General features: G+C 32.9%; 10 protein-coding genes, 2 long non-coding RNA genes and 1 pseudogene across 14 annotated transcripts; 6 read left to right on the top strand and 7 right to left on the bottom strand.

Annotated features, from left to right (window-relative positions):
* Positions 1-34,087: 34,087 nt before the first annotated feature.
* Positions 34,088-35,542, top strand: LOC129903754 (CENP-B homolog protein 2-like; annotated as a pseudogene).
* Positions 35,543-47,814: 12,272 nt separating this feature from the next.
* Positions 47,815-49,436, bottom strand: LOC129903753 (uncharacterized). The gene is made up of 2 exons (XM_055979292.1): positions 49,407-49,436; positions 47,815-48,585 (listed from the first exon to the last, which is right to left on the bottom strand). The coding sequence occupies exons 1-2, from the start codon at positions 49,434-49,436 to the stop codon at positions 47,860-47,862; spliced, it is 756 nt and encodes a 251-aa protein (XP_055835267.1). The 3' UTR covers positions 47,815-47,859.
* An 11,018-nt stretch (positions 49,437-60,454) lies between these two features.
* LOC129903930 (UDP-galactose/UDP-glucose transporter 5B) lies at positions 60,455-70,417 on the top strand. The gene is made up of 12 exons (XM_055979450.1): positions 60,455-60,626; positions 60,743-60,885; positions 63,876-63,989; positions 64,172-64,264; positions 64,377-64,442; positions 64,968-65,066; positions 67,228-67,307; positions 68,402-68,514; positions 69,253-69,341; positions 69,512-69,598; positions 69,684-69,752; positions 69,847-70,417. Exons 2-12 carry the CDS (start codon positions 60,781-60,783, stop codon positions 69,949-69,951), a joined length of 1,020 nt encoding a protein of 339 aa, XP_055835425.1. The 5' UTR covers positions 60,455-60,626; positions 60,743-60,780; the 3' UTR covers positions 69,952-70,417.
* Positions 70,418-74,791: 4,374 nt separating this feature from the next.
* Positions 74,792-77,118, bottom strand: LOC129904589 (12S seed storage globulin 1-like). Its single transcript, XM_055980149.1, has 3 exons — positions 76,758-77,118; positions 75,477-76,197; positions 74,792-75,394 (listed from the first exon to the last, which is right to left on the bottom strand). Exons 1-3 carry the CDS (start codon positions 76,951-76,953, stop codon positions 75,241-75,243), a joined length of 1,071 nt encoding a protein of 356 aa, XP_055836124.1. The 5' UTR covers positions 76,954-77,118; the 3' UTR covers positions 74,792-75,240.
* A 7,876-nt stretch (positions 77,119-84,994) lies between these two features.
* Positions 84,995-86,991, bottom strand: LOC129904583 (uncharacterized). Its single transcript, XR_008770455.1, has 3 exons — positions 86,817-86,991; positions 85,879-85,920; positions 84,995-85,041 (listed from the first exon to the last, which is right to left on the bottom strand). It is a non-coding gene; the product is annotated as an uncharacterized LOC129904583 (long non-coding RNA).
* A 6,120-nt stretch (positions 86,992-93,111) lies between these two features.
* Positions 93,112-95,091, bottom strand: LOC129904682 (uncharacterized). Its single transcript, XR_008770470.1, has 3 exons — positions 94,917-95,091; positions 93,979-94,020; positions 93,112-93,142 (listed from the first exon to the last, which is right to left on the bottom strand). It is a non-coding gene; the product is annotated as an uncharacterized LOC129904682 (long non-coding RNA).
* A 9,773-nt stretch (positions 95,092-104,864) lies between these two features.
* LOC129903117 (glutelin type-D 1) lies at positions 104,865-107,033 on the top strand. The gene is made up of 4 exons (XM_055978612.1): positions 104,865-104,926; positions 105,092-105,309; positions 105,855-106,575; positions 106,666-107,033. Exons 2-4 carry the CDS (start codon positions 105,114-105,116, stop codon positions 106,817-106,819), a joined length of 1,071 nt encoding a protein of 356 aa, XP_055834587.1. The 5' UTR covers positions 104,865-104,926; positions 105,092-105,113; the 3' UTR covers positions 106,820-107,033.
* A 754-nt stretch (positions 107,034-107,787) lies between these two features.
* Positions 107,788-113,716, top strand: LOC129904705 (DNA repair protein RAD51 homolog 4). Its single transcript, XM_055980282.1, has 10 exons — positions 107,788-107,922; positions 109,626-109,705; positions 109,793-109,908; positions 109,988-110,069; positions 110,249-110,380; positions 111,553-111,663; positions 111,764-111,842; positions 112,223-112,293; positions 113,061-113,210; positions 113,419-113,716. The coding sequence occupies exons 1-10, from the start codon at positions 107,835-107,837 to the stop codon at positions 113,452-113,454; spliced, it is 945 nt and encodes a 314-aa protein (XP_055836257.1). The 5' UTR covers positions 107,788-107,834; the 3' UTR covers positions 113,455-113,716.
* Positions 113,717-116,378: 2,662 nt separating this feature from the next.
* Positions 116,379-120,561, top strand: LOC129904442 (pentatricopeptide repeat-containing protein At1g07740, mitochondrial). Of its 3 annotated transcripts, XR_008770427.1 has the most exons (3): positions 116,379-117,806; positions 118,168-118,234; positions 120,133-120,561. XR_008770427.1 is itself a non-coding variant. In XM_055980013.1 (2 exons), exons 1-2 carry the CDS (start codon positions 116,418-116,420, stop codon positions 120,148-120,150), a joined length of 1,407 nt encoding a protein of 468 aa, XP_055835988.1. In that variant the 5' UTR covers positions 116,379-116,417; the 3' UTR covers positions 120,151-120,561. The 3 variants fall into 3 exon arrangements, 2 of the variants coding, with proteins under 2 accessions (XP_055835988.1, XP_055835987.1); XM_055980013.1 differs by lacking the exon at positions 118,168-118,234; XM_055980012.1 differs by lacking the exons at positions 118,168-118,234; positions 120,133-120,561 and having other exon boundaries at positions 116,379-118,110.
* A 2,150-nt stretch (positions 120,562-122,711) lies between these two features.
* On the top strand, positions 122,712-126,100 carry LOC129902734 (protein FATTY ACID EXPORT 2, chloroplastic-like). Its single transcript, XM_055978110.1, has 3 exons — positions 122,712-122,818; positions 123,011-123,060; positions 125,022-126,100. The coding sequence occupies exon 3, from the start codon at positions 125,141-125,143 to the stop codon at positions 125,888-125,890; it is 750 nt and encodes a 249-aa protein (XP_055834085.1). The 5' UTR covers positions 122,712-122,818; positions 123,011-123,060; positions 125,022-125,140; the 3' UTR covers positions 125,891-126,100.
* Positions 126,101-128,666: 2,566 nt separating this feature from the next.
* LOC129904145 (histone H2A) lies at positions 128,667-129,513 on the bottom strand. Its single transcript, XM_055979686.1, has 2 exons — positions 129,243-129,513; positions 128,667-129,074 (listed from the first exon to the last, which is right to left on the bottom strand). Exons 1-2 carry the CDS (start codon positions 129,450-129,452, stop codon positions 128,838-128,840), a joined length of 447 nt encoding a protein of 148 aa, XP_055835661.1. The 5' UTR covers positions 129,453-129,513; the 3' UTR covers positions 128,667-128,837.
* A 4,951-nt stretch (positions 129,514-134,464) lies between these two features.
* Positions 134,465-135,231, bottom strand: LOC129902632 (histone H2A-like). Its single transcript, XM_055977968.1, has 2 exons — positions 134,984-135,231; positions 134,465-134,815 (listed from the first exon to the last, which is right to left on the bottom strand). The coding sequence occupies exons 1-2, from the start codon at positions 135,191-135,193 to the stop codon at positions 134,579-134,581; spliced, it is 447 nt and encodes a 148-aa protein (XP_055833943.1). The 5' UTR covers positions 135,194-135,231; the 3' UTR covers positions 134,465-134,578.
* A 3,747-nt stretch (positions 135,232-138,978) lies between these two features.
* On the bottom strand, positions 138,979-142,452 carry LOC129904002 (putative pentatricopeptide repeat-containing protein At5g59900). The gene has a single exon (XM_055979532.1). The coding sequence runs from the start codon at positions 142,361-142,363 to the stop codon at positions 139,679-139,681; it is 2,685 nt and encodes an 894-aa protein (XP_055835507.1). The 5' UTR covers positions 142,364-142,452; the 3' UTR covers positions 138,979-139,678.
* Between the last annotated feature and the right edge of the window lie 1,727 nt (positions 142,453-144,179).

Genomic DNA, 144,179 nt, shown 5'->3' with positions numbered 1-144,179 from the left:
TTGGTAGAGACCTGTGTTATACTGGATGCAATGCTGAATCTATTTCATCAACTTTAACCTTGAATTTTTAAAGTGAATTATTTGAAAGTAATTTATATCATTAAAGTGACAGTTAAAATGAAATGGGGAATTTTGTTATTTTTAAAAAATAAATCTTAATTGCTCCTAAATTAATTAAGGATCATTTAGCATATAGAATGAGATAAGTAGAGATATTCATGAAATTTCTTCATTTTTCATATGAGTTAATATTTTTATCATTTCTGTATAAATATTAAAATAAAATAATCTAAAATTAATTAATGTCTTAAATTAAATATAACATAAAATTAATTTTAAATTTTATTTTGATATTATTATTCTCATTCAACGTATCAAATGATGATATTTAACAAAGAGATAAAGAAACTTAAAATCAAAATATTCTTAAGAGTTAAAAGCTATATTAATATATTTTTTCCTTTTATAGAGAAACCGGATTATTTGTGGTTCTATATTAAAAAGGGAAAATGGGTGAACTGCCCAAGAAACTGAAATTAACCGAAATGTTGTTGACTTTTATACTAATTATTATGTGTGTATTTTCTAATTATATATTTTATTTCTGTATTTTATTTTGACAAAGTTTTCTCATATCCCCATACAACTGGCACAGGGTTTTAAGTTGTGAGCACTACAGTTAAATTACACAATTAAAAATATCGTTCTATATTAGTTGTTCTTTTTTTCTTTTTACATATTTTTTAAAAAATTATAAAATAAAAAGATAATTTTACGGATTTACATTTTATAACTTTTTTTAAAACTTTACAAGCTTATTTACTTTTTTATAAAAATTAATTATAAAAATAAAATATAAAATTATAATTAATTTTATAAATTTACAGATAATTTAGAATAATTATTTTTAATAATATAAATAACTAATATGACATGGAGAGAATACTAATTTGGTACGTGAGAATTCTCCCAGTCTTTTTCGTGTTTGATATATAATTAGAAAATATTATCATATATATATATATATATATATAATGTGACATGCAGAGGGTGGAAATTGGAGCTACGCAATGGCGGAGTCAGAAATTTGATGATAAATGTGTAATTTATTTTTTTGATTACGTTAAGGGTGTGCAAAATTAAATATACACTCATACTTTCTTTGTCCTATATTAAATAGACACTTTCTATTTTATACAGTGATTAAAAAATTATTAATAGATTGATCAACTTTACTATATTGCTCTTTATTTATATCAGTGCACATAAAAAAATATACATAGAGTATATAGGGATAACTAGTATTGAGAATTGTACAAACTTCCAAAGATTGTATTGTTTGTAGGGGTAAAATGAAAAAATTAATTAATTTTATCCAGATTTAGTAAATGATTAATTAATATGGGATAACTATTTTTTAGTAAGATCCTCATTTAATATAAGACGGAGGGAGTAATCCCTAATATGTTGAAGAATGAAAAAATTTCACGTCGGTGGTTAATGAGATGAATGAAATCCTTATAAGAATTGGACAATCCTTTTTTCCTTGAGCTAGCTTTTGGAATGCGAGTTAGACTCAAGACCTGATTTTATATGATATCAAAGCAGAACTAATCTCATCCAGTGTTGGGCCCCTCGAATTAAATTTGTCAACGCACCAGATGCCAACCCTAGGCATGAGATGAAGTGTTGAAGAATGAAAAAACCTCACATCCTCCTTATGCTTGATAATCCTTCTGCCTGTTGAGCTAGCTTTTAGGACGTGAGTCCCAAAAACTAATTTTAAATAATACTTCCTCCATTTCATATTAAGTGAATTTTTGAGAGATTTTTCATTGTTCAAAATAATTGAATTGTTCAAAGTTCAAGATAGATGTTTGAAACTTTTTTCATATTTACTCTTTCATTTATTGAAGTTTTATATTTTCTAGGAGATAAATCACACTACTTACAAAGTTATATTTATGATTTTACAAAGGACAATAGTGGAAAGTATGGTTCAAATTATGTTCTTAAATATTTTTCTTAATATGTGTGTATTGCCTCACAAATTCACTTAATAAAAAATAAAAAAAGTATTTAACTTTTGTACCTAACATAATATTTTTAAAAAAGGTATACGCCTGACCACTCTTCACCTAAGATAGCTCTCGTTACAGGCCACCAATAGAACCTTATGAACATTACAATTTATTTTTTTAATTAAAAGAAACAAGAATAAGTAATTAAGGATAAAACCTAGATGTGGCAAAGACAATGAACATGAAAGCAGGAAAATTTATTTGTTTATTCCCGACAAGCAGTTTCCCTACTCAGTATATTTTCCATATCATCACGTTACACTTATAGTCTAAATTGGAATAATCTAATTAATTAACACCGCCATCATTAACTAATCATAATTCTACTGCCGTTAGATATCTTTAATCTTGTCTTATTATCCTCCTAATCAATCTATAATACTGTAGGGGCATTGGTTGTGTATGAGGCGTGGCACTATGATCAGCCGCTGGAGCTATAACATTTTGGGTAGTTTGGTAGCTGGTTAGAATAATACAGATATTAATTATATGGGTATTAGTTATTCTATTTTTTATCTCGCATAAGATAACATATAACTCTTTCATAACTTACACACACACACACACACACATATATATATATATATATATATATATATATATATATATATATATATATATATATATATATATATATATTAGTTATGCAGATTTCTAAAATTGCAAATCAAACATCGTATTAATTAAATAATGAATAACTAATTTTCTAACTAGCTAGCGAGCGTTGTACCACTTATATAGAAAATATATAAATACTTGTTTCTTTACTAGCTATCAAACACTATTTTCGTAATTGTTTGATATGTTGGACAAGCATAAATAATTTTTCAGTAAAATTTTAGTATTGTATTACTAATCTTAGAATAAGTTATATAGTAATTGGTAATTAGTTGTACTCCCCGGTAATTGTTAATATCGGGACTAGTTATCCTTTATGTTAGAGGAAGATGAATTAATATTATTAGAATTAGTCATTCTGGAATAAAACAAAAAAAATTCAAAAATAGCATTGAGATCCTTCAAACTCCTTTTTAATTTCTTCTAAAGAATGTGGATAATATTTTCATAAATAATTTTTTTTTAAAAAAAATTATATAATACATATTATTTTTAATATAATAAATCAAATAATTAATATCAAAATAATTAATCTCGACTTAACTAATTATTCACAATCTAATTATCTTCAAACCAAACAATCCTCAGAAATTTTTTATGTTGTTTGCTTGTGATTTCACATTGTTTAATTTGGCTAAGAAGAAGACAAATTAAAGGTGCTTTTATATTATTTTTAATAAAAAGTATTTTTTTTAATTAATAAAATGTTTCATTAAAGGACAAAGCTGTTTTTATTAATTTTATCTCCGTGCAATGTATCTAGCAGCACTATACCTGGATTAAAAAATCACACACACGCGTCATAAACTTATTTATTTATTCTTATTATAACTACTACTATTTTAGTATTATTTTTTTTCTTCATCATATTTTAATAGCTCACTTGCCTAGGTTTTCTGAAAAAGTCCGACTCTTTAATATATATTTAGACAGTTTGAAATCATTTTATAATACTATAGTTAAGATTTTTTAATCGTGGTAATCTATTATTTAAATTAATTTATTAGAATAATATATTTTATTAAAAAATTAAAAATTAGAATAATTATATTTCACAATTATGTATTACATATTATTTTATTTTAAAAACAACGAACAAATAGAGAATACATAGTGTTAAAGAAAAACTTGTTACTGTTGGTAATATTTTACTCTTAAAACGTAACTCTCGATAGTGATTTTTTGCTAAACTCTGCTTATATACGAAATTTAATTAACTGTGTGTTATAAAATTTTGAATCATAATTACAACTTAAGGTTAAAACATTACAGATAATAATGACTATAAAGAATTCGTCCACGATGTTAAGACATCTTTGTGTGTGTAGGAATAAAGAAGGTCATTTCTCTCCCCAAAATAAGATATTTATAATAATTAAAATTAATACAAAAAAAAAACTTAATTTTAAAATTATAACTTTATGTTAACATATCACGATATATTGATTTTTGTGAATGTTCAAACAATGGCCACACAGGAGAAGCTTTCCTGAAAATTATCGGAATATAAATTCATATGAAACATTATTTTTTATGTCATTCGTGGTCAGTTCGAAAAAGTATGAGGAAGAGATTCTTTAAAGTCGTTACTATCAATAATATATTAATCGTTAGTCGTAATTTAGCAGGAATCGTCGAGTTATGTATTAAGGGTAAAACATTTACAAATAATAACAAAATTTTCTTTAGCATAGTCAATCATCAACTATTTTTCACTGTTGACTTATTTTAAATAAAATAATATATAATATGTTAATGTGAAATATATTTATTTTAGTTTTTAAAATTTTCGAAAAAATATATTATTTTGTAAACTGATTTAAATAATAGCTTATTTCGATGCTTAGTGTACTTTAATATGTTGTAATTGAAACCTATATTATTTTTACGTTACTGCTTTCTCTTTTTTATGGGCGGTCATCTTTAATTATTTTTAAGTGAATCGATAATGTAAAACATTATTCTTTTATTGTGTGTGATTAAAAGTTAAATTTTAAATAAGTATTTCTACGATTTATATTATTTGTTCATATTATTAAAATTATTTATTCCAAATAACTTATCAATTTATAAAATTAAGATAAAATTACTAATTATTTTTTTACTTTGCCCTTAAATTAATATTCTTTGAAAATATAAATATCGTAAGATTCCAAAAAAAATCCTCCATTGTTAATCTTGGGTTTGATTTATAAAACACATAACTAGAGTGTATTAAAATAAGTTAAAAGATATATTAGTAAAAATACCCCTCATATTTATGATTTCTCAAAAACATGTAAAGAAAAAAATAAACAAATAATATAGGACAAGAGAGCAAAAGTAAAGTGTTTTTGATATAGTATACTCCCTCCATTCACTTTTATTAGTTCATTATTTTAAAAATAAATTTTAATTTTTACATGTCACTTTTAAAATATAAAAAAGGACCAAAAAATAGATATTTTACCATTATTTACTTATTTCCTAAAGCATTTTTCAAGATCTTATATTATATACATCAACAAATATGGATATTGTGATTAAAAAAACTTATATTAATCGTTATTTCTTAATGGACATATAAAATCTAATATACACAAGTAAAAGTGAACGGAGAGGATATAACTTACCCTCAATAATTGAGTTAGTTTTGACGACATTTGAGGTAGTACGCATCCTAAATTAAAGGGCGTGACATTTGAATTAGTTGGCTCTATGTCTCATGTGCTACATTTTAATAGCCAAAGTTAGCATTATTTATCAAACGTATTTTTGTAATAATTTAACTTGTTAAAAGGGAGGAAAACGTACAGAAGTTTCATAAAAAAAAAATTAAAGTGTAGCCATTTTAAAATTAATTTCAACAAGCTTTAGAGATACACCCAAGAAGATTAACATTGCAAAATGAAAACCAACCTCAAATATGTATGTTTAAGGTTGACATACATGATTAAACTTTAGGCCTATTTGAACTTTGTGATATATATGACTAAATTTCGAACATATATTTATTTTTGCTTTAAATTTTTGCTAGTTTAATTGCACTAAAAGCTTAAAATGATTTTTCAATCTTAATTTTTTCAAGATAAATTCTTGATAAAGTAGTACAGAAAAAGATAATTGACATGCAATTAAGTACAATACTTTTAGCCAACATCAATACTTGTGTTGATAATAGATAGCGAATACTTGATGAATCAATTTTGAGCTCGCAAATTAACCTGAACTATTATCTTTACGAAAAAGAAGAGAGAGATTAGAATGGTTTAAGACAAATACATGAGCCTTGTGCATGAAGACATTTCTTATAAAAAGAAATTGATAATGCTGAGTGTTAGTTGATTTTGATGATTTAACAAATTCAGAAAACTGATAAAGGACCTGGTTCCTTTGAGGACAACTTGCTGATAACGACGGTAGACAAATAGTACAAAACAGATCCTGCTAAGTCTGCAGGTCTGTATATAGGCGTCCGAGTCTCTGTGCAGAGGGTCAGTTGTCTAACCAATACAAATTGTCCAACACAATATATATCATCCATATATATACATTGTTTACAACATTTCTCACTTGGCCTTTCGGAATCACCGAAAAAGGAAAATCTCTGAAATTTTCTGTTGAAGAAGACCAAGGACCTAATGGAGTTATCAGTCGTATTATTCTTGTTTTAGAGTTGTAATTTCTTTTCTTTAGTCTTGTAAGGTCTATTCCTAATTTATAAAGGAAATTAGATATGTTCATTGGTGTTGTTGTTCATCTTGTCAAAATAACTAGAGTTAGTTATGGAGACTATCTAAAATCTATGTCAGTTAGGAGTCTAGTGATTTAGAAAGCAGTAGAGTTATTGCTTCAGATCTGTAACAGAGTTGTTACAAGGAGAGAAGATGGATTGTGAATGCAATTCCTAGATTGCAAGAGCTTGTAATCTGAATCTTTGGCTCCGTTGTTTTACTGAAGTTTTGAGCTGAAATCCTATGAGACAGGTCATGATTTTTCTCCCTTGAGTAAGGAGTTTCCACGTAAAATCTTGAGTCTGATTTTACCTTTCTGTTCTTTAAGTTTCTGTACTGATTTCTAATAGAGGACCTGGTCTTAGCTGTTCTGGTGGAAGCATAAATTCTAACATAAATGTTTTACCTTTTAAAAGTGAAATATTCCTACGCAAATTTAATTTAGATTAATTGAACCCCAAAATAGATATCGTATGATAAAAACAAAGAAGACACATGAATAAACTTTTATAAAGTACTTCTTTCGTTTGAAAAAGAATGGTCTACTTACATTTTTAGAGCCCATTTGGATTGGGTTATAAAATTGATGAAAACAACTTATACGATTTTTTGAGTGTTTGACCGGTCAACTTAAGGCCATTTTATACTTAAAATAAACCCAAAAAAATAATTGAGTCTGTTTGACTTATCTTATCTAAAGCAGTTTATAAGCCAAAAAAAAAGTTGAGCTACCACAATTTATTTTTTTGTCTTATAATCTGTTTTAAATAAGTTAAGCCAAACAAGTTATTAGTCTGTTTAAAAAAGAACGACCCCTTTCATCTTTTGGCAAGATTTTAATTTTAATTTTTCACATGACATGTTTAATGCCACAAGATCAAAAAATATTTTATTACATTTGATATAATTTTAATTAAGGACCAAAATTAAAAAAGTTATTTTTATTTTCTGAAATTTTCTATCAAATCAAACTAGATCATTCTTTTTGAAATGAAAGTCTATCGGAAGAAAGGATGAGTATAGCTAGTAAATTAAGTAGGCATGGAGTCACACATGGCTAAGTGCCTAACCTACATCATTTGAAAAAAAGTAAGAGTAGTTTCTTTGAGCCAACCGAAGCAATGGTCCAGAAAAGCAGAAACACTTTTTACTTTAGGCTTAAGCGTATCCTAACGAGTAACGACTTTACCTGTCCACTGGGTTTCACGCATAAATTTTTTTTATATTTTTTATCATTTTAATTTATGTGATGTAGTTTAATAGTGTACTAAATTTAAGAGAAATGAAACAAAAAATTGTATTAAAAATTACCTTTAAAATAGTATAACTTTGTAGTTTTTTTGTCAATTAAATAGAACCCATCGTTGATAGTATCGTATAAACATTAATGAATCTAAATAAATACATTATGCTAATAACATAGGATGCTGCGCACTAACTTAACTTGTCACAATTTATGTAAAAAAGAATTCAAATGTGTCTTCACTGTAAATTGACTATAGGCCCCCCAAATTTGTAAGGTTCTATTTTTTAAAATTAATAGAGTAATAGGTTAATTCTATGCTAGTTAATGTTCCTTAAAATACTGACGGCGATCATTAGAAATTCACAAAGTAGAAATGTCGATCTAAGTATTAAATAATCTTAAAATAAAAATGTTCCCCACAAGATCGGTTAGCTAGTGAGCGATTCTTTCGGGTGGAAAGCAGGAAAGATAGTGATATTAGGATTTTGAGATCGATTCTGACGTCGAACAGGTTTTCTATCCGAAAAGCTCCACGGAGCTGGCAAAAGACTATAAGAGATCTTTATAATTAAAGAAAAAGAGAATTATTTAACTAATGTGATTGATGATTACTGATGGTTGTATTTTCCATTCTAATATTAATATCAATATTCTTCTTTTCTCTTTCTCATAATAAACCCCTGTATTTTATAGTCTATTTAAATTTATTTTCATTCTAATATTAATGTTCTTCTTTTTTCTTTCACATAATAAAACCCTGTATTTTATATTCTCTTTAATTTGTTTCTCTTACTAATCGGACTATTCTCTAAAAATAATGGATGAAATGCATTGAATAAATTAAACTTCCATTTTTTTCATTTTCTCAAGTTCTCGAGCATCATAAGAAACAAATTGAAACTATGATTTTTTTAAAAAAATTAAGTTATCGATTTCTAGAATCAAATTCTATTGTACGTCTAATTTTCTATTATCTTTTCTTTAGCAAAAGTTTTTAAAAATGATGTTACTTAATAGTAATGTATTACTTTAATTTTTTATTATTTATCAAAAGTATATCAACTATAAATCATGAATCAGGTTACTCAATATGGTCTTTTTTTTAAAAAGTTTTAGGCCCCTTAAATAAAGTTTAGCTATAGCTCTTCAATGTTTTTGAACCGCTCCGGATAATATATGGATCGTATAAAAACGTCAAGTTCAACTGAACGTCATCTGCTACTATTTTTATGCCGTGTTACATGGCACATGTACTTTTTACTCATTTATATATAGTTGGAAACGTGTATGTAACTATGAGTGTAGAAGTCTACATGCAGTGGATCGATGTTGGGTCAGATGAGCTTCCATTTTCCTTTTTTATTTGTTAGTCGATCAACAATAGGTTCTTTTAAGCATAGTGTAAATTGTGGATTATTTAAGTACATGTATGTGTAGCCTTTAGGTATAGGGATTTGAATTTGGTAAAAACGCATGTTTTCAATTTAAATTTTGTTAGAAGTTTTTCTTAAGTGTATGTGATAGTGTTGCTTAGTTAAGCTTTCCTATATGACAAGGAAATATATTCAAAAAGAAGGATACAAATATCTTAATTAGAAGCATATTGAAAATTCTGTGAGAGCTTTAGGGCTGTGATCCTTGGATGTTGAAGGCGTTTTTGGGTGATCTCGTAGTTTTACGGGATGGAGATGGATTTGTCCATGGACTTTCCTTGTTTTTTTTTTCGCTTCGCTGCATTTCGCTCAAAGGATTGAAAGGAGATAGTGAGTCAAGTTGTTCGCAAGGACCAACTTAATCCTCTTTTCTAGAAATATCTAGGAGAGTCATTGACTCCTACTATCATCCATGTGTGATCCATATATACTAAATTTGGCCAACTGCCCATTGTACCTCTTCTACATTCTTGACAATCTATTTTTATTTCAATAGAGTTTTTCAGTGCACGTTTAGATCCTCTTCTCTATTACTTAGAAAAAGTAATTCATCGACTCAAATACAAGATACTATTATTATCGCCTAGACAATTGGACACAATTAATTTTAGGTTAAGGAATGTGCACCAAAGACTCAGCTCTTAATTTGAGGCCCACCCTTTAGCTTATTCCGTTGTTAGTACCAAATTAAACTTCTCATTTTAACATAAATGAATATTTTTCTTTTTGTAGATAAACTTTGCTCTTATGTACACAAATTAGATGTTAATATCAAGTCAATATATGTATATCATGTGTTTAAGTATAAAATTCTCTTATTTAATTATATATATTTTTACTTCATTTCATTATTTAGTCATAATAAACTATATTAATTTGATATAAATGTTCGATACCAATAGTTTTTTTACCATATAAATAGTGCCCTACAAAAAACTACTTGTGCAAATGTGCCTTTTAGGTTTGCCTATGATTGGTTATCAAGATGATTTCAAAGTGACCCATTTTTCTAATGGAAAGACGCTGAATTTTCTTTTGAGTTGTCTAGTCGAAAATTGATGGTATAGACAGTAGAGAGAGTTTGGTGCATAAGTAGGTCAAAGATGGACATTTGTATGACTATATACCTTGTGCTTGGGGGGATATTATTAGCTCAAAGTGAGAGACAACTCCTTCCATTCTAATTTTTTGTGCACTTATTAATCAAACTCAAAATTTAAGCAAGATTTTTCAAAAAAAAGAAAAAGAAATTATATGATTCAAATAAAATTTATACATTTCTATAATTCTAAACCATCTTATTAAGAAGAAAATAGAAATTTAGTTCAAATTATTTTTATATAGAAAGATAATATACTTCTTAAACAAATTAAAGAAGAAGTTTCTTTGTGAAATAAACTAAAATGAAAAGTGTCACATACACTTGTATACAAGGATTATGCATTACAATAGAACTACTTTTAAGAATTATTACTAGTGTCTAGTTGTGTGAGGATTCTTTTTGTCTCACAAGGTGGTGGACACAAATTTATATTGTTTGAGTTCACTAAACTTGTGAAACAAAAATAAATATTGTATAATTAATGTCAATTATGTAAGAAAAAAAATCAATTTTGAGTTAGATGACAATATAATAAATATATCTTAGTGAAAAACATTTTGATAAAGACACATGACAAGTGCAAAAAAAAACTTATAATCAACTCTGAGTCAACTAGTGCCAACTTGGACAAAGATTGACGAATTTTTAAATGTTTGAGAATTTGGTCTCAGGTCGGTTCTCCCATATCGGATAGTAGTGTTCCAGAATTATATGCCATGAAGGTCCGTAGTATACTCGAAAATTTTCTCAAAAACTCACGAAAAGGCACAATAGGTGATAACTTTTAAAAGTCATAATAGGAGCTCAAATATGAAATATTATATTTAAACATTGAAAGTTATGTTGGTTTCATTTAGATTTGATTTGACTTTCTTTTTTTTTGTTAATACCAAGTCAAATTACGAATGATCGGAAAACAAATTCAATGCCAAACCAACTAAACTAAACCACAAACTATTTTTTTTGATTGTTTTGACTTGTTCGTCGCTTCAATTTGCCTTGACGATTTGGCCTCTCTAGCTAGATTTGTTATATAAATCCCTAGCCATGCCTAAGCCACCCGAACCATCGAGCTGAGAGGGTTTAACAAAATGTATGATAAAAACTTATTCGATATGGATGTTTCGTCTATTTCATATAAATTATTATGATTATTGATCATGTAATTTAATGAAGTAAAAATTAATCATTATTACAATCAGTATTTTAAAAGCCAGTTTGGCCGTTGGGTTTCGCCTCGGGGCTCTGGTAAAATGCTCTGAGATTCATGTGTGGAGCTTAATTCTATAAGATTTACGTCCGATTGTACGCTCTAAACACGCTCAACGCCCGATGCTCGAGGCTCGCATAACAGATTTTACACAAATTATGTATTAAATTCTTTAGTTAGCATTTTTGACCCTCATAATTCTTTAATAAATGAATGATACTTAATATTTTTTTCATCTATAGAAATAAGAAGATTGAGATTAATTCAAATAACAAGTCGTAGTATCGCATATTTACTATTTGGTAACAACTGAGGGTGATTATTACTTAATATTTCTTTTAAATATACATAACCAAATTTTTCATCTTTGCTTATCATTGGTCTTCATACATTTTTTGTCTCAAAATTATCATATTTTATTATTTATCAATTTGGAAGAAATTTTATTTTTGTTCATGATAGAGTGATATTTTTATAATATACTAATAAGTTTTATTGATGATTATTTTTTAGGGAGGAAAATTGCATAGTATGATAGTAATATATTTTTTGAAAAAAAGATTCTTTTATTATTTGAAAGTTAAGATATTAGAGTAGATTTGCATCTCATAATAATTTTTATATCAGTACATTATTTACACTCGTAGAATCATGTTAGAAGTTTTATTTTCTATGAGTTTCCTCAATCATATTTTTAATTATTTTAAATTATTGATATAATTTTATAATTTTGTGTAATTATATTATTTTATTATATCATAAGTTAAAAATTTAAAGATCTATGGGGCTTACGCCTCATGCCTCGGGGCTTACATCTGGCCCCATGCTAAGCAAAACGTCTGTCTCACGCCCCACCTTTTAAAACATTGATCACAACAACAGAATAATAATATTCAGTATTTGAACTTTATGGGTTTTCAACCTTGCCTTAGTAATGTGCAATCAACTACTTGGCACCTTCCCTTATTCTCCGAGGACAATAGAACTAAACAAGTTCCTTTTCTACCACACTAGATCAAGAACATACTTTATTTATGGGTTCCCAACTTGAAAATCTTATATATTTACTAGATTTTTCAATACAAACACAGGATTTACTCAAAATAATTGAAGTTTCGAAAACTCCACCTAACTATCACGCCTGTGAGGGTGTCCTAGGAGTGGCCAGCATTCAGAGACTATTGCTAGTCCCCAAGAGAACCACTTGTCTTGTTCACACATTCATTTAATCAACATTCTATCAGCGGAAGACTTCACTCGTCGAGATAATCAAACATATAAATTTTAGAATGAGCCCAAAGGCCAACAACCTATCTAAGTCAATCAACAAGACTAGTATGAATGAAATTAGCCAAAAGACAATATCCAAATAATACATTAATAATCTAGTCTATGAAACCTCTATCGACTGTCTAAATGGTGCCAATGAAAGGTTCATGGCTATCTCAAATTAGAACAAAAAGATTAAACTCAAAGCAGGAATTACATAAGTGGTATCCTCTGAATATGAGGGAGGACTCACCAATCAGCTGAATGTGAACAGATCCTCAATGATGCGCCTGTTGCTGATCTCTAGAACCTGTCTCTGCATCATGAAATGATGCATGTCCAAATAGATGTCAGTACATGGAATGTATGAGTATGCAATATGGTCGAATAAAACATGCATCAAGGTAGAATAACATCAACTCAAGTAACTCAATCATGATTCCATAAGTCTAAAGCAAGAGTAGGGTTTATACAGAGACCAATCATATACAATCCAATCAAATCAAATCAAATCAGAGTACTATCAAATTCGATATATGGTAGTTTCTCTTATTCGACAACAATCATTTATTAGTCAGTGATCGTATAATAAGCTTGTTACTGTTGCTAAAACCGTCCAATACCTTGTCAGGTTAAAGGACAAATCAACCAATCTAGATCCAACAATCAATCAAATCCTATCTTTTCAAGATAATAAAAATAGGGAAACATCTAACTTTAACGGTTCAATCCTCTCTTACATTTGGAGACGTAGTTATTGAGTTTCAATTATTACTTACTCTTACCTAATTCGGTACCCGATACTCCTCCCAAGACTCAATGCTCATAGGACAATCAATCCCAACAACCAATCAATAAGTCTTATATGTACTCTCGTCAGTTCTATCCAATCAATCCTTTCAACCAATCAATCTTCCAGTCATTCCCAATCATTCATTTAAGAGTAATTGGGACAATCATTTATGGAAACATTCAGTTGAGACCATTCAATTGGGTTCAATTATGAGAATGGAAAGGACTATCAAGTTTCATCAAGACTATCATCATGCTCACATCTCAATCATAATCATACATTCACAAGTTCAAGGCTCTAAACTCAATCATTAGGAATATACATCCAATATTAGTGAAAATACTATTAGGATTTATGAAATAAGTAGTTTAGATTATTTGTTCAAGAAACAAGTTCGTAGAAAAATATTTATTATTCAATATTATGTAAAATGTGTTAAATTTAAGGAAAATTCTCAAGAAACACAATCATGAGGACTCAAATCATTTACAAATCAACCTATCACAATCATGGACATATGGAAGAACAAGGTTCATATTTTAGTTTAGCCTTACATGTCTGGGATGAAGACAAACAATCAAACTGGTAAGATTCTGGATTGAAATCCTTGAACCCTAGCCCTTTCTGTTCTCCTTAGCCCTTATTTTTTTTTGTTTGAATGCGTTAAAAGTCTAAGGAATGGGTTTAGAAATCCTTATAAGTCTCAAAACGACCTATATCAGTCATGTGTTAAGTATAAGAGGGGTGGAGGAAAGATCGAAATGCCCCTTAATGAAACTGAAAAACGTACGAAAAAATATACACATAAATCGCATTCGTCAAATGCAATTTATGTACAAAATTTGTGAACACATAAAATGCACTTCTCAAAAGCATTTTATGAACAAAGTCAGAAAATGAACTAGGTGGGGGCAGGTCCACGACGCAGACCTGTCGTGCTCTCTTCTAGTTAGGCTGGTTTTGCTTCGAAAAATTATTTTTTGATCCGATTGGCCTAAAATTCAATTGAGACCACTTTTCCAAATGATTTTTCCTTTTGATTGATGTTCAGGCTTCAGATTGACCGAAAAAATTAAGTATGGTGCGTTGTGCGAGCGTTCTTTTGTCTAAGGATATTTTAGTAATTTTATCTAGTTTACCTTTATCTCCCCCTTGTAATTATGCTTCCTTGAATGAAGAGCAACCAGATATGGAAATTTCACAGGACACGAGGGCAAATAAAAAACACAAATACTCAAACAATTAACCTATCTTTATTCAGACTCAAGAATACTCATCATATACTTAAACTCGAAATGAACATCAACTCTAAAATAGGAAAAAGGAATATTATCATCAATATCATCATTGGAAGGCATGAATGCAATACAAGAACTTAAAGACTCAAGCTCATGAATAACTCACTCAATTACTCAAACTCAAGAAGGTACTATCTCTGTGATAGGAATAGGAACATGACCTTCAACATCGACACTGAAGCAAAAATAAGAGGAGGGATATAATCTCCAATATTTTCATTAAAATTTCTCATAACTTCAGGAAAGAGGCTTATGATCTTGATATAAGAATATGGCCATCATGAATTAAGCGACATGACCGATAGCTTTCGAGATTAAATACTCTTCTTTCTACATACAACTCTTTCTCGGCTGCAACTCATAACTCCCACGAGGATACATATGACTACCTTCACCAAGGCCTAGGACTTTAAGACTAACTGCATGCTCTTATTATGTTCAAGCCTAATGCTAAGTCATAGGGTACTACACATAATATAATTATGCTAATCTAGACCATAAGATCCATGTTCTATACCTCTATAAAGAACCTCATCTCAAGAGTACTACTCCTTTCTATTGCATTCAACCAACCTCCAGTCCAAACCAAGAATCACCTAATACATCGTACATTCATCCACATGCCGTCAATACCACATTCAAGCCTAGTTCTATAACCATCCCAATACACTTACTAGAAACCTTCAATAGCCTATTGCAATTGATCACATAATGACAACCACACATGCAAGCCTATCATTCTAACCACTTTATGAATTCTCAGGCTAATCTTAGCATCTCTACACTGGAAATTGCATTAACTTCTATCAAGAGGTACATAAAAATACTCTTACCTATCTATTTCCCACAACAAGATCCCATCTCGCTCTTCTTCTATATTATAGCATTAAATGGAATAAGCACACCACAACTATCACAACAAGAAATACCCACTCTCTCCCATCTACCACCACTCATCTACTATCATCAATATCGCTATCAAGATTTAAAAGAAAGGATAACTGAAGGGCTTAAAGCGATAAATTATAAGCACAATTCATTCAAAAAATCTGATCTAAGAATATTCATAATGTGACATAATCTCACTAGCCTTTTAAGTCCTATCATGGGTTAATGAAACTGAGCATACTCCAAAACATGAAAAATATATATCATTTTCCATCTAACATATGGCTAGAAATTCATAAATTTAAGGAATAAGATCGAGATCGCTGAAGGAAGTTACCACTTCTCACTTTAGGAACTCAACATGAATACAAATCAACATGAAGTACATGGGTATAGGCCACAGGTATAGCTCTTATACACAAGACAAGTGTAGGGTATCACCTTGACTGCAGTATAAGGAACGTAAGAGATGGAAAAACTTTAATATCTCATCCTAGTCAACTCATCACTTCTTAAAACTCCAGTTCTACTTTGTTCATTACCTCATCATCTCCCCCTTAGCTCGAAGGTCACTACTCTGAGCTTGCATACTGATTCTCTACACTTAGCTATAAATACACTGCTCCACGCGATAGAGTATCACTATTCACAAGAACACTAACTCTGGTTATACTTTATCCGAAGACACCAAACTACTATTGGGGCCTCATTCTAAGATACTTTCCTTAACTTCCTTCTATCTTTTAGGCATCCTTCTATACTTGTTGCTCTTATTGGCATATATATCCATTTTCTCTAACTCTTATGATCTAACCTCTTCTCTTTAGCCTTCTAACCTTATCTTCTAGGTTCACATATTCCTAACTTAGTTGAAGGAAACTTGAACTATAACAAGAGACTCAACATTATCTATATACAACTCCCTTCGACCCAATTCTTATGGATACTAAATAGAAAGAAAAACTCATATCTAGCCTTCTCCACATTAGCATCTAAGGGATACAAACTAGTCACCCAAGACAACTCATAAAATTAGAGCCTCATACAATTTTATACTACCTCGGATATACATTTTAGGCCTCTTCTTACCAAATGACTTCACCTCAATTCACTATTTACATCTAAGGGTCACATACCCCTCATTCGAAACACACACTTCTTGTAAGTTAATATCTTAATCTCTCTCATACGCCATGTCAAGCCTGCTAAATCAAATCTTAAAAATAGCAATATCACACCCATAATGCTATCCCCTCTTTCTTCACATCACTCGTCTCAAATTCAAGCTTAGGGTCTAGTACTAACACGCACAACATATATTGTTCGCATACTATACCAACTTACAACTACTAGGTGAAATTAAGAAATACTCTCCTACTAAAATATCATGACAAATAATCGATCCTCATTTCACTGTCTATCTAATTACAATTTATCACCTCATCTTTTTTCATAACATAAGTACTATTTACCCATTCATTACACCTCATTGCCTAGTTATATTCATATCCCTCTAAATAACATAGGATCATAAATGTCACGACCCAAGCCTAGGGCCTAGACGTGACACGGCGAATGAGATACCCGAAGGTACCTCACCCAAGCCTCTTAGCATTTATTAAGCATTTCATTGGTAATGATAAATAATAATAAGCGGAAATAAAAATATTTATCCATTTATGTCCAAACATACCTCTACTAATAGACTTGGCGGGAGCTAAGACATGTCCCTAGCTCACCCTCAATATAAGTGTCACGAAATGCTTTAAATAAAGTCTTACTATTCCACATAACTAAAGCTTAGAATAAAAAGGATGTTGTTCGCGAAACATGAGAACTCACCACTAGCAAATCTTCAACTAATACGAGTTAGCCACGTGGAGGAGATCGAGGGGCGGCGTCGGTTCCTACATGGTGACATCATGTAGGCAAAAGTATGCGTTAGTACTTTGAATGTACTAAGTATGTGAGTATGCTATGAAATGAAGAACATAAGAGGGACATGAGAAAATCAATATGCATGAGTGAATGCATGCATTAAACATCATTATAGGAAACCTTAAAATATTCATTTTTGTGGGGAAGTGACCATAACCGATATTTAAGACCATGCGAGCTATTACATGGAATCCAACATAACTCCCTACGTTGGCACGGGGAGTCTACTTGCCGGGTAGAACTCCATTCAATTTACATTCATTTATTTAACTTTCAAATACATTTAAAGAATACTTGTATGCATGAGAGTGATATGAATGCATCTAATCAAACATCTTAAAATAACCCACCATATGCACTTTAAAACTACTTTCAAACCTTCATATAAGTACCTTGATAAACTATCCATTTCATGTAAATATGAATCAACATAAGTCAATATAGGTAATAAATTTCAAATATTCAAGAATTTATACATTTGAAATCGTAGTATGAAAATCCCTAAAAACTCATCACTTGAAATTAAGAGTCAACATATCCATTTAAACATAATAAGCTTCAAGTATACCATAATATATGCATTTTGAATCATTATATAAAATACCATAAGATTTCATCATTTAGAATTTATATACAAAGTTGAGAAAAACATTTGGGCTCCATGGGTGGAAGAACCCATGGATGAAAACCCACATACCTTGGGGACATAAAATCTCTATGAGAACTTGAGGAAGAATTGAGACTTGAATGTCTTGAATTGGAAACCCTAACCTTGCCTTGAAGCTCTTGGGAGAGTTTGAGAGGAGAGGAGTTTAGTATATTGAGTCTAATTGTGAGAAAAATGAGAGAGTTAGAAGGTTTAGGATCTTTAGATAGGGTCAATTTAGTCCCCAAAACGACCTCACTTTGGTTTGAAACAAAAAGAGACTAAAATGACCTTAAAATCTGGAAAACGAGCCAAAAACCCTGCTGGCGCGATAGCTGGCGCGCCGCGCCAGCACCCAAACTACTGAGGTTAGTTTCGGGCGCTATAGTGGCGCGGGGCGCCACTGCAGCGCCAGGCCAAAAATTTCTGCAGTGATAGTTTGTCGTAAAATGGTCATAACGTTTGACTCCAAACTCCAAAAATTGCAATCTTGGTGGCGTTGGAAAAAAGACTCAAAGACCTTTAATTTGATAGGTCATTATCCACCCAATTCGCTATATTCCAGTAGATATGGTCGTTTGAAGTTGACTCTTATACAAACTCATTCGGAAAATTAGCCAAGACGAATTCTTTGGACTTGGCTTGGTTTTAGGGATCCCTTATGACCCTAAATCACATCTAATACCCTTCAATTACTTAGTAATTGATGTTAACTTATATATACAACTAGAATTCATCGAGTTCGATCCTATATGCCTATGAGAAATGGTTCGGGTCTTGGCGTAGAAATTTTTGGGGTGTTACAATATCTCCCCCTTGGGAACATTCGTCCTCGAATGAGAACATTAGCATAGAGGGGGACTTGGCACGAGGACTAGCAGCCCAACATATATCCAATGACACTTGAAATGCATCAACCATGAAATCATTAAATTTAAGCATAAAACATAACTTTAAAATTCAACTTCATGAACATGCAATATGAGGACTCAAAAGAACCGTATTATAGAAGTCTTAAACATTGAGTGTGAGTAACTTAGTACCTTAGACTTGAGTAGAATGGAAAAGGTGAGGATAACGTTTCATCATATCCGTTTCTGCTTCCCATGTAGCGCTTTCAACTTGTTGATTCCTCCAAAGGACTTTAACAGATGCAACCTCTTTGTTCCTCAACCTCTTAATTTGCCGGTCCAAAATTTCAACCGGGACCTCTTCATAGGTCAAGTTTTCTTCAACATTCACTACTTCCAAAGGAACAATAGAATTAGGATCACCCACACATTTTCTCAACATGGACACATGGAACACTGGGTGAACCATGGCCATTTCCAATGGTAACTCCAACTCATAAGCAACTTTGCCAACGCGTCGTAAGATTTTATACGGCCCTACATACCTAGGGCTCAATTTTCCTTTCTTACTAAATCGAACCACACCCTTCATGGGTGAAACCTTCAAATACACCCAGTCATCCACATTAAACTCAAGATCCCTTCTTCTAGTGTCGGAATATGATTTTTGACGACTTTGCGCCGTTTTCAACCTTTCTCTAATGAGCTTCACCTTTTTTAAAGCATCAAGTACCAAATCGGGGCCCAACAAGGTCATCTCACCTACTTCGAACCAACCAACCGGAGATCTACACCGTCTCCCATACAAAGCCTCAAATGGCGCCATTTCAATACTTGAGTGGTAACTATTATTATAGGAAAACTCGATGAGCGGTAGATGATCATCCCAATTCCCTTTGAACTCCAACACACAAGCCCTTAACATATCCTCTAGTATTTGAATTGTCCTTTCGGCTTGTCCATCTATTTGAGGATGGAATGCGGTGCTCAACTTTACCTTAGTACCGAGGCCCTTTTGAAATGATCTCCAAAAGTGAGAAGTAAATTGGGTACCACGATCCGAAATAATGGACAACGGCACACCATGCAACATTACCAACTCCCGAATATACAACTTGGCATAGTCTTCGGCACTATAGGAAGTTTTAACCTGTAGAAAGTGAGCCGACTTAGTCATCCTATCAACAATTACCCAAATCGAATCATGACGCTTCCGGGTATAAGGCAAACCCACTACAAAATCCATATTCACATCTTCCCACTTCCAAGTAGGAATTTCAATGTCTTGGGCTAGGCCACCCGGCCTTTGATGTTCGGCCTTCACTTGTTTGCAATTCGGACATTCAGACACGAACCTCGCTATGTCTTTCTTCATCCCACCCCACCAATAAAATTCTTTTAAGTCTTGGTACATTTTCGTCGAACCGGGATGAATTGAGTATGAAGAATTGTGGGCCTCCTTCAAAATCAAGCTCCTTATGCCATCTACATCTGGAACACATAATCGACCTTGGTAGTATAGCACCCCATCCCCCTCTTGGGAAAAGACCCCTACCTTCTTTTCCTTTACCAACTTCTTTAATTCAACAAACGTCGGGTCAAGATCTTGAGTTGACTTAACGTCCACCACCAAAGAGGATTCAGACCCATTTTGAACAACCATGCCACCATTATTGGTACCCCACAACTTCACTCCTAATCTAGCCAACCGGTGAACATCTTTCACCAACTCCCTCTTCCCTTCATCAACATGGGCCACACTCCCCATAGAGACTCTACTAAGTGCATCGGCAACCACATTAGCTTTACCCGGATGGTAATGCACACTCATATCATAGTTCTTGAGGAGTTCTAGCCACCTTCTTTGTCTTAGATTAAGGTCATTTTGGGTGAACACGTATTGAAGACTTTTGTGATCGGTATACACATCCACATGCACTCCATAAAGGTAATTCCGCCAAATCTTCAAAGCAAAAACAACGGCCGCCAATTCAAGGTCATGGGTAGGGTAGTTACGCTCATGCACCTTCAATTGCCTAGAATCATAGGCTACGACCTTGCCATTTTGCATTAAGACACAACCCAAACCAATTTTCGAAGCATCATAATAAACCACAAACCCTTCTAATCCTTTCGGTAGAGTCAAAATAGGAGCGGAGGTAAGTCGATCTTTTAAGGTTTGGAAACTCTTTTCACACTCATTCGTTCATATGAATTTCGCTTTCTTTTGGGTCAGTTTCGTCATAGGAGATGAGATAGAAGAAAACCCTTCGACGAACCTTCTATAGTATCCGGCTAGACCTAAGAAGCTCCTAATGTCCGAAGGAGACAATGGTCTAGGCCAATTCTTCACAACCTCCGTTTTCTTAGGATCAACCTGGATTCCGTCACCGGACACTATGTGACCAAGAAATGCCACCTCCTTCAACCAAAATTCACACTTACTAAATTTTGCTAACAATTGTCTATCCCTCAACGTTTGAAGTACAACCCTCAAGTGATTTTTATGTTCTTCCTCGCCCCGAGAGTAAATCAAAATATCATCGATGAAGACTACAACAAAAGTATCAAGGTAGGGCTTGAACACTCTATTCATTAGGTCCATAAAAACCGCCGGCGCATTCATCAACCCAAAACTCATCACCACAAACTCAAAGTGACCATACCTTGTTCGAAAGGCCGTTTTGGGAATATCACACTCTCTCACCTTTAGTTGGTGATAGCCGGACCGAAGGTCAATCTTGGAGAAGTGACTTGCCCCTTGCAATTGATCGAACAAGTCATCTATTCTAGGAATTGGGTACTTGTTCTTAATAGTTACCTTGTTCAATTGCCGGTAGTCTATGCACATGCGAAGCGTCCCATCCTTCTTCCTTACAAATAGCACAGGAGCACCCCACGGTGAAATACTAGGCCTTATGAACCCCTTTTCTAATAAGTCCTTTAATTGTTCCTTCAACTCTTTCAGTTCTACTGGGGCCATCCGATAAGGAGGAATAGAGATAGGTTGGGTGTCGGGGAGGAGATCGATACCAAAATCAACTTCCCTTTCGGAAGGGACACCGGGAAGGTCATCAGGAAAGACATCGGGGAACTCATTGACTATGAGAACCAACTCAAGAGGAGGACTTTCAGAGTCGACATCCCTCACCCTCACAATGTGGTAAATACAACCCTTAGAAATCATCTTTCGAGCCTTAAGATAAGAAATGAACCTACCCTTCACCACCGAATCATGACCCTCCCATTCAATAACGGACTCCTTAGGAAATTGGAACTTGACTCGACGAGTCCTACAATCTATGGAAGCATAAGATGCATGTAACCAATCCATCCCAAGGATGACATCGAAATCTATCATATCAAGCTCAATGAGATCACAAGGAATAACTTTATGAAAAACAGACACGGGACAACCCCTATAGACCTTCCTAGCAATAACCGATTCACCCACGGGGGTAGACACCAAATAAGGCTCTAATAACATTTTGAGTGACACATCAAACCTATTTGCTAAGAATGGGGTAACAAATGACAAGTTTGCACCGGGATGCAACAATGCATATACATCAAAAATAAAGACCTTTAACATACCAGTAACAATATTTGGGGCCACCTCAACTCCTTGCCTCCCTTGCAATGCATAGAAACGATTGGTGCGTTGGCCACTTTCTTGAGCTTGTTGGTCATGAGTAACTTGGCCTTGAGGCCTACCACCACCACCACTTCTATAATCCCAAGCATGATGACCCGGCTTGCCGCATTTAAAGCACGCATTTGAGCCCGCCAAGCACTCCCCTTTGTGGGCCTTCCCACACTTCCCACATGAGGGAAAAGCTTGGGTACCAATATTGTCTCTTGGGGTCATTAAGTTAGGACCCTTGTCTTTGTTGAATTTGGGAGTGGGGGCATTTGTAGAACCTTGCCCCAAGAATCGTTGACTGCCTTGGTCCTTGCTAATGCCACCATGACCAGACCTTTGAGGGTTGAACCCTCCACTATCCACTCTAACCCTTTTGAACCCTCTAGACCTTTCCCTCAACTTTTCTTCTTTGATTTGTTCGGCATAAGTCATTAACCGGGAGATGTCCATCTCCTTGACCAACATGGCCGTTTTGCACTCTTTGGACACCAAGCTTGAAACACCGGAAACAAACTTACTCATCCTTGCGCGGGAGTCGGAGACCATGAAGGGAGCATATTTGGACAACCTTGTAAATTTGAGGGCATATTCCCTCACACTCATGCTTCCTTGTCGGAGGTTGATGAACTCTTGGACCTTGGCCTCCCTCAACTCCAATGGAAAGAAACGGTCTAAGAAAGCACCTTTGAACTCTTCCCATTCAATCGGCCCAACTTCCTCACCCCTCTCAACAACCCATTGCTCGTACCACACTCGAGCCACACCCTTGAGTTGATAGGCCACTAGCTTGGCCTTTTCATTTGATGGCACATCCAAGATTGCCACAATCCGATATACCTTCTCAATGAACTCCATAGGGTCCTCATTTATTTTAGAACCATCAAAATCCGGTGGATTCATCCTTTGAAACTCCCGAATCCTAGTGGACGTATTTTGTACTTGGGGAGGGGGAACACGTTGACGCCCTTGGTTGGCCACAGCTTGAGCCAATAATGTGATGACATTTCGGAACTCGACATGGGACACCCCTTCCTTGTAATGTGGGATATCCGGAACCGGAGGAGGTTGGTTCTCATCGTCAACCCTTGCCCTTCGGGGTGGTACCCTTGCCCTTCGAGGTGGTCTTCCACGAGGCATCATCTAAAGAAACACGAAACAGGTTGTTAGTTATAGGAAAGCTTAGGGCACTCTAAGGCACGACATGAATTTGAAAGAAGTGAAAAACTTTCCTAAACATCTCATAGCCTCCTATTCATAATTGTGGCGCGCTTCACAACCATGAACAAGACCCTATTTAACGCGGTATGTTGGACTCCGAGGACCATTTCAAAACCTCGTGCTCTGATACCAAGTTTGTCACGACCCAAGTCTAGGGCCTAAATGTGACACGGCAAATGAGATACCCGAAGGTACCTCACCCAAGCCTCTTAGCATTTATTAAGCATTTCATTGGTAATGGTAAATAATAATAAGCGAAAATAAAAACATTTATCCATTTATGTCCAAACATACCTCTACTAATAAACTTGGCGGGGGCTAAGACATGTCCCTAGCTCACCCTCAATATAAGTTTCACGAAATGCTTTAAATAAAGTCTTACTATTCCACATAACTAAAGCTTAGAATAAAAGGGATGTTGTTCCCGAAACATGGGAACTCACCACTAGCAAATCTTCAACTAATATGAGTTAGCCACGTGGAGGAGATCGAGGGGCGGCGTCGGTTCCTACATAGTGACATCATGTAGGCAAAAGTATGTGTTAGTACTTTGAATGTACTAAGTATGTGAGTATGCTATGAAATGAAGAACATAAGAGGGACATGAGAAAATCAATATGCATGAGTGAATGCATGCATTGAACATCATTATAGGAAACCTTAAAATATTCATTTTTGTGGGGAAGTGACCATAACCGACATTTAAGACCATGCGAGCTATTACATGGAATCCAACATAACCCCTTACGTTGGCACGGGGAGTCTACTTGTCGGGTAGAACTCCATTCAATTTATATTCATTTATTTAACATTTGGTGGCTACAAGGGCCTAGCCGACAAGGGCTCCTATGGTGGCACATAGTTAATGCAACATGAGACTTTACTTAAGGACCCCTTAGGTCGAGTCCCCATCTACATGCTACATTCGGTGCTAGGTCAAATCCCACGGAATAGCATTTATATATCATAATAACATAAGCATTGTATAATTTAGACATCAAATCATTTTCGGTGGAATAGCTCATTAAACATTTCATTTGATTCAACTATATGAGAATTATCCCTTCACGTTGAATACCTTCATGGGCTAAAAGCCCTTTCATCATCATTCAATCATTTCTCAAGATTCCCTTAATCATGGGCATTTGCTTCATAACTTTCATTTCAACATAAGAAAACTAGGTGGATTCATTTCATATAACTTTCAAATACATTTAACGAATACTTGTATGCATGAGAGTGATATGAATGCATCTAATCAAACATCTTAAAATAACCCACTATATGCACTTTAAAACTACTTTCAAACCTTCATATAAGTACCTTGATAAACTATCCATTTCATGTAAATATGAATCAACATAAGTCAATATAGGTAATAAATTTCAAATATTCAAGAATTTATACATTTGAAATCGTAGTATGAAAATCCCTAAAAACTCATCACTTGAAATTAAGAGTCAACATATCCATTTAAACATAATAAGCTTCAAGTATACCATAATATATGCATTTTGAATCATTATATAAAATACCATAAGATTTCATCATTTAGAATTTATATACAAAGTTGAGAAAAACATTTGGGCTCCATGGGTGGAAGAACCCATGGATGAAAACCCACATACCTTGGGGACATAAAATCTCTATGAGAACTTGAGGAAGAATTGAGACTTGAATGTCTTGAATTGGAAACCCTAACCTTGCCTTGAAGCTCTTGGGAGAGTTTGAGAGGAGAGGAGTTTAGTATATTGAGTCTAATTGTGAGAAAAATGAGAGAGTTAGAAGGTTTAGGATCTTTAGATAGGGTCAATTTAGTCCCCAAAACGACCTCACTTTGGTTTGAAACAAAAAGAGACTAAAATGACCTTAAAATCTGGAAAACGAGCCAAAAACCCTGCTGGCGCGATAGCTGGCGCGCCGCGCCAGCACCCAAACTACTGAGGTTAGTTTCGGGCGCTATAGTGGCGCGGGGCGCCACTGCAGCGCCAGGCCAAAAATTTCTGCAGTGATAGTTTGTCGTAAAATGGTCATAACGTTTGACTCCAAACTCCAAAAATTGCAATCTTGGTGGCGTTGGAAAAAAGACTCAAAGACCTTTAATTTGATAGGTCATTATCCACCCAATTCGCTATATTCCAGTAGATATGGTCGTTTGAAGTTGACTCTTATACAAACTCATTCGGAAAATTAGCCAAGACGAATTCTTTGGACTTGGCTTGGTTTTAGGGATCCCTTATGACCCTAAATCACATCTAATACCCTTCAATTACTTAGTAATTGATGTTAACTTATATATACAACTAGAATTCATCGAGTTCGATCCTATATGCCTATGAGAAATGGTTCGGGTCTTGGCGTAGAAATTTTTTGGGGTGTTATAATAAACCTAGATTAGATCTATCATCTCATGACTACTACTCACTTCTATTCAACACCTATATTAGTTCTTTGCTAACACAAAGACACCTCAATATAAAACTCCTCATGGCTCAAGTGTATTCTAACTCATCCTAATTAACAACTCTTCCTCTACCTCCTATCATGAAAGTTAGACGATACTTACTAATCTTTAGTTAAAACCAAAAGGGACTTTACTTCTAACTCCATCACCTACCTTATAGTTACATGTCTCAACCAACCACCATTCTCACTATTTGGTTCCTACTCCTCTAACTCCATCTTTCTAGCTCTTGAAAAATTCTACCAAGTATAGCTTATAATACCTCAAATCATATTTCATCGGATGGTGACACTAATCATTTAGAGACATAACTTCCCTCTCAAATATAATATCTAAAGCAAGGTTTCAGGAAGAGAGTTTCAGAGTACATCTTTCTTTGCTACAATGCACGATTCAAGTGAATAATAGTGCATTCTTTCGAATCAATATACTTAAGCATATTAATATGCTCCTCTAGATCCTGGTGTCATCTCTTTACTCTCTGAATACTTTATCTATAGGTAACTCATCAATAAGAATATGAACTTTACTATTCCAACCACCTTGACTATTAGAGGTAGTCAAACGGATTTGAGCAACGCACAAATTAGAAGGGAACTTTTATAGAGTTAAACTCTATCGCACGAACTCAGAATATGAAAGAAGTGAAATAATTCTTAATGTCCTACAGTCTCCTAATTATAAATGTGGCGCACAACACATCCATAAGAAATACTATATTGAACATGACTTCATAGACTTCCTAGAACTTTTGAACTTTATGCTTTGATGCCAAGTTTGCCACGCTCCGAGAGGGTACCTTAGGCATGACTGGCACTCAGAGACTATTGTTAGTCCCCAAGCGAACCACTTAGCCCGTTCACACATTCATTCAATCAACATTCTATTAGTGAAAAACTTAACTCATCAAGATATTCAAATATATAACTTTTAGAATAAGACCAAAGGCCAATAATCTATCTAATACAATCAACAAGACTAGTATGAATGAAACTAGCCAAAAGATAATATTCAATCAATAATTTAGTCTATAAACCCTCTATCAACTGTCTAAATGGTGCAATGACAGGTTCATGGCTACTTCAAATCAAAATGAAAAGGTTAAACTTGAAGCAGGAATAACATAAGTGGTATCCTCTAAATATGAGGGAGGACTCATTAATCAGCTAAATGTGAACAGATCCTCAATAGTCAAGAACTCAATCAGGATGTCATAAGTCTAAAGCAAGAGTAGGGTTTATACAGAGACCAATCATATACAATCCAATCAAATCAAATCAAATCAGAGTACTATCAAGTCCTATATGGTAGTTTCTCTTATCCGACAATAATCACTTATGAGCTAGTGATTGTACAACAAGCTCGTTGTTGTTGCCACAACCATCCAATACCTTGCCAGGGTAAAGGACAAATCTACCAATATGGATCCACAATCAATCAAGTCCTATATTTTTAGGATAATAAAAATGGGGAAACATCTAACTTTAACGGTTTGATCCTTTCCTACGTTTGGCGATGTAGTTATTAAGTTCCAGTTATTACTTACTCTTACCCAATTTGGTGTCCAATACTTCTTCCAATACTCAATGCTAATAGGACAATCAATCTCAACCAACCAATCAATAAGTCTTATATGTACTCTTATCAGTTCTATCCAATCAATCCTTTCAACCAATCAATCTTCCAGTCATTCCCAATCATTTATTTAAGAGTAGTTGGGACAATCATTTATGATAACATTCAGTTGAGACCATTCAATTGGGTTCAATTATAAAAATGAAAAGGACTATCAAGTTTCATCAAGACTATCATTATGCTCACATCCCAATCACAATCATACATTCACAAGTTCAAGTCTCTAGACTCATTCCTTAGGAATATACATCTAATATTAGTCAAAATACTATTAGGGTTTATGAAATAAATAGCTTAGATCATTGTTTCAAGAAATAAGTTCGTAGAAAAACATCAATTATGCAATATTATGTAAAATGTGTTAAATTTAAGGAAAATTCTCAAGAAACACAATCATGGGGACTCAAATCATTTACAAATCAACCTATCACAATCATGGGGCAAATGAAAGACGAGGTTCATGTTTTAGTTTAGTCTTATATACATAGGATGAAGACAAACAATCAAACTGGCAAGATTCTAGATTGAAATCCTTGAACCCTAACATTTTCTGCTCTCCTTAGCCCTAGTTTCTTTTGTTTGAATGTATTAAAAGTCTAAGGAATGGGTTTAGAAACCCTTATAAGGTTGAAAACAGCCTATATCAGTCATGGGTTAAGTATATGAGGGGTGGAGGAAAGATCGGAATACCCCTCAATGAAACTGAAAAATGTACGAAAAAATATACACATAAATAGCATTCGTCAAATGTGATTTACGTACAAAAGTTGCGCAACACATAAAACGCACTTGTCAAATACGTTTTATGAACAAAGTGAGAAAATGAACTAGGTGGGGGCAGGTCCGCGACGCGGACCTGTCGCGTACTCTTTTGGTTAGGCTAGTTTTGCCCCAAAAAATTATATTTTGATCTGGTTGCCCTAAAATTCAATCGAGACCACTTTTTCACATCATTTTTCTCCCTGGTAGATATTCCTGTCTCGTATTGATCAAAAAGTTAAGGATGGTAAATTGTGCGAGCGTTCTTTCATCTAGGGGTATTTTGATAATTTTATCATGTGTAACACTAACGCCCTGAATTCCCCCCAATCTCGAGTTAATTTATAATGATATTTGGGTTCATGATTTAATATTTATAAATTTCTAATAGAATTTTTGATTTATATATTGGATATATAGGATATGAACAAAAGTTACTAGACTCCCAAAATCTCATACCTAAAGCTTTGCCTCTGCCCCTTCAAAAACTGTATAGTTATCTTTGTAGTGTGGAGAAGTTATTTTCAATATACTCTTGACCCAAAATTAAATTTAAAAAATATGTATTTAAATACATAACATGCATATATTGACCTAATACAAATATTCAGTATAAATAAGTTTTTACAGATACGAAAGAAGAGAGGGCAAATGGCATTATAACAAAAGGAAATAAAAGACATAAATCCAAGTTTTATGCATTGATGATCTCAAATAGAACTCTGATGAACTCGTGAAATATTACAATGATTTATCTAATTTAATTTAAAAATAAAAAAGAATTATTAAAGGATACAACAAATTGTGACAATGACAATGCACATGGATGAGGTATTTGCTCAAACAAAAAGCAGAGAACATGTCTAACTTAATTTATTCCCACAAGCTGTTTCGATTTTCTCTATCATCACGTTAAACTCGTATTTTAATTAACTATAATCATCAGATTGGAATTATCATTAATTAACCCATACAATTTAAATTCTACGCCGTTAGATTTCGTAATGATTGCATCATTTTATACGTCCTAAGTTTGTCTTAATCTCCTAATCCAACATTAAACATTGTACTTATATGTGTGAGGATTTTTTCCTGATTTCTTTTATGCTTCTTCGTTATTTGTCTATTTCTTTTTTTTTTTTGGAAAAAAAAGTTTCAGAATTCTATAAATTAAAAATCTTTCATGCAAATACAACAAACACAAATATCATTCACAATATAATTGTTAAAAAAAATAATTATTTAAGAGAAAATTATTTTCTCTAAAATTCTTGTTTTTTTCTGTTGTATTAGTTTTATCATATCTAGATCGATCAATTGATTGAATCATATTAAAGTATTATATCTCTTTTAATATACTTTTATCTTTATTATCTGATTTGTTACCATTTAAGGTTTGTTTTGTAATTTCTATTATATTTTTATAATTAAAAATAATTTAATTTTAATTTTTTTATTTTTATCATAAATGAAATAATTTATTCCTGCACCACTATCTAATATCATTTTTACATTATTGGCTACGAAGCAACCAAAGGTACTGTTGCATTTAAAAATGTTTACATTAAATTAATTGATAAATTAAAACTTCTTAATTTGTGTATTATTATTAGTTCATCGAACTCCACATGCAATGTATCTAGCAGTCCTCAACATGGATAATCAAATGGCATACACACACATCATACATTTATTAAAATGGAGTTTTTAATTAGTAAGTTGTTGTGTCTTATTTCAGTTAATAGTTGTAAGTTTTGACTAACAGTTTGATTTTTTTGAACAAGTACGCAACCTAGATTTTAGGACATTATTTTTATATTATCTATAAATTCAGTTAATTGTTATTTTGACATTTTTGGAGAATTTGTTTTTGGCGTAGTAAGTTGCTTTCCTTTTTTCCCTTAAATAGTAGACCGGATAATAGGTAAAGGCACAATTAAATAAGTGGAAGATCAAAGAACAATTATAAATTGAATCGGCGGAAGATATAATATTGTATGTACATCTTATTTCTATTTTATAATATAAAAAGATTATTTTTGATAAATGTATCATGCGTTTGTGACGTCAAATATGACTTTTTGGTAAGAATATAACAGATCTTATGAGGTAACGCGAAGAAAAGGAGAAGATGTTTAATTTTTATTACTAAGATATTTAGAATAATAACTTTGGAGAACTTGGTAGGAATAAAAAGTTTTAAAGAATATTTTTAAAATAAGAAATTTAAAATCAATAAAGAAAATAGAATTTGAAACGGATCTAAAATAGTATAGAAAATATTTTTTTCAAAAAAGAAAATTGAGCTCACTGAATGCACAGTGTGTCGTCCTTGAGAAAATTATTTCCCTTAAGTATCGTAGTTAATAGAATATATCTTTCTAGGATAGAACGATTTTACTCATCGGTGTATTGAACCACTCAACATCAGTAAAGTACACTAGAATTTATTTGTGCAGAAAAAGAAGAAGTTCAGAAAATTCGTTGTTAGAAATGAGGGAAAACTCATCACAACCTTTCGAAAAAGTCACAACTCTTAGAAAAAATCATAAATCTTCAAAAAAGTCACAATCCTTCATTTTTCATCTACATCTTTTACTTTATTTTTCATTCACACATTTTAAAACTCAATGTAGCATTTTAATAGCTAGTAGCTCGGTCCATTGCCACATTGAAACACAGTTAAAAATTAGAGTATGTTTGAATATTCTGCTAACAATAGGATTATATATATATGTCCTAAAAATATAACAAATTTTAAATGTGGACGATATTTGAAAGTAAGTACTAAATTACTCAAAGGAAAGAAAATAAATTAGAATGGTTTTGGACATATGCATGAACATGTACAAAGTTTTTTTATATATATAGATAAGAAAAAGGATAAGATATAGTACAACTAGATAGTAGTACCAATGGGGTGAGTCACACATGGCTAAGTGCCTAACCCTATTTCCTAGTCTAAGTGACTAAAAATCTGCTTCATAAAATTAGTCCTAAATATAGATTCGTTAAACAGAAAGAAAAGATTTTTAAATATTCAGATGATCTTAAATTAAAGATATGTAAAATGTATTAAAAATTATAATATCTTTTAATCTTATAATCTTAAACATATTATGAAAAAATTGAAACTAAAAAATTGAAATATTTGAGATCACTGAAAAACCATAATTGAAGTCGGTCCTTCCTGAATTTTTTTTTTAGAAGAAATTCAAAAAAGACCGTTATATATATAAGGAATCAACAAGCTAAATTTACATTTTATTAGTAAAAAGGATAGTTTGATACACAAAATGTCCTACGTTAGTAAAATTTGAGGAAGGACCCTACTTCAAAGGATGTTTTCATTATTAACCAGAAAATTCTGGTGGTTTCATGTATGTTACCAATGTTTGTGTACTTTTGAAAAATAAGTGAATAGTTAAGTAATTTTATTGATATAAAATAAAAAAATGATTTAATAATTAGATAATTTGATTAAATTAAGTGACCCTTTAAGAAATCTACTCCGACTAACCGCTTTACCTGTCCACTTACTTATATTACTAATTAAAGAGAAAAAAAAGCTAAGTGCATAATTAAAGGGCACGTTACTGTCATTAGTGTGGATTAAGGAGTTCTAATTAAGAAAGCTATATTGTCCGGTTTGGCACATGGGGTAATGGGAGTTTGGTACAAAGTCATATGTATACAAATTATTTTATTTTAATTATATATACATGGATAACATAAGAAGGGAAGTCTTGGAGTAACTGATAAAGTTATTGTCATGTAATTAAGAGGTTACAGATTCAAGCCTGAAAACAGCCTCTGACTGGATAACATAAATAATTTTTACATTATTCATAAATTTAACATAATGTATGCATTGGTTTTTTTAAGGTTACTAATCTCGATTGTATGGATTAGAAAAAGTCTATCTTTATATATATATATTAAATTAAAGTTATTATTAGATCAAGTCCAACTTGATCTTTGGCTTCGCCTATGTAATGGCACATGCATTTTGTGTAGTCATCTAAGGTTCAAGGTGTTGGTTGTTGCACCGCCCTGCTTTTGTATGTTTTTTATCTTATTTTCTCTTTTATTTTTTTTATTTTTCATTTGGTGTCTGATATTTATATTAGAATTCGATTAAATTTAAATTTGCTATGAAAAATCTCATAGTAAAAAATAAAACGCTTTCAAATAAAACAAACTCCGTACTAAAAAAAATTCGAACTTGAAATTGCTAGTTACGAATACTTAACATTCCGCCGTAATTATGGTTGGTATTATTTTGATCTCATGTTATATCTAGACTAGACTTTATATTTATGAGCATTGGATGTGGGTCCAAGGAGCACCATTTTTATTTTTGTATCATGTTTTGCTACTTTCTATGATAGGGTCTTCTAGACACTCAAAAGTAAATTGTAGAGTAGGTATGCAACATGCATATGTAGGTGTTTTATCTTTGGAATTTAGTAGAATCACATACTCTCATTTCTCAATATGAATGAATGTTATGATAATTTTCTTTCATAAATGAGATAATTAATAGTTGGATGTTTAAATTTGGGTGTCCACATCACATATAGCATGTGTATCATGAAATTGAAGATGATGACTTATTGGTGAAGTCGTAATTTTTTTCTTTTCTTATTTTTTTTGCTTTTATCACATACTTTGACTTGGTGCAGCAAGTAGAATGGGGTGATTTTCGTTTCGCCATCGCAGTACCAATGTTTGTTGATTCTGATCCAACCTAACCGTAACAAATACAACTATTTTGCCAACATTCGACATATGAAATGGGGTAAATGTGATAATGATAGTGAACATAAATGTGAGCGTTTGGGCATTTTTAGAAGAAAAAAGGGGTGAGTCGGGTTAGATATCGGGTCGAATTCTAAACTACTGTAAAATCTCTATACTTGGGATTGAAAAAAAATATTCATTTATCGAGATTATTAGTTTATCGATAAATGCATAAAATATTTATTTATCGATAAATAAATATTTATTATTTTAGAGAGTATTTTACAGTATGTGCCATAAGAAAGAAAAAAATAATATTTGAATTAAGAATTTCAAAAGTTTAAATCTAGGAATCTAAAAAGTGTAGTCTTTGCATATTTATTATTTAAATCTAGGAAAGCTAAACGAATTTAGTGAAGTTTAATGTTTCTAATTGTATTCATATATATAGAATATGAAGAGATTTTATGTTAACTATAAAAGAAAAAAGCTAGATGTTTAAAAATCATAATCAAAGTATAATGTCTTCTCATCATTTGAAAGGCGTACAAAAATCATCTTTAATCAATAAAATAAGAAACGCAATATGTGAACATAAAAAAGAGAATCCAACTATTAGCCAAAAAGATTTGCAAGCATGGGTGAAACAAAAATTGATTTGATTATTAGTCAATCAACAATATCGCACTCTCAAAAGGTTGGTAGAGTATTTGTCAAATGAGATAAAAATAGCTTAGCCAAGAGGCATAAACCGACAAAATATTCTGATTTAGAGAAAGTTTTGTATGAGTAGTTTCTTCAAATGCAAGAGAAAGTGAACATGTTAGGGAAAATTATCCAAGGAAAAGAAAAAGATCTTTTCCTGAAAATGTATGGTGAAACTAATCCAGAATTCAACTTCTCTTCTAGTTGGTTAAAACGTTTCAAGTCAAGATACGGAATCAAGTCTTATAGACATTTTGGTGAAAGTGGTTCAGTTATCATGGAGAACATTGAAAACGAATTAGCTAGCATACGGTCAAAACTAGATCAGTTTGAATTGAAGAATATTTATAATATGGATGAAACTGGATTATTTTACCGATTGGAAGCTGATCATTCACTTGCTACCAAGCAGCTTGAAGGTCGCAAAAAAGACAAAGAGAGAATTACTCTTGCTCTTTGTTGCAATGGTGATAGATTTGACAAAGTACCATTGTGGATTATTGGTAAGTTTGCAAATCCTAGATGCTTTAAAAATGTGAACATGAACAATCTTAATTGCATATATAGATCCAAAAAGAAAGGTTGGATGACTGCCTTGCTTTTTCAAGAATATGTTGGTTGGTTTGATAAGAGAATGAATGGCAGGAAGGTTTTGTAAATAGTAGACAATTGCCCTGCTTATCCAAAGATAGTTGAAGGCCTAAGAAATGTAGAATTGTTTTTTTTTACCTCCTAACACAACGTCTAGGATTCAACTATGTGATGCTGGAATTATTCGAGCATTCAAAGCTCATTATCGTCGTCGTCTTTATTTCAGCATCCTACAAGGCCTTGAGGTTGAAGCATCAAATACTGAAAAAAATAATATTTTGAATGCTATTAATTTTGCTAACTTGGCTTGGAATTTTGATGTGAAAGAAATAACAATTGCAAATTAATTTTGGCATTGCAAGATTCGGTCAGAAGAAAACAATGTTTCTGAACCACAAATTGGTGAATTAGATGAAGGTATCCAAGAAGTTGGTGAATTAGATGAAGGTATCCAAGAATTAAACGATGTCATTTTTAATTTAGCCTACAGAAATGTGATGGATGTTGAACATCTTTTGAACTAACCTAACGAGAATGATACAGTTATGGGATCACCTACACCGGAAGAGATTATTCAATCTGTAATGAATAATGATGATGAGAATAATCCTGAACAAGATGATAGTAACATTGTCCCACATGTATCTTCAAAAGAGGCATTTCAAGCAATGACTACATTGTCAAACTATTTGGTATAAAACGAACAAAATATTCCAAAAATTGTGTTCGCTCTTTAAAAAGTTAAGAATAAGATTAATTTTAGTTTTGGTGGAAAGAAAAAACAATCAACTATAGATTCATATTTTAAAAAGAAATAGTTATTATTCTAGTATTATTAACTAATTATATATATATATATATATAAATTCTTGATGTATTCTAGTAATTATTACTTTATATTTTTTCTGATCCTTTAATATTTTATTTTTAATTATTATCTAATGCATTTAGCGAGATTATTACTTTAATATAACTGGCTCAAGTCAGGATCGGAGAAAAATATTCATTTAGCGAGATTATTACTTTATCGAATATTACTTTATCGAGGTTTTACTGTAATTCGAATTCTCAATTTAGTGTTTTGACTATTTTTTTCTTGAAATCAAATTTTCCCCATCATTAAATTTCATCGGAAAATATAAATCCGATATAGATGACTATTGAAGCTAATTAAGTAATGTAAAGTAACTATTAAAAGACAGCAAAAAGAGACTTTAATAGTCAATTCTGTTTTGAAAATGGATGAGTGGATGTTCCACTAGGCATGTTTTGAAAATGGATGAGTGAATGTTCCACTAGGGCAAGTTGCCCACCATCCATTCCTTTTCCTGTTATAAATTGACATTCTGTGGCAATGAAAATGAGACATACGAACACTGCAATTTGCACTCTCTCACCCTTTCTCAATCTGCTCCTTTCTATTTTCTCTTACTCTCTTCTTCTTATTTTGCTAGGTTCCAAATATTTTATTATATGTTGTCAGCACGAATCTCTAATTTTTTTTTCCAGAAAATTAATTTCTATATCAGTTATATCTACTGAAGAAATTTAATTTTAGTTGTCGTTGTTATTTTTAAATTAATTTCCATCATGTCAAACTTTTCAAAATTGAAGTTTGTGACACTTGATATTTCTGGCAAAAATTATTTGTAATGGGTACTTGATGCTAAAATCCACCTTACCACTAAGGGTTTTGGTGATGCTATAATCGAAGAAAATAATGCATCAAGTCAGGATAAAATGAAGTCTATGATTTTCCTTCGTCATCATCTAGATGAAAGCTTGAAGGTTTAATACTTGACAGTGAAAAATTTACTTGAATTGTGGAAAGATTTAAAAGGGAGGTATGACCACCTCAGGGCAACGGTACTGTCAAGGGCTCGTTATGAATGGATGCTCTTACGGTTTCAAGATTTTAAAACTATAATTGAGTATAATTCTATTGTATTTAAAATAACTTCTCAATTAAAATTATGTGGAAAAACTATAAATGATAAGGACATGTTGAAAAAGACACTAACTACTTTTCATGTCTCTAATGTGATATTACAGCAGCAATATCGTGAAAAAAAATTTCAAAAATACTCTGAATTGATCTCATGTCTTCTGGTGGTTGAGCAACTTAATGCTCTTTTAATGAAAAATCATGAAGCCCATCCCATTGGAACTGCTCCGTTACCGGAAGCAAATATGGTAGAAGCACATGGCCAGTCTGAAAGAAAATAAAATAAAAATCAAGGCCACAATAATGTGCGTGGACATGGCAATGGTAGAAGATGATATAATAATCGTCGTGGTGATGGTCAACATAAAAGAGAGAACAGTATGAGTTCTCAAAGTGGTCCTTCAAGAAGTAATTATCATTGTTGTGCCATTAAAGACCACTGGAAAAATAAATATCGGACACCTAAGCATTTTGTAAGGCTTTATCAAAATTCCTTCAAAAAAAAGGAAAATAGAGGTGGTGCCCCTTCTTCTAATGCTTGGATAGAGTAACATTTGACATTTGAAAATAATGTTGAGGCAAGACATTCGCATAATGATAATATTGAAGCAAATCTAGTTTTGAAGGATGACGATTTTAATGACCTCAATGATAGTACTCATTTGGAGGTTGAAGATTTTTTTAGGGATTATAATTGATGTTTAATTTCATTATATGATTTACAATATATTGTCAATTTTATGTACTTTTGATTATCATGTTTTTACGCTTATCTATTTAAAAGAAAAGAAGAAAAAATGACTTATGTTTTTTTAGAAATATTGTTTCTTATTTTATCTCTTATAATGTATTTTTATTTTATGAAGATAAATAAATTTCTCAGTCTTCAATTGGATCCAAGATGAGTAATGTAGATATGTGCCTTTTGGATAGTGTCACAACTCATACGATATTATAAGAAAAGAAATATTTCTGTTATTTGATAGATTGGAATTCATTATCACTATCTCATTTAGATCCTCGAACAAATCAATGTGAGCAAAAAGTTCAAAAGATGATTTATTTGCAGAATATTGCAAATCAACTGCCGGATGCATTTACTAACCTTCCATAGGTTACTAAATCACCTATCTCAGCTGCTAATGCTCAAGTTCGAGTTGATGTCCCAGTAGGATAAATTATTCAGGTAAATGAATCTAGGCCACGCATAAAATGTGGAAGACCAATTGATTCCAAAGATAAAAATCCTCAAAAAAATAAAGGAATAAATGATCAAGATTATTATAATTTGGAGGCAATTGCTCAAGAAAAGCCTAAAGACACAAAAAATGGTGATACCATTGAGGAGGTCCAAGTACCTGAAAATAATGAGAATGAAGAAATCTCAATAAGTTATGTCTCGACAAAAAAATGGTGAAACCGAAATGATATTGTGGTCGATAATATTTTTTCTTATAATGTTGTCATTGAAATAATGCAACAAAATAAGGATCTAGAATCAAAATCTATCGATGATTGTATACAGAGAAATGATTGGACAAAAGGGAAGGATGCAATTCAAGCAGAGTTAACTTCACTTGAAAATTATAAAGTTTTCGGATTAATAATCCGAACACCTGAAGGTGTCAAGCCAGTAGGGTACAAATAAATTTTTGTGCATAAACAAAATGAAAAAGGTGAAGTCATAATATATAAAGCACAACTTGTAGCCCAAGGTTTTTCACAAAGGTCTGACATTGACTATATGAAAACATATTCCCCTGTGGTGGATGCAATTACCTTCAGGTATCTAATGAATTTGACAGTTCTTGAAAAGCTTAAAATGCACCTAATGGACGTGGTCACTGCCTATTTATATGGATCATTGGACCACAATATTTTTATAAAAACTCCCGAACGGTTCAAATTGTCTGAAGCATATAAGGATTCTCGAGAAACTTGTTCAATAAAGCTTCAGAAATCCTTATAGGGTTGAAACAACCAGGGCGCATGTGGTACAATCGTCTTAGCGAATATTTGCTAAAATAAAGATATAAAAATAATTCAATTTACCCTTGTGTCTTTATGAAAAGGTCTGGATCTGAATTTGTTATAATAGCAGTATATGTTGATGATTTGAATATTATTGGAACTCCAAAAGAACTTCCAAAGGCAGTAAAATATCTGAAAAAGGAGTTTAAAATGAAAGACCTCAAAAAGACAAAATTTATTTTGGTCTACAAATTAAACATTTTATAAATGAGATATTTGTACATCAGTCAACATATACTGAAAATATTTTAAAGAGATTTTATATGGATAAAGCACATCCATTGAGTACCCCAATGGTTGTGAGATCTCTTGATATTAATACAGATCCGTTTTGACCTAATAAAAATAATGAAGAGGTTATTGGTACTGAAATACCATAACTTAGTGCAATTGGTGCATTAATGTATCTTGCCAATAATTTTAGACCAGATATAGCTTTCTCTGTAAGCTTGTTATCAAGATTTAGTTCTTCTCCAACACGAATACACTGGAATGGAATTACGCATATATTCAGATACCTCCGAAGGACCATTGATATGAGATTATTTTACTCAAATGAATTCACGTCACAATTGATTGGTTACGCAGATGCAGGGTATTTGTCTGATCCCCATAAAGGTCGATCGTAGACAGACTATTTATTTACATGTAGTGGTATAGCTATATCATGGCGTTCAATAAAGCAAACTATGGTTGTCACTTCCTCAAATCATGCAGAAATAATAGCCATCTATGAAGCAAGTCGAGAATGCGTTTGGTTAAGATCAATAACTCAACACATTCAAGAAACATGTGGCCTTTCTTTGAAAAGAGACGTTCCAACAATATTGTATGAATTTAATGTTGCATGTATAGCTCAACTGAAGGGAGGATAAATCAAAGGAGACAGAACAAAACATATTTCACCAAAATTCTTTTTTAGTCATGATCTTCAAAAGAATGGTGAAATAGATGTCCAACAAGTTCGTTCATGTGACAATTTAGCAGATATGTTTACCAAGGCATTGCCGACTTCAACCTTTGAGAAAATGAGATACAAAATTGGAAGGCGTCGCCTTCGAGATATTAAGTGATGTTTTCATCAGGGAAGGTAAAATACGCGTTGTACTCTTTTTTTCTTAGCCAAGATTTTGTCCCACTTTGTTTTTCTGATAAGGTTTTAATGAGGCAACACTCAAAGTGTATTATCAGATATGTGTACTCTTTTTTCTTTACAAGACTTTTTTCCACTGGATTTTCCTAGTAAGATTTTAATGAGACAAAATATCTATGGGTATTCAGGATAACTTTGTATATTATTTCTTGTAAAGGTTTTTTTTACACATGGACATCTAAGGGGGAGTGTTTTGAAAATGGATGAGTGGATGTTCCACAAGGGAATGTTTTGAAAATGGATGATTGAATGTTCTACCAGGGCAAGTTGTCCACCATCCATTCCTTTTCTTGTTAAAAATTGTCATTCTGTGGCAATGAAAATAAAATATACGAACACTGCAATCTGCACTCTCTCACCCTTTCTCAATCTACTCCTTTTTATTTTCTTTTACTCTCTTCTTCTTATTTTGCTAGGTTCCAAAGATTTTATAATAAATTTCAAATATTAAGTGAGAAACTCACAACTTTTGTGGTGCATGTGCTTCTAACTTAATCAATCAGTTAGCATATTATATGAATGTTTACGTATATATTAGTGATGACCTGTACGTTTTCACAACTAACACTCGATCTGGTCCTTTATTATAGTAAGAACAGTAAAAAATAATAAATAAAGATACAAGTATTTTATGTGGAAACCACCTTACTCAAGGGAGGAAAAATCATGACCTGTCTCACATGATTTCAACAAGATTCCATTATCATCAAGGAGCAACAATGATTGCAAAATCATGCAATCCTAAGGATGGAACTCTTAATCCCTTCCCCCTTACTATGATAACCTGAATCTTCAACCACTAAGCAATACTTATGTTGCCCACTAAACTAATCCCCTCAGATTAATTTAGACTCCAACAACACTCTCTAACTTTAGCCACCAACTCAGATCTCAGAAATAAGAAACGAGCAGTAACTCTACGTACTGCACCCAACATCAACTAACTCTAGTTGACACCTTTAGGCAACTCTACCCAAAATAATACCAAATAAATAGTGAAAAGAAGCTTGACTAAAACATAGATGATTCGACTAACTAACTCCAATTAATCCGACTCAATCTAAAGACTAAAACAAGCAAATGATCCACTATACTTTATAACTTAGAAGTAGATTTACAATATAAGAGCAAAGACACAAACTCAAAATCCAACTAAAGATGTTGCAATGCTAGATCATGTCTCTGTTGAGTATGAGCAGTGTTCTTCCTTGCAATGACTTTTGCTTTGTGTATGGACTTGATTTACAAAAGCTTGGTTTTTCCCATTTTGATTAAACATAATATAGGATGGCCATGTCCTTTTGGAGCAATTCTATTGGCCAAGAAGCCTGCCACACTGGCACATTTCAAGCACTCATAAAAGGCAGTTACTAGGAGTGTACTATTTACAATTGTCACTTTCAATTTGCATAACACGACTCTATCATGGGATCATGTCCCGTACCAGATCCCAATTTGTCAAATCATCAAAACTACAATCTAACAATTAGATCACTATACAAGTTGTTTTGCAAAAAAATTGTCATTCTGCTTAATAATTGAATTTGTGAAAAGAGATTAAAGATATATGAGTGAATCAAAATCGATCAAGTTCATTGATCCTTTTAGGCTGAAACGTCAAGAACGCGATTTCTTACGAACAAAAAATAATGTAGAAAGAAGGAAATGGATAGTACAAGGGGAGGGAGGTTCTAAGGCATCTTTCATGGGGGATGCAAAAATGAGGGAGAACTTGAAATAACTAAAGCTTCTTGAAATTTTTTGATATCTTGTCTTTGATGCCTTCTATTTTCTGAAAAAACCTCTTTTTATAGTTTTAAAAACTGAACTATCACGTCAATGTAAAACGACGACACATTTGGATACTAAAAAGGTTATCTTGTAGCACGTATCTACGTTCTAACTTTTGCTTGAAGCCGATTAATTGGAGCAGACGAGCGTACAGTTCAAGATTGATTGTTAGGCTTATGAGGATATCATGGAAGCTTCTAGTTGTAAGGTGATCTCTCCCGAGTGAGACTTCGCTTGAGCGACCAAATGTGAACTAGCTAGCCTGGCCCGGGTGGATATTCAAAGGTTCATGTGATATATCGGGGAGAGTCTTCTATGTGTTTTTCAGACAGGGGTGGCTCCACGGATCTCGTGGCCAATGGCAAAATCATATTTAGAGGCCCTTAAATTTATTTTATAACATTTGTATACTAAATTATTATTGTTTTACTAAACAATAGATTAATCATTTAAGACAAAGAATAACAAATTTCACATAAAAAATTAGAAAAGTGCACAAACAATAAAGTAGTGAAGTATCGATGTTAAGGTCCGAAACTCAAATTGAAATTTTTATTTGGCTATCATCATAAATAAAAAAAAGAATAAAACGTACATAACTATCTATATGAGTTTTGAGCATGAATATGTCAAAATATATACACCTTCAGATTAAATTTCTGATCAATTTAAATTATATTATTAATTCATTCTATAAAATAGCACTCATTGATGAATATCTAAAATAAATTATAAGAAATTAAATATAAGTTGAATTAAAATGAAAAGAAAACCGGTGCATGAATGCTTTTGTGTTCATGCAGTTTCAAAGAAGATTGAAAAAGGAATTCATTATGTTATCGATGTATTATGTATATAATTTAGTTCTTGTATAAAAAGGATAGGGAAACTTACATAAATATATAATATTAAGAAAATATTTACCATCTATAGCAATAAAAAAATAATTTCACTGAACACTTATAATACATTTATAATACAGTTTTAATACATATTGCAGAGAACTATTTATAAAACATATATAATACAAGTTTTATAGATAGATAATACATTTATCACATACTTTAATAGATTTATAATACAAGTTTTATAGATAGATAATACATTTATCACATACTTTAATACATTTATATTGTATGCATAATTCACTTTTAATACAAGTGTAGATTTATCATAATATTGCTATGTATTGCTATAAATTGTAATAAATAAAAAATATCGCAAAAATCAGTAATTAATTTTTAAAAAGCACTCAATTAAGTAATTTTTCCAAAAGGATAACCATAAAAATTGAAGGGTGAAACAAATATATCAAGTAATGAGTAAAGAAAATTATCATGATTTATAAACTTATTGGTATAAAAAAATCTCAAACAAATAATAATAATAAAATATTGTAACAGTTTTATTTATATAATAATAATAATAATAATAATAATAATAATAATAATAATAATAATAATAATAATAATAATAATAATAATAATAATAATAATAATAATAATAATAATAATAATAATAATAATAATAATAATAATAATAATAATAATAATAATAATAATAATAATAATAATAATAATAATAATAATAATAATAATAATAATAATAATAATAATAATAATAATAATAATAATAATAATAATAATAATAATAATAATAATAATAATAATAATAATAATAATAATAATAATAATAATAATAATAATAATAATAATAATAATAATAATAATAATAATAATAATAATAATAATAATAATAATAATAATAATAATAATAATAATAATAATAATAATAATAATAATAATAATAATAATAATAATAATAATAATAATAATAATAATAATAATAATAATAATAATAATAATAATAATAATAATAATAATAATAATAATAATAATAATAATAATAATAATAATAATAATAATAATAATAATAATAATAATAATAATAATAATAATAATAATAATAATAATAATAATAATAATAATAATAATAATAATAATAATAATAATAATAATAATAATAATAATAATAATAATAATAATAATAATAATAATAATAATAATAATAATAATAATAATAATAATAATAATAATAATAATAATAATAATAATAATAATAATAATAATAATAATAATAATAATAATAATAATAATAATAATAATAATAATAATAATAATAATAATAATAATAATAATAATAATAATAATAATAATAATAATAATAATAATAATAATAATAATAATAATAATAATAATAATAATAATAATAATAATAATAATAATAATAATAATAATAATAATAATAATAATAATAATAATAATAATAATAATAATAATAATAATAATAATAATAATAATAATAATAATAATAATAATAATAATAATAATAATAATAATAATAATAATAATAATAATAATAATAATAATAATAATAATAATAATAATAATAATAATAATAATAATAATAATAATAATAATAATAATAATAATAATAATAATAATAATAATAATAATAATAATAATAATAATAATAATAATAATAATAATAATAATAATAATTTAAGTAAATTTGGGGCTCCAATTTTTTATGGCCTAAGGGAATGGCCTCACTGGGCAAGCCTTAGAGTCACCCTTGTTTCCAGATTGCATGCAATTTCTTAATTCTTGGGCTCATAATGTGTCATTATGTGATTTGCTCTTTTTACTAGATTTGATTTTTTTTTTCCATACGCAAGTATTTGTTATACTAATAACGGGGGAAAATTAAAATATTAATGTCACGACAAAATAATGTGATTTACTCTCATATAGTTCATGATATTCTATAATCTTGAGGCATATCCACATTATGTCAAGTTTACCTAAAACCAATTTTATGCATGTAAAATTTTCATTTGTTGATGAGGTAAGAATGTGAAGTTCGCAAGAAAAAGAGCTAAATGAAATATGAAGTCAACTTTAGTAGTAAATTAGTATGTGTTATTATCACCGTTTTAATTTATATAATGCTCTTTTTTAGTCAGTTTAAAACAGATTGACATTTTTCTATATTTAAAAGTAATATAATTTTAATTTTTTTATTTTATTTCTAGTGAAATAATTTACACAAATATATATATATACATGTTTGGTCAATAATCAATTCATTAAATTGGTCACTCTATAGAATAGGAAAAACTTTTTTAGTGTGGTCAAAGATTGACTCTCTATGTAAAGTGGTCTTATTTTCTATGCGAAATCAACCTATCAGTGTCAACATATGAAATGCGGAATCAAAATTTAAAGTTTATAAATTTTAAATAATTATTAATATGTGAATAGTAAATTAATTTTATAAAATAAATATATAATTTGAATCAAAATTATTAAGTGATTATATTTATAATCGATATTCTTTCACTACAATAAAAATAGTTCTTAGCGGTAATAATTATGCACATTAACAAAAAATATTAAAACTTTTATTGATATTAGTTAATTGTCATTGAATCAGATGTGGTTATAGGCTTTAGCTAGGGACATTTACAAAGAGTGTTAAAATATATGTCGTTAGTAACTGCTTCTAAAAAATATATGTAGCGACAATTATATTATTACCGCTAATTAATTGTTGCTAAAAATCATTTTTGAATATTACTTAATATTTTGGTATTATTAGTACTTAATATTGTGATATTAATAATGTTACGTGAAAAAATAAAATTAAAATTAATTTAAAATGAAAAACATTTTAACTTTTACATGCCCCATGGGAGCAGCTTTTGTTTTAGAAGATCAGCACAAAATTAATGTAGGTTGAATTAAAAGTCAAAAGATATAACCTTTCAGCATAATTATTACGTAGAAATCTACAGGAAAAATCATTTTGTGGTTTTGAGATTAGTTAGAAACTTAACTTCTTTAATTATGATTATGGTGTATGCCGAAGAATATTGTGGACTAATTTTGGCACTATAAGCAAGAAGTTTTGACACGAAATCCATCGATGTGATAAGAAGATAATGGTATTAATTGATTGACATGCATAAATAGTAAAATCATGTGCTGAGGCTGCTAATAATTATAGACAAAGGTAGGTATTGGTTTATTTGGTTTTCAACTTTTCATGCTATAGTACATGACTTTAAGATCGTTTGATAGAAAGTATTGGGAGAAATATTTCATGTATTATATATGGTAGTATTTAGTACTAAATTTGATAGGAATTTTGGGTTTATGTATAACTAATCTATATCCTACATGGTATTAAATGAAGGATAACTAAAACCTTTCATTTGATGGTATTAGTAATACATAAATTTAATACCACAGGGTTAAGATATGTAAAGACAAATATATCCCTCAAATCCTTTTAATTATTTTATTTATATTCGTGATTTTATGTTTTATACTTGTACTGATAAATTTAGTTAAATAAATTAGCTTACAAATTTTATTATTTAGAGAAAGTTGTTTGTTGTTAAATAAATCATATACAAATTAAGAGCCCGTTTGGATGGGCTTAAAAAAAGTAATTTTTATGTATGAAGTGCTTTTAGAACTTTAAAGTGCTGAAAGTTATTTTTATAAATAAGCAGTTGAGTGTTTGGATAAAAGTGCTTAAATGAGGAAAAATTATGTAAATTTTAGGGTTAAAAGAATAAAAAAGGTAGTTTGGGAATTTAGTTAAAATATAAGGGATATAAAAGTAATTTCCATGGTCAAAGAAAATGACTTTAAGCACTTAGAAAAAAAAAAGTTAGGAATCCTAACTTTTCATTTTTGACTGACTTTAAGAACTTTCTGACTTAAAGTTAGCATTAGGCAAACACGTCCAAAAGCTGAAAAGGGGCTTTAAGTTGGTTTTGACCAACTTAAAGCCAATCCAAACGGGCTCTAATACAACATTTAAAATATGAGTTGTTTAACATTTACTCATTGAAAAGGCAAATATATTACCACATGACATTTTTGATTTTAATTGAATGTACTATTTGTTGATATATATATATGTGGTTTTCTAATTATTTGTATTTTGACTAATTTATAAAATTACATATTTTTAAAATTACAACTTGCAATTTTTAGGTGTAAACGTAGATGGTTTATTCGATTTTACAATAATTTATCATTTTTTCGATTTTAAAAGTAGATGGTCTATCTTTTTTTAAATTAAAAATTAATGTTTTGTGAGTGATCAATTTATTAAAATGACAATTATTAACCTTCAAATAATTCAAGTGAGAAAATAGTAAACATGGTAACAAAATTGTTCTTCTCCTAATAAGTTAGAAGACCACAAAAAAAATAATCTAATCCGACATTTATTTATCTTGATTCAATTACATAAAATAAAACATCTCATAATAATTTAAAGATATAATTAAAAAAAAGTTTTTTATAGAGTTTTAATCCAAATACAAAATTAAATAAAAAATAATAGACCAAACACCTGATAAAAATAATTCCTACATTATTAACTACTGCATTATTAATCTTTATACCACCCTTACATCTCCTAGAGAATGAGGATGAATGCATGCAGTGAAGGGTACGTAAGTCGTCAGGAAAAAGGCACCACCAAGTAGGGGTTGACACATTAAGTGGTCGAATCAATTTTGTATTGTGGTTCCTTATTAATTCCAATATTAGATAATTAATGGAGTAGTATATTGTCAAACTTATAATTAAGTGGGTGAATTTCAATGGCTACCTTGGAGATGATTAATTAGACAATCTCCCTAAACTTATCTTCATGTCTAAGGTTATCACTTTTTTTATCTGAGCATATTTAGATAAACATTAAATAATAGTTAATATATGAAACTCACACGTCTAATAGTTTAGATATGAAATTCAAAAAATTAAATTACTTTAGATATATTTTTGACCCTTCACTTCTCAAAATATAAGTCACAAATGTCAAATATAAATACTTTATCATATATTTACGTGATCAATTGAAACAAGCCATATTTTAAATGTCGAAATAAAGTTAGTGATAAATTTAAAAAGGTTATATATGACTAAAATCAATATAGGCATTTACACCAAGCAATCTATGCCTTTTACAAAAATTGGAAGCATAAGGTTTTGATGATCCTTAAACTTCTTTCAGTACAATCTTTGCCTCTTTCCTAAGATAAACTTATTCAAACTCTGATTTTCCAAACAAGAACCAGAGTCAAAACTAGCAAAATTTAACATACATGTTGACAACATTTGTTGAGAAATTTGCAATGATCTTGAATCTTCAGGATGGCTCAAATAACTATCCCCTTTAATGGAAACTTGTGGGATATTAAACGGTGTAAACTGAGGGGGATTTCGCCATTGAGGAAGTTGTCCGAAAACTAAAAGTGTCTGCAGAATTGGCCCTGTTTCAATAACAGCTTGCAAGAGTTTCCCTTGTTGAGGCAAAGTTTTCCCCTTTACAAGATTGTCAATAACCAATGAGGCCTTGTCAACTTTTAGGGCCAATTGAGTAACACAATTATCTGAGAATCGAACATTACGATCATAAGCAGCGTTGACGTTGTTGTTGGAACATTCAGGGGAAGAAACTGAGTTGATTTTTGGAGATGAATTATGGTAATTGTATGTTACTGAAGACTCAGTTATACTTGAATTTGCTTTTGTGGACTTCATGATAAGAGGACTATTGACTAGTTTTTGAATTTCATCTTTTGCTTCATCTCTTTCTTGACAAACTATCTTCAAGATTTGGATTAATTGCTTCACATATTCTTTATTCTTCCTCATTTCATCTATTTTTTCTGTCTTCAATTGTTCAAGTTCAAGATTAGTGTACAAAAGCTTTTGTCTCAATTCATCCACTGTCTGCAACATTTGAAATGAAAAAGAAAAAAAAGTCAGAGGAAAGTCTACAAAATGCTAAAATTTCACATTTGATATGAAAAATAAACATACAAGAAGCAGATGAGATTCAATATTCTACTATATATACATAAAAATATGTTTTTATCTTACATATATGGTCCGTTGGGGTAACGTCTACCCTATATCGACTCAATTTATAGTATTAGATTGGATATATTATTGTTATTATTATATATATAGTGTAATTTTTTATTAAAGAAGTCATGTTGCACCCATGTGGCTTCGCACCTAAATTTGTTTATAATTATTCTATGATAAAGAAATTCAAAATTAGGGGAGGAAGTGACAACTTAAACAGGGCATGGAAGGTCATGATGAAAATATCTATATGTCAAATCCAACAATTTTAACAAAAAGGGATTGCACCACTTTTACTAAACAAAAGCACAAAAACATTGACTGTGGAAAAGAAATTCTCCACACTTCTATTTACTGTTTCTACAAGGTTGAATTTTAGCAAATATGAAGTGATATTTCCTTAAATGGTACCCAAAGTAAATGAAATGAGAAATTAACAATAATAACAATAATATATTCAATAAAATTTAATAAAATAGAGTTTGTAAATAATAAAATAATCGCAAATTTTATCTATACGAGGTTAAGGATAAACCCTCCGTTGAAGAGAAAAAATAGTCCAAATAGAAAGAAAAAAAGTAATAAAAATATAAAAAAATAAGATAATAATTACAACAAAATAATATGATAGTTGAAATATAAAATCCTAATGAAGACAAATGAGAAAGTGGGAAAGTAATCACCTCTTCTTGGTAACTCCATAAAGAAGCCATTTCTTCCATTTTTCTCTCTCAATCAAATCACAATTACTTGAAATATGGGAAATAGAGAGAAATGAAATCTCTTGGGAAGAATTTTTTGAGGGGACAAAAGGGGGGAGTTTTAAGGAGTGGTGGAGTTGTAAGACTTTATATAGAAGAAAGGTACCAAATAGAGACAAAATAAACTCTAGACTCTAGTAGAGTAACAACCAATCTTCATTATGGTAACAAAAGTTTATTATGGATTCTTAAATACCTTCCTAAAAAGAAAAATTGAAGAGAAAAAAAAGAGAGGAGAGAATTATGAAAACTCCCAATTGATGGCATTTTTGATATTTTAAAAATATGTGCAAGTTCTTCGGAATCACTTACTTGGTTTGGAGGATGGTCATCTACAAAAATGATTCGAGATCGATCCTATCAATATCTTTTGAGTCGAGCATGTCGCACTACGCTTGTGTAGTGCAATTTACATGTCATGTGTAGTTTGTAGGCTATTACACAGTAAAAGTTAATTTAGTGCTCATCGGAAGGACAGAAATAGTGGCAAAGGTTATAGTGTTGGGGATTATATTGGAGTTTTTTTAAAAAAAATGTGTGCAATGATCCAATTTATTTTTAACTCTTGATTTAAGATTAAGGGGGTTTATTTATTGTCCCTTTCAAAAGGTGAAAAAGGTATTATTCCTTAAACCAAAAGGTTAGGAGGGTTAAGTGAGATTTAGTTTGTAAATTTGTTTGCATTTTATATATGGATTAAGAATTTAATGTTGCACTAGTGCTATTCATTCAAGCATATTAATCTCTTTGAGTATTTTCCCACGTCTAAATTTTGAAAATTAGGAAAATCATGGTGGCATTGATTTAGCTCTTTCCTAAATTTTCATACTCCTATATACCAAGAATTTTACTCCTTCCATTTTATCTTAGTCGTCCACATTAATAAAAATAATTATTTCAAATTATTCATCAATTTACAAAAATCAAGAGAGAATTTATTTTTTAAAAATCTCATTTTGCTCTTATGATAGGTTTTTTTTTTTGAAAATATAAATATTTTTTGTAAAATTTCAAAAAAATAATAATCTTAAAGAGTAAATTAGTAAAACCATCCTTTTTATTTTTGATTTCTCAAAGAGCATATGAAGAAGAAACTAATCGACTTATATGAGATGAATGGAGTAGTATATTTTTGCCCTTCGGGTAAACTAGTAAATCTACCCTTTTTATTTATTATTTTTTTTGATGGAAAAAAACACATAATAAAAAAAGTATATAACTAAAAATAATAATTTGTTAATACGAACAACTATTTATGTAAATATACCATTTTCAACTTACTTTAATGCATTTGTAATGAAATATTATAATCTTCCTAGGGGGCGGTGCATGTGTGAACTGCCCAAGAAAACTGAAATAAACCGAATTACTGTTGACTTATATATTTTCTTCTATCGTATTTCTTTTTTTATCTTTATTAAATAAAATATTAACTAGAAAGTTTTCTTCTCAACTCTTTTACACTTATTCATGTGATAATTAAACGCAAAGTTAATAAGACATTTTGAGAAATCACAATAAATAATCAGAAGATGAAGTATAGGTGTATTTTCTACTTTGTAAATATTTCATTTTGACAAAGTCTAACCCATATCCCCATACAACTGACACACGGTTTTATGCCGTGAGCACTATCATTAAACTAATTATTACTATATATTAAGATAAAGATGAGGAAAATTAATTAATCAGATTATGCATTGGAAGAATCTTGTTGAAGATAATATAATTAAATAAATAAATATTTATTTTTTTATGAATTTATTTTTAAAAAATAAGATAATCATATAATTTAATAAATAAAAATACTTTTGGATTATATAATGAAATTATAATACTAATAGATTGTAATATATATATATATATAGAGAGAGAGTTTCCTTTTAATTCCTCCACTATAATATGAATCTATAGATAATTCATCTCCTCCTAAAGAAAATATTCGAAGTTTCTAAGGATCCCGTCTAGTAAACCTTGAGATCTTATATCTATTTCATATTCATTGAAGAAAGTTGCTAGACTACTAAGTTGCCATTGTTGTATTAATAATAGGGATTAGGTAATAGTACAAAAATCTAATGTAGATATTAGAACATAAATGTAATGTGGTTTAATTCTCGACTTAATAGTTAGTTATAGATTAACATGAGTTGTGGTAAATGGTTCGGGGTCTTCAACCTCTAATTAGAAGTCTCATATTTGAACCCTTAGGAATGCATGAATTTGAATTTAGTCGAATTTCAAGTCAAATATCAATATCGGGCGAAAAAAATAATTATTTATTGTAATACCAAAAAATCGAATCTGAAAATTTCCAATAGTCGATGAAAATTGCAGGTAATTTGAACTGATTTGCGGTCAAAACTCAAAGTTGAAATCAAGCTGGAAAATGTTACTGTGACAATGTATACAACATGTATATATTATGTATATTCCCTTATATCACACACATATACACTGATACACATAAATATACAGGAGATACAAAAATATACAGACAGAATATACAAATATACAGAAGGATATATCCCAAATGTCCCTCTCCCCCCCCCCCCGGGCCCTATAACCCAATTTTCACACATTATCCAGTGTATCATCACTACAAAACCACCATCATCATCCCCATTCCACCTAACATTATAAAACAACATTTCAAAATAAAAAAGAAAGAAAAGAAAAGATCAAGAATTTCGAATATTAGTTCCCAAAGCCATGGTCGAAAGTAAAGATAATGTCATTGAAACATTATTGATAGTTATCAAGAAGTCATTGGTAGATAAATTTGAACTTTAAACTTGCATCTTAATGATCTTAAACATGGCAACGATCGTTGGATCGAAAAAAATTCAAAAAGAACCATGATCTTCAACTCAACTCACTTTCAACAAGAGATTGCAGAATTCTCGAAATTTGAATGTAGAAAGGATTTAAAAGAAACAAATCTCAAAAATCAAAGAGTAACCCTAAAGATGGAAACATAATTCTATTAATTTATGGTTGTCAATTGCTATTAATAATGGATACAGTGTTTTTCAAGGAATAGAAGGTGATACAATGTTTTATTCTTGGAGATATGATTTTAGATGCTGGGCAAATTTGACCTTTTCCATTTGTGAAAAATGCTCACGTGTTAAAAAAAAACCTCTATCATTAGTAAATAAAGGTATATCTGAATCAATATTGTAAGAACATGACAAATTTTACCCCAAAGACGGATGGCAAATGTGGACTATCTGTAAAGTTTAATAACATATTTGGACTTTTTCTCTATTTTTATTACAAAATGTCAAATTAAATTGGATCATGCTAATAACAGTAAATAGGTTATTTCTTACCATATGTTAGCTCGTTTGCCAAATTCTCAATAATATCAAACATAGGGTCATTCGTAGGAATGCCTAAATTTTAAAGTGGTTTTTAGTTCTTATCCTTTTAACACTTCAAGTAATAAAGATCTGAAAAAAAATAACCCTAAATTCAAAAAAGATTGCTAGGCACAAATAATGTCCTATAAGACATTAAGTTCAGTTTAAAAATATTATACCTTAAAAAATTCATACATTGAACTTATGTCTTGTAGGATATAATATGTGTTTTATGAGGGGGGTTTTTCCATCTCATGTATAACTTGTGTCTTGGGACATAAGTTCAGTAGTATGAACTTCTCAACTCATAAAGTTCTAAAATTGAACTTATGTCTTGAAAGGCATAACTTGTTTCTTGAAATAAAAATTTAATTTTAGAACATGTTTTAAGCATAACTTCTGTCTTGGAACATAAGTTCAGAGTAGTATGAAGTTGTCCTTATAGAGTTGTCCTTATATTAAGGGTCAGTTTTGCATGTCTTGCAAACATTTTCTAAGAAGGTTTGCCTAGCAAAAATTAAGTCATACTTAAGGATACTTTAGACAACTTTCCATTAAATGAGTAAGAGGAGAAAAATTAAAATCACAAATGACAAAAATTAACGACCACCCCAAAATCAATCAGTCCGCACAAAACTTATCTTACATGGGCACTAATAACAAAGGGAAATTTACATAAATATATTATATTAAGAAAATATTTACCATTTATAACAATAATATTTTTTTTCACTGAACACTTATAATACAATTTTAATACATATTACCAAGAATAATTTATAAAACTCTTATAATACAAGTTTTATTCATGAATAATATATTTATCACATACTTTAATACACTTATAATACATTGTGTCAATTTCTTACCAAACAAGTATTATATATTTTAAAACACTTATAATACTTTATATTGCATGCATAATTCACTTTTAATACATAATAGATACATCATAATATTGCTATATATTATTATAAATGGTAATAAATAAAAAATATCGCTAAAATCAGTAATTATTTATTAAAAAGTATTTTTTCTACTATTTTTTTCTAAAACCCATATTATATTTAATTGTACGCCGTTTGGTTTACGTCCTCAATTTTATATTTTTCCTCTTAATCTAACCCTTTAAATAGCTTAAAGCCGTTGGATAATTTATCTATTTGTTTAATTCTTTTTTTCTTATGATTTTATACTAAGGACTAAGAAGCAGACAAAGTTGCTTTTATTTATGATAAATTTTATTTTATGACAAACTAAATGGCATGCAATGTATCTAGCAAGGTCCTCTACGAACCTGGATAATTAAAATGGCATGCTCACGCATAAAATTTATTACATAAATATTGCTACAATTATTATTCACTCCTTGCCTAGGCTTCCTAGAAAAGTTTGGCATTTTATTAAAAAAAGAAAAGAAAGAAAGAAATAATCATAATTGCAGTCTAATATTTTTCGAAATCTAATTTACAAAATAACGACCAAATATATATTTTATATAAATATGCATATAATATATATATATATATATATATATATATATATATATATATATATATATATATATATTTAAACTAGCTTCATAATTAAGTTTGGTCACCAACACAAATACGAAAAAGCCCTTTAAAAAATTTATGTGATCCAAAGATAGAGTATAATGGTATAATTGGAAAAATATATTAAATTTTTGTCTTGAATGCTAAGATTACATTTATTTTGGGACAGAGAAAGTTTTCTTAGATTAACTCTCTTTTTATTTATTGAAGAGAGATTAACATTTTAAATGTTTGAAGATACTCATAAATAAAAGTGTGATATTCAAAATATATAACTCCTCAAGGGACATGTAAATTAAAAATGTGACAAATAAAGTAATTCGAAAATAATAACATTTTAGTCTCTACAAGCTTCTCAAGGTTTAATACAGTCTTGAAAGATTTTTGTTAATCCTTGTGTTAGACTATTGTATTACCAAGATTATCAGAAGTATAATTTTGTTGACAAGAGCCTCATTGAATATCATTGTGGCAAAATCTTAAAAGTAGCAATTTCAAATAAAGCACATTGATCGAACAAATAAAACGCATTTATTGGTTGCGATTATAAAGCATTCACGGAATATGATTTACCAATCACATTACTTGAAAAAGGTTTATAAAACAAGGCACTTGAAACGGTTTGTAAAATACATTGATGGAACATAATGAAATGACATATGATATTTATAATTTATAAATGCACTGGCAAAACGTAATGAATTTGTATTTCACATTTATGATTTATAAATGCATTGACAGAACGTAGTGAAATTACATTTGATATTTACTATTTATAAAATGCGTCAACGAAACACAATTTATAAACACATTTGAAATTTAAAAGGTATACAACTAAACATATCATTAAGCTAATGACACAACATACCCAGTAAGGTATACAATATGAATACACTATCATAGGATTGGAAGTAAGGGTGTTTAGCATACGAACAGCTTCTTCTTGTTCATTTTTATATTATTAACTACAATATTTTTGATATATTGGATTGCTTGGGCAATGTACTATGGTAATTAACTAAGCACTAATTGTGTAGCTTTAGATGCATTGTTAGTTTTAAGATGGAACACGCTTCTTGGTGAAGATAAATCTCATCAAGTTTAAATTTTATGTTTGCCTACGAATGTTCATTGTGCATCATCATCATCAACAACTATGAATTTTTCACTTTGTGTCTTGTTAGATTAAAATGATTATATTTGTATCATCCCCTACGAAAACATGACCAAACAACTTAAACTTCAGATATTTTGAAGTGAACAACTTAAATTTTTTACCTTTGAATGCACATAACTTCAAAACTTACGATTGAAATTTCTTGGAGTATATATATTTTCATTTACAATATTCTTCGCATTTACAAACATCTGATTCAATTAAATGTACAAATGTACAAATTTTTCGAATTATCGAGATATGACTATCAATTTTCAAAGACCAAAATATTATGTTAGTAAAAGATGATAAAAGATGAATAAGAAAATTTGAAGTGACAATAGAACATATTTATTATTGAAAAAAATCATTCATTTTAAATCCAACTATGAGAGTCAAACACTTGTGAGAAACATCAACAATGATGTCATTCTACGATATATTTAATTTTCACCTTCTTTAATTATCATTTTTTATTACTATTTTAACATTTGAGAATGGGTACTCCATTAGGAGAGTACTTGTCACATAGCTTCAACTCGGAATCCTTGACGTACCCACAAGTAGGGGTGTACATGGACCGGATTGGTTTGAATTTTTTACAAATCAAATCAAACCATTTATGTCGAGTTATTAAATCTATAAACCAAACCAAATCAATAAAAGTCGGGTTTTTCGATATCAATTTTTCTCTGGTTTTTTCTGGTTTTTCGGGTTTTTCGGGTTTTTTGGGTTTTTTCGGATTTCTCGGGGTTTTCATAGTATCTAATAAAAAGCACAGAACAGTGCTTCTTAAAAAGAGTTCTAGTACAAAATATCAACATATAAGATGGAGGCAGAACACTGTTTGAAGTTTTAACTTTATAATATAACTTTATAAGATGAGCTTTTTTTGTATATTATTTAGATGTGCTTCTCAAGTCCAAATCTAAATGTAAGAAAGAAAACAAAAATTATGAAAATTTTTTAAAAAATATTTATAAATTACATTTTAATAAATATTTTTATGTATAACATAATTTAAAAGTAGTATATCTATAATCGGGTCGGTTTGGGTTCGGTTTGACTTTTTTTAGTTAAAACCAAACCAACCCTATAATGGTCGGTTTTTTTTTCCAAACACCAAACCAAGTCAAACCAAACCACTAGTCGGGTTTTTTTTCCGGTTTGGTTCGGTTTGTCGGTTTGGTGCGGTTTATCGGTTTGCCTTGTACAGCCCTACCCACAAGGACACAAGGCTCCTGCTCTTTTAATTTACATGTCCAATTTTATTAGAATTAATGAAAGATTCTATGACTTTATCGATAGAAATTACGTACGATCGAGAAAACATCGAAAAATGAATTAATGAAGCTTGGAATCAAACATGTCCTATCACAAATCAAAATTTGAAGTTATGTGGAAGTGGCATTATTGATCATGTTTTAATTCCAAATCACAACATTCAAAAAATGACTATCTTTATATGGGGAAGCTGCTATGAATCCTACTTGGCAACTAGCCATGACACAGAAATTTGAAGCATTACATACAAATCGTACTTGGGATCTCATGGCCTTACCAAGTGGGAAGAAGGTCATAGGGTGCAAGTGGATATAAAAGGTAAAACACAAAGCTGATGGGACCATTAAAAGGTTTAAGGCAAGACTTGTGTTGAAAGGCTACATCCACAAGTAGGGATTGATTACATAAAAACCTTCTCACCAGTGATTAAAATGACAATTGTGAGAGCTTTGTTGTCCACAACAGTGAAGAAATGATAAAAACATTTTTCAACTTGATGTAGACAATGCATTCCTCCATGGTGAGTTGCATGATGAAGTATATACGGAGGTACCACCAGGTTTGGTAGTCAAAGCCCTGGAATGATGTGCAAGTTGAATAAATCACTATATGACTTGAAGTAAGCCAGTAGGCAGTGGTATGCCAAACTAGCTGAAGCCTTGTAATATAGAGATTACACTCACTCATTGAATGACTACTCACTTTTTCACAAGAAGTCTGTCAATTCTATTATGTATGTTGTTGTCTATATAGATGATGTTATCCTAACCGGAATAAGCATTTCTAAGATTAAAGAACTCATAATCTTCCTGCATGATAAGTTTAAGATCAAAGACTTGGGAAAGCTACATTACTTTCTTAGGATGGAAGTACTTTATAAAGAAGATGGACTCACCATTTCACAAAGAAATTTTGTACTTGACATATTGAAGACATACAATATTTTAAATATGAGCTACTGCACCTCTTCATTAGATCCTGCAGTAAAACCTCATTCCAAGAAACAGACCCTGTATTTTACAGAAAGCTCATTGGAAAGTTAAATTTTCTAACCAACTCTATAATGAATATATTCCTACAGTCACCTTAGTTAGTTCATGCAAGACCCCAATGAGCCTTGTCTAAGCGCAACATTCCATTTATTGAGATAGTTCAAAACAGATTCCACTTTAGGTATCTTCATGTCACACGATCAATCTTACAATATTAATGCTTATTGTGATTCTGATTAAGCTGCTTACCCTAATTCTAGAAAGTCAGTAAGTGGCTATATCGTGATATTGGGCAATAGTCTACTCGGTTGAAAATCAAAGAAACAAGAAATCATATTTCTATTTTTAGCAAAGGCAAAGTGTAGGGCTTTGAGGAAAGTTGCAGATTAATTGGTTTGGCTCAGCAGATTACTTGAAGAACTTACAGTGCCACTGCCAATTCCTATTGAAGTGAATTGTGATAGTCAATCAGTTTTGCACATTGCTAGAAATTCAATGTTTCATGAAAGGACCAAACATATTAAATTCAATTGTTACTTTGTAGGAAACTTATCTCACTACACCACATCAACTCAGACAATCAACCGACATATTTCTTGACAAAAATATTAACTGGCATTAAACATTCTACAACATTACACAAGTTGTTAGTGTTCTCCACACCTCCAACTTGAGGGGGGGGGGGGTTGGGGGTTATTAAAGATTAGTTAATTACTATCATTTGTTAGATAATTATTCAGTTAGTTAGCTCAAAATATGTTATTTAGTTAGTTAGTGGCAATTGCAGTGTCCAGCTCATTACCAGTTGTAAGGTAGTTACTAGCTAGATATTTTTACTTCTTTCTTGTATAAATACGCGTACATTCACATTGAAAATTAATCAAACAATTTTTTCTTAATTCTTTTCTTCTTCTTTGATTTCATTATTATGCATTATGCATGTAATGCTTTAGACTTCTGTGTAGCCGTCTTGACAAATTTGATTAAGAAAGTAAGAAACACATATATTTTCCTTTTAAGAAAAAAAAATTGTTCACTTAAAATTTTAAGAGCAAATTTGTTACATCAAATTCTGCAATCTATAGATGTGGCATAACACATACATATACCAAAAAGTTTGATATTTTATTTTAATATCAAGTAATCAATAATTTTCTTTCGCTGAAAAATTAAATTAAGAGCGTATTTATATTTAAGAACCTAAAATTTTAATAAAAGATGGTAGATATAGTCTCAAAATATTATAGAAAATTTATCACTTAAATTAATTTTGTTATAAAAATATGAAAGGTGAACGTAAATATCTCAAATCACAAGAAAAGTAATGTCTTATGAAGCAAATCTAAGGGGGGAGGTAATATGAAAATTAACCCAAAACAATATTAAGGAATCGTTTGGTATGAAGATGAGATAAATAAAATTATTTCAAAGATTGTAATATTTTATGAGATTAGTTATCTTATCTTATCATATGTATGTAAGAACTTATTTTGTTATTATAATACAAAGAGAAAAGCTTTAAAAATGTTCTTAACTTATTAGAAATGGTTAAGAAATTCCCTTCTTCCACCTAGTGGATCAAATTTGCGCCTCCGTCCACCTATTGGGTCAAAAATGCCTTTAACATATTAGAAATGGTTCAAAAATTCCTTTCTTCCACCTATTGGATAAAAAATGCCCTTAACCTATTAGAAATGATTCAAATTTACCCTTTCCTCTACCTTTTAGATAAAAGATTCCTTAACATATTAGAAATGATTCAAAAATTTACTAATTCTAATTATATATGTCAATAATTTTTTTAACAGTACTTTGATAATTATTTAATTTTTTTTGAAAAATTCTTACTTGTTTGTCTTACCTAACAGGAGTATTTGCTTTAAATAAAATATATGAACTAACGTGTGAATTAACCCGAATGTATATTGTATAAAAATATTGTCTTAGTCACGGAGAAGAGGAATTTCGTTATGTATGCCCATAAAAAGATAATTTTTGTTGAATTTTTCTCTGAGTGTAAATACAGTATCACTTAACATAATTTATACAAAAATATTCAATTTTTTTAAAAGACTAAAATTGTTAGACAATGAAAAAAATATATAACTAAGATGCTAATAGAAGTAAAATGAATTAAAAAATTGAGTTTTAATTTATTCAAATTTGAAGGCTAAAAAAAAATTTAAAAAATATTTTGATGTTATAAAAATAGTATATTTATTGATAAACTATATTAATATTGCACAAAATGCGGGCATATTAAATAGTATTTAATAGTTGATAAACATACTTTTAGGTAGAAGGAGGACAAATTTAAACCACTTCTAATTGAATTAAGGACATTTTTGATCCAATAAGTGGAATGAAGATATTTTTGAACCATTTCTATACGTTAAGGCATTTTTAATCCGTGAAAGAAAGACATTTCTGAATTATTTCTAATATGTTAAGAACATTTTCATGTAATATAAATAATAGTATATATAATTTTGAAATTAATTAATACCTTTAATCAAACTCCATTTTGAAATACATATAGTGTCGTCATCACTCAATTAGTAGGTCCCATCTATCTGACGTGGCCTGACAGTACGAGAACTTACAAAAAATACCAAAATTATAGAAAATGGAAAACGAGAAGAGGAAAGCGTAAAATAGCCGGCGATTGCCCTGACATCTTCATATTCTCTTCCAGCTTCCAAGTTCTGAAAATACTCTGTTTCTCCCTCCTAATCGGAGTTGATTTTCCGGCGAACACAGCTTTGAACTCCGGCGAAACTTTATTGAAGGTTAGCTACACATTTCTCATTTCCGGCTTCTACACATCTGTAATAAATAAATTTATATGCGCGCGCATGGGAAACTTTGTTAGGTTAATTTATTTATTAATCGTTTTGATAAATAGAGCTGGTGGCGGCGGAGGCGGAGGCGATTGGATGGGATATGGCGGAGCCACCGTCGTTGCCGTTGAAGGAGAACAAGATAGCCAAAGGAACTTTTGCGGTGGTTGGAATCATGTCTACTCTCGTCATTTATGGCATCTTACAGGTGTGCTGCTTGCCTGCTTCTACTGCATCATGATCTTCAGTGTGTGTTAGTGTTTCGGTGATTAATACAAACTTAATAAGGAACAGTTATTTTGTTTGATAACCGCAGTGTCTGCGTCAACTTTCACACAACCCTATTAATTCCATTGGATAAAGGTCACCTCCGATAGCAATACGTACCAATGCCAGGATAGATAGAAAGAAATCACCTAGTATTTTTGTTAATAACAAGCACAGTTACTAGAACTTGTATGCGTTATACATCTCTGTAGCTTTAGAAAAGGACTTGCTTGGTGTTCTTGTTTTGATAGGTGAAGCTAATATAACAGTTGAAGGGTTTAGGAGTAAAGATTTTTGTGACTGTATGCTGCCTAAAATAAAACGAGGAGAAACCATTAGAATTTTAATATTTGTATATCTTTTTCGCTAAATAAAAGTTTGATATTTATCTATTTCATACTTGAAAAGAAAAAAGGAAAAGTAACTGCCTTTTGTGATGTGTGTGGAGAAGTGCAGGAAGCTCTAACCGCCTTGAATTTGGTAATGCTAAAGTTTTTTGCAGTTTGGGAAAAAGGGAAAAGGTGAAATAGATTTGGTACTTGGGGTAAAAGGAGTGTAGAAATTTCTTGTCTAATGAGCTTTTGGTTTGTTAATACTAAGACATTTGAATGAATACATACCATTTCAAAAAACAAACACTAAGACATTTGAATGTTTGTTTTATTTGTAATGTATGGTTCTTTCTAATGATGCTTTCATCTGTTTGACTGGGCTTTTGAGTGATTAGGTTGAGCTTTTTTATAACTTCTTCTCTCATGACTAGTTTTCAGCTGTTATGATATCTTGATCCTCTATGCAACCAAGACAAGTAACTAAAATCTTTTGCATGATATAACAGGATAAATGTATCATCAGTCATAACTATTTAATATTAAGAATTTCAATTGGAGATTTATTCTGAAATTGTGCGAAAATGCAAATCTAAATGTTTGTTGTGTACTTCTGTTCAAGATTTGTGCTTAATGGTCTCTTTATCAAAAAAAGATCTGTGCTTATGGTGAGGACCCTAAAGATTTAACAGGGAAAGCTGTAAGATATGAAGATTACCTAGGACAAGCACAGTTACAAAGAACTTTTCTTTTGATGAGGAAGTAATATTGCAGTAAAGGAGGGGATGACTCACAATACAAGAAGTATACATGTGAACTCACTTAATAAAATAAAATATAAAAAAAATCCTTCCAAAAAATTCGCCGAATCACCTATACATATTAGTATAGTTTGAGCTGCTTCACTTTCTTCATCTGAATGCATACATATTTTTGGATTGTATAACGTTGTCAGCCATTTTTGTTTGCGGAGAAAGTATTTCATAAAATAAGTGCTTATTTGGTAGGTTTACTAAACTTAAGCTATTGAAATCACCATCTCAAGACATGTAAAGGCGTTTCATTGAGGGAATTTATTCTCTCATCAGATCAATCTAAAGAGTAAAGATTATGAGACTGGAATTACTAGAGCAAAGCCTGAGCCCTGGTCTTCCTTTTAGCTTGATATTCTTACATCATTCGATATTAACAATGTCCCATTCGATAGGCCACTTCAGTACTGGACATGATACGACACAAGTTTAGATATGAGATCCTTGTTGGACATGGGTCAACTCACATCTGATTTTATGTATTTTGAGACTAAAACCAGCCGCCACAGTGTAGGAGCTCCTTACAGGAAAGGGAGGAAAGGTGGAGAAGAAGAGAACATACGTTTTTTTTGAGCAGGCCAAAAACAAAATATGCACAAAAGAAAAACTCAAGGTTTTATTTGTAGAGAATTTTAGTGCTCATATATAATAAATTTAATGCATAATCTAAGTGTCGTTCAACATATGTCCATAATTTAGTGGCTCGGGCAACAAGAACCTTGGCATACTGCTCATCTATGAGCTGATGCCTGACCATTTATAGTGTCATTTATGCTTTACTCATTGGACTCCAGCAAAGTCCGTCCAATGCCTAGATTAAAGTGGAGGCTATTGTAGGTTGATGACTAGCGTAAAAATACTCCAAGTATGATGAATCTTTTGTTCTTGGACATAGAACTCATCTAGTCAACCTCAACTAGTTTGGGATTGACATTGTTGATTAATTGATATAGATATTGTGTATCATTCCGTGGGTCCGCATCTTGCAGTAGTGTTGCGTCTCAGGCAGTTTACAAATAATATGCACAAAACGAGTCAGTAAATCACATGTCCTCAACAACAACAACAGCAGCATACCCAGTGTAATCCCAAAGGTGGGGAGTAAATCACATGTTCTCGCGAACAATTATCTTCTACAGTCCACTCTTGCGGAATTGAAGCCTACCTACTTAATTTCATACCATAACTTGATGCTATGAATTTCTCAACCCTGCTAGGAGAAACTGTCTACACATGTAATAGCAATTTGTATATTTTCCATAAGTTGATTAAGAGCTCAATTTTGGTAAAATCCAGCTGTAAGTTTAAGGCACTATCATATGGCTCATGTTTTTTCTTTTCTGTTCAGCATGGTGGGTAGTGGGTACTAAAGGTATGCACAATTCATTGCTTCCTAGTTGCTTGTCATTTTAACACTTTATAGAGTTTTGCTTTTATTTAACTAGAGACTCACAGTACCTTGTAAAAAGCAAACTGTTATGATGACCACTTTAAGATCTAATTCCTCGATTGACCCCCCCTTCCCCGAAGCTTCTTTCTTAAGTGAAAATGTGGTTTAATTTTAAAAAAGGAATCTCCGTAGCCAATCATATGTTCATTTTCTGTCTCTTTTTTTTTCAATTTCTTTCTGTGGTGAAAGTGCCTGTTTAACCATCCGCCTATATATATGTTCTGCAGTACTTGACGCTTCTTTCCATTATGTACTGTTAAAATAAAACATCTTTGCTTCTCGTATATACAATAATATGTATTTTCCATCTTTAACATGGTGATGGAATTTGTACCTGCAGGAAAAGATCATGAGAGTTCCCTATGGACCGAACAAAGAATTCTTTTCATACTCATTGTTTCTTGTCTTTTGCAATCGGATTACCACCTCTGCTGTCTCTGCCGGAGGTTTACTGGTAGTGGAATGATTCCTGGCTTAGTTCATCTACTTTCTTTTGTGTATTAAGAGCAGAAGGCTTCTATAGTACTTCAAATATTCTTCGGTTTTCTGTAATCTGATTTACTTATTATTCCTAGGAATCTTGTAAGAACAGTTAACATTTTGCTCCTTTCATCCCCCCCCCCCCCTAATTTTCAGGCAAGTAAGAAGGCCTTGGACCCAGTAGCTCCACTCTATAAATATGGTGTTGTTTCTGTTTCTAACATCCTTACAACTACTTGTCAGTATGAGGTAAACTAAGAACATTTGGAGAAGGAACTGAAAAATGAGTTAAAAGCGTTAGAAGATTTATCAACTTGTCCTATAACAAAGCACTTGCTATTGTGATGAATTCTTTCTTCAGGCTCTCAAGTACGTTAGCTTTCCTGTTCAAACCCTGGCAAAATGTGCCAAGATGATACCTGTGATGGTAAGTTAAGTTACTGGATAGATTGTTGTAATTGCTTAGTAACTACTGCATGCAATTCCTCTTGGTCTGGACTTCTCTAGTATGTGCATGAATAAAGCTCTATTGCATGCGTTTGAGTTGTGGTATTGCTATTTTTAGGCTTAGCCAAAGCATTTTGTTTGGAATTAATCACAGCCATGATATCATAGTAGTCTGCTTTGAAAATCCTTTGCGTTTATTATTTCTTGAAATTTACTCATTCTTATGGAAATCCAACTGTCTGGTTAAAAGTTATGTTACTGAAGTTTATTGCAACACTAAAACTATTGGAATTTGCTAGGTTGTGTGTCATATTAGACATAATAAAGCAAACCAAGAACCCTTTTGTCGCAGATACTGGACAAGTCTGTTTGAATAATTTTCTTTAAGGCATCTGATAATTAGATATCGTCTTGTTTACAATGTTCTTGTGTTAGACAAATCGTAATTATTTAACTGTCCTTTCTAGTTGATGTTGTTTTCTCTTTTTCTTTTGTGCTGATGCAGATCTGGGGTGCTATCATTATGCAAAAGAAGTACCAAGGACAGGACTATATTTTGGCATTCCTAGTAACCCTGGGTTGTTCATTATTTATTCTGTATCAGGTATTACTAATATCTTGTTTTGAATTTCCTGTTGGATATTATACAAATTGCTACTTTCTCAAATTATTTCAAGAACCGTTTTTCAAAATATATTGATCATGTCAAACATTCATAAATGATGTTTACATGTTGAAAAAATCTTTTATAAATGATTGAGTTTTTGATGTCACACCATGGCATCATTTTTTCATTACTGAAACTGTCTTCAATTATCTTTAAGAACTGCTGAATGATCTCATGCTTTTCCATGTTCATTCAGTACAAAACACAAAAAACCTTAAACCAATTTAAGATGATGATGCGTCCGTTGACTGTTGATGTTCAAAGCACCTCCTGCTGAATCAGTCAGTCATCCACATGAGATCATGTTATGCATTTAATTTCAAATTCAAAAAATGATTTCTTTTATTCAACCTCTCACTTTTGATTATATCTACCTGCTGCTTACTCTTTCATATATCTTTTTCCTTTTTCCTTTTTTGGCGGTGGGGAGACAAGTCAAAAAAATCCACAAAGGGTTTCCACACCCTCAAATGCTACTAATTTTTCCCTCCAAATCAACCAAAAAATACAAAGAAGATCATTCTTCGTAAATCTTTCTGAAAGATCTGAATTGCGTCCTGAGTTGAGTATGAGAATTTCTACATTTTAGTTAACGAGGTTGTTGGGAAAATTGAAGTATACATGTATCCAAACTTATGTTGCACTACTTAACTAGTCTCTGAAGCAGTTGGAAAATCCAACAATTGAATTGGATACCTAAGTTTCAATAAACTCAAGTTTCAGATTGTAGTCTTTTTTCCTATTAACGATGAAATTACCCAGAAGGCCTGACCCCTAAGTTGAATCTTTCCTGAAGCTAAACTTGTTGTTCCCACTATTGACAACTGCACAATGGTGCCCCAATGCTTTCCTTTTTTTGTTGAGCATAATGGTCATCAAGTTGTGGGATATTTCTGGGTATGTTGTTGTTATAAGGGTCATCAAGTTGAAAATCTCAAGGCCATAGTTTTCTGGCTATCTAGAAGAGACTGCTAGCAAACATGGTTGAGCCCTTGAGTCTTGCATAAGTAACTTAGTATCACCACGAGGAGTCATGAAGTCCAAGTATCCTATCAAAACTTCTAACAAGCTGAGATATAAGCACTTTGATATTGCAGCACTCCTGCTATTTGGGCAGTCATTGAGTACAATGTCTCTTAAACTATGGTTTCACTATGTTCTTGGGTGAAACGGTTATTTTCTTGTTTATGTATTATGTTGCTCATTTTAATAGTGTCAACAATCAAATATATTGAAGTTTTCATGTGTATGAGCTACTGTTTCGTTAAATCTAGTCCAAAGGTTGGTCAATGTGAACTAACATAGAACATGAGTTAATTAGAAGGTATAATGGCCTTACTTGGGGAATTCAACTTTTTTAAGAACTAAAATACCATAGATAATTTGTATGCTTTGTTTTTTAATTCTAAAATATGCTTCTTATTTATGACCTCCAACAGCACAGAAATATGCCATCCATGTTTAAAGAACACATGCCATGGCCCACTGTGGAATGGTTGTAACTCTAGATGATAGGTCAGATTTTGGTTCACAAAAGATCATTTAACTAAATTTTCTACTTGTTAAGCAATATCAAAGTTCTGAGGTGTTGTGCTATACCTCCATACAACTCTGTGAGAATGGTTAGTTCCTTGTCTCCATCTTTTAGAATGAATGAAAACTGCCATGAGATTGATTTGGAAAATCTAAAGTGGATGCTGCGGTTTATCTTGTTAATTGTGTCTCCTAAACCATTTGTTGTATATAATTACCAGCAGTTGACAAGTTTTCATAGTTTTTACTGATTCTCAAAATAAATTGATGCTCGCTGAAAGATTCATGTTTTTGTATATTTTTGGAGCGCTTACAATACCCCAACTAGTAGAGAGGACTGGATTAGTTATGTAGAAAGAAGCTCTAGCTTGCAGAATTCGTTAATGATGTATACTTCCTGTTTACTGCTTAATCCCTTTTTTCCAGTAAACTTATTACTGAAAGAATTTTGTTTCGGATTGGCCAATAGGCATGCTTGTATTTGGCTTGTTAGTTTCTGGACTTACATTAGCTTCTACGATTCCTCCACTTGGTAATGCTTTTGCCATTTTGTGTTTGGTTTAAGGCTGCAGGTGACATCAGTCCCTTCAATAGAGGAAGGGAAAGCACAGTCTGGGGAGTTTCTCTGATGATAGGCTATCTTGGGTATGATTTATAACTCATGTAATCTTCCAGCATTTTTAAACCTTTAGTCATTGGATTAACAAAATGCTAAAGTTACGGAACTGGATTTGCTAAATGTCAAGACTTTGTTTCCTCAAGAAGATTGAGTTACCTGAGCTTGTAGAAAATTGGATTTCAACTTATCATCTCATAGTGTGAATTTGACTGATATTTGAGCATTGAAATTTTGCAAACTGTTCGCTTCTCTTTTCCTTTCTCACTGCATCATCTCACTTATTCTGTTATATCACCAAAAGAATGATTGACTGAATCCTTTTCAATCATACTACAATCACAATCTTAACTGTCGAAAAAATAATTCTGTTTAAAAATTGTATTTGGATCATATTTACTTATTTCTCATTCTCAAACTTATTCCATGTCTTTCGGCCGCCAATAGGATAATTCTACTTTTCTATACTGTGGTCCAACCCTTAAAGCCTAATTAATTGGTCAACTGTAGAATTGTGAAAAGTCCTGAGTGAAATGGAATGGTCAACATCATGGTTCTCCACCTCTTGCCCCACCCAAGTGCAAATGGAAGAAAGGTTATTTGTTGCTGGTCCGAATGAAAGATTTTGATGTTAACATAAATAAAATATTAGAAATAACCTAGCTTTCACGAGTTGCATATATATCAAATACTCACAACAAACACATCTACAAAATTTTACACCAGAAAGAAAATATATTTTAAGCGACTTTCACATTCTTCAGTTTTGTTCCCTCTTTCCCCTGCCTTGTTTTTGGGGACAACTAATATTTCAATGGAAGCCTCTTTTTTTTCTTGAAAGAACGATTGTAGCAATATGCTTCTGATGTTTTGTGCAGGATATAGTGTTGCTTTTCAAGTTGTAGCAATATGCTTCTGATGTTTTGTGCAGGATATAGTGTTGCTTTTCAAGTTGTTGAGATTGTTATCTGTTGAAGGAGCAACACTATATTGATATTCACTCCTAGGAAAGTGAATGTTTGTTAGTGTCTCGATATTTTTCCCTCGGAAATTGAATGTTTGTTTGTGTCTGTATATTTTTTCTGGGATGTTCACAAGCTTTATCAGTCTTCTGATCTCACAGGTTTGATGGCTTCACGAGTACTTTCCAGGATAAACTTTTTAAAGGCTATGATATGGAAATACACAATCAAATATTCTATACAACAGTCTGTTCGTGTCTTCTTAGTTTCATCGGTAAGACCTAATTTATTGGAATAGGGTAACAAGCCTTTGTAACTATTGAATACAGTACCATTTAAAAAAGGCCTTTGCAACTATTGAGTGTGTATTTGGTGGACATTTGAGAAATTCACTTTACATTTCCAGAAGATAATATGCTGAACCATTCGTTGTTTCGAGGGTCTTCTCACTGAGCATGATATATCCAGTTGTCTCTATGTTTTTCATGTGCACCATGGGAGGGAAGGGTGTGGCTTTTATTTTAGGTACCTCATTGTGGTTATGTTTTACTCAAAAATCTTTAATGTAATAATGATTTTTAAAGTTTGTCACACACATGCTGATTGGTTAGCTTCCAATCTTCAGTAATGTTTGGCTTTGAATGAGTTGTGAGTTTACAAAAGCTTTTGGGTATTGATATCATTGCACTCAATTAATTTTTCACAATTAGTTCAAAATATATTTGCTATAAAGGATTTATGATGCACTTCTGTTTACATGATTGTGGATTAAACTCTAGCAGAAACATCCAAACAGAATGCAGGCTACTAGTTATTTCTAATTTTATGCCTGCTTCCCTGCTATTTCGTTATGAATAGTTTTTACCATAGGTACTAGTGGTCAAATTATCAACTAATGTTATTTGTTATGAGGTTCTCTTGGTGCCACGCTTCTTTTTACTTCTGATGTTTATCTAGGTTTTATTCCAATGACTTGATACTAACTGGATTCTGTTCTCTGTTTTTCATGCAGGTCTAATTTTGCAAGGCAATCTTCTCATGGCAATAGATTTTGTATCTCGCCATCATGATTGTTTCTTTGATATTGCTCTGCTTTCAACTGTAAGTTCCCGGTAGAGTTGATTTGCTTAAACAGTTATCCTGGTTTCACAAGTATCTGTATTACCAAACCTTGCTGTCACTGAAAGATGCATATCAAGAAACCAATTCCTTTTTTGCTTTTGGAATGGAGAAATTGGGAGGACGAAACTGATGTTGTGCTTCGGTTGCAGGTAGCAACTGCAAGTCAATTTTTTATTTCTTACACAATCCGCACATTTGGTGCTCTAACTTTTGCAACCATAATGACCACAAGACAGGTATTAAGAAATAGTTTTGAGAGTTTGAAAAAATTGACTCCTTCCCTCTAAACTAAAACTGTGGTACCTAATTAAATTTGTGTAGCTGGTGAGCATTTTGCTGTCATGCTTGTGGTTTGGCCATCCTTTGAGCTGGGAGCAATGCATCGGAGCTGTAAGCATCAACCTCTCTCTGTTGGTTTTTGTAAGCTGAAATTTGCTTTAAAAAAGAAAAAAAAAAAGTATTCTAGTTTGATTTCTTTTTTCAGGTTATCGTCTTTGGATCCCTTTATGCAAGAAGCTTCTTGAAGACAAAACAGAAGGTGGTTCCATCATTGGAGATGGCTGAAACTAAAGCCTCAGGTCCTTCATAAGGAAAAATTTATCACAAAATAACTTGTAACCTTCGGAATAAGTGAATTGAAAAATATCTCTCTGCAACTTTGAAGCTGCTCGGATAAATATGTAACTAAACAAGGCGTGAATGGGATTTGTTATTTTTGGAATTTCATACGGAAGGCTACTTGCTAGCTGCTGGTGCATACAACGGCATACGCAATCAAGCAAGATTTTGAAGAGCCTTCCTCAAATCTTTGCATCATTGCATGTCAAATTACAGCCTCACTAGGCAATAGAAGTTCTATGATCTTTTATTCAATTAATCGTGGACTTCTTTTTCCCTGTTTTTGGGTACTTCAAAAGGATGTAATATAGACAGTGCGCAGTTCTATTTTCAGGTTTTTGGAACTATACAAGTAGACATCAGAAATGTAAGAGTTATCTTGTGGCTCTAACCTTTTTCAGCTCTAATACAATATCAGGTGGTGGGGTTTACTGGAATCGTTCTTGTACATGAGCAATGTGGAAATGTCGTGTTATGGAACATGACATATTCTGTGTATCAAATCGAAGAACTGTACATTTGAAACTGTCATAATATGGGGAAATGAGGAAATATACTGCAAACTGTTTCTAAAATTCTGAATGACCAGCAAGAGTTTCATGATGTTTGTTCTGATGCTTGAACAGCAGTGTGGTTGATAACATGAAATAGGAGACATTAAGCTTATGGAATTCGTGGAAAAAAAGTAGCGATTGTGAATGTTCTTTTATTTTTAATTTTTTTATAGTGTGTGATTTTAGTTTGGTATATTGAGACAAGAGGGAGTTGTTCGGATGGTAGGCGCCCTTCATTTCTAACCCCTAAGGTTGTGAGTTCGAGTCACAAAGAGAGCAAAAAGATGGAAGCTCCTAGAGAAGGGTAAAAAAAGAAGTTAGGAATATCGACACATATCTACAACCCCAACCGATATTGGCATATTTTGAGGCAATGTGTATATATATATATATATATATATATCAACTAGATAACAGGGGAATTTGGAAATTTTGCTCCTAATTTTACAACAACATACCTTACATCTACCTTTGCGAGGTAGAAGTATTTTTTGATAGATCCTCGATTTAAAAGAAGTGTAGATAAAATAGGATAGAAAAAAAAATAACGACAACAAAATAATAAGATAAATAGAGCAAATAAAGCATTAAGTAGTAGTAAAAATTAAAGAATAAGATACTACGTCAATATGTAATAATACTACTAAATAGGGAAACAATTTGAAGAAGAGATTGACCCTTGCCCATCCCACATAAAAGTACGACAACACTTGTCTATCTACTATATTCTACCCTAATTCTTGACCTCTATATCTTCATATCTATGATCATGTCCTCAGTAAACTGAAGATGTGTCATATCTTCTCTAATCACCTCCCCCAGTTCTTTTCGGCATATCTCTACTTCTCCTAAAATTTGCTATAGTCAACCTCTCACGCCTCCTTACTGGTGTATATGTGCATTCCTCTTCACATATCTGAACCATCTCAATCTCAATTCCTTCATATGGTGTGGCACGGAGGCCACTCCCACCTTATTATGTATTACTTCGTTCATAATCCTAGTTTCCCTAGTATGTTCACACATCCATATGAGCATCCTTATATTCGTTATCTTTATCATTTGAATGTGTGTGTTCTTGATTTGACAACATTCCACCCCATACAACAATGCAAGTTTAATTACGTATGTAAAATTTACCTTTAAGCCTTGGTGCACATTCTTATCTCACAGTACCCCAGCTATGATCCTCCATTTCACCCATACCGCTCTAATACGATGTGCGACATCCTCATCAATCTCACCATTTTCTTAAATTATAGACCCAAAATACTTTTAGATATGACTTGTGTAACGGTCTTTACTTCCACCTAATTTTATACTTAAAATATATATTCCATTCTAAAATTAAAATAGTCATCCTTATCTCTGATCAGAGAAGACTGAAAGCAAAAAAGACAAATTTCAACTTTCTTCTTTGTTGGATTGGATGGGAGTGATTGGTATTGGCGGTTGGAAACATCCGAATGAGACTATATACAAAATTTAAGGAAAGTTAGAAGTGATTTGGACTTGTTTCAACTCAAAATTTAGGCATAGAAAACACATATGCGATATGTGTATATCATGTATAACTGGATAGATTTTCATAGATGTCCATTGCGACATGCGTATATCATGTATATCAATGTATGGTACATATACTTTCATGGATATATACATATATACATGAGACAAAATGTATGTGTGTGTTGGAAAGAGTTGTTCCCTACATTTTTGAAAACTGATAAGAATTGTTGCCTCCTTCTCTCATATATCCTTCTCCAAGCTCATGAGTATCTTCTCCTGTGAAAGTTGCATTTCCTTTCACCAAAGTATTCTTTCCTTTGGTGAATTCAAAATCATCAGGGAAATCAATATACCTAAAACAATCATCTATGACATGCCCTTGCTTGAGATAGTATGTGCAAGTCACATTTGGGTTGTATTTGGCTCTCCTTCCTTTGAACTTATGTTGACTATTACCAGGTCTTTATGTGCTAGGTGCAGATTTCTGTGGATAAGCAGGAGATTTTTGATTTCCATTTCTAAAATTCTGATTTTCATTTCCATTCCTGAAATTTTGCTTTCCTCGACTTCCTACCATGAATGAGGATGGATCAGAGAATACTTGTGCATTCACATAGATCTCTCTCTGATTTTCATCCTGCAACAGGAGTGAGTATGCAACATCCATCCCTGGCAAGGGTTTCATCATCAGTATTTTACTCTTTGCCTGTGCATAGATGTCATTTAGACTCATTAGAAATTGGATCAGCCTTTGATTTTGCAAAGATTTAGCTAATTCTGACTTTCCATCACATGTGCAAGCACAATAACATACAATGTCTGCATTCAGAGAGTCCAGCTCATCCCAGATTCTCTTCATTTTTTTAAAATACCCAGATATATCAGAATTTCCTTGAATTAATATGTTTAATTTCTTTTGAAGGTGAAAAAGTTTGGTACTATTAGACTTACCAAAACTTTTCTCAAGACTGTCCCAAAGCTCTTTGGCAGTGATGGAGTAAATAACACTGTCTCCAATATCCTTGGATAGTGTATTCAGCAATCAAGAAATCACCATGTCATTACAGTAGCTCCATTGAGAAAAATCTGAAGAAGTGAGATTTAGTGTCTTGCATGCACCATTGATGAAACCAAGCTTCTTCTTAGTTGATAGTGCTATCTCCTCCAGCCTAGAAATCCTCTTCCACCAAATATTGTGCTGATCAGGTTCATCCCAGGAGAGTCAGATGGATGAAGATAGTCGGGGTGATTGAAATTCACAATAGTTGTAGTAATTGGGTGATTGGAATGCACAACAGCTGCAGCGACATTAGCAGTGTTGCTTCCAGAGTTGAAATTACTTGTTTATTCTGTCATTTTAGAGAATTGAAAATGTTTTGATTATGAAGTTTAATGGATTGAGCTCATTGCTCTGATACCAAGTAAGAATGAAAGAAAACTTGTGGTGAATTTTTCATCTACTTTCATTGATCACTATGTTTTCTCTTTATAAATATTTGTACAAAATAATTAAAGGAAAATGCATAAGAAAAATATTCAATTGTACACTTGTCCCAATCCTATACAAAATATTTTAAGCATCTAACAAACTATATTCTTTTTTATGCTAAATATTGTGCTGCTCACGTGCTTGCTTCAACATAAAGAATTAAATTCATCCATCAAATATACACTTGGATGGCTAGATTTCCTTCATGTGGCATGTGAATATACTGTTGTGGTAGCAATAAGGTTTCCTTCATTCATTCATTCACAAAACTACTCATTCATTAATGATACCATAATAATATATGCATATATTGTTATGGTATTACTAAGGTTTCCTACATTCATTCATGTACAACTAAGTCAATCCTCAATAATACCAACATATTATGTATATAATAGCATGATATCATTGACTAATGAGCAGTCCTTCAAGTGAGGAATTCATAATTTCTCAATGATTCCCTTAGATAATATCATATATAATAACATGGTATCATTCACCAATGAGCAGTCCTTCAAGTATATATCATATACTGACATGATATCATCACAAATGTTGAATAATATCATCATAGTATATATATACTATGATGGTATCATAAAAAAATTCTATGTCATTCGATATTACATGAATGATACTACCACAGTATATTCGTATATTAGCATGATATTGAAAATCCTTAATGAGACACTTTTAAAATCCACAATGATACCATAACAATAGATTGCATACGTTACGGCATCATTAAGGAATCAAACATTTAGGAAAAATTGCACAAATACTAAATGATACGATCATAATACATATATATTGTGATGATATCATAAACGCGAATTAGGCCTAAATTAAAGGGGTATCTCGGGTATATATTTGGAGAAAAGGGTTTATTTCCTAAAATTACATTAGGATGGGATAATTTCGAGCAATTACTTTTAATCTGGGTCTATTTTATGTACTTTTTCCTTTTAAATACTTATATTATGAGATATTATTATTATATTCTTAAATTAAAATATTTTTATTTAAAACCTTCTTGCATGTCAATATGTCAAGAGGTACGAGAGTGACTTCAATCGCTTTGTAGTATGTAGGAGCCACAAAACCAAATATTATTTAAAAAATCCATAAACATTTTGCATTCATTTTTAAAATTAATTATTCTTATTTTTTATTTGTAGTTTTTCCTTCTTCAAAACTATATATCTTTTTCTAACAAAAGTAAACTAGCTGAACCTATACCTTAGAATAAACACCAAATATAATTTAATAAAAGAAATGATAAATCCAATTACAAATTACAAATGGAGTACATTTTTTGAACAAAAGGTGTTGCCAATGCTACTACTTTGTTTTCTTCACGCAGCAGGAACCTACAATCATTAATTAGACGTGAGTTTGTATGCCTACGAGAGTTTTAACACCTTTTTTGAAGGGTTGTTACGATGAATATAATATTTGGATAGATTGTATCATTTTTCATAGTTACATAATGTCAATTGATATATTCCGATACTTTATTTATCAACTACGATTTGCTCATCAAGGGAAGTTTCCACTTGCAAATTTGAGTCTCTTCCATCATCAAAGGCAACCAAACAAAAGAGCAATTAAACTGATATTAAGCAAATATACTTGTTCTCAACATAACATAAGGAAATCTAAAACAGTAGCCATCAATTCCATAACCTCTATACTACTCGATGATGGATCAATTTGGTGGTGGGAAGAAAATCTCTTCTGCAGTTCTCTTGGAGCTGAATAGCTTCTCTACATCTGGTGAAACCTTGAAAGCAGCCTGCAACAGTTGTGGAGATAGAGCCTTCCATGTTGAAGTCTTTCCAGCCAAGTGAGTGAACATTGGACTGTCACATAACAAAAAATAGTTAAAGGTTAGATGGAAAATGTAATATGACATCAACAAAACAATGTACAACAAAAACATACTTGGGGGTAGTTATTATGGAGAACCAATCCATGCCATCGGGATCACCAATTTTCGAGACAACACAGAACCTGGGAACAATGAACAGATTACCAGCTTTGAGGTGTGCTTCAAGAACACGCTTACCATCAGGGCCAACAACCTGAACTCGTCCAGAGCCTCTAACAATGTAGGTAACCTGAAGGGCTGAGTCACATGAAAAACCAGGAGAGCACATAGCACTTCCATGCAGCCTAACTAGATCAGCACCAAGTCCAACTTCGCCAACCAATGGCAAGTTCTTGGTATTCAAAACAACCACCTTTCCACCACCCTTGATATCGACATCTAATGGGGCTTCCTCACAGTTGAGAACCATGCCATCCCTGTTGGCATGCTTAGGCTCGGGCATTTGGAAGCCTGCATCCAGCTTCACGATGCCCTTAGCAGTCTGAGAGCTAACTAGAGTCTTAGCTACACTCTCTTCTACATCCCATGCCCTGCTAACAAACTCAGTTGAGAAACCAGTGAAAATTCCATTGGAGCCGGTCAAGTACATGTCAGTGAAAGAACCAGCCTTGTGTGCAGTTTTCGTATCACCAAGGAAGAGGACCACAAGCTCAGTGTCGTCTTTGTTGTACCACCATGTTACAACACCAAAAGGGAGGGCAATAGCATCACCCTTCTTAATGGCTATCACCTTCTCTTCTTTCTCTGGAAGAACAATTCCAGCAACTCCACAACCTGATCCATGTATTCACACAAATGTTAATACTGAAATAATATATAGCAACAAAAAGCAACATATTCAATTATGACAGACCAATGAATCAAGGTTTTAACAAAGTAGCCCATGTATATAGATGGAAACAAACTTCCAATTTTTTTTGTATATAGGTAGGTAGCTCAACTCTCCTTTTAATAGTTCCAAGACACCGTTTGAATTTAATATAAAAAAAAGTAGTATTTACAGTAAAAGAGGGATCAAACCCTTTTAACATCATATCGAATATTCATAAACAGAAAATTCCAAGACTAATCTAACCCATAAATTCAAACAAGTAAATTCCATTTTAAAAAAAAAACAAAAAAACCCACCAATCAAAACAACAAAACCACATGTTTCATAAGCAGAAACCCCAAATAAGAATTTACTCTAAAACACAAGAATTGAAGAAAAACCCACGAATCAATACAACAAAATTATCATGATTCATTAAAACCCAACAGAGACATAACAACAAAAATAGAAGAAACCCCATTAATCATAACAATCAAAAAAAAAAAAGGCCCAAAATTGTTACCTTGAAGAACATAGGCAACCTTAGCAGAATCAGAGTAACGAGGCAAAGCAAATCCATTCTTCGTAAGAGCAATTTTAGCAGCGCCAATATTTCCTTCCTTCAACATTGGAAGCTCATTAGGGCACCATGCATGATAAGAACCACCATCTCCTCCATAAATTTGCTTTGACAACTTTGGGGTTAGATCAATATCCATATCTCTCTCTCTCTCTCTCTCTCTCAATGAAGAAAATCGATTAGCAATTAGTATAAATGCAGAAACAGAGAAGAATGCGAGTGATTGTAAAGCCAATGAGAGTTTGCAATTTATAGAGAGCAAATTTTCACACCAAAATTAAGTAGGATTAGGTATTAATTAAATTAAACAGTTTCCTAGTTAATTAGTATCTCTATTATAATTAGGACTGGGCATATAATTTGGATAAACTAAATAGAAATCTGATTAGATATGATTCCCTATTCGTATTAGAAGATAATGGCCTGTCACAAACAGAAAAAAGAAGAAAAAAAGTGTGATTAGGAGACGTGACGTATTTGTGGAAATAACAAATTAAAAAAAAGACTCCACGTGGGCTATTTTTTAAAAATTAATTTGTTTTAGCCAAAAAATATTATTAATTTATTGAGATTAAGTTATTGGATTAATGATTTTTATTTTATCGGGTTATGGATTTGGTTTTTAGTTTTTTATGATTTTGATTAATAGTTAAATTATAATAAAATTATTATTCTACTCCTAATTATATAAGTAACTTTAATATTTTACCAATCCTATTTTCTAGCAACACAAATTAGCGTATTACTTTCTCTCTCTTTTTTATTTTAGATTTGATAGTGACAAATAAATATTATTTTTATTTAATTATCGATTTATTGTGTTCACAAATTAATAAATCGAATTGATAATACATAAAATCAAACCGAATTAACCAATGCACACATCTATTCCACGGTGTAAATTCTTTTCATTTTCTCTTTTCAATAATCTATCGCTCATTATTAAAACAACTAATATAATGGAAGGATATTGTTTTGAGAATTTCTATTGATTACATATTATTACATTATTGTTATTTTTATTAATTTAAAAAGTCTACTTCTCCACATTGCCTCTGTCCTACGCGAGTAAGATGTTGGATCAAGTTTAAATTAATTTTAATTTAGAATTATGTTTGGTTTAAAAAGTGATAATAATAACAACAATAATGTAATTAAAGTTATTCTTTGCACAAAAAAATAACTTGTTTAAGTATCAGCCAAATTCTAGTTTTGTAACGTGATTGATCATGAATGAAAATCAAGTTACTTCAAGGCTCCACTATTTGAAGTAACATGCTTAAATATAATTGAATAAAATCTAAATAGTGTAAAATTTAAAATGGAGTGATCACACAACTCAATAAAAATAATAAGAATTCAACAAAAATAATAGCAAAAGGAAAAATTAAATATATTAAAATATTGCATTGACTTACAAATAATTAAGACAAGTCAATTGACAATAGCTTATAGCTAGCAGGTGCGGATCTACGTAGAGGTCAGGGGATTCACCCGAACCCTTTTTGTCGGGAAATTACACTATATATATATGATCAAATTTTGTTTCTGTTAGTATATATATTAAAATAAACCACCTTCAATACAAACAACAATCTTAGCTTAGTCGCTAAAGGGTTCAAAGATTACTTAAGGTTGTAGGTTCGAGGGAACAACTTTTTCCTTCCTTTTTTTTTTCCTTGGAAAAAATTCAATAGCAAAGCTGATATGGACTCCACATTTGGGCTCAAAATCTCAATATGAAAAACATTTGGGCTCAATGTGGAGCTTTATTGTTTTTTTCCATTATTTTTATTGTGAATTTTTTTGAAATGTCATTATTAAGATATTATATTTTGAGTTATAACATAATTTTATAAGTTTCAAATTGTAGTATTAAAACTCTATCAAGCTATAACAAATTTTAAAATATAATGCAGTAATTAATTTATTAATAAACGAATTAAAGAAAAAGATAATAAATGTATTAATGGTAATACCGAATTATTATTCAATTAAGACTCTAGTTTTAATTTATAAATTAATTGAATATATTTTATTAAGTAATTAAATAGCAATATATTTTTTCTTAAATATAGTGTTTTATAAATGATCAGATATATCAATGCTTGATTTTCTCCATTTAGTTGGACACTATTTTGATTGTTATCAATATCCTAATTAATATTCTAATTAATAGTATCAACCTCTTGTTTTAGTTTTTGTTTCCTCCTTCTTTCTACGACATTTTTTTTTATTGTTTTTTGTAAATTGATATCATTTTTTATTTTTTTATTTGAAAATCTTTTTTTTAATTTAATATTCTTATTTATTAAATCTGTTTATTTTTTAAATCTCTTCTTAATATTCTCGCATAATTTTCTCTCTTAATATACTCACATTAATTATTTTTCCTTTAACTTTTTCATAAACGTTTTTTTTTCTTTTTCTTCCCTATTTATCGTCAACACAAATTTTATGCTTTTATCCATGATTTTAAATTAATTTATTTTTTATATAAATTTGGTGAAGTAACATAATTTTTTCTAGTAGAAAATATGGTAACGTTCATTCAATCTTGATTCAATAAGGAGATAATAATATGAAATCTTAATTAAAACTGGTATCTAGATTGAAATTTTAGTTTTGAAAAACACTGCATACACGAAATAGTAAAAATTAAATATTTTAAAATTCTATTTAGATACCAATTGCATTTATTGTTACACTTAAGCTTTCTATATGGATATCAATTGGATACAACATTAACTAATTTTAGCTTGGCTTACTCCGTTGAAATCTTAATTATATGTTATATTTTTAGCTGGATACCAATTTCATACACGATTAGACTTAATATTTTCAGTTGGATATCAATTGGATACCAATTGCATACATTGGTGGACTTAATATATTTCAAAACATTTATACAAGTATAATATTTTTCAAAACACTAAAAAATAATAATAAAAAATCATATTTTTTTTAAAAAGGACTCAATGGATCAAGGTAAAAGTAGGAAGAAATGTTATATGCGACATGACAAAACAAGTTTAATTTAGCGGGTTAAAATTAATTTTCTTTCCCGTTTTACTTCATTTTTCGACTTACCTCTTTAAATAGTGACCCCCCTTCACAAAAATCTTAATTCCGCCGCCACTGATAGGAAGCCACTAATATTTAATTTGCTCGTGTGGTGTTTAATAATTCGAACAAAAGGAAGGTCTGTTGGAGTATCTATAATTTAATAATAAAAAGAAATAAATGGTTTTTAAATCTTTAAAATTATTAATCTTTTTAATTTTATATTCTTTTTATAAGAAATTTTCAATTCTAAAAATCGTTATTTTTACATATAAGAGATCTAAAAAGAGTATTTTTTTATATTTAAATTGTAGAAGGGGCAAGAGATCTCATTCCCTCTTAAAAACTGATCATTAGAAAAAATAAATTAACTATCAATGTTGTATTTGATATAATGAAAGTTATTTTTTATAAAGAATATAATTAATGTTTTTTTGTTTCTCATTGGTAAGTAAAACATAACAATTTGGTTTTTTGATAAAAAAAATTGGGTACCAAAAATGAATAGTAAGTATTCTCTCTATTCCAAAATAAACAAAATTTTAGCACTTTTTCTTGATCCAAACTGAATAAAAAAATTAAATTCCAAAGAATGAATAAGGTGTTGGATCAAGTTTAATTGTCTAGTGTTTGAAAAAGCAAAGATCGGAAAGGCCAAAAATGTAGCTAACGCACAACATTTGACAAATACTATATAGAGGAAGTATTGAAAATATGAATATGAATATGAATATGTCGATTTAAAATTTTTGATTTGAGAATTGAAGAAATTGCAGTCAAATAATCTCAAATTGAATTGGATTTTTAAAATTTGATTTTAAATTAATTAGTTTGGATATTTTGTATTTTCAAATTTGACTTTTGAGTCTATAAAGTAGGCTACAATTATATAACAATCTCAGCTAATTTAATACTTTGCTTTTTAGAATGTATAACAACATACCGTTAACAAGGATTGTAGTCATCATATTGTCCATCTCGTGTATTAAGCTTTACTTATGGAATATTTTCCATTTTTATCTATATAGTAATCACAAGAGAATACTCCATCCGTCCCTGTAAACAATAAATTTTTGAGCCAAGAAAAATAAATAATCAAGACCGAAAAATTAGAGTAACAAAGTGTAATATTTAATTTCAAAATGTAGTGCGTGTTACAATCTCTATGATAATCATCTGATTCTTCAAATAATATGGAATATGTATTTGATTTAGAGTCAAGGACTTGAATAGCTTGATCTTGAACCTTCGTCTTCAAATTTGGATTTGAATTATTCGTCACAAACACTTGTATGGTTATGACGAATAATAAATATAAACAAATAACTTGCTCTTGAACTTCTTGATATTTTCCTTCGTTCTTGATCTTGAACTTCAGTTTGAATTTGATTACTTGAACTTTGTAGCTTTGTAGAAAATTTGTGGCATTTGATCCACGAGCTCTCTTCTTGCTTCTTGTTCTTGAAAAACTCTCTCTTCTGAGAATAATGAGGACCCCTATTTATAGTTGTAGGGAGTGGTATGATGGTGTGATTTGATTGGTTGGTTTGAACTGACCAATCAGATTTCTTTGGTAAAGAGTTTTAATTTGATTGGTCAGAACATGTCATATATACACGTGACATTATTCTAGTGGCTCATTTAATTTGACTTAGATTGCCACATAACTTTGACATGTGGCATGATTTTAGTGGCTTATTTAATTTGACTTGGATTGCCACCTAACTTTGGCACATGGCATAATACTTGGCAGCCTTTTTATCTTGCTGGTTGTGTGTATTTGTGCTTCCTTCGAAGGAGGATGGCTTTATTCATCCAGGCGTCTTCAGAATCGCCTGTCATTTAGCATGTGGACGAAGATTAGCCTTTCAGTTCTAGTCTTAGCCAGCATTTACAAAGGTCTAAACATGATTTCAAGATGCTCACGACTCGATCTCGTTCAAACTTGTTTTTCAATTCATTACGTGTATGGTTGGTTGACCTGTTACTTCAAAACTTATTACCCATTAGCGGGTGGATCGGCTAATCCTCTTATGGCTTCTTTTTTTGGCGAAGGTGCTGCCAGGTATTTTGAAAAAGAGGATGCGAGGAAGCGTATACATGAAGGGGGAACCATTGTCTGGGTTGCAACATTGATCAAAAGGCCTAATGCTAATAACTACCGCGACAATGACACTGAAAAGGAATTTCAATCGAATTTCTTTATAAGCCTTCGCTCAAACTATCTCACTTTAAGGGATGAAAACATCTTTATTATGGAGTCTTACAGTCCCCATAGATTCAGTCGTCAATTTGACCTTTTTCAAGATGCTCCTGGTCAATTAGATCAAGATTTTCGTGAAGCTTCATTAGCCGAGGGCTTAAGGCTTGCACGAATTTGTGTGCTAACAAAATCTAGGGCAAGAGCAATATTTCCTCCTAGTGGGTCCAACTTGAAGAAATTCTTTTCTCTCAATTACAAGTCTTGGTAGGAAAAGGTGCATGGAAATTTTCTTGAAAATTATATGTAGTCCTTGGTGAGTGTTGTTGGTCTGGATAGTAATGTTCTTCAAAAGCAAGACGAGGAGGTCTTAATTGTGAGTCAACCTACTATTTTGAAGTCTAAAGTTGTTGTTCCAGACAAGATCAAGGGATCTTCCCTTAAGGAGGTTCAAAAAAAAGTATTCAGCTCAAATTCAACAGACATCTCACAAGCGGCCATCTCAAGACGAAAGTAGTAGCACCTGTAGTGATCGTTGTTGGAAGCAATTGAAACTACCTTCTAACATGCAAAACGATGCTAATTCACATTCGGTAGAAATTTTTGACAACAATGTTAGTTCTTCAAAGACTGTGACAGCTATTAAAGAGGTGATGATTTTTTTCATTTCATGATACCACATGATTCTACTAACCATGATATTTCTTATTTTATTTATTTATATATATATATATTATTTTTTATTTTTTACTATTATTTTTTTTTTTTTATGCAGGCAAACAATGTTAGCATGTTGGAGACTTCTTACCAAAGGAAGCCACAAGATAGTAATGAATCTGTAGAGGGACCGACTTTAAGAAAATCAATTCTGTCATCCAAATTTGAGCGAGAGGCTACTTTTGTCCCACATGAAAGGACTACATCAAATGTAGAATATCCTCCCCATAAGAAACTGGCAATGTCCGTGTCCATTTTTGACGGAAAGCAAGTCATCTCAGAACTTCGAATGAATTTTGTCGAAGGAGCTTGGAATAAGATTCGTTCTAAGCTCACTGATCTCACTGCAGAACGCGTTTCTTCTCTTAAGGATGAGGTCCAAGTAATTCTTAAGGATGTAGATGAAATGGGGTGGATATTTCTCCTTTGAAGAATTTATTGGAGTCTGTCTTTGAACTTTCCACCTCCTATGACCAAGAACGATCATCCCTTGCTGATAGAGCCCCGAAAATTAAAGAATCTGAGCCATATCTAAATGCCAAGAAATACCTTGATCTTGTCTTGAATGAAAAGAATGAGAAGTTCGAAGAATTTTCTGACATCTGTCAATCTCTTAAGAAGGCGAGGAAGAAGGTGAAGAAGTTAAAAGCCCTCCGAGATGTTGGTAATAAAGAAGTCGAAGATGTCGAATCTAAAGTCTCAGCAACTGAACAAGAGTGCAACAAATGTGTTGATGTTTCTCTAGCTACTGCGAATGCCTCAAATGATATGGAAAAGAAGAAGAGAGTTTTAGAGATTTCTCTTCAAGACTTAACTAATTATAAGCTACGTTTAGACTGGCTTATTATGAACTATTTTTTTTGCTCCTTTTTTTAGCATTCTGATTGATTAGTTGTTGCTCTTTAATAAAATCCTTTTGATTGCATTATATTGCACATTTCTTCAAGTATTTCTTTTACGTTTCAGCTTCAAGAGTTATTTACTCGTATTGATGCATTGATGTAATCGCATTAAGCATGTACTTTCTCCTAAACATTGTTATGTATTACCTTGCGTATTTTGATAGCTTGAGAGATATATCATTGTATGAGAGCACCAAAGCCAGGAGAGACTCAATTTATCAGAAACCAAACTTCTTAATCTAAGACATATCCAAAATTTATAGCTCAAGTCCCTCAGAATTGTTCTAAACAAACTTCAAAAATGAATTTCACGTGCAGAAAAGCTGACAGATTCATATTCGTATGATCTTATTAAAAAAAATACTCATAGCTCAGCATAGGAAAGCCAAAAAGAAGATTCATAAAACTACAATGTGTACAATAATCACAGCTAATAGCTTTACGGATTTGTACGAATATTTCTTTGAAGTCAATTCAAATTCTTTCTTGACTAGCCTTCTCTAATTCACACGTTATATATGACAATCTATAAGAATATCATGATGCTCAAATAATAGCGTGCCCCATTTCTTCTGTACTTATGAGACTAAACTTAGGATGTAATTCTAAGCTCCACGGACCACGGTGAAGAGGGTCAAGAGAGACTATGAGTTCTTTGGATACTCATGCGACTGAACCCAGAATATAATTTCAAGTGCCTACGTACCTCAGTGAAGAAGATCAAGTCATAACGTAGTTCTGAAAGAGTGATTTTTTTTGTGTCTTAACTTTTGCCTAGGCCACCTCTTTCGAGATTTTCAACATAGCGAATATTTTTTTTGTGACGTGCACAGTTTATACTCTTATGGGCCAGGAGTAACATTGTCATGACCTAGCCCCGTGGGCCGTGACTAGTGTCCGAATTGGACACTCGTATACACACCTATTACCTATAGTCAATCGGCAGTTAAATATGATATAGGATTTATATGGGCAGCACGTCGTCTCAAACTGTCACTTATATATATACCAAAATCACCTGTTTCTTGGAGAGTCTTAATTGTCAAAAGTAAGATAACATAATACGTAAGCCGACAAGGCTTTCACTCCGAATGTAAACGTACAAAAACATAAGCCATACTAGTACACCAGACAATATCTACATACAACCCACTCATGTGTCTACAGACCTCTAAGAGGATTAACAATAGCATATGACGGGACAGGGCCCCGCCGTACCCCTAAATACACAAATATATACATTATAAGGATTAGTACTAAAAGTTTAGGCTCCGAGACAATAGAGCACTTCAAACCCGTTGAGTAGAATCCTAAGCTGGCGGCTCTCCAAAATGAGTATTTGTACCTACGGGCATGAAACGCAGCCCCCCGAAGAGGAGAGTCAGTACGAAATATGTACCGAGTATATAAAGCATAAAATATCGTAAAGGAGATCACATCTGAAATAAAGATTCAGGAGTCAAGTATCATAATCAATAAATCACTGTACCTGTGTCTTATAAAATGAAAACATGCATATCATCATCATATATCGTACCTGGCCCGTTATAGGACTCGATGTCACAATTATATCAATATATCGTCATATGTATATATATACCATACTCGGCCCTCTAGCAAGGGACTCGGTGAATAGAGTAGTGTACACTGATACCATACCCGACCCATTATGGGACTCGGTACCATAATCATATCGTCATATCATCATAATATCATATTATCATATCACGTACCCGGCCCTTTAGTAAGGGACTCGGTGAATAATGTAGTGGAATCCATACATGATAACATATCCGGCCTATCGTAGGACTCGGTGAATAATACCATAATAATATGCACGAATAAGGTATCATTAGCAACCTTTCGAAATTTGATCATTATCGGAGACTTAATAGAATAAGCAAAACAGCCCATCATTTGAAAACCAAGACAATAGTCATTATGAATCACACCAATTATGGATTATACTAAAATATGAATTATACCACAACATGAGTTATACCAACTAGGATGGCTGGAATCATACACATGAGTCAAGACATAACAATATAAATTTTGAAAATCAAGAACGGTAGCCATCCGAGTATATCTACGAATAAGAGTTTCTTTGGAATTTAAGCATACGTCATTCGTTCGTTTCATATGGATCATGCCAAAAGAAGAAAATGTTAACTTTACATACCTTTAGCGTTTATACGTATATGCTGTCCAATATTGTCTCAACCTTTATTAAAACGTTAAGCACTATGGTTAAGCTATGGACAAGAATCAAACGTAGTTTATCGTTAGTAGGTTATTTCTAAAAAAAATTGGACAGCACCTCCCCTATACCGCTCACTTTTCTCACTTTCAAACCAGCTATATAATCATCAATCAACATCAACAATCCAAAATATTGACACAAAATAAGATTTATTATTGACAATAAGCCTAGAATATTTCCACCCGACTCATGTTACCAAAGCAGTAAATTCGGAAAGCCGAGTACCTCAAGTTGTATCTAAATTTTGAAAATAAAAATGGCAAAACTGGACTTTATGACCTTCATGAAACATTTAGATCTCTGTCTTAAATTTCCAATGCAAAAGAAATCCACTCAAAACTCATTTTCTACAAAGAGATATCATCAAAACACTAACAGGTATACATGAGGGATTTTTGCAATCCAGAATCTGGACAGAATTTGTCTTATGATTCATCCTCATTTTTCGATATAATAACAGCATATATAGACTACAACATAAACATAAGAGTTGTAGGTATGTGTATTATCTTTCCAAAACATGTTTAATATCTAAAATCAAAGGTCTACACAATGAGATATTCCAGAATTACTACCAGCTACTCAATTCCAAAAACGGGTTTGAACATTCACAATCTTCATACACCTTTTTCCTCCAAATTTAAGAACAACAACTCATCAACAACATCAAAACAACATCAACCATTATTATACATCATCACTAAGATAATTCCATCTATTTAAGCTACCTAAAACAATCCTTTAACCCATAAATCTCAACAAATCACCAAACTAGTTTATAACACTATTTTCTCCGTTCTAATCCGTTAAAACTCTAACTAAACTTGTTAACAATGAAAAGGAGACTTTAATATTACCTTAAATTTGCAGCACCACATAAAATCTTCTCCTTATTGGATGATATCTAGCTCAAATTGAAGCCAATGCGACGTACAACAATTTTCTCTTCAAGAGCTTTGAGATTCGGGGCTTTAATTGTGGTAGATGTTGGTGTTTCTCTCTAGCTTTCCCTTCTCTTACTCTCTCTGGAAATTTCCAGATATTTCTTGGTCTAAAGTATGAAGGAACAGATAAAAATTAGATTAATTTCATGGGTATTGGGTCTGACCCGAATTAGAATTGGGTTGGGCCGAATTCACTATTTAGCTTGGCCTGTCAGACTTAAAACGTCTATATCTTATTACTATGATATCACATTTCGTCCCACGACCTATGGTTGGAAAGATATTTCAATTACCTACAACTTTCATTTTGTGAGCTTTCCCAAATTCCCAAATTCTAAAGAGGTTATGGCCTTCCAAAGTTGGCTTACCCGAAACGTGACTTTAAGAAAAAAAAATATTTGATGGCTTCTACTTTAATTTGGCTCAAGGGTCCTTCTTGAGATGTATTTTACTTCACATAAATTATTCAAATAACTTGGCATCTATAACAAATCATGTCCTTTTAAAATTCAAAATTAAAAGTCCTTGAATTTATAACCGTTAGCTTACGAATAATCCAGATGCAAAAATACAGAATGTAACATTTTTCTCTCCTTTAGAACATTCGTCCTCGAATGTTAAACCCACCTCATAAAGTTTTATAAGGAATTTGGGGGAATAGTTTTTTTTTTCAACAACAAATAGTTTCATATGTCAATCAATATAATTAATCTAGAGGTTTAGATTACCTGTAGGCGTAGAAAACAAGTGAGGATACTTATCCTTCATCTCTTCCTCGGCTTCCCAGGTCATCTCTTCTCTATTGTTATTTCGCCACAATACTTTGACGGAAGCCACATCCTTAGTACGTAACCTTCTGACTTGGCGATCAAGTATAGCTATAGGGTTTTCCTCGTAAGAAAGCTCCTCCGTCACCTGTATATCATCCATGGGGAATACTTTAGAAGGATCACCAATGCATTTGCGAAGCATCGACACGTGAAAAACAGGATGCACTGCTTCCAAATCAGATGGTAGGTCCAACTCATAGGCAACCTTGCCTATTCTACGAATAACCTGATAAGGGCCAATGTAGCGCGGGATAAGCTTTCCTTTCTTACCGAATCTTATTACCCCCTTCATGGGTGACACCTTCAAAAACACCCAATCACTAACCTGAAACTCTAAGGGTCGACGTCGATTGTCTGCATATGATTTCTGTCGACTCTGGGCTGCTAATAACCTTTCCCGAATAAGTTTGACCTTATCAATAGCTTGTTGAATCATATCGGATCCGATTAACTTAGCCTCACCAACATCAAACCAACCAATAGGTGACCTGCACTTCCTGCCATATAAAGCCTCATACGGTGCCATCTGAATGCTAGAATGGTAACTATTATTATAGGTAAACTCAATAAGTGGCAGATGGTCATCCCAACTACCTCTAAAGTCAATAATACAGGCCCGTAACATATCTTCTAGTGTCTGAATAGTGCGTTCAGCCTGCCCATCAGTCTGAGGGTGAAATGTTGTACTAAGATTTATTTGTGTTCCCAATCCCTTCTGAAATGATCTCCAGAAGCTAGCTGTAAACTGAGCCCCTCTGTCTGAGATAATAGATATGGGAATTCTATGAAGTCTTACTATCTCTTTGATATATAACCTCGCATAGTCCTCCGCTGAATATGTAGTTCTAACTGGAAGAAAGTGGGCTGATTTTGTCAGCCTATCTACAATCACCCATATGGAATCATACTTCCGTGGAGTGCGAGGTAAGTCTGTAATAAAATCCATATTAATTGCTTCCCACTTCCAAGTCGGGATTTCCATCTCTTGTAATAGTCCGCCAGGCTTCTGATGCTCAATTTTAACTTGTTGGCAGTTTGGGCACTGGGCTACAAACTCTGCTATATCCTTCTTTATGCCATTCCACCAGTATAAACATCTAAGGTCATGATACATCTTTGTCGACCCTGGATGCACAGAATACCGGGCATAGTGTGCCTCTCCCAAAACCTGTTGTCGTAGCCCTATAATCTCAGGTACGCATAATCTGCCTCTATATCTTAGCACTCCGTCAGGTGTGACCTCGAATGAGGTCCTTTCCTTTTGAAGGGTTTCATCCCGGTACTGTGCCAAAATAGGGTCTTCATACTAGTGTTGCTTTACCGCTTCCATGATAGAGGATTCAGCAACTCCTCGAATAGAAACTCCACCATCACTAGAATCAGCCAAACGGACTCCAAGGTTAGCTAACTAGCAAATATCACGGACTATCTTTTCTCGTTCTGGTTATACATCTGCCAGGCTACCCATGGATTTACGGCTAAGTGCATCTGCTACAATATTTGCTTTTCCTGGGTGGTATAGAATATTAACATCATAATCTTTCAGCAACTCTAGCCACCTTCTCTGTCGCAAATTTAGGTCCCTCTGTTTAAAGATGTATTGGAGACTTTTGTGGTCCGTATAGATATCAATATGTACACCATATAAATAATGCCTCCATAGTTTCAAAGTATGAATTACTGCTGCTAATTCCAGATCATGAGTTGGATAATTTCTTTCGTGCTTCCTTAATTGTCGGGAGGCATAAGCTATGACTCTACCATAATGCATCAATACACAACCTAACCCAACACCAGAAGCATCATAATAAATAACATAGCCATCTGGTCCTTCAGGAAGGGTTAGAACTGGGGTCGTAGTCAACTTGTCTTTCAGCAACTGAAAGCTTTGTTCATAGGCATCGGTCCACTGGAACTTAACGGCCTTCTGAGTTAGCCTTGTTAAAGGTGCTGAAATTGAAGCAAATTTCTCAAAGAATCTCCTGTAATATCTTGATAGCCCAAGAAAACTACGTACCTCAGTAGGTGTCGTAGGTCTAGGCCAAGTCTTTACGGCCTCAACTTTCTGTGCATCTACTCGAATACCATCAGCTCCAATAATATGCCCCAAGAATGCTACTAAAGTCAACCAGAATTCACATTTAGAAAACTTAGCATACAACTTTTGGTGCTGGAGCACCCTAAGTACCTTCCTCAATGATCTACGTGCTCCCCTTCCGATCGTGAGTGGACCAGAATATCATCAATAAATACAATCACGAACAGGTCTAGGAATGGATTGAACACTCGGTTCATAAGATCCATAAACACTGCTGGGGCATTGGTCAGCCCAAAAGACATCACCCAAAACTCATAATGCCCGTATCAGGTCCTAAACGCAGTCTTTGGAATATCTGCCTCCTTTAACCGTACCTGGTGACAGCCTGACCACAAGTTTATTTTTGAAAAACACTTAGCACCCTGCAATTGATTAAATAAATCATCAATCCTGGGGAGAGGATATCTATTCTTTATTGTCACCTTGTTCAACTGCCTATAATCAATACACATTCGTAGTGACCCATCTTTCTTCCTCACGAATAATACCGGTGCTCTCCAAGGTGATATACTGGCCTAATGAAGCCTTTTTCTAATAGGTCTCGCAGTTGCTCCTTCAACTCCTTCAGTTTTGCGGGTGCCATTTTGTAGGGAGGAATGGGTATCTGGCAATATATCTATATTAAACTCTATCTCCCACTCAGGAGGAAGACTTGGAAGTTCATCTGGGAATACATCTGTAAATTCGTTAACTATCGAAACTGACTGAAGAGTCGATACCTCAGTTTCCAAGTTATGGACACGAACCAGATGATAAATATAACCCTTTCTAACCATTTTCCTTGCCTTGAGGTATGAAATAAACTTACCCCTCGATGATGCTATATTGCCCATCCATTCTATGACTGGTTCTCCTGGAATTGGAATCGAACTACTTTTTCTCTATAATCAACATTAGTATAACAAGAAGCTAGCCAATCCATGCCCATAATAACATCAAATTCTGTCATAGCTAACTCTACCAAATCTGCCTTGGTGTGTCGATTATATATAATCACCGAACAATCTCTATATACTTGGTTGGCTATAACAGAATCTCCTACCGGTGTAGCTACCTCAAATGGTTCTATTGATTCAAATTTTATTCCGATTCTACTAGCAACAAAGGGAGATATATATGATAAGGTGGAGCCTGGATCTATCAATGCATATACATCCTGCGAGAAAATCGATAATATACCTGTAACCATATTTGGCGACGCCTTCTGGTCCTGTCTACTAGCCAAGGCATATATGCGGTTCGAAGGACCGCTAGAATTGAAAGATCCACCACGGCCTCTACCATGGCCTGCTGTTATCTGAATACCCTGCCCCACAGGGCGCATAGCTATAGAAGAAGATGAGCCAACAACTGACCCAGTAGGCTGAGCTGCACCACTTAAATTACCCCTAAATGGACATTCCCTCATAATATGGCCTTGACGGCCGCAAGTAAAGCATGCACCTGTAGCAAAACGGCATTCTCCAAAATGTGACCTACCACAATGAGGATACCGAGGCAAAGGTGGTCTCGACTGATGCAAACCCCTGTTTATCTGTGAACTTGAAACCCTGAAGCTCTGATCGGATCCTGAATACCTGTGCTATCGAATCTACTACCTTTGAATTGTGGGGGTGCACTCCGGGCTGGCTGAGAAGGATATCTACTGTACTGCTGAGGCTGCCCGCCTTGAAATTCCCCAGAATAACTAGCCGATCTAGCTCTTTTACCCTGGCCTCTATCATGATCTCTATCGGGCTGACGCCCTCTGTGCCGATCTTCTACCCCCTGTGCATATGCCTGTACCCGAGCAATATCCATACCTGGCTGAGAAGCCATTGCCATACAGCTATCAATCAAATAACGATCCAGCCCCATCACATACCGATGCACTCTATCAGCCATGTCAGCTACAATAGCGGGTGCATGTCTCGCCAACGAGTCAAACTCAAGGCTATAATCTCTGATGCTCCTACCATTCTGCCTCAATTGTAAAAACCTGTCTACTCTGGCTCGTCTCATCTCTGGAGGTAGAAAGTGGCCAAGGAAGGCCTCCACAAATTCACCCCACACCGCTGGAGGAGCACCCTCGCCCCTAGATAACTCCCATAACTCATACCAATTAACAGCTACATCACGCAGCCGATAGGAAGCTAACTCAACAGACTCTATCTCAGAAGCCTTAATTATCCTCAACGTACGCTGCACCTGTCGGATAAACTCCTGCGGGTCATCCCCGGGCCTTGACCCATAGAACTCTAGGGGATTACAAGTCAAGAAATCATGAGCCCTTAAATTATCATGTCTATCAGCATAGTCAACCCCTAATCCATGCCTGCGAGCCTGCCCTATCGCTATTCTGGTTAGCAACTGAACTGCATCTCTCATAGCCCTATCCTCTGCCCCTATCTGAGAAGCTAAAGGCTTAGGTACTGGAGCCTCTGGAGCTGGCGGTGAAACAACCCCTCGATCCATAGTTGCAGTTGCTGCTGCTCTCTCCTCATATGGCAGCGTAGTAGAGTTCGCCGACTGGAGCACAACCTCAGTCATAGACTGGGCACGGGCCCTAGTAATCCTCGGGGTCCGATTAGTCTCTCCTGCTACTGACTTTCCCTTTTGGGCAGCTGTCACTTTACTTGGAGGCATCGCTGTAAATATAATAGTATGTTAGGGAGAAATTATCCTGATAATACAGCTCTATCGCACGATTTAAAGTAAAAAAAATGATAACATCCTAAATGTCCTGTAGCCCCCTATTTATAGATGTGGTGCACAACACACCAATAAATCGGACTCTACCAGACACAGTCTATAGACACTCCGAGGATGAACTGCTCTGATACCACTTTTGTCACGACCTAGCCCCGTGGGCCGTGACTAGTGTCCGAATTGGACACTCGTATACACACCTATTACCTATAGTCAATCGGCAGTTAAATATGATATAGGATTTATATGGGCAGCACATCGTCTCAAACTGTCACTTATATATATACCAAAATCACCTGTTTCTTGGAGAGTCTTAATTGTCAAAAGTAAGATAACATAATACGTAAGCCGACAAGGCTTTCACTCTGAATGTAAACGTACAAAAACATAAGCCATACTAGTACACCAGACAACATCTACATACAATCCACTCATGTGTCTACAGACCTCTAAGAGGATTAACAATAGCATATGACGGGACAGGGCCCCGCCGTACCCCTAAATACACAAATATATACATTATAAGGATTAGTACCAAAAGTTTAGGCTCCGAGACAATAGAGCACTTCAAACCCGTTGAGTAGAATCATAAGCTGGCGGCTCTCCAAAATGAGTATTTGTACCTACGGGCATGAAACGCAGCCCCTCGAAGAGGGGGGTCAGTACAAAATATATACCGAGTATATAAAGCATAAAATATCGTAAAAAAGATCACATCTGAAATAAAGATTCAGGAGTCAAGTATCATAATCAATAAATCAATGTACCTGTGTCTTATAAAATGAAAACATGCATATCATCATCATATATCGTACCTGGCCCATTATAGGACTCGGTGTCACAATTATATCAATATATCGTCATATGTATATATATACCATACTCGGTCCTCTAGCAAGGGACTCGGTGAATAGAGTAGTGTACACTGATACCGTACCCGGCCCATTATGGGACTCAGTGCCATAATCATATCGTCATATCATTATAATATCATATTATCATATCACATACCCGGTCCTTTAGTAAGGGACTCGGTGAATAATGTAGTGGAATCCATACATGATAACATATCCGGCGTATCGTAGGACTCGGTGAATAATATCATAAAAATATGCACGAATAAGGTATCATTAGCAACTTTTCGAAATTTGATCATTATCGGAGACTTAATAAAATAAGCAAAACAGTCCATCATTTGAAAACTAAGACAATAGTCATTATGAATCACACCAATTATGGATTATACTAAAATATGAATTATACCACAACATGAGTATACCAACTAGGATGACTGGAATCATACACATGAGTCAAGACATAACAATATAAATTTTGAAAATCAAGAACGGTAGCCATTTGAGTATATCTACGAATAAGAGTTTCTTTGGAATTTAAGCATATGTCATTCGTTCGTTTCATATGGATCATGCCAAAAGAAGAAAATGTTAACTTTACATACCTTTAGCGTTTATACGTATATGCTGTCCAATATTGTCTCAACCTATATTAAAACGTTAAGCACTATGGTTAAGCTATGGACAAGAATAAAACGTAGTCTATCGTTAGTAGGTTATTTCTAAAAAAAATTGGATAGCACCTCCCTTATACCGCTCACTTTTCCCACTTTCAAACCAGGCATATAATCATCAAGAAACATCAACAATCCAAAATATTAACATAAAATAAGATTTATTATTGACAATAAGCCTAGAATATTTCCACTCGACTCATGTTACTAAAGCAGTAAATTCGGAAAGCCGAGTACCTCAAGTTGTATCTAAATTTTAAAAATAAAAAAGGTAAAACTGGACTTTATGACCTTCATGAAACATTTAGATCTCTGTCTTAAGTTTCCAATGCAAAAGAAATCCACTCAAAACTCATTTTCTACAAAGAGATATCATCAAAACACTAACAGGTATACATGAGGGATTTTTGCAATCCAGAATCTGGACAGAATTTGTCTTATGATTCATCCTCATTTTTCGATATAATAACAGCATATATAGACTACAACATAAGTATAAGAGTTGTAGGTACGTGTATTATCTTTCCAAAACATGTTTAATATCTAAAATCGAAGATCTACACAATGAGATATTCCAGAATTACTACCAGCTACTCAATTCCAAAAATGGGTTTGAACATTCACAATCTTCATACACCTTTTTCCTCCAAATTTAAGAACAACAACTCATCAACAACATCAAAACAACATCAACCATTATTATACATCATCACTAAGATAATTCCATCCATTTAAGCTACCTAAAACAATCCTTTAACCCATAAATCTCAACAAATCACCAAACTAGTTTATAACACTATTTTCTCCGTTCTAATCCGTTAAAACTTTAACTAAACTTGTTAACAATGAAAAGGAGACTTTAATATTACCTTAAATTTGCAGCACCACATAAAATCTTCTCCTTATTGGATGATATCTAGCTCAAATTGAAGCCAATGCGACGTACAACAATTTTCTCTTCAAGAGCTTTGAGATTCGGGGCTTTAATTGTGGTAGATGTTGGTGTTTCTCTCTAGCTTTCCCTTCTCTTACTCTCTCTGGAAATTTCCAGATATTTCTTGGTCTAAAGTATGAAGGAACAGATAAAAATTAGATTAATTTCGTGCGTATTGGGTCTGACCCGAATTAGAATTGGGTTGGGCCGAATTCACTATTTAGCTTGGCCTGTCAGACTTAAAACGTCTATATCTTATTACTCTGATATCACATTTCATCCCACGACCTATGGTTGGAAAGATATTTCAATTACCTACAACTTTCATTTTGAGAGCTTTCCCAAATTCCCAAATTCTAAAGAGGTTATGGCCTTCCAAAGTTGGCTTATCCGAAACGTGACTTTAAGAAAAAAAACATTTGATGGCTTCTACTTTGATTTGGCTCAAGGGTCCTTCTTGAGATGTATTTTACTTCACATAAATTATTCAAATAACTTGGCATCTATAACAAATCATGTCCTTTTAAAATTCAAAATTAAAAGTCCTTGAATTTATAACCGTTAGCTTACGAATAATCCAGATGCAAAAATACAGAATGTAACAAACATGCAGTTTATACTCGTACCTTAAGGAGTGTGTTTCTTTTCTTCAAGAATAGTATTTCTTTATGAACTTTCCGTTAATGGGGCCAATGTGCAATCCTTCTGAGTCAACCAGTTTGTAAGCGCCACTTGAGTATACTTCTTGTACTACATATGGTCCATCCCATTTAGCGGAGAACTTGTTTCCATACCGATGAAAAGTAATAATGGGCCTTCTTACAACAAGAACTTGATCACCCACTTGAAAGCATCTAAGACGAACCTTCTTATTAAAAGATCGAGCTAGATGAGCTTGATAACATTCCAAACTTTGTTGGGCCTCTAGTCTTTTTTCATCAAGAGCCTCTAATTCTTCAAGGTGTAACCGAGCATTTTCTTCATTAGTGAGCCCTTCTTGAATGGCAAGGCGCAATGACGAAATTTGATGTTCAAGTGAAAGAACTGCTTCAACTCCATAAACAAGAGAATAGGGAGTCGTTTGTATTGGCGTGCGATACGTAGTCCTATATGCCCAAAGAGCCTCTTCCATTCTTTCTTGCCAATCTCTCTTAGACTTGGAAATAACTTTCTTCAACAAGTTGCAGAGTGTCTTGTTAAATGTTTCAGCAAGACCATTAGTAGCTGCATAATACATAAAGGAATTGCGTTGCTTGAAGCCAAAAAGATCACATATCTTCGTCATTAACTTGTTATCAAATGGATTGTCATTATCTGTCAATATTTATCGAGGAATACCAAAACGGTAGATAATATTGACTCGAATGAAGTTAGCGACATTCTCTTTCTTCACTCCTCTAAGAGAAACAGCTTCTGCCCATTTTGAGAAGTAGTCAGTTGCAGTCAGGATATACAAATGTCCACCCGAGGACTTAGGCAATAATCCAACAACATCCAAACCCCAAGCTTCAAATGGCCATGAGGCAATCATTGGGTGTAATATTTCTAGGGGTTGATGTATAAAATTCGCATGGAATTAGCAAGCTTTACATCTTCGGACGTAATCCAGACAATCTTTCACCATGGTTTACCAGTAATATCCCATCCTTTTTATGTGAAAAGGAAGTTTTGGCCCAGATTGATGCGCTCCACACACTCCAGAATGTGCTTCTTGCATAGCTTGAGTAGATTCATCTGCTCCCAAACATCGTAAGAGAACTCCATCGAACGACCATTTATAAAATGTATTTTTATAATAAAGAAAACGAAGGGCTCGTCGTCGGATCTCTGTCCTTCTTCGAAGGTTCCATAACACTTTGTTGTCGCCAATCGTCAATTTCAGCCTCCGAAGTGGCGATAACTTATTGAAATTCTTCTTTATGCTCATCGGGAGGCGGGGTTGTCCATCATTGGCAAACCACAACTTGCATTTCATCAGGCGATACTAATGCAGAAGTCAAAGCTGCCAACTCATCAGCCTTTTTATTTTCCTCTATTGGGACATGTTGAATTGTCATCTTTCCAAGCAATCCTATCATCTTTTGGGCATAGTTGCAGTATGGGATTAACTCGGGCTTTTTTACTTCATAATTACCCAAGACTTGATTGATCACCAACTTGGAATCCCCAAAAACTTGTAGTTGCAATTATTTTATATCAATGGTCATTTCAAGCCCAAGTAAGAGTGCTTGATATTCAACAACATTATTGGAGCAGTGTTGTGTTAGAGTGAAGGAGTACGACAAAACTTCTCCATAGAAAGTGACAAATATCACTCCAGCACCGGCTCTTTCACGATGTGTAGCACCATCAAAATACATCTTCCAAGGTGGCTGAATTTTTAATAGCATTGCGTCTTCATCAGGTAATTTATCAGATAACTCCCAATCATTCGGAATTGGATGATTGGCCAAGAAATCTACTAGCACTTGTCCTTTTACTGTCTTTTGAGATATATACATAATTTCAAATTGTTGAAATTGGAGGTATCACGTTGCTAGTCGATCACTTAAGATAGGCTTGGACATGACAAACTTAATAGGATTAGCTTTAGAGATAAATTGCACAATATGAGCTTGAAAGTAATGTTTCATATTCTGAATCGAGAATACGAGTGCCAGACATAACTTCTTAATAGGTGAATACTTGATCTCATTTTGTGTCATCATTCTACTCAAGTATTATAGGGTATTTTCTTTCCCTTCATTGTTTTTTTTGTGCGAGGAGTGCTCCTACTATCCTTTCTTGTGCTACAATGTATAAAATCAATGGTTTTCCAGGTATAGGAGCTACAAGTACTGGAGGCTTCATCAGATAAGACTTTATATTCTGGAAAGCATTGGTACAAGCTTGGTCCCATTCAAAAGGAACATCTTTCTTCATAAGGCGACTGAATGGTTGATATCTCCCAGTCAGATTAGAGATAAACCTCCTAAGGTATGCTAATTTTCCTTGTAAGTTTTTTAACTCATGAATATTTTTTGGCTCAAACATCTTCAAAATAACGTCTATCTTATCTTGGTCAATCTCGATTCCTCGATGTCGAACAATAAAACTGAGAAACTTTCCCAAAGTAACTCCAAAGGCATATTTTAAAGGGTTCATTTTGAGTTTGTATCTTCGAAGTCGTTCAAACACCATTCTCAAATCCTGCAAGTGGTCATCACTCTTCCTTGATTTTACCACTAAGTCATCGACATAACACTCAATATTTTTATGAAGCATGTCATCAAAAATATTCTGCATGGCTCGTTGATAAGTGGCTCCAGTATTTTTTAAACCAAAAGTCATTACTTTGTAGCAAATTATACCTTTAGGAGTGTGAAATGCAGTAAGTTCTTCAACCTTTGGTGCCATGCAAATTTGATTGTATCCAGATAAACCATCCATGAAAGACATTGTCTCATATCCAGTCGTGGAATCAATCATAAGCTCAGGTATTAAAAGAGGAAATTCATTCTTAGGGCATGCATTATTAAGATCTCTAAAGTCAACACAAACTCGGATTTGGCCATTCTTCTTTCTTACAGGTACAATGCTCGAAATCCATGTAGGATATTTGACTTCACGAATAAAACTTACTTCAATGAGCTTGTTAACTTCAGTTTCGATCAAAGAAACCAGTTCAGGTCTAAAGCGATGTTGAGCTTGTTTAACAGGACGAGTCCCTCGTTTCACAGCAAGATGATGAACTGCAACTTTAGGGTCTAATCCTGGTATCTCTTTGTAACTCCAAGCAAATACATCCCTAAATTCCATAAGCAGCTCAATATATTTCTTCTCTTCATCATCATCTAGTGAAACACTTACATATGTAGGCCTTATATTATCATCAATCCCAAGATTTACTTCCTTCAATGCATCAACAATATTTTTTACCCCTTTCTCGAGTTCAGGAGGCGCATCTTCAGCATCTTCATCTTCTTGAGGGTCACCATCATTAAAAGATACGTGATGACATGCATGAATATCAACAAACCCATCCTCAATTTTTGCATATAGTGAAGTACTTTCCTCGTGACAAATTGTGATGTGATTTGATGATCCCACACTTTCTTCATCTTCATCTCTCTCCCTAGTGTGAACTATGGTGTGAGTTCTTGCTCTCAGGACATTTCCACATGAAACTACAAGTTTTGTTTCTCGCCTCATTCTAGAAGGAATCAAACTGGGGCAATTCTTGGGTGAATTATGCTTTTGAGCATGTACCCGTTCTTCCATCATTCTATAATTTTCTTGGCGCTTGTATTTCTTCGTCATTGGTCCCAACCGATCAAATACTGAAGTTTTTGGAGTTTATTCGATAAGCTGATCAAATGCAGAAACATTAGACGTCATGACATTAAGTCGATCAAATACAGAAGGCTTCTTGTTGAACATCATAGGTTCTTCCACGGGGGTAATGTAGTTGATGCTCATCCTTTTTATAAAGATTCGAACTGGCGACGGTTATTTGTAACCCAAGCCTTCACGCAATTGCTTGACAACATACCATCTCTCTATCATCATCCTTTGAGTTGGATTTAGGCCATGATTTGCTTTTTCAATAACTTCATTTGGAAGTTTTCCTACTTTAAAAGCTTCATTGGGATTGTACCCTGCTTTCACCAATAACTTATATGCATTTGGGTCAAAACCCTCATTTGTACGCTTTTTAGGAAGTGATTCATATGAATCATGATTTGATGGTCTGACAAATCCTTCTATCATTTTTGAAGGTGATTTGATTGTTTCAATTTGCTTGATAGGAAATGTCAACTTGCTTCTCTGCAACTCAGAGGGTGGTATCTTGACCTTGTTTTTCTTTGTTCTCATGTATCCATGGCCTTCCTAACAAGATATTATACGAGGTCTTTGAGGCAACAACATGCATCCATGCACTCGAATGCATATATCCCATCGTTATATCTAATTTGATAGCGCCAATGGCTCTCTGCCCCCTTGGTTAAATCCCTGAATCATTAGACGACTTTCAGACATTTTATTTATCAAGATTCCAAGTTCCTTCACAGTGAGAATAGGAAGAATATTAACCCCAGATCTGTCATCCACCATGATCCTATTTACTTTATGTCCACGCACAAAACCTACCATATATAAAAGATGATTATACAACACTTCACCCAATAGAAGATTATCATTAGTGAATGTAAACTTCGCATCACAAATGTCCACTTCTTCAGAGTGAGACTTGATAGGGCCTTTATGTGATGGAAGTAATGATGGTGATGAGTCTTCTCCCATTGTCTCTTCTTTATCAATGTTACAACATGAGGCCTTGGTGTCACAATGAGAAATATTTTCACGGAACCAACTGGAAAGAATTCTTCTAATGTCACCGGAGAACGTTGCTTTTGATAGTAATTCCCCCTAACTTTTGACTTTTTCATATTCCTCTTTACCCTTTGAGTTTTGGATAGTTTTTTCATTTTTGGTCTTGTCACTTGCTTACTTGGCTCTCTTTGCAAGTTCGTTTTACAACGTCTTCGTCGTGTTACTAAAATCCATCCCTCATCATTACTATAAGCACCGCAAGATTAATTTTCTTCCAGAGGTTTATCTTCCCCTATTACTTCATTCATCAAGGGAACGAGCGATGATGTGTTAACATCTATTGGCTCGAAGTCACCAAATTTAAACAGTTTTGGTGGTGATGTGGCTAAGACATTGCCACCATCATGTATTTTGACAAAGTTGCAAAGAACTATGGGATTGAATGAACTAAAAGTGATAAAGACTTGATTTGAACTCTCTTTCTCATCTTCAAGAAATATTTTTCCTTCACGGGCCAAGTCTATGATCTTTTCCTTAAAGATAAAATACTTTTGAATAGGATAGCCCATCAAACGATGATATTTGCAGTAATTTGGATCATTAGTCCTTCCAGCTTCATCTGGACGCTTCATTTCAGGTAGCTCAAAGAGTTTTAATGCCAGAAGCTCTTCAAAAATTGCTGGAACATCTGAGTCCAAGAAAGGATACTCTTTTGCCTGCATTTCCGTCAAAGTCAGTTTTCTACCAGTGTTATTCTAAAAGGTCGTGGTCTTCACCCTTTGATTCTTGCTTAGATTCGTAACTACTTTCAAAGGCATGGCATTAACATTCATCGACTCCTTATTTCCAAATTTAGGTGCTGATTTTCCTCCTTTCTTTACCTCCATTTTGTCTTTTCCCTTGCGAGGCCCATAAATAAGTGGTCCTTCAATCCCGCTTGCAGACATGCTCAATCCATATCATGAGCATGTGTGGCTAGTTCCTCAAATAAATTGGGTTTAATACCCTGTAGGATATAAAGAAGTCCCCAACTCATTCCTTGAATAACACATTTCTATTCCAGAAATTTCACTAAGCCTATCTTTACAATTGAGGATTGTATTTCTCCATCGGTTGATGAACTCGATGACAGGTTCATCTTTCCATTGACGTGTATTTGTGAGTTCAATCATGCTCATAGCACGCTTTGTGCTATAGAAACAATTGAGAAATTCATGCTCAAGTTGTTCCTAACTATCAATAGAGCCAACCTCGAGATTCGTATACCAGTCAAAGGCATTTTCTCGTAAGGAGCGCATAAATTGCTTGACCAGATAATCTTCATATGTTCCAACATTATTGCAAGTTTCAACAAAATGGGAAATGTGTTGCTTTGGATTTTCCTTTCCATCAAATAGTTAAAATTTTGGAGGTTAATAACCTGCAGGCATCTTCAAAACATCGATTCTTGAAGTGTATGACTTTGCATACGTAAATGATGACTTTGAAGACACGTCATACTTATCTTTGATAGTTTCCATAATTAAGTCCTTCAGTTGATGAATGAGAATTCCTCCTTCAGCAGATACTTGTAGCTCATCACCCACATTTATTTACTTTGTAACGGAATCTCCCTTTTTTTGTATCATCGGACATTTTCTAGGTGCATGACTTGATTCCCCCTCCATAATATTTTCAACTCTGTCCGTCAACTTGACAATTCGATTATCCTGATCTTGCACATATTTTGTTAGACCTTCAATTACCTTTGTCAAACTCACTAGTTGTTCTTCAACAGTTAAGGCATTAGTCATTATCGCTTGGATGGCCGTTATGGATGATGAAGCAAAGCATGGATTTTTCCTCAAACTGAAATTTATCTGAAATAAGTTACGTAGAGTGACTGGGGCAGATCTAGTGATCAAGACATCATCTTCATCTTGAATAATACAATTCCTTGTGTTAAAAAAACTAAGTCGAGCCAATGTCTTTTCAACAATATCAGTTATATTCTCTCCTTCTTCCAATTCATTTGGAGAGAATTTTTCCCCCTTTGAAGATGAAAGATCAAAAATAGGAAATGATGCGGACGACACTTGGAGTGCTTGTTGTCCTAGCAAGTTTGCTCTGTTCCTAGTGATGGGTCCCAAACTTCCCATAGTTGTATCCAGTATGTTCTCCACCTCAGAGGAAAACTTGGAATCAGTAGCCTTAGCAATAATAGTCCTAGAGTCAAACTTCTTAGATGTCATTTAAGTATTCTTGAAGTTTGATGATCAATGTAAAGAGATGAGAGGTAGAGATTGTCCCACTGGGCGTGCCAAAATTTGTAAATAACAAATTTTTGAGCCAAGAAAAATAAATAATCAAGACCGAAAAATTGGAGTAACAAAGTGTAATATTTGATTTCAAAATATAGTGTGTGTTACAATCTCTATGATAATCCTCTGATTCTTCAAATAATATGGAATATGTTGAACTTGAATTTGATTTAGAGTCAAGGGCTTGAATAGCTTGATCTTGAATCTTCGTCTTCAAATTTGGATTTGAATTATTCATCACGAACACTTGTATGGTTATGATGAATAATAAATATGAACAAATAACTTGCTCTTGAACTTCTTGATATTTTCCTTCGTTCTTAATCTTGAACTTCAACTTGAATTTGATTACTTGAACTTTGTAGCTTTGTAGAAAATTTATGGTCTTTGATTCACGAGCTCTCTTCTTGCTTCTTGTTCTTGAAAAACTCCCTCTTCTGAGAATAATGAGGACCCTTATTTATAGTTGTAGGGAGTGGTATGATGGTGTGATTTGATTGGTTGGTTTGAACTGACCAATCAGATTTCTTTGGTGAAGAGCTTTAATTTGATTGGTCAGAACATGTCATATATACACGTGATATTATTCTAGTGGATCATTTAATTTGACTTAGATTGCCACATAACTTTGACATGTGACATGATTTTAGTGGTTTATTTAATTTGACTTGGATTGCCACCTAACTTTAGCACATGGCATAATTCTAGTGGCTTATTTAATTTGACTTGGATTGCCACATAACTTTGACACGTGGCATGAAAATGGGCATCTAGGATGAGATGATATTGGCTTAACAAAGTGGGGTCATCTTTATAGCCCAAATCAATGGATTTGGATTTTTAATTAAATCCACATTTATTGGACTTAAATAATTGACCCAATTTTATTAATCCAAAATATTTATTTGGACTAATATATCTTGAATTTAATATAAATTGAATCATTCTATAAATTTATATTTAATAAATTTTAAATGATTACGGTCTCATTTTAGTTGTCATATTGCGCTTTTCAAAAGTCAATGTGACTAATTTTTAAAGTTAAATTATATTACTTTAACTCAATATTATAAAGTAAAAAATTAGTTATTCAAAAACTATACGAAAAGTACTATAAGTTATAATTTTTTTCATATCAATATGATAAAAAATATATCTTAAAATATTGATCAAAATTCATATATTGACTTTTAAAAAGCACAATATAACAACTAAAATGGAACGAAAGAAGTACATGATATTGGAGATGACAATAAAACTATTTAATGTTAATCAATAAACCATATAATGGTATTCAATAACAAATATGAATATTGGACACATATGATATGGATAATACTGAATATAAGGTATAAAAATTTTACATTTTCTGATATCCAAAAATTCATTGTAGGATTGAGTATCGGTTGGTTTACTTTTGAAGTTTATCTGTTCGACTTATCGATTATCGATTTGTAGATATATTAAAATCATTATAAAATTATTAAGATATTGACTTAACAGTTATCAATTTATTGGTTACTAATCATTATTTGTTCGGTTATCGGTTTAACCATTAGGTTTTGACACAATTTTTTTTATTGAAATAACTTAGGAACAAGGTGACAAATCAATTGAACCATTCATATTAGTTGACAGATTGCATCTTGCTTAGAAGTAAACACTGACACATTGTAAAATAACCGATAGTTTGAGACATCCAAAAATAAAAGTATGAAGCTAAATCATAAGTCAAGAACTTTATATACCAAATGGTATAAATATAATCTATTAATTTACTATCGGGTTATCGATTAACCCATTAACAAAAACCTTAAATCATTAAGAATCGATAATCTAATAATTAAAAAAACAAAAAACACTACCGAAATCGCTAAATCGATAACCCATTATTAATAAACCAATAACTTTTTTTCGATTTAAATTATAGATTTCGATTCGATTTTGAACAACTCTAGTTCATAGTACTAAATTTAATATCCAATTTGAAATTCATAACTTTTAAAAGTAAAATACAAAATTCAGTCCATATTTCAAAAATTCAAATTAAATATCTAAAAAAAATGGATACGGGACGTATGGATAATTATCAGTAAAAATATTTTCTTTAATATAGTGAATAGATAGATAATTATCATTAAATATTTATTTTTAATATATAATGGATAAGTAAAAAATGAATAGATGGATAATTATTAATAAAATATATTTTTAAGGATAAGTAAAACGGGATGGAAATTGGATAAGATAATTTAGTAGAGAGAATAAGTATAAGTTTATGGATAGATAATTATAAGTAATTAGCTTTGAATATTTCATACAAACTAAAACTGTAATTCCGCAATGCCCTGATTCATCTATAATTCTGTTAGATTACAAATTAAATTTTATTTAATCCTAATCCTACGGTATTTTAGTATGCAATTTGCCTCTATAAATAGCAAACTCCTCTATGGGTTTACAATCATTCTGATTTTCTGTTTTTTAATCTTTTCAGTGACTATAACACAGAGAGAGATATGGATATTGATCTAAACCCAAAGTTGGCTAAGCAAGTTTATGGAGGAGATGGTGGTTCTTATCATGCATGGTGCCCTAATGAGCTTCCCATGCTGAAAGAAGGAAATATTGGCGCAGCTAAACTTGCTCTTACAAAGAATGGCTTCGCTTTGCCTCGTTATTCTGATTCTGCTAAGGTCGCTTATGTTCTTCAAGGTAAGAATTTTGGGGCTTTTTTCGTTCTGATTAAATGGGGTTTCTTCTATTTTGTTGTATTAGAATTATCTGTTTCCTACTTGGGTTTTAATGAATCGTGATGATTTTTGTTGTTTTGATTCATGGGTTTTTCTTCAATTTTGTTGTTTAGACTAAATTCTTATTTGGGGTTTTGTTTTTTAAAATGGAATTTACTTGTTTGGATTTATGGGATAGATTAGTCTTGGATTTGATGGTTTGGGTTCATGATCTAGGTCTTGTGCGATCCATTTGTTACTATTTGATATGATGTTAAAACGGTTTGATCCCTCTTTTACTGTAAATCCTCGTTTTTTTTTATATTAAATGTTGTATCAAGTCAAATGGTGCCACATGAATCGGGATGTACAAAACAAAATTGGAAGTTTGTTTTCATCTATGTACATGGCTACTTTGTTAAAACCTTGATTCGGTCATTCATAATTGAGCAGCTTGCTTTTTCGTTATATACATTGGGTATAGATGTGTTTATTTTAGCCAATTATGAATCTGACTACATGGATCAGGTAGTGGAGTTGCTGGAATTGTTCTTCCAGAAAAAGACGAGAAGGTGGTAGCCATTAAGAAGGGTGATGCTATTGCCCTCCCTTTTGGTGTTGTAACATGGTGGTACAACAAAGAGGACCCTGAACTTGTGGTTCTCTTCCTTGGTGATACCAAAACTGCACACAAGGCTGGTTCATTCACTGACATGTACTTGACCGGCTCCAATGGAATTTTCACTGGTTTCTCAACTGAGTTTGTTAGCAGGGCATGGGATGTAGAAGAGAGTGTTGCTAAGACTCTAGTTAGCTCTCAGACCGCTAAGGGCATCGTGAAGCTGGATGCAGGCTTCCAAATGCCCGAGCCTAAGCAAGCCAACAGGAATGGCATGGTTCTCAACTGCGAGGAAGCCCCATTGGATGTCGATATCAAGGGTGGTGGAAGGGTGGTTGTTTTGAATACCAAGAACTTGCCATTGGTTGGTGAAGTTGGAACTGGTGCCGATCTTGTTAGGTTGAACGGAAGTGCTATGTGCTCTCCTGGTTTCTCATGTGACTCAGCCCTTCAAGTCACTTACATTGTGAGAGGAAGTGGTCGAGTTCAGGTTGTTGGCGCTGATGGTAAGCGTATTCTTGAAACACACCTCAAACCTGGTAATCTGTTCATTGTTCCGAGGTTCTGTGTTGTCTCGAAAATTGGCGATCCTGATGGCATGGATTGGTTCTCCATCATCACTACCCCCAAGTAAGTTTTTACATTGTTTTGTTGATGTCAAATTACAATTTCCTTTGTGCTAAAATAGATTCTAACCTATAACTATTTCTTACGTGACAGTCCAAAGTTCACAAACTTGGCTGGAAAGGTTTCGCCATGGAAGTCTCTATCCCCACAAGTGCTGCAGGCTGCTTTCAAGGTTTCCCCAGATGTCGAGAAGCATTTCAGCTCCAAGAGAACTGCAGAAGAGGTTTTCTTCCCACCACCAAACTGATCGATGGCGACCAAGTTTCTGTCCTTTAAACTCAGTAATAAGAGAGTAGTAGTTAGAGGTTTCGGAATTGTGGTTACTGTTCTTGATTTCCTTATGGTGTTCGGAACAAGATTCTTCGCGGCTCTTCGTTTTTTTTTTCCAATTATATCCTAATTTAATTGTTCTTTTGTTATCTTTAAATTTGATCAGCTATTAGATGCAAGTTTTTACCTTTAACAACGTTTATCTACTGGTGCTTATTTCTCTTTAAGCTCTCTCTCTGCTTGCTATATTCTGCTTCTTTTGTTCAATAGTAGTCATGATCAACATAAAGGGTGTTTGAAAAAAACATCTTTTTACCAAGATTTGCTCCTGTGAAGTGGAAGATACTAAAGGAGATCATCACTTTCTGCATTAAAATAAATTCTAAACTTTTCTCCAAAAATTAATCCAGAAGTAAACATGACACAGTGAACCTAGTAACTTTAGTCCTGTTGTATTCATCTTTTAAAAAATTATTTAGTTAATTTAGAACGAAATAAAATTTTAACTCTATAATTTTCAAATCGTGGCTTCGCACACTCACAATAAAGGCATTAAGATTTCTTGAACTTAGTAACTTTAGTCCTATTGTATTTCTCTTTAAAAAAATTATTTGGTTAATTTAGAACTCAATAGCTTAAAATAAATAAAAAATTTAATTCTATAATTTTTAAAGCATGGTTTCGCACACACCGCCAATAAAAACATTAAGATTTTTTGACTACCTACCAAATGAATCGAAAAAAATAACATTTTCAAATCTCTTATACATAAAAATTAAGATCTCTAATGAAAAAAAATTATAAATGAAACCAATTCTATTGCATGCTGGGTTTTTAGGTATTTTTCTTCCCATGTGTTTTTAGAAAGATTTCTTTTTATTTTTCATTTACCACCGTTTTGCAATTTGTATTTATTTTTATTTTTTTAAAAAAAAAAACGTTCTATTTCACGGCGTTCCCTCCATCTTCTTTATGAGAAATTGGAAAAAACAATGGCGTTATTGAGGTATTTGGAGTGTGATTACCCTTTAATCGACTCCGATTTCCGCAACTTCTGTGCTTCTCACGCCATTATTTCAGGTTTCCTTTTCATTATACTCTCATTTTTACCTCACTATTTCTTGTCCCTCCTAGTTTTTGTGGATTCCAAATATAAATATCTGTGCGGATTTAAAGTTTATAGGCTCCTGCAATAGTCTCAAATTGATTTATAATGATAACCTAGAAAAGAGGGGCAGCCAAGTGCATTAAGCTGTTCAGAAAAGGGCCCAACCTGTTTATTGTAGGCAGCCTTACTTGTATTTCTGTCAGAGGTCTGAACTCGTGACCTGGTTAAATGGCAGTAATTTTACTTGTTACTCCAAGCTCTCCTTCAAGAGAAACCTAGGAACATGTACCTAAAGCTTTGGAACTGCCCTGTGTATACGGGGCTAAGACTTAACTAGCGTTTAGCTATAGATTTAGTTAAAACTTGAAAAAAAAAAAGTTTTGAAGCAGGTTGAAAAATAGATTTGGGATTTTTTTTGATTTTTTTTTGATGTTTTGTGAGTTGAAGTGTGATTTGGGCTAGGTTTTGGAACTTAAAAACTTTTTGAAGATAAACTTTCAAAAACTTATCAAATTTCATGAACAAATAATGTTTTCAATTTTGAAAATCTACTCTCAAAATCTACAGTCAAACGGGAGTTTAGTTGATGTCATTTTTAGAGGGCTAACTTCATTCCAATATCTTAATGGTAATCTGATTTTGCGAAAATTACCCTTTTAGACTACAACTTTTATGCCACTTAGCCCTAAAAGATAAACAACTGATTTTGTAAACTTATGTTGCTAGAGCAGTTTCATCTTACCCGAGAAGTGATAGTACTTTCATATAGAGGGAAGCTCATTTTAGATTGAAATTTTGTACTTTTGATATGGAGGAGCATGTATTATAATTATATCAGGGGTTCTTCCTCTCCCTCTTTCAGAAATTGCTGGATGATGTATATTTTGGCAGTTTGGTTTGATTGTGTGAGTAGGGATGACCAACAACAATGGTACTACCTTTAAAATGACAAAATGGTGCAAGACATGGGTTCGAACCATGTCACAGATAAAACTCTAGTATTTAAATGGAGAAGGGTGGAGGAGTGAATCAATTATCCACCTAGTATTGAACCATGAGCCAACTGGCCCTCAAGAATTTCACTATTATCAAGAAAATAACGAAGATGCCAAGGAGTTTGGTTGTTGGCCGTTGGTTGAATTCCCATCCATATGTTATTGTTTAAGGCTGGTTCTCATAGTTGACACTGCCTGCCCAACTCCATTTTACCTGTATAAGCTTTTTTAAAGAATTTGGATGACACTATTGAAAGAATTTGATCCTTTTGTATCCAGAATAGACAGTTTACTGAATCTTTTGGATCCTTTTGAAATAATTCTAGCGTTAACAATTGAGATGTACTCCATTCTTTCAAATTTTAGTGTCCCAGTTGGTTTGGATACCACTATTAAGGTAAAAGTTAAAGTTTTACTATGGATCCAGAAGTGGAGATAAAGTCTTGTCTTATTTGAAAATTTTGATGTTGCTTAGAACAAAACTGGGTCCTAGAGCACCTTTTAAATAAAAAGAACTAAAAGTATTAAGAATTGCAGTGAAAAAAGTGTTCCTAAAGGGCAGGACATAATTCTCGGATGCCCTCAAATAGAAAGTAAGAAAGTTAATTTGGAACATTGGATTATGAATAAAATTGAATTTATGTATTTGTCATATTGTTTTTGTTTTTCTGTTTTTGCAGTTGAAGATTTTCTTCTGCATGATCTTTATGTGTTAGTGATTTCAACTGAACAGCATCATAATTCTGAGAGATTGAAGGAGGTTTGATCTGCCACATATGTAGTTTTCATAAATCTGTTTTTTGGTATTCCTATAATGATCTGAACGTTTTTTTTACTCGTAAAATAGGGCATCACTCAGGTTCTGAGTATCATTAACAAACAGCATCAACCATGGGTTGATGGTCAGGAGTTGTTGGATGATGCTTTACAGAATAAGCACTTGTTACCTACTGGATGCAGAAGGTAACAATGCTTGAACGCCCGATACTTTTATAGCTTCCTTAACAGTAGATGACTGATGAATAAGACTACTCTGGATCAGCATAGATACATTTCTTCATGGTGGATTAAGAGAGGGATATCTAACGGAGCTAGTTGGCACATCATCCTCTGGTAAAACACAAGTAAGAGTGTATTGATAATTCGAGGTTTTTTTTTTTGACATGGAGGTTGTGCTGATTTTGATTTTTGTTTCTCAAGTTAGAAAAATCTTCCGACTATTGAATTATGAAGCATGTTTCATCTTTGAAGCCTCTTTTGGCTCTCAATTCTGCTACTGATTCAAGATTATATTTTTGTCTAGATTTGCTTACAAGCTGCTTCAGCTGTTGCAAAAAGCTGGGGCAAAATCGTTTTCTTGGACTCTGGAAATTCTTTCTCTCCAAAACGTGTTGCTCAAATTGTCACTCAGACATCAGATCTTTCTGCCTATGAGGTCAAAACTTTTCTAGCCTCTTTTGTTAACCTTATTTGTATATGTTAACATTGTCTAAATTTACCAAAGAAACAGATTTGTAGATCCTTTCATTCTGTGACCTTCCTTACCAGATTTTATTATTTATTGCTGGTGAAGATGGACTTCAATTCAGTTTGCAGTTTCACAAATCTTTATGTGATCAGAACACCAAGTATCCAGTGAAAGTTAGGGTGGCGTGGAAACTTTTGGTTAAGATTACTAGATATTTTCTGTGTATGACTGCACAATTTCTATCTTGGACATTTTTGGCCAGTCGAATCCTTAGTCCCCACTTTTGTAATTCATTGTAGTTGATTTTCTTCATGATCATAACTACTCTAGCTCTGCCATAAAAACATGTTTTTATGTTGTTTGATACATAATAAATTGCACCAATCCATCTGATTATTGTTTATGATTCATAATTCGTGTTGAACAAATTTGAATAGGAGAACCATGCTGTAAAAAGTATCTTCTTTGGAGAATATCTGTGGTGCTAATTAACAGTAGGAAATAAAGTCAGCAGCCGACAATTTTTCTACGGATGACATGTGAATCAATCTATTTGTTGTTACAATCTATTGTACCTTGATTATCATGTTGTTTTGTTGTAGTTCTGTTTTGTTACTATCTGATGTTATTGTTACTACTTTTGTTATCATCTGTTGTTTCTTGTACTTCCGTTACTTCTTGTTTGGGACTGTTTTGGATTGTTTTTCCTTGAGCCAAGGGTCTATTAGAAACAGTCTCTCTACCTCAGAGGTAGGGTCGTAGGGGTAAGGTCTGCGTACACTCTATCTTCCCCAGACCCCACTTTATGGACTTCCCTAGGTATGTTATTGTTGTTGTTGTCGTGTTGACATGTGAATCAAAAGGTCTGGTTTGCATAGATTCATTATCCAATTTGATTTTCACTTCTCTTAGTAGGTCAGATAGAGTATGCTTCATCTGTCTCAAATTCAGTTGCATTTGATGCATTGTATATCTACTGGAAGTTACTTTTGATCAGGATATGCATGACATAAATTTTATGTACATCACTGGAGATGTACTGTGCACATTATCATTTGTCCAGCATGAATAATATGGCTGTTGAGATTATCATGCAAGTTGGTGTACCCAACTTTTCAACACCATCTTCTCTTTCTCAGGTGGACAAGGCCCTTCAACAAGTAATGAACAACATAGTATGTTTGTCAGTGTTTGACATTTTTACACTGTTTGAAGTGCTTCATCAACTAAAGAACAATCTCAGATCTCAGGTTTTTGGAAATACAAGTCTAGTTTCTCTACTCTCATCGCCTTTTCCCTAGATTAGGTATAAGTCCTCTGGGCACTTACTTATGAGGATATGATATGCAGATAGATCAGCACATAAGAATGCTTATCATCGACTCAATATCATCACTCATTACACCAATTCTTGGAGGTGGTGCACATGGTAATTTCTCACTGTAGGATGAACTGATTATTGTATTAATTTTAGATTATTCTTATTTTCAGCCTTTCTTAAGAAATTTAAGAATTAACTTGTAGTTTAAAGTTATTCTAGGAATTTCGTTTTCATTTTTTAAGGTAACTTCTTGGTAAATGAGAACCCTGATTGGGTTAGATTCTTTTTTTTCTAGTATTCCTACTAGTTTGGATTGAGGCATAGTAGTTGATGTATGCTCTCAGATGTAATGTTATTTTTTGTGTGTGAGTTCTCTTTCTTCGATTTTCTTCAGTTGAAGAGTATCCACATATCAAAATGAAACATCCTTCTTGATAACTGATACTTGACGTAACAACTAAAGGGATTGTTCCTTCTTTGTGAAACAGGACATGCTTTAATGGTTTCAGCGGGATTTTTACTAAAACGATTGGCGCATGAACATGATATCTCCATTTTGGTAAGTTTGGCAGTAATGTAACATCAACATGTTCTCTTTGTTTCAGCGTTCTTATTTCTCTTTTCTATTATCTTTAATATCTTTGTTTCAGCGTTCTTCATTCTCTTTGCTATTACTTTGATATCTATTATCTTCATAACATGAGCTATATTATCTGATAAGGATTATTTTTCCTTTCTCTTTCTAACTGGATCAGTTTATTAAGCACATAAGCCATAGATATGAGCTTGTCAGGTTGTAATGTACTTACCATAGGCTCCTATTGATCAGTTAGGTTCTTAAAAGGCACTTTCAGCTTTGTGCTGATCCACATGGTTCGTTTTAGACTCAACAAGTAATTCTAGTTTAATATCCTTGATCCCATATCAAGCCGTGAAAACAGTCTCTTGCATAAATATAAGGTAAGGTTTCATACGATAGACCCTTATGGTCTGGACCTTCCCCTGATCCCGCACATAGCGGGAATTTTAGTGCACCGAGCTGCCCTTACCCATGATCCCATATTGTCCACCTGAACTTTTCTCAATAAGTGATAGAGTATTCTAGTTCTACTTTCACAACAGCAGTCAAGTTTCTTGATATCCAATCGGAGCCAAGATTTTCACTAATGAGATTTAAAATATAAAGAAGTAAACACACGAAGAAGTTAAGGGGATTCAACGTCTATCATATATACATAAAAAGTAATTTTGATCTTGTATATATTGTGTAAGTTTCCGATAGTTCCACCCCTGTGTGGACCTATAATATTTACCCTTCTATGCTAGGTCACGAATCACATGGTGGCTGGTGAGAGAGGTACTTCCAAGCCAGCACTTGGAGAGAGTTGGAGGAGCATTCCGCATGTTAGGCTTCTGCTATCCAGAAACCACACTAGGAATATCAGCAGCATATCAGTACTTAGACACCCACATATGGTATGTTTCTTACAAGAACAACTATATTGTTTCAACTAGGTTCTCACTTCTCAGCACCTTATTGTACTTCATTTCACTAATCATCAACCGTAACACCTGACTCTGCAACATCAGTTCTTAATTCTGGATTTTTGGTTTTATAAAGCTATAACTAAACACCATCACCGTGTCATGAAATCATATCTCTAATAGTGAATGTTTCATCCAGGCTACTGGAGATAGAGTGGAGTTCAAGTTACAATGACATTAGGCTTTATAGTGCCTGAGATTTTTATCAAAAGTATCAACTTGATGCTGCTGTATTGTGAGGGAAATGTCAACTAAGGTTTCTGTTGGGGAAAAAAGGAAAGATATTCTAACATTCTGAGATGGAGAGTTACTCCTACATAAAATAGACTTACATGCTTTTACTTTTATATACGTTGCGTTCTGGTTCGTTTTTGTAATATCGATCAGAACGCTCTTGGACTAAGGTAATATTAATATTATTGTGGCATTTTGATAAACCTATCTACTAAATATAGACCCCACGTTGTGGGATTTCACTGGGTTGTTGTTGTTGTTGTATCTACTAAATATAGAGAACAAAATTTGCTCTTTTTAACCAAAATGGGGAACTGATGCTGCCATAACTCTCGGCTAGAAGAATATATGACATTGAAGTACAAAATTAAGATCTGATTAGCTATTTGGTAAGCTTTCTCAACACAACTGTGCAAGCGCAATAATGTGTTATAAGTTTCCTGCCGATATGGATAGTTGAAGGATGGTTCGGGATTCCTGCACCCTTAACCAGAGGTCTCGATTTGAGCTCGTAGAAATGGAAAAAAATCTTATTGCGAGCGTTGCACCTAGAAATGGATCCTGCAATCTTGTGAATTAAAATTTAACCAGGCTTCAATGTGGATACTAAATACTGAATGGAAAAACCAAAAGAGAGAAGTTACTGTATAAGTTTTTCTCAACTATTAATTTATACAGGGTTATACTTTTCGGGAAATCCATTCATTGAAAAAGATTTTAGTTTTTGCTATAGTATTTCTGTGGTATCAACCCGGACTGTCCGGTTGAATATTTCCTGAACCGAACCAGTTCGGCCTGGCCCTTAACACGCATATTTATGAGTGGATGGATGTTCGGTTCTTCAGTTCGATTTTATCAAATTTCAGTTCAGTTTTTCAACTTTGGTTTGATTTGTTTTAGTGTATTTAATCTGGTTTTTCAAGAGCAATTGAGAAATAAAATGAGAATCAAATTATCAAAACATGAGACACTAAAAAAAAAATTAAAACATTATTTAGAGGCAGTCAGCACTAACAGAGGTGGGTAGACCTATACCCCAAATCCGAACTGTTTCCGGTATAGGAACTTATGGTTCCATTCTTGTGACCGTAGGCCGTAGTAGTGATAAAAAAAAAAGTTAATTTGTAGCACTAGCACCGCAGGCACTAAACATTACTCATTTGCAACAGCAGCAATGTTTCACTTAACATATATGATATATATATAATTCAATAATATTATAAGAAATAGCTCATAGCAACGAGAAGGCAACCAGCAGAAGCAGCAGTCACAAGTGAATACAGAATTAGGGCATAAGCTGCGGTTGTTGAACTGAGAATACATAATAGGGCAAGTCAGGCTTGGGTCTTGAAATGATTTGGATCAATATATAAGTTAAATGTGGAGCAAATTTCATAACATATGTTACTAAAGGTGCTAATTACTCAACGAAGTGATAGTTTTGAAAATTATATATTTTGTCTGAGTGCAATTTGGATATAGTGTAACTGAAGCGTGATGTACATATATTTGGGATATATTGCCTTTCTTATTCGCCTCTTTCCATCTATCATTCATTTCCTTCTATATTTATCTGTGTTTCAAAATGTATATGTGTTTCACAATTGTGTGTATTCGTGTATCCAATATCAATTTCTATAAGTGTATCCATTGGAATATAAAAGCATGCATCTGACTATATATGCATAAGATTGTATCAATTTCTACGAGTGTATCTGTGTATCGAATATCAATTTTGATAGCCATGTATGTGACTATATATGCATAAGCTTGTATCAATTTCTACGAGTGTATTTGTGTATCCAATATCAATTTCACAATTATCAATGTATATGTATTTAATATCAATTTCATCTAGTGTATTCAATATCAATTTGATGTATTTAGTGCATATGTGATATACACTGATACATTCATCAAATATGCACAAATATATCAAGTGTATCTGTGCATAAATACATTTCTAAGACGACGAAAATACACTAAAAATCACCTAGAATCACTACAACAATAGCAATGAAATCCATTACAAATTTGGACAACAATAATAATACCATCCTTGTTGACTTTTGGAAATAAGTATTTAGATCTAATTTCCAACTTAGTCATTCAAATCTTAATCTATGATAACACGGCCAATCTTGATTGATCAACGTGACTACTAAAGAAGAAGAAAAAAAAATGATTCAGAAAGAGATAGGGAGAGAGGAGAGAGTACTAGCGAGGTTTTATGCAATCCGTTAGAAAATTAGGAAATAGCGTATGATTGTTGTAGTTTTTTAAAAGGAAAAAGATTCAACTATGTCATCGAATTTTGAAAAAAAAATTATTTATGCTATTCGTTAAAAGTTTAGCTCATTTATGTCATTGCCACGTGAGAAAAAGCTATGTCATTATTTTTTAACCCCAATTTTACAAAACCACCTAAAAAACTTTTAACATTTTTCTATTGGAGTTCTGAATCAAATGTATTTTTTCTGTTTCTTCTTCAAGAACACGTCAAGAACACCAAAAATTCAAATTTACAACTTCTTCAATTTTTTACGAAATTACCTCAAATTTCAATAGTAGCATCCATCCGAGTTAAATATCAAAACTCAATATCTTTTAAGCTCTAATTCAACTTAATCCAAAAAACATACTTAAATTTTTTTCAAAGTTTTAAAACTTTAACCCTCTTTAATAATGAAATTTTCGCCACAATTCCAAATTAATCAAACAATAATAACATAAATGAGTTAAACTTTTAAAGAATAACGTAAATAAGATTTTTCAAAAAATTTAATGGCATATTTGAGTTTTCTCTTTTTTTTTGTTTTAAATTAGCATGTGGTTTGCTAGATATAGTAGGATGTTTGCTTGATATAGTAGGATGTTTGCTTAATTATATATACATATTTTTCCATGATCAATTCAAGAGTTAAACAAGCTACCATAACTCCTTCCAGAGTCAAATTTCACAATCTTGAACAATTCAGAATCCCAAATTTCCAATCCCAATCATACCACAGTCATCGTTCTCACAGACCCACTTCAAAATCCTCACCTGAAACTCAAAGCCCTCATAATAAGCCCAGAAGAAACCTTCTTCACAAGCCAATACCACTCCTTGCCGATCTCAAACAAATTCAAGATCCCGATGAAGCTATTTCGCTCTTCCATGATTACCAACAAATGGGGTTCAAACATGACTACCCAACTTATTCTTGTCTTGTTTATAAGCTCGCAAAGTCTCGAAATTTTGAAGCTGTTGAAACCCTTCTTGGGTATCTCCAAACCCATTATATTCAATGTAAAGAAACACTTTTTATCGGGTTAATTCAACATTACGGGAAAGCCCAGTTAGTTGATAAAGCTGTTGAGCTTTTCCACAAAATGGGGTCGTTTAATTGTTCGCGTAGTATACAGTCTTTTAATGCACTTTTGAATGTGCTTGTTGATAATGGGCGTTCTGAAGATGCGAATGAGATGTTAAGGAGTTGTTCGAAGATGGGTATCTGGTTAAATTCTGTTTCGTTCAACATTATTATCAAGATGTGGCTGGAGAAGGGTGATTGGGAAATGGCTCGCCAAGTGTTTGATGAAATGCTTGGGAGAGAGATTGAGCCAACTGTGGTGACTTACAATTGTCAAATTGTTTTTTTGTGTAAGAGGGGGGATGTTGAAGGTGCTAAAAGTCTGTTTCAGGATATGGTTAGGAAGGGAAAGAAGGCAAATGCTGTTTCTTATGCTTCGCTCATGGAAGGTTTATGTTCTTTGGGGAAGTATAAGGAAGCTAAGAAGTTGATGTTTGATATGGAATACCAAGGATGTAAGCTGAAAATAGTCAATTATGGTGTTTTGATGACTGATCTTTTGAAACGAGGTGAAATTGGTGAGGCAAACAGTTTACTTGTGGAGATGAAAAAAAGGCGTGTTAAGCCTGACATTGTGATCTATAACATGTTAATCAATTATTTTTGTAAGGAAGGTAAGACTACTGAGGCGTATAGGATGTTAGTTGATATGCAAATTGCAGGCTGCTATCCTAATGCAGCTACATACAGGATGGTGGTTGATGGGTTTTGTAAAACAGGAGAATTTGAGGAAGGTTTGAAGGTTTTGAATGCAATGTTGATGAGCAGGCATTTTCCACGTATGGAAACAGTAAGGTGTTTGATTCTTGGTCTGCTTGATAAAGGGAAGGTTGAAGATGCTTGCTTTGTTTTGGAGGAGATGGAGAAGAGAAAGAAAAGGTTCGATTTTGATTCATGGGAAGTCATTGTCAAGGATTCTTGCACTAGTGATAGCAGTGTAAGCCGTCTCTTAGATGAGCTTGTATTTTAGCTATTGGATTTAGATCTGTTACTATGTAAAATCTCAGAAATAGGTAACAGCATAAGACAGTGGCATGATTTTTGTCTTGGTTTATAGAACTGGGCATGCTTAATGGAAGCAGTTTGGCTTCCCAATATCTGATTAAACGTTGTCTGTGGAAACTGTTGGTTTCTTGTGGAGAGCATGTTCGTGAATAAATTAAATCTCTCCACTGTATTTTCTTAATTTTTTGGGTGATATCATCATGCTTTCCCGTTTATTTCGAAACAAAAAAGGTATTTTCTTTGTTTCAATCTAACCATCCGGTATTTGGTAATTTTTGAACCGACTAATTCAGGTTTGCATAGCGTAGAGTCCATTTAAGGATAATTTCAAGAAGGGCTTTTCTGCTTGAAACATAAAAGGTACTTTCAATAGGAGCTTTTCTCCTCTGAAATAATCTTTTAAGAACATTTGTTTTTACCAAGTTAAGTATTTTGCTTGGAGTTTTGGTCATATTAATTTTACTTTTCTGCTTATGCTGTTGAAGATTCTCTTCTGCATGATCTCTGTATTAGTGATTTCAACTGAACAGCTCATAAATTTGAGAGATTGAAGGAGGTTTAAATCTGTCATATATGTAGTTCTCATATATATATGTGTTTAGGTATTCTTATAATGAACAACATGTTCCAACTTAAACCTACAGCCCAAACTGAGAAGAAGGGGATGACACAAAAAATCAATAAAAAGAAAAAAAAAAGATAAACAAGAAGGAAAAACACAACTTGTGAATGTCATTGTAGGATTCCTTGAGAGATGTTATTACTTCCAACATACCCTAGTCTTTAGTTGGTGAGTGATGACTTTAATGTAATCACCGATGATACAGAAAAAAAAAGGTGTCCTTCATCACAAAGCATATACAAGTTCTCCTTTCATAAACTATATGGTAGACTGCTGTTTGTTGGATGTTGTATTTTCTGGTTCACCTTTCACATGGTGTAATGAAAGGACACCAAAATACATAATATGAAAAAGGCTGGATAGAGTGTTACTTAACCATGAATAGTTGAATCTCTTCCCAAAAACTTAGGTTAGTCATTTGAGTTGAACACAGTCTGATCATTCCCCTATGTTACTCACCATATATAACAAGACAAAAGGCAAAGACAAGTTTTCCAATTTATGGATTGAACAACCTGTTTTGTTTTTCTTAATGTTGTAAGGAATGCATGACAAACAAGATGTTCAGGATAATCCTTTATGGTCTTTTTGTCTAAGAAAGAAGAGTATCAATGTTGCATTATTTAACTGGTCCAGGAATATATTAAGGAATATCTTTGTTAGAACCAAGAAACTAGAGGAAAAGGTTCTATAAATAATGAACATGACAGAGAACTGCTTAATAGGAAGAACGCAGAGATGATACAACATCTGAAATTGGAATATTCCTTTTGGAGATTTAAAAAAAAAAAAAGTGATTTGTGATAGGCAACTAACGGAGACTTAAACACCAAATCCTTTCACTCTTCAGTTAATAAAAGGAGAAGGAGATTGGCATAGATAAGATAAAAGAACAGAATGGTTCATAGGTGGTAAAGGATGAAAATGTTATAACTGATACCAATTTTATCAACAGCTTTTTGCATGTCTTGACATTAACACATTGAATTAATGGAATGTCTGCCTAAAGTCATTGATGATACTGACAATATGATGCTACTAATTCTTCCCCTAAAATTGATGATTTGAATGTAAAGTCTTATCATGCCTATTGGGATATAATTAAAGGGAATGTTGACAGGATTGATAAAGCTTAAGTTTTCTGGGGATTATATTACTATATCTCTCATATACACATGTTCTTGTTCTTCTTCTCAAAGTTCAAAACCTTGCTATTATATCTGACTTAAGGCCAATCAGTTTAGAAAATGTGTCTTAGTAAAATAATTTTCAAACGTTTGAACAACAGATTAAAGGGTACATAATTTTCAAGTTTAAAATGGGCGAGAGAAGAACGTGGTGTTCATATTGGACATATCTAAAGCTTATGATAAGGTGTGCTGGTTATTTTTGTGTCACACTCTTAGAGCCTTCGAATTTAACAAAAGATGGATATATATGATATAATAACAGAAATCAAATATCTGTTATTATTCAATCAACATAAATTGATTTAGGATTGACTTTTTAACTCATCAACAAAGGCTGAGACTGGGTAATTTCTTCTCACCCTCTTTGTTTGTTAAATGTGCAGAATTATTGTCCAGATTGTTGAACCAATCACCTCAGAATACTGACTTCATTTCATATGTTGTAGATGAAAAGAGACCGGTGATCACTCATTTGTTATAAGCTGACGGTACCATTTGATTTACATCGTGTGACCTTGAATCTACGAGATGATGCAGTGTTTCTGAACAAATGATTAACAAGGAGAAGTCTTCATTCCTGGTAGCACCTTAGGCTTTTCAGAACATGATTTGGGGGAATCAAGATATTGACAACATTTCAGCACAAGATTTCCCATTACATATCTTGGTTTATACAAGAAGGAAGAAGATTTACTTATTCAATAATATGGTCAGAATCCACAGATGGAATAAGTAGTTATCTCATGTAGGGCAGAGGAGTTTTGATATATTTGTGTTGTATTCACTTCCTATGCACATCTTGGCAGTTGTGGACCTTCTTAAAATCACTAATTTTCTTGAGAAGGTACAACAACAATAGTGAGGTTTGGGGAGGGTAGAGTGTAAGCAGACCTTACCACTACCTCGCAACTAACAAGGGGTAGTGCAAATCCTACAAGAAAGAACTAAGAACAACAAAATAGTGTCATAATCGAAACACAATAAACAACAGACGATGATAGATATCACAATCGAGAACTACAATAATATATTTAGTACAATGACAAAACACCAATAAGCCTAAACTTTCGGAAAGGAAGACAACACTCCACTACCTACTAACCTTCTACTTCTGATCTGGCGTCATGTCTCGCTAACCTGATTCATGTGTTCCATATATTATCTACTAGGAGCTTCGAAAGAATCGATGTACAACTAAATATAATGATACAAATTCATCCCTTAAAATGGTGATTCATCAGATTCATTCTATCTCAGTCTTGCTTATGATAACTAGAGAGATACTCTAATTGGTAGGGTTCATGGGGTGTCATTTCTAGGTTTATTAAAGGATTTAAGCATGCAATAGAGATATAAATGAAAATTGCCTCCACTAGTAGGGTAAAAATTAACACAGATGATAACAGCTTTCTTTGGTATCTCTTAAGTTTCTTCAAACAATCTTAAAAATATCATCTTAAGGTGTTCCCTATAGCTAACATGTTTAAAGTTTGAGAACCTCCTAGAAAGGATAGAGGAGCTTTCTCAATGAATAAAGCACAGATTTCCTCATTTAGGATTAGGAAGACTAAAAAAACAAACCCGAAATACTGGTCCGATACCGGATCAGGACGGCCTTCAATAAATTTATCATTTAATACCGATATCGATCCGATTCAGTTCCAGACGGAACCACCATTTTTATGACCGATTCCGGTAGATACCGATCCGGTAGATACCGATCCGGTTGTTCCGGTCCCGCTGCCACATTTACGTCCCACCACAATTGTGGCTTTTATTTGGAAAAAAAACAAACTAAAAGAACAATCATAGAAAAGTAGGGACCAAAATGAAATTGTGATTAGAAAAGTAGGGACCAACGTGCAATTTGGATAAAATGCAGTGTCTCTTTGACTTAGATACAGCGCTGCTCTCGGAAAAACTCAGATGGCAAAAGGGTTGCAGCTTTTCGTGAGCAGTACTCTCTCTCTCTCTCTCTCTCTCTCTCTCTCTCTCTTCCGATATCGATTTATGTCCGCTATTGAAACCCTAATACTGATGCATTTGATTATTTATTTTTTGTTCGTTACACAGGATTATCGTTTTACACTACGAATGAACATTTGAAGAAGCTCTTTTCACCTTTTGGCATTGTTACAGAAGGTTTGCTGTTTTCCTGAAATCTATTTATCCAAGTGTTAAATTAACTTACTAGTTGATGGTCGTGGTCTCGATTAGGGTGGTAGGTCAGCAGGTAGTAGAGTGTGGTCTCAATTATCCTTTTATGCTAGTAGTCGTAGTATTACTCTTGTAGCTTCTTGTTCCTCCATTTCTATTACTAGTTGTTGCATTTTATACTTCCATTATCGTATTATTTGTATAGTTACTATGCAGGATGCTTTGTCATGCTTTCTATCATATTTTTTCCATGGCTTTGGGTTTTTTTCTCGACCAATTTAAATTACATTTCATTTATTATTTTAAGTTAAGTAGATTAGTAAGTAGGTAGGCGGATTTAAGCTCATGTTGCATTGAGAATCTTCAAAGAAATTAGAAGCGCCTATGATAGCCTATGATTATTCCCATTCATTTCTGTTATTTTCTTTTCTGAAATGCTTTTGTTTGTGTTTCATTGAGTTGAGGGTCTATCAGAACAACCTCTCTATCTCCAGGGTAGGGTTAAGGTTTGTGTACAGTGTACAGTGTATAGCTACCTTCCACAGACCTCACTTTGTGGGATTACATTGGATATGTTGTTGTTTTTGATGACCGTGGTGTCCTGACTAGTTTTGGCGCATCTCAACTAATTCCATGAGATATTTGCCACCTCCGACCAGCATCGGGTACCAAATAACTCTGTCCACTAAGAATAGGATAGGTGAGAAGAAATCACCAAGTGCTTATTGTTGAGATTTGGATCTGAAAGCTCACAGCTCTCAACTCATACACTTCGTGATGAGTTAGTTAAAGTGGGTCTGCAACTAGTTTGGTATTAAGGCTTAGCTAATTTGATTTATTGATATAAATTTGTTAATTGGGTGACCAGCAAGGCTTGTTAAAGATCCAAGAACGCAAAGGCCTAAAGGTTTTGGATTCGTTACCTTTGAGTCAGAAGCAGATGCCCAGAATGCATTGAATTCCATGAACAGAAGGGTAATTCCTCAGCTTTGTAGATTTGTATTTGTATTATCTGTATATTTAGTAAATGGAACGTGCTTAAAATAGTTATACCAAGGTGGGTGTACCCTTCACTAATTAGTGCAGGTAGACCTGCTAGTTTACACTTAATTGTATATAAAATTCTGGATAATGTAGTTTTTTTACTAAATCTGTATCTATTGCTAGATACGGGACAAGGAGTTATGGTTATAGTGGTATCCCACATTTTAAACTAGGTATGCCTCTACCTATTGACAATTCTTAGACTGTCATCTGCTTAAATAAACTATTTATCAATCATCATGGGTTAAAGGAAGCAGATGTCTAATTCCAACACTTCACAAAATATCTATTTCAAGCTGGATTGTTTCAGCGTGCTGTTTGACTGTGTGAACTTTACACTATCATCCACATGCATCTACTGGTGCATTCATTGGTTGTAAGGACTTTGAAATATGATAATGGTCCTGCAAATGCTTTCAGTTGGAGTTAGGATAATCATTGCTGAAATGGACCAAATTAAGGGTAGAAAATGTAAGTTGGGGTTTGGGGGGGAGGGGGGGGATTCATAGGCTTATAGCAAAACATGCAACGAATATAACCATCTAAAAACATCTAACTTTCACTTAAAAGGGAGATCTAGGTTCTAGGAAGTTACTGGTTTACATAGAGATATTGTGTTAGCTGTAGGAACTGCATCTCATTATGAATGCTTTTTTATTGTTGTTTGTTCTTGGTTCCTCTTATATGTATTTATCTTTTAATGGAGATATATGCTACCTTTTTTGAATTAATTGGCTCATAAACTCCTTAGTGGAAATGAAGCTTGGGAAATATCTTGTTGTCCCAAGTCTTCCTTCTGGATTCTGTCTTGACGTCACTGGTCGATATTTTATATTGTTTTAAGCTATGTTGCTCGGACTCTTCAAAAATGTTAATGGGTGCGTGTCGGATTATCCAAAAATACACTACTTTTGGAGAATCTGACGCAGGTGCGGCATCGAAAGTGAAGAGTCTGTGCAACTTAGGCTCTAAATAGTGGTAGTCATTGAGTTATTGATAAGAAACTGGGAAGTTCTTAGGGAAGACTAAAGATGTTATAAAAGTTCTCAATTCAAGAAAAATGAGGACTTAATAAATGGATGAGTTGTGTTCTAGAGATGAGAATTTTTTTTCAGCCGGTATTAAACAAAACAAGAAAATTAAGAAAGAAAAGAATACTCATATGCATAAAACATGTCAGCTGAAGAACAAAATTATAATAACAAACTCCAAACCGACAAACTGTCTGCTTCCCCTCTATTAAATCACTACCTCCACCCACCCCCTGTGGTCACTAATTTTCCTTACTTCGAATCTAATATTGGTACCTAATTTCTGTCTCTATCACTGTCCATTCCCCCACTTCCGTGATTTTTTTCTTCTTTATTTATGTATGTACTTAGTGTAATATTGACATACTGGACATTAAGTTGTTCAAAACATAAGTCCCTAAACATTGTGTGCACAGAGCAAAAAGATTGTTTTAATATGGGATAGAGGTGAGAAAACACAGTTGAGAGTAGTAGAAATGCTATATCCATAATGTGAATGTGTTAGGAAAAAATTGGTGTTATTCTTGACGGTCATTTGTCAACACGTCTATTTTTGGGTGCAGCTGTGTGGTTTGTTTTTATATCTAAATAATGCATAAACTAAGGGTTTCTTGTTGACTGGGTAGATCAATAATGCACCAAGCTTAAGCTATTTGAGGTTGTGGTGGTTGGTTGGTTGTGACAATTGTGCTTGATATACTTATGTCTAAAGTCTTGATTTATGTATTATCTCATAATTCAAAGTAGATGACTATTTTACCAAAAAGAAAAAGTCTGTTTTGATTGTATTGTTGTTCCAAGTCTTTGATTTGTGAGGATTTGTTGCAAAAAAGGAAAAAGATAGTTAAATGTAAGTGCTAGTGAATAGATTCTCCTCTCTGCTGAAATTAAGAAATCCTCAACGTTTCAGGAGGATTTTAGATGGCATTATCTCTTGCAGAAAGTTTTTTTACTTTCCAGAGGGAATTTGTTTTCCAGCTTTATAAAGGGCATCTAATTTCATGTCCTCCTGGTGATATAATCCTGTATTGACTGTATGAGTCTTGTTGCTTCCCATTCACCTGGTCAATTTCTGTTCTGTCATTGAAATGTACTGACTGCAGATTGTTGATGGAAGACTGATTTTTGTGGAAGTTGCTGAGACTACAGAAGCTGCAGAAAACAAAACATCCCGAAAATAAGTTTCTCATAATTTACTCATTGCTATTTCATATTCTAGATAATGGGTGAATTTTTGGCCATTTCTCAGTCCTCCATAATGTTGCCTAACTTTCGAGTCCAAGGTTGGAATCAAAGGCAGTATTTTGTTGCTCATAGTCAGCCATTGAGGTCATTTCGTTCATCTCTGCATCCCTTGACTACCCCTCACACAGTGTATCCGGACTTGTCCACTCAATCGAAGCATTTCTACTGGGGGCTCAGAGCCAGTGTTGTCTCTGACTCTACAATGCCAACTACCTTTACTGTTGATCCAGCTGGAACAGGAATCGATGTTCTGCCAGAGGCAGGTGGTGGTGGAGGTGATTCTGGGGGTGCAAATAATGACAGTGGCGGCAGGGGAGATAATGGTGGAAATAATAATAATGATGGTGGCAATGAGGGGGGCTCAGATGAAGGCGAGGATCATAACAGTAAAAAGAAAATGGCCCTCTCTATGTCCCAAAAATTGACATTGGGCTATGCTTTCTTGGTTGGAGCTGGTGGTTTTATGGGTTATCTGAAGAGTGGCAGCACGAAATCCCTGATTGCAGGTGGAGTTTCTGCCTCCCTCCTGTACGCTGTTTATACTATGCTTCCAACACAACCTGTTTTGGCATCAGCAATTGGTTTCGTCCTCTCGGCTGGACTTCTTGGAGTAATGGGATCTCGTTTTCTGAAATCAAAGAAGGTTTTTCCAGCCGGTGTTGTCTCCTTTGTGTCTCTTGTTATGACAGGTGGTTATTTGCATGGAATATTGCGCAGTGTGCACTAGATCCCCTAAAATTAGCTAAGTGTTTGTCACCAGACTCAACATGGATAATCATTAGTATTTACTCTCTACTGTGGATTATAGTTTTCATATCTGTTTGAATTTGGATTTTGCCAAGTTTTCTAAGCTGTTGGGCTGCTAGAAGTCTAGTAATAACACTAATGTTGTATCAAGGGCACCTTTGTTTAACCCTCTTTCTCCGTTGTGTGTTCATTCCGTTTTTGGAGAAGTTTTCCTCTATTAATGCTTTTTTTATGTGATTTCCCATATTAGTAGTATTATCTAGGTAATCACATAGTTTCTTATTCTTCAATTTGTAATACTATGTGTTGCTTTATTTGTTTTGTATCTTGCTATTTTGTTGTCATATTGTTCTTACAACCCTTTTTTGTAAAATGGCCTAATCAATAATGGCTATCCTGCACTCAAGAAGAAGAAGACAACTCTTCCCAAAGCAAGGGGGCATCGCTCTAATCATTTATATCATTTTGCTATGTAATAACCCTCACTCCAGCCTTCTCTAAGGGTCTAATCCAAAAGAGAATCTTGATTCTGTTTCATTTAGTTTACTTATATTAGATTTTACAGAGCCTGCTTATGCTTATGTACAACATGATTCGGACCTGAGAGACTGATCCAGAATTTTTCTTTTATGTACACCTTGCATAAATAGGTTTTTCATTTGTAAATATGAAAACTGCATCTCTTATATCAAGAAGCAAACAAGCAACATTTTCCACAAGTAATCACATCTTTATTATTAACAAACAATACAAGTAAGAACGGCATTTCGCCAGGGGAATTACATCATTTCCTATACATAAAAAATAAAATGAATTTAAATTACATATATTGTTAATACAAAAAGTTCATTATAAATTTACATTTATCTGTTATAACAAGTAACTTGTCATATTTTTAAGATTATAAACTTCTCATTTTCAGGAAGTTTACCTATTGACATCTTTGCGTGATCTACCAGTGTAAAAAATATATACATTGATGATATTAGATCAATGTTGTCGTCCCTCACACCTCCCTCTTCTCATTCACTTAATCATGCCCATCATTTTATCTCCATCGAGCATTTTTAAAATTGCCTATTTTGTCCTTCCCTTCAAACACTCAAATTCTTAATCTCCACAACTCCAGAACCTCAAACAAGACGCTCTCACTATTACACTATCTAATTTAGAACCCCTATGTTTGTTATTGAACCATGAATTTATTCATAGGAAATCTTTGTTTGGTGTTACAATCAAATGCATGTGGACAATGGATAAGGTTTGTCAAATTCAAAACACTAGTAGTGCCTCTTTCTTCAACTCATCTCACACAAAATTCTCTCAATAATATTATCTATGCTCCTTCTATCGTTCTATCAACAAAACGATTTGCACGTGATAATAATGTCTTTTCCTGAATTTCATCCTAACCGCTTCTTTCATGTCATAGTAACAATGGTGCCTCCACCATGCCCATCAACAACTCTTCCTCAATCACATATTCAGAATTTTCACTAAGCAGATTCAAAATATGAAAAGTAAACATATAAAGAAGCCAAAGAGGGTTCAATATCTACTCTATATACAATTTAGAAAAGCTAAGCTAACCCAACTCTAGTTCTCTGATTCTTCTTACCGCCTGTTAGGAGTGAATGCTTTTGACAAGAATATGCCTTACTAAATGTTTAGTGGAAGTAGAAAGTTATACACCTTCAATGCAAGTTATACAGTACATTTAAGCTTAAGGTTATGTATGCTTCTCCTTTTGCCTTCAAAATCTCTTTTGTTCCCAATCTTAAGTTCTTTCGCTTCTCCGAGCAATGCAAGAAATCCTTAATGTAGTGAGGGTCGTCCATGCCATGTCATGCCAAAGATTGCAACTTTGCAAGAACCAAACTCCAAACCTGGTTAATGACCTTACAATGGAAAAATAGGTGGCCAACATATTCAGGATTCACTTGGCAAAGAGGAGGCCTTCCTTAGTGGCCTCTTTCCTCAAAAGGCTGGATTGAAGGCAAATGAATAGACCCCTACAAGCATATGAAGTCGCCCTTTCAAGACCTATTGGTGCCTTTGGGGGGAAACTATCCAGTACAAGATCGATTTTTTTTTCTTTCTGCTCTCAAGCATATGAAGTCGCGCTTACAAAGTTATGTTCCTTTTCACTAGAGATTTGATAAGAGTGATGCAGACTTCCTTCAACACCAAAAGTGATTAGTAGTTACAACATGGAGCGTGTTCTATCAATTTCCGAGTAAAATCAGCAATTTCAACACTGCTAGTGAAGACATACTGTACATATTTTTAAATTGATCTTTAAAAGGTAAGCCTAACCTACCATCTTATCAAAATCTGATCATTTCACCAGGGCCAAGCTAAAAAAAAAGTATCAAAGACGGGGGTGTTCCAGGGGGCTATCTGATTGAACTTGCCAACTAGAATTTACCTTAAAAGTGCATTTTCCTCCATGAAACACTGCTGTTGTATGGAAATACAGATGTACTACACCAATCAATGCTTAAATGAATGAAGTTTGTTAGTTTTACAGATGCCCCAATAAGAAAAGAAAAAAGTACAATTCAAATCTGAGACACAAATGGCCAAGATCAGACATCTGAAAGTCAAAACTAAATAATCACTAAAACGCATATGAACATGGCTCTAAATTGTAGAGAGAATTCAAAGTATCATTTTTCTTCAACATTAACATCTTGAAAGAGCAGAGGATTTCAGGAACCGAACCACAAACAAAACCAAGAAATGAGAAAAGTAAATTGTAAGGTAGAAACAAGGGGTTTCATTGATTGATAATAGAAGAAAATCTAACAAAGATCTAATAGAAATTCCAACTAATTCCATTTTAATATCCATAAAGGACAATCAACACCTAACAACAGAATTACATACACAGAAGAACCCAAAATAATAACACCCATTGAATCTATCTAAGCCTTCTTGGGAGATTTGGTAGCTTTGGATGGAGATTTAGGTGCCTTTTCACCTCCAGTCTTCTTTGGCAACAAAATTGGGTTAATGTTTGGAAGAACACCACCATGTGCAATTGTTACACCAGCAAGAAGTTTCCCTAGTTCTTCATCATTCCTCACAGCCAAAAGCAAGTGCCTTGGGATGATTCTGTTCTTCTTGTTGTCACGAGCAGCATTTCCAGCCAACTCCAACACCTATAAATCAAACGCAAATCAAAAACTTGGGAGATACCCAATACGAATTTCACCCTATAAAAGCGTTTCAATATAAAAAATAAGAACAACCCATCAAAAAATTGAAACCCTAGATCCTAATTGAAAAAAAAAATGTAAGCATAAATGAAGGAAAGAAGGGATAATTACTTCAGCAGCCAAATATTCAAGAACGGCGGCCAAGTAAACCGGAGCACCAGAACCAACACGGTGAGCATATCGTCCCTTTTTCAAGAACCGTCCAATTCTACCGACAGGGAACTGAAGTCCGGCTTTAACAGACCGGGAAACAGGCTTCTTCTTTGGGCCACCTCCTCTTCTTCCGGCGGCACCCTTCTTCACTTTTCCGGTAGACTCCATTTCAAGATTTAATTTGCTTGAAAGAGAAAATTGATCGATTGTCGGAGAGATGATGGAATGGGTCGGAATCTCCGGATGGTTTTTATAGAGCTTTTTGGGTTGTCTTTTGATTTTTCGAATACTTATTTTTGGCCGTTGGATTGATATTTAATCCGACGGTGATAATTATATGAGACACGATCCGTGTCATTTTAAATCGACCAATAGGAAACGGAGTCTGTGAAATTTGAATATTGTTCAAGGTTAGAAGGCCCTTCTCCCGCCTGAACATATTTTTGCCCTTTGTCGAAAATTTTAGAATTTATATTATCCTTAAAAGTTTAAATCTTATTACTTATTATGCACTAATATAGTAAACTTGTTCATCATAAAAACTAAAAAAGGGGACAATGTCAAACTCGAATTTTAAGAAAGGTGGAAAATATCATCTATTTTAATGTATTTAATAACTTTAAATATTCAAATTATAATGATTCAGAATTAGGACAATTAATAATTGTATCTTGAGATACTAAAGGCTTTATTCAATTCCATCATCACCCACGGTTTCGCATAGTAACAGCTGAAACGTATGGCTATTGAGCAGAGTAACTAATATCAGTTGTTGTTTACCCATAAAAAATTTCACTATCCCTACAATGATAATCATTTGATTTACATATTATTCTAGTTGTACACAGAACTATTCTTGATTGTATAGCGAAAATATTTATTGGGTGATACAGGAGATCGAATAAGAATTTCTCTCTTTTGTCATTTCATCTCTCGTTTGTTATTCATTATTTAATTTATTATTTTACTGCTTCAGCAACATTATCAAAGAATTTATATTGGGAAATGGCATAAATTCATACTTGAACTTGTTTCGCAAAGTCAGTTACAAGTTTAAACTATCATAGTGACTATTATACACTTATTCTTATTCAAAGGGAATAAAGACAAAAATGGTATCATTATGTCTTTTCCAAATTTATATTATCTAGACTAATTACATTCTCATATCTTTCAATTTAATAATTCAACATGGTATCAGAATGTATTTAAAAAAGGGAATAAAAAAGACTTTATATCATGTAATCATAGCAGCAAGTTTCACATTTCCATTTTTTGTCAGCTTGACCTTATTCCATTTGGTAACTTTACTAGCAGGGGATATGGTAAGATGATTATTAGCTGTTTGGATTGATTTATTTTTAAGCAGCTTATAAGTTGAAAACTGCGTATAAGTTTTTTTTAAAAAGTAGGTGCAGGCCAAATTTTTTTTTTTGACTTATAAGTTGTTTTCAACTTATAAACTTCTTAAAATAAGTTCATCCAAATAAACCCAACTATTTATTGGAGCTTATTTTATGCACAAAATGACTTTAAGTTGGCCAGCCAAACATTAAAAAAAAACTGAAAACAGCTTATAAGTCAATTCAAACGTCATCTATGTTTGAGAGATGATCTTTATTAAAAGTCATGTGATATATAGCTCCTGAGTCTAGAATTCATAAATCAGCTCTTGATTTGAAACAACCACATGATAGTTTGTCAAAATCAATATATGAGTTACATGCTATCAGCTTTATACTTATTTAAAAATTCAATTGATTTTTCTGATAAATAAGTTTTAAACTAAATAATGACCACATAGGTTCAAGTAGGGAGTGATAAAGGGGTGAATTTAATTGAATTTGGGTGATTGAAAATGAATTGAGATAAACATTGAATTGCAATTTACCTATATAAATGTGGGTAAAAATAATTTTGGTAAGATATTGATTGGATATAACAGTCCTAACTTATTTTTACCCTTCTTCAGTTTTGTTTTCTTTTTCTTTTCTGTTGCTTCTTCTTACCCGTTTCATTTTTTGTATTTTAAAAATATATTTTTAATGCATGTTTATGAAATATGATATGATAAATGCTAAGTTAGACTTACGCATAAAAATTGATCAGATATATTCAATAAAATAAAAATAGAAGAAAAAAATATTTATTGTCATAAAACTCCATAAACAGAAAATACTATCATATTAAACCACGAAAAAAAATATTCATCATTTATGAGATTCAATTTCAGATATGATCAGGAGGTCACGAGTTCAAACTATAATGACCTTCTATTACAAAAATGCAGGGTAAGGTTGCATATGATACACCCTTGTAGACCGACCCTTCTATGAACCTCCTGCATAGCGGGAATTTAATGCATTGAGCTGTTATTGTTAAATTTTAAATTTTATATATTAAAATTTTATAACGCTAAAAAGAATATAGAGAAGTTTTTTGCATGCACCGATTACATTAATAAAGAAAAAAAATCTACAGGTGAGATTTAGGAGAAAGTTTTTTTTTAAAAAAAAAAAGAAGAAAACTTCAATGAGCACAATATAAAAAACAATATGAAAAACAAAATAGTGGCAAAAGAAGGGCAAAACTGATTTCTTAAAAATATTGATAAAAGAATATTAATTTCGAATAAATGACTTGACATATTTAGCATTTAATTATTAAACTGTTTATATTTGGCCCCTTCTTGTAGAAATGTATTATAGTTGAGTTGGTTTGCACGATAAAATATGAATATCCATATTTTTTAGGAAAAATTACACGGATAAGCAAATATATACTAGTTAATTAGCTAACATAGCTATTGTTCAAATTAATTATGATTAGCAACAAACATCTAGCTGTAATTATAGTTTGAGTTTAGTATAATTCGCGCGATTATACAGTTGAGTTTGAGTTTTGTATAATTCACGCGATTTATACAAACAATGTGCGCAAATCGAATTGTATAGCGAAATATACAAATACTACAAATTGTATAGCGAATTATACAAACGTTGTGCATGAATTGTATACTGAAATATACAACGTTATACAAAAACTGTGAATTGTATAGTGAATTATACAAGCGTATACAAATATTGCGTGAATTATACAAACATTGCTATAACTATAGCTACGAATTGTAATTAGCAAACTATAGCTATGGAGCATAATTAAGATATTTTTAAGTGATTATATGCGAAGTAACAATGGATTGAAATTCATATTTACTCACCTAAATTACAAGTGATGGGTTAAAAAGCACTTCTCCTGCCTGATTTTTTTTTGAATTTAGAGTATTCTTAAAGTTTAAATCAAATTATTATGCATCAATAGAGTAAATTTGTTAATCCTCAAAAAGAAAGGGACAACTAAATAGGCTTCATTTGTATCCAAATAAATGTAAAACTCGGATTTTAAGAAAGGGGAAAATATTCATAAGAAAAATAAAATCAATTTTAATGCATTTAATAAATATAGAAAATTTGCTATGTAATAACCCTTTTATCGGGGAAATTAAATATAATAGACGCTTGTTGGCATTTCAGTCTTCTCTCAAGGTCTAATTCAAAAGAGAATTTTGATTCCGTTTACAAAGTCTGCTCATGTACAACACGATTCAGTCCTGAGAGATTGATTTAGGATTTATAAGATAACCGGTGCCATTTTTCTTTTATGTACACCTTGCATTAATAGATTTTTCATTTGCAAATATGAAAACTACATTTCTTATATCAAGAAGCAAATAAGCAATATTTTCCACAAGCAATCACATCTTTATTATTAACGAATATACAAGTAAGAACGACATTTTGCCAGGAGAATTACATCATTTCCTATACATTAAAAATAAAATAAGTTTAAGTTATATACATTGTTAATACAAAAATTTCATAATCAAATAACCTTTCCTCGTAATAAAAGGCAACTCGTCTTATTTTCAAAATTATAAATTTCTTATTTTTCCAGAAGATTTACCTATAGACATCATTAACATGATCTACCATTATAAAAATCTATATATTGATGATAATAGATCAATGCTGTCTTCAACCATGTCACTCACCCCTTCCTCTTCTCATTCACTTAATCATATCCATCATTTTATCTGCATCAAGCTTACCTTTTTAAATTGCCTATTTTGTCCTTCCCTTCAAACACTCAAATGGCCCTTGAACATATCTGATTTTAGTATCTCTGTGTTCCAAGGACTAAGACCTGATTTTAAGGACATTGGGACATCTTTGTTTGGTCTTACAATTAACTACATGTTGGCAATGGACAAGGTTTGTCAATTCAAAACACTAGTAGTTCCTCTTTCTTCAACTCATCTCACACAAAATTCTCTCAATAACATTATCCATGTTCCTTCTATGATCTATCAACAAAACGATTTGCACGTGATAACAATGTCTTCTTTTTTTTTAATTTCATCCTAACCACTTCTTTCATGTCATTGTAACAATGGTATCTACACCATGCCCATCAAGAACTCTTCCTCGATCACTTATTCAAAATTTTCACTAAGAAAATTCAAAACAATGAAAAATAGACATACAAAGAAGTCAAAGGAGTTTGATATCTACTCTACATACAGTTCAAAAAAGCTAAAGCTAACCCAACTCTAGTTATCTGATTCTTTATTATCACCGGTTAGGAGCGAATGTTTTGACAAGAATATACCTCCCAATCTTAAGTTCTTTCTCTACTCAAAACAATGCAAGAAATCCTTAATGTAGTGAGGTCTTCCATGTCATGCCATGCCAAAGTTTGCAACTTTGCAAGAACCAAACTCCATATCTGAAGGGGAGGCCCTCCTTAGTGGGCTCTTCCTCGAAAGACAGGATTGAAGAAGGCAAATGAATAGATAGATCCCTACAAGGATATGAAGTCGCATTTTCAAGGACTATTGGGTGAAACTATCCAAGATTAATCAATGCTTACATGAATGAAATCAAAAGTACTATTCAAACTGATAAACCAATAAAGGTCTGACATCTGAAAAGTCAAAACTAACCAATCACTAAAAGGCAAATGAAACATGGCTCTAAATTGTAGAGAATCAAAGTGTCCTTTTCATTTATTGATGCTGTAACTCCTTCAACATTAACAAACCCAAGAAATGAGAAAAGCAAATTGTAAGGTAGAAACAAGGGGTTTCATTGATTGATAATAAAGGAAAACTAAGAATGATCTAATAGAAGTTCCAACTAATTCCATTTTAATATCCATGAAGGACAATCAACACCTTCTAACAACAGAATTACATACATAGAAGATCCCAAAACAACAACACCCATTGAACCTATCTAAGCCTTCTTGGGAGATTTGGTAGCTTTGGAAGGAGATTTAGATGCCTTTTCACCTCCAGTCTTCTTTGGCAACAAAATTGGGTTAATGTTTGGAAGAACACCACCATGTGCAATTGTTACACCAGCAAGAAGTTTCCCTAGTTCTTCATCATTCCTCACAGCCAAAAGCAAGTGCCTTGGGATGATTCTGTTCTTCTTGTTGTCACGAGCAGCATTTCCAGCCAACTCCAACACCTATAAATCAAACGCAAATCAAAAACTTGGGAGATACCCAATACGAATTTCACCCTATAAAAGCGTTTCAATATAAAAAATAAGAACAACCCATCAAAAAATTGAAACCCTAGATCCTAATTGAAAAAAAAATTGTAAGCATAAATGAAGGAAGGAAGGGATAATTACTTCAGCAGCCAAATATTCAAGAACGGCGGCCAAGTAAACCGGAGCACCAGAACCAACACGGTGAGCATATCGTCCCTTTTTCAAGAACCGTCCAATTCTACCGACAGGGAACTGAAGCCCGGCTTTAACAGACCGGGAAACAGGCTTCTTCTTTGGGCCACCTCCTCTTCTTCCGGCGGCACCCTTCTTCACTTTTCCGGTAGACTCCATTTCAAGATTTAATTTGCTTGAAAGAGAAAATTGATCGATTGTCGGATAGATGATGGAATGGGTCGGAATCTCCGGATGGTTTTTATAGAGCTTTTTGGGTTGTCTTTTGATTTTTCGAATACTTATTTTTGGCCGTTGGATTGATATTTAATCCGACGGTGAGAATTATATAAGACACGATCCGTGTCATTTTAAATGGACCAATAAGAAGTAGAGTGTGAATTTGAATTTTGTGAGACTTGAGTCGTTTACGGGTAAAAGGTTTTTCTCCCGCCTGAAACACTCAATTTTCGAAATTTTTAAAGGTCAATTAATATTTAATGAAAACACAATCAATTTCAGAAATATATACAATTATCGAATTTATATTACAAAAATATAGCCCAAAATTTATAGAAAAATTATCTAATTAGACATAAATATATACTATATCTACTAATAATATTTAATTACAAATAATTATTTATTATCTCATATTTAATAATTTTGTATCAGATTTTGAATGAGATACATTAGGATATATCAATTCTTAAATTATCCTCAAACAAAGTCCTTAATTATCTATACACTTAATTTTCTTCATAATTTTTGTCTTCACTCCAAATCAACGCAATTTTTTTCATAAATTTTTTCATATCAGGTATATTCACAATTCTCTCTCCTCCTTCTACATCACACAATCTTCTTTTGTTAAACTAACCTTTGTTATTGCACTTTTAAAGCTCCTCAATAACCATAGTTTTGATTTCATTGAAGTAAAAATTAAAATCAAAACATTCATACTTAGAGAAATCTAAAACTATTTATTTTTTCCTTCAAGTATTGTTCCATCTTCATTTTCGTCGACTTTGAGGTGAATTTTATCCGATACGTAAAATAAATTATATCAGACATAAAGAAAAACAATACATATATACAGAATGAACATTTCAGATACATCTAATCATTAAGTATATATCAGATACATAAAAAAAACTATATCGGATTCATAGAAGAATTATTTAAATACGTAGAATAAACAAATCAGATACATCTAATCATTAAATTATATTAGATACGTAGAAAAAAGCTATATCAGACACATAGAAGAACATTTCAAACTCACACATCAAATAAATCTAATCACTAAGTATATATCAAATACAAAAATAATCTATTCAAATACACATAATAATCAGATGCTCAAAAATACATATTTCGGAAGAAGAAGTGTAAAGTTTGATGATGCTCAAAAAATTTAGAAGGATTTAGATTTTTGTGAATTTTCTTAGAAATTGTGATGCGACAAATACTCCAAAATTATCAAACACGTGATTTTCTCCTTAATTAATGTCTTTCAATTACGTTTCTTATTTAGATACATTTTATTATATGTCTTTGGGTAACATATAACTGAAATACAAGTATTTGGACAGGTCAAACACATGTATCCATGGTGCAAATCATGGTAGCATTGGTAATATTACAAACACATGGTGAAAATGGGTTATTAGCTCCTAAACTAGTGTGATTTGTATTGTTTGCCCAAATTTATATTTCAAATCATTAGCCCAAAATATAATCCGTTATACAAATACATCGGTATACAACAATATATGAAAAAAAAATTCTATCTTTTTTATAAAAATATTCAAATATATACTATGCTACACCCAATATATAATACTATACAAAATTATAAAAGATGTTTATAAACTCATATATAATAATATATAATATAATATCTATTATCATACGCAAAAATTGGGCTTCGTCTTCTACCTTGAATTCAAGCATTAGATTTATCCAAAACACCTCAATCAAATCACTCAAAATTTTGTATTTAGGCTCCTCCGTATGTAATCGAACTTTTATAACAATACTCACCCGAAATAGGGTTTATTTGCGAAAAAATAATTTTCAAATTTTAAAACTTCGAGCTTCAACAATAATTGTTTATGGCTTCAACAAAGTGACAATAATAGTTCATAGTAACTCCAATAACAAAGATAAAACAATGACTTAATATGTCACTTTATCAAAAGCAAGAGTCGTTATATTCATTTATATATACATATGAGACCATTCATTTAACTTTGAACAACCAAAACAAATAAATTAGTTAAGTCCAGATTGAATTCCCTGGGTTGAAGCCTTCCAAAAGCTGATATTTTCTTCCCTCCTCTTCTTCATTCAAGAGCAACCTTTTTGGAGGGTTTTGCAGAAACCCTCGCCTCTAACTCACACTGGGGAGAAGTGGAGAAAATAAGAAATTCGTGACTTAAGTTCTGTCCCACGACCTCCCGCTTTGGCGGCGCCGTTGGGGCGGGACCATCCCTCTCTGGCGGGGTGGTGGGACCTATTCAAGCCAAATTCTTGTGGTTTCTTTTTAATCGAAATTTACGACAGATCGGATCGTTACAAGGTCTGTTCAACATCTCTCTCTATATAAATATATATAATTTTAATTTTAATCATGTGTAAACAACGTAGACATAAGAAGTCGTTTGATATATCAAACAAGGTAAAGTTGTTGAAAAACAATTAAATAGTTGTTGAGGTTATCACAACAAGTCGCTTGAATTGATGCAACAACCTGAAATATCAAAGTAACTATTGTAATGGGTTTTATAATTTGTTGCAACAACCTCATTAACTTTTTAAATTTTTTCAAAGAATTATTGAAATCATGCAACAACTCACTCAACCATAGAAAAAAATTTTGATCAACTGAAATAGTTTTTCCCTTGTTATTAAATGAATGATTGAATTAATTGATGATTTTCATTTTGTCTCATATCTGTAGATAAAATGTCTCCAAAATAAAAAAGAAATACCAATTAAAATGTCTGCCAATGACAAAAACAACATAACAAATTAAGTTAGACAAAGAAAGCACAAAATAAAAACTTAAGGTACACCACCAATTTGAAACCTCTTGACAAGGAACAAAAACTAAAATCTAATTAGTCCAATTGCTTCGGACATAAATTCTATATACTTTGATGACGGGGGAACCTGCAGCTGCTACTCTTTAGATACGCACAGGTAAACCCTACTCATGTGTAATAGCTCGCAAATCACATGGGAAAGGTAAATCGCATTAGACAATCCCCACGCGACGAGCTCAACCCAGAAGGCCAACCCCCAAGGGGTTTCAAAAATGTTTGTTGGATCATCAAGTTTATGGAATCACGAGGCCATATCCACGATACCACATAAATGGTGTTATATCCTTTATATAATACACAAACACTCAGATAAGCTCTAAGACATGTGAATGTTATTCTCCTTTAATAGCACAGAACATGGAGACCCTACTCTGTCATGGTCATGTTTGAATGGTTACCAGATTTGACCCTTTTTACAGCATTCAAGTCAAATTAAGTGTAGATGAGTGAGTGACAGCTAACATTTCACAACCTGTAAAAGGATTCAAGTTGGAACACAGTGACATCTTCAGTGATATTGTGAATTGGTCTATTGATAGTTTTGAACAAATGTAGCTCCTACACCTGTATAAGTAAGTTAACAGAACGAGTACACTGCCTGATCGGTTTGAGTATTGTGAGTAACAGACTGCATGACATGTCTTATAATGGGACTCCTAGCAGCGTACAAAAAGAGTCCACAGAAAAAAGAAGGAATTTTTGCAATGTGGAACAAGAGCAACTCCTGAAATTTGAAGCATCTGGACACTCTTTTCGGACCTGATTAGGATACCAGCTTGCAAATTTCAACATCAACAGCATATTAACAGATGTCTATGAATAAAGTTCTGAAAGTACAAAAAACAAAGTATATTATCGCTATTAATAGTGCAAACAATAATGATAACTCATGGTAGTTACAGAAAATACAAACAAACGGAGATACACATGCATGGCCTCTCCTGAAACCACTCACAAATAAAACATTCAACTAAGATGTAAAAGTAAATATTGGAAATTATTTTGCAACATCTCTCCAAGTAACATGGAGACCCTCTGATGTATTCCAAATACTATGCTTTATAAGAGAAGGAAAAACAGTCAATTCATGAAGATCAGCTGGAGATAAATGAAAAACTTGATTTGAGTAGAAAACAAGTTTTAAAGTTATAATTGAACAAGCAACAGGAAGTAGGAAGAACAATATCAGGGTCTTTATGAAATCATAGACAATACAAGCAGCACAAGTATGGGTGTTCATTATCCAGACCTTGAAGATTGTTATAGTTCCACCCAATACTTCCTATGTTACACAATTGGATTTATATATACAGGAAAAGAAAAGAAAAAGAAATTGTCAAACTACCTCCCTTGAAGTTCTAAAGGTGCGCAACTCTTAGTTTATGTCCTCATATAAAAAGGCAGGACGTTGAACTATTCATGGATGAGGCATTTTAGAGTAAAGGTTGACAAGATAACGTCCTGTACAAATATCCTGAATTTTGATAGTCACTACTTGATCATAGTAAATGATCCTTGCAGCGGCGCTAGCAGATCTGGTGGAATAACTCATTTTTCACGTTCCATGGACTAAAGAAACATATGTTGCATGAGTCACCTTCAGACCACTTCTTATCATCTCATCACGCAATTCAAATGCCTTGGACATTTCTCCAGCGATGCAGCAACCATAAATGAAAAGGTTATAAGCCACTGCATCAGGCTTCAGACCATTAGTCAACATGGATTCCCACAAGCCTTTTGCTCCTAACAGATCACCCCTCCTACAGAATTCATAAATGATAGTTGAGTAACTTACGCAATCTGGGGAGATACCATTGTCCTTCATTTCAAGCAAAATATCCATCGCTTTCTGAATTTGGTCTAATCTGCATAAACCCCGTATAATAATATTGTATGTCACAGTATTTGCAAGGTACCCTTTAAGCATTGCATCATGAAGCTGCTTAGCTTCTACCATGTACCCTTCACCTGTGAGATAATCAAGGAAACAACTATATGTGAACTGGTTAGGTGTCAACCCTTTAGCTAACATTTCCTTGTAGAATATCTCTGCTTTATCTACTAATCCAGCCTTGCATAAGTTATTTATCATCACAGTGTACGTCACCATATTTGGGAGGCATCCTTCACTGACCATTATATCCCAGCATTTAAAAGCTTTTTTAAGATCTCCAACTTTTCCATATGCATCGAGCATGCTAGTGTAGATTACTTCGTCAGGCTTCATTCCTCGGTTGTGCATCTCCTTCATTATATTTAATAAATATTTCAAATCATGATGCTTTAGAGTTCCATCTATAAGTACACCGTAGCACACAAGGTCCATGTTTATTCCTTTTTCTGCCATCTCATCAGTAGTGGTTAATGCTTCCTTTAATCTTCCTTCCTTACAATAACCATGTAAGAGAGCAGAGAAACACATTTCATTCAGATAATGACGATGTTTCTGAAGGTCATCAACAAACTCTTTTGCTTCAGATACTCGACCTTTTGCACAAAGTCCAGCTATCAGAGATCTGTAGGTATATGTGTCAGGAACGAGACCCTTCTTCACCATTTCATCCAGCAATTCAAAAGCCCTGACAGTGTTCCCATCTTTACAATGTCCTTCAATCAAGACATTATAAGTAACCTCATTAGGAGTTACATTCATTTTCACCATCTCATCAAATAACTTACTTGCTTCCACCATCATGTGTGCACGGCAAAAACCAGAGATTAGTGCAGTGAAAGTGAAAGTATTAGGTGATATTCCTTTGCTGGTCATCTCATGGTAAAGCCTAAAGGCCTTCTGCACCTCTCTTTCCTTGCAGTAACCATCTATCAATGATGTATAGGTTACAACAGTTGGGGTCAATCCTTTATCAATCATCTCATTTAAGATAGATTCCGCCGCACTACATTTCCCAGCCTTGCAATAGCCATTGATGAGAGAATTGTAAGGGTATATGATTAATTCTACCTCATTATCAAGCATTCTATTATAAAAAAGAACTGCAGCATCTAGTCTCCCTTGTTTGCAGAAAGAGTCAATCATGATGGAATAAGTTACACTATTTGGGCACAACCCTTTATCCTCCATTCTATCAAAAAGAGACTCTGCTTCATCCAACTTCCCATCTTTACACAAAGAATTAAGCAATGCATTATAAACAAATAAATTGGGCACAACTCCAACTTTCCCCGTCATATCAACCAATCTATAAGCAGCTACACAATCACCCTCTCTCCTCAATCCGTCAACAACACTCGACACTATAGCCTCACGGGGGACCAAACACAGCCCCAGCATCTCATCCACTAAGCTTCGAGCAAGCTGAAATTCGTTCACTTTACACAACCCCAAAATCAAAGAACAATATGTGATGATATCAGCATTCAATCCTTTGCTACCCAACAACCTTTTAATTTCAACAGCTTCCCAAACTCTTCCGCCCTTACAGAGCCCATGAATCAATATGTTGTATAAAATGATACTCAATTTACTCCCATTTCTTTCAACCCAATTCATCATTTCCTTAGCCTTTTCAAAATCTTTCAACTCACACAAACTTTTAAGCACAGCTGTATAAATATACTCATCAGGCTTAACACTCGAATTTACTGCATTATCAAACAATTGCAAAACCAAATCAAACCGTCTTATTCGAATCAACCCATTAAACACAGTGCTTAAAGTCCTTAATTCTGGTACTAATGAATGCTCCATCATAAGCCTAACAATTAACACAGAATCCATTACTCTCCTATCCTGAACATAATTTTGGGTTAGCAAATCAAAACCCAAAGTGTGACCAAAATTGAATCTTTTATACACATCTAACAAATTGTCAAAAACAAAACTTGGGTTCACTTTCCTTTGCAATAAGGTCTGCAAAAGTGAAGTAGCAGGCCAATAAAGATTAGACTGAACAAGGGAATGTATTAGAATGCAAAACGACGCCGTTGAATGATAAAAGTTCTTGTGAAGGCCAAGAAAATTGAAGAACCGTAACGCCAACCTAGAATCATCAAGCGTTTGAAGGAGAATTTGCTCGACGTGATGGGTTTTCAGTCTAGTGGAAATGGTGCTGTTCAGTGATATATTCCAGCTCCGTTTGCTCCGGACGATTTCGTTTAGAGTTGATATGAAGTTTTTGTCGTTTTCTTGGTTGTTGACGTTGGGGATTGTGGAAATAGTTTGCCGGCGGCGTCTGTGACCGGAGAATTGTCTGCTCCGGCGAAGGGAAGGGTTCATATTTTTAGCAGGCTTGAATCGCTGAGGACGCGTTGCTTAATTTGTGAGTGCCCTATGAGAAAGCTGTAAATTTGAGGGGCAGAAATGCTACTTTAATTTTATGAGGGGGCAGTTATGAAGTTATATGGATATTACTGGATGAATTTGCAAATATTTAGTGGTGTTATTCTAGAGAAACAATTCTTTTTATGTAAAACAACTTAGACCCCCGTTTGGATTGATTTATAAGCTACTTATAAATTGTTTTCAGCTTTTTGAGTGTTTGACTGACCAACTTAAAGTCATTTTGTGCTTAAAATAAGCTTAATGAATAATTGAATTTGTTTGGATGGACTTATTTTAAGCACCTTATAAGTTAAAAACAATTTATAAGTCAAAAAAAATAAGTTGGGTTGCGCTTACATATTTTTTTAACTTATAAATAAGTAGTTTTCAACTTATAAACGGCTTAAAATAAGTCCATCCAAACAGACTCTTAATTCAATTAGGAGTTTGGAGCCTAAACGAATAGAAAATATTGTATTCTATTTTATTTTTTAATGTAGTATATTTTAGTGCACTGTGCGAGATTTGAACTTCACCTTCAAAATGTGTAGATATTTTTCTCGAATCACGTATTTTTCTCTTGATAAGACCTTAAAATATGCACATCATATATATTAGAATACTAGATAGTTATGGCCCATGCTAGCACGGGCCCAACATTTATATTTTGTACTGTTTTAGTGTTTTGAATAGTGTTTAGTCGTACCAGTCACAAAAGTTATAGAAAAATATAATTGAATACAGACATTGTACTCTTACATTTAAGCTTAGTATTACAGTTCAGTCAAGTAGTTTTTGTTGAAATCTTCTAAATTGAAACGCGTACAATTGTAGCTAGATTCAGTAGAAAAAGGTGCTTCTAACCAACTTTTGTTATTAAGGACCTGTTGATACCATCATACATAGTGCATTAGCGGAAAATAGAATTGTCATCATGTGAAGCAAGTATGAACTTAGTCTTAGCATTCTAAATTATTAAATAAACAACAAAAGTTTAAATGATATTATTATCTATCATTTGTAGACGACATGACACTCTCAAAATCTATGAAGACACCCTACAACATGGACATGTTGGTATAGTTCTAATATCATATTTAAAAGATAAATATTCAACATAACTAACTCACAAAAACTAACTCAAAAGGTGGAGATTTTTTTAGTAACATAGAAGATAAATGTCAGACACAAAATACAAATGCATTAATGACCTTTGAGAATTTTACACACATAGCGGCCTTCTATTCTCATTGAGTTCCTTTTAGTATCACACATTGCTACTACCAAATTGATTTAAAACTTTGTATAGTTTACAAAAACTATGATACTCAGCTATAACACTTCCATTAATTGTCGCCATCAGAACTTTAATTCTCAATCTGACCACTTGCTGCTAATCTCGGATCAGATTTAAGCACGCCACATGTGTTCAAAAGAGAAATATTTTGAGACTACAGACTTTTTCTAATCCAAGAATACCTTGGGGATCAATTTCTAAAAGTAGTCATCATTAATATAAGATATAAAAGCACGACCAATTACCAATGCACAATTGTTTGCATATGAAAATTAATAGGTACTCATATAATTCAGAAAAGATACGGAACTGAACTTGCTAGAAATCAGAAATCACGAAGCTCACTGGAATTACCTTTGTTTTTCAGTTGTTTATGTGTTTCAGAATAGATTTTGCCACATCTTGAATTTTTGAAGTTTTCTGCTTGTTTTTTGAAGAGCATGTTGGTGTTTTATTGCTGATTTGGTCACAAAT

The sequence above is a fragment of the Solanum dulcamara genome, chromosome 9, assembly GCF_947179165.1.
Source record: "Solanum dulcamara chromosome 9, daSolDulc1.2, whole genome shotgun sequence".
In the NCBI taxonomy this organism is placed as follows: domain Eukaryota; kingdom Viridiplantae; phylum Streptophyta; class Magnoliopsida; order Solanales; family Solanaceae; genus Solanum; species Solanum dulcamara.
The sequence above is the reverse complement of the archived record's forward strand: the minus strand, read 5'-3'. Positions and strand labels throughout refer to the sequence as shown.

What these genes read in the sequence shown, in the direction of transcription:
- LOC129902734 (XM_055978110.1), top strand. Translation starts at nt 125,141, where the DNA reads ATGGGTGAATTTTTGGCCATTTCTCAGTCCTCCATAATGTTGCCTAAC.
- LOC129904002 (XM_055979532.1), bottom strand. Translation starts at nt 142,363, where the DNA reads ATGAACCCTTCCCTTCGCCGGAGCAGACAATTCTCCGGTCACAGACGC.
- LOC129904145 (XM_055979686.1), bottom strand. Translation starts at nt 129,452, where the DNA reads ATGGAGTCTACCGGAAAAGTGAAGAAGGGTGCCGCCGGAAGAAGAGGA. An exon ending in TTGAATATTTGGCTGCTGAA is followed by an intron (nt 129,075 to 129,242) that starts GTAATTATCCCT and finishes TTTGATTTATAG; the next exon opens with GTGTTGGAGTTGGCTGGAAA.
- LOC129904705 (XM_055980282.1), top strand. Translation starts at nt 107,835, where the DNA reads ATGGCGTTATTGAGGTATTTGGAGTGTGATTACCCTTTAATCGACTCC. An exon ending in ATTCTGAGAGATTGAAGGAG is followed by an intron (nt 109,706 to 109,792) that starts GTTTGATCTGCC and finishes CTCGTAAAATAG; the next exon opens with GGCATCACTCAGGTTCTGAG. An exon ending in CAGATCTTTCTGCCTATGAG is followed by an intron (nt 110,381 to 111,552) that starts GTCAAAACTTTT and finishes TCTCTTTCTCAG; the next exon opens with GTGGACAAGGCCCTTCAACA.
- LOC129902632 (XM_055977968.1), bottom strand. Translation starts at nt 135,193, where the DNA reads ATGGAGTCTACCGGAAAAGTGAAGAAGGGTGCCGCCGGAAGAAGAGGA. An exon ending in TTGAATATTTGGCTGCTGAA is followed by an intron (nt 134,816 to 134,983) that starts GTAATTATCCCT and finishes TTTGATTTATAG; the next exon opens with GTGTTGGAGTTGGCTGGAAA.
- LOC129903930 (XM_055979450.1), top strand. Translation starts at nt 60,781, where the DNA reads ATGGCGGAGCCACCGTCGTTGCCGTTGAAGGAGAACAAGATAGCCAAA. An exon ending in GTGTCTTCTTAGTTTCATCG is followed by an intron (nt 68,515 to 69,252) that starts GTAAGACCTAAT and finishes TTTTTCATGCAG; the next exon opens with GTCTAATTTTGCAAGGCAAT. An exon ending in CCATAATGACCACAAGACAG is followed by an intron (nt 69,599 to 69,683) that starts GTATTAAGAAAT and finishes AAATTTGTGTAG; the next exon opens with CTGGTGAGCATTTTGCTGTC.
- LOC129903117 (XM_055978612.1), top strand. Translation starts at nt 105,114, where the DNA reads ATGGATATTGATCTAAACCCAAAGTTGGCTAAGCAAGTTTATGGAGGA. An exon ending in GGTCGCTTATGTTCTTCAAG is followed by an intron (nt 105,310 to 105,854) that starts GTAAGAATTTTG and finishes TACATGGATCAG; the next exon opens with GTAGTGGAGTTGCTGGAATT. An exon ending in TCCATCATCACTACCCCCAA is followed by an intron (nt 106,576 to 106,665) that starts GTAAGTTTTTAC and finishes CTTACGTGACAG; the next exon opens with TCCAAAGTTCACAAACTTGG.
- LOC129904589 (XM_055980149.1), bottom strand. Translation starts at nt 76,953, where the DNA reads ATGGATATTGATCTAACCCCAAAGTTGTCAAAGCAAATTTATGGAGGA. An exon ending in GGTTGCCTATGTTCTTCAAG is followed by an intron (nt 76,198 to 76,757) that starts GTAACAATTTTG and finishes TACATGGATCAG; the next exon opens with GTTGTGGAGTTGCTGGAATT. An exon ending in TCCATAATAACTACCCCCAA is followed by an intron (nt 75,395 to 75,476) that starts GTATGTTTTTGT and finishes GTTATGTGACAG; the next exon opens with TCCAATGTTCACTCACTTGG.
- LOC129903753 (XM_055979292.1), bottom strand. Translation starts at nt 49,436, where the DNA reads ATGGCTTCTTTATGGAGTTACCAAGAAGAG. An exon ending in TATGGAGTTACCAAGAAGAG is followed by an intron (nt 48,586 to 49,406) that starts GTGATTACTTTC and finishes CAAATGTTGCAG; the next exon opens with ACAGTGGATGAATTGAGACA.
- LOC129904442 (XM_055980012.1), top strand. Translation starts at nt 116,418, where the DNA reads ATGATCAATTCAAGAGTTAAACAAGCTACCATAACTCCTTCCAGAGTC.